The sequence below is a fragment of the Equus quagga genome, chromosome 7, assembly GCF_021613505.1.
Source record: "Equus quagga isolate Etosha38 chromosome 7, UCLA_HA_Equagga_1.0, whole genome shotgun sequence".
Taxonomy (NCBI): Eukaryota; Metazoa; Chordata; class Mammalia; order Perissodactyla; family Equidae; genus Equus; species Equus quagga.
This window is the reverse complement of record NC_060273.1, coordinates 95,463,060-95,607,238: the sequence shown is the minus strand read 5'-3', so window position 1 is coordinate 95,607,238 and position 144,179 is coordinate 95,463,060. Positions and strand designations below refer to the sequence as shown.

General features: G+C 38.2%; 2 protein-coding genes across 7 annotated transcripts in view; both read left to right on the top strand.

Moving 5' to 3' along the window:
• TNFAIP8 (TNF alpha induced protein 8) overlaps positions 1 to 6,270 on the top strand; it is a 110,657-nt gene extending 104,387 nt beyond the window's left edge. For all 6 annotated transcript variants that reach the window (XM_046668428.1, XM_046668430.1, XM_046668427.1 and 3 more), the window contains exon 2: positions 4,564 to 6,270. In XM_046668428.1, coding sequence (XP_046524384.1) covers positions 4,564 to 5,129 — 566 coding nt within the window. In that variant the 3' untranslated portion in view covers positions 5,130 to 6,270. The remainder of the gene's footprint in view (positions 1 to 4,563) is intronic.
• Positions 6,271 to 34,246: 27,976 nt separating this feature from the next.
• HSD17B4 (hydroxysteroid 17-beta dehydrogenase 4) lies at positions 34,247 to 115,323 on the top strand. The gene is made up of 24 exons (XM_046667528.1): positions 34,247 to 34,434; positions 36,564 to 36,617; positions 45,476 to 45,583; positions 47,760 to 47,819; positions 49,075 to 49,096; positions 49,202 to 49,248; positions 50,875 to 50,959; positions 52,065 to 52,252; positions 61,453 to 61,544; positions 64,150 to 64,174; positions 65,816 to 65,944; positions 68,449 to 68,552; positions 69,994 to 70,227; positions 72,743 to 72,794; positions 77,565 to 77,636; positions 79,567 to 79,670; positions 82,514 to 82,579; positions 89,935 to 90,004; positions 90,604 to 90,710; positions 91,812 to 91,898; positions 94,764 to 94,850; positions 95,920 to 96,058; positions 106,774 to 106,901; positions 114,903 to 115,323. The coding sequence occupies exons 1-24, from the start codon at positions 34,377 to 34,379 to the stop codon at positions 114,990 to 114,992; spliced, it is 2,208 nt and encodes a 735-aa protein (XP_046523484.1). The 5' UTR covers positions 34,247 to 34,376; the 3' UTR covers positions 114,993 to 115,323.
• Positions 115,324 to 144,179: the final 28,856 nt, after the last annotated feature.

Below are 144,179 nucleotides of genomic sequence, written 5' to 3'. Positions count from 1 at the left end.
GGAATTATTCAGATGCAAGAGAGCTAAGATTTTATATATTTGTTTAAAGAATTTTTATTAACAGACCACAACATCCAGACATGCTCTCCAAATTGTTTTCTTTTCCATCCTTCTAATACTGGGCCCACTGGATCAAATTTTAACTAGGCAAGAATTAGCAGTGACATAAATGTGCATTTGTAGTCATCGTTTAGAAGTTCCAAGCGTAACAAATTTGATGGCTGAAGAAATTATGTATTTGCTGGTGAGGTTGTAAAGAAAGTGACTTGAATGCTTCACTGTTTTAGCAATTTCTCAGTAGGAGTAATGTTATGGGGAAATTTTGTTAATTTCTGAAAACTATAGCTTTTTATTAATTAATGCTATGAAAAGTTTTGTTTTATTTTGTTTTTGCTTCTGAGCACTTTTCTTCTTGTATACAGGGGTCAGTATATTTTTACCATGAATTATAAATCTCCAAATTTATAATTGTTGATGCTAAAACCAGGATTCCCTGAATATAGTTTGCTTTACAGCAAACATTGCTGCAATGGACTATTTGATTAAGCCAAGAAAGGAGACATAGAGACATGGGGGTAGCAGTAAGATAAATAGATGTAAAATAACATTTACACCTATTTCTATAAAACAATCTTAAATAGTTTTAGCATAGTGTTAATCCTTTGTATATGTTTGGTATGTAGCATCATTTTTCTTTAGTCAACAACATATATGTATATTTCCAAACACAAGTGAATTCATCTTAATAGGTAAAATATTTAATCAATACTTTCAGCACTTTCTCTTTTCAGAACATCTCCTATTCACATCTTAGTTGCTTCCCAGGACATACCTTTGGTCCATCCTTCTGTTACATGTTTAATCATAGAGTGAGCCAGAGGTAGAGGTGGGCCTATGTTTAATCTTCCACTGTAGCTCAGGTCAGAACCTTGCACCCTGCTTTTATGCCAAATATTTGTATTATTGTCCTCTGATGTTTTCTCCTTGTGTCTAATAAATCCTTCCTTTTTAAATTGATGATTTCCTCTTTTAATTGATGACAGCAAGAGAAACCACACTTTGGAGTACACTTAAAGGGAAGAAAACCACATATTTATCTGCGTAAAACAAATATCTGTTTCTCTATCTTTTAAGATAAACAAACAAAAACACCCACAGATGTATTTAAAACTCATTTTGCAGGCCAGCATGCTTTCATAGAGAAGTATTTAAGTATAGCGAAGAGAGGGGGAAGCTGACTTCTGCTTCTGTCAGAAGCACCATTACCAGGCCCCCTTGTAGGCCCAGGGGATGACACAGTGAACAAGATATGTAGTCTCTGCTCTCAAAGACCTTAGGTTCTAGTAGTGAAAGACAGACAATAAAAATTTAGGCAAATGATGAGGATTTCAGGAACAAGGATGTGTGATGCTTAGCAAAGAATTTAAGAAGAGCATCATTTTTTACTTTACATTTTAAAAAACCATGGCTGCTATGTGGGAAAAGATTGGAAAGGGGCTTGGACGAGGCTGGTGTCCGTGGAGGTGGAAGGAAGTGGATAGAATTTAGAGAATTTGGGGAAGGTAGAATGGAAAGAATTTGGTAATGGACTGGGTAAGGGAGAGGATAGTATGGTGGATGCCTCCCAGGTCTCTGACTTGAGCAAATGGATGGAAGGGATCCTTTTAATTAAGATAAAGAACAGAGGAGGAGTACTTTGGGGGCAGGAGGGAATGAAGGATTCAGTTTTGGACAGGGTACATTTGAGATGCCTGCAAAATAGCCAAGGAAAAGAAAAACCTTGAATGTATTTGTAAAATGAGTCCGGAAAAGAGGTCAGGGCTGAGTTATAACATTGGGAGTCATTGGCACATGGATAGTATCTGAAACCATGGGAGTGGATGAGATCACACAGTGATGAGGGTAGAATGAAGGAGAAAAACTTGGACCTGGACCAGCTCTGAGATACACCAGGCCTTTCAGGGATCTGGTAAAGGATGTGAAACTGACAAATGAGCTTGAGCAGGAATGGCTAAGGGCAGTTAATTTGCAAGAAAAAAACGTCATATTTCATGATCACAGACCACACAGTTCTGGCCAGCAACTCTCAACCACAACCCCCACTTGGCTCTGAAAAGCCTCCAGTAACGCTAGAAGAGAAATCTACTGTGGAGGGGAGAAAGAGCTTCATCTTCATTTTAAAAGATGATTGCACCAGATATAATCCAAAGAATACAATTAAAGTCTAAAGCTCCTTTTGTGCTTCTAGAGCAGGGTTTGAAGTTCCTCTGGAACAAATATGAAACCCCTCAGAGATCAACTTCTCTGTCCTGGTTCTGACTTGGTTACTGGTAATGATCTTGCTTAGTTGGCAGCAGCCTGGCCATGTATGCTTTCTCTTGCAGGAAGTTAAAGTGCTATACCATAGAGTTTTTGTTTTGTTTTTATGTTTGAAATTAAATGGGACATTTAGATTTACTATGAAAAGTAACTTAGAAGAGGTGCAAACTTGCAAGTCCAGCCTTGGAAAAAGGAGCACAGAGGAATCTTTTGAACCCCTCTCTCTCTGCTTTCAGTTATTTCACAAGGTACAGTATTTCCATCTAATAGACATTGCAGTAAATCTGGATGAGATGTTTGTAGACCGTGCCTTGTCCTAATAGATTAAAAATAAAATAACCTTTCGACTTTATATAAAATAAATTCCTGAAATCCTAGTTATTTACTGTGTATCTGAAAATCTGGGGGTATTTCTTCTTATATAAATCAGGTTTATTTATTTGTTGAGGTCCATATCATAAGTTTGGTGATAGAAGATGGTCCCTGGTCTTAATATGGTAATATTGACTTGTGTGCCATTTGTTTTGATATAAATTCTTTAGTGTGAATTAACCAGTACACTCTTTTGCAAACAGTTGAAGAATAAGAATAGAAATGGACTACTGCTTAAATGATGAAAATGTAGAAAAGCTTGGAAACCTTCCTCATAAAGTTGGCTATTTCTCATGTTTTTCACTTTCCTTTTCTTTCTCAAAATATATTTTAGTTCTTCTTCTGCAGTTTCAGTTCATGTTTCGGAAGTTTAAATATCGACATTTGTGAAGGCACCATTTCTAGTTCAATCAAGATGTTCTTTTGGGGTGAATATCCCTGTATATTTATGAATGATATTCTGGTCATTAGGTATCGCTTTACAGCTACCTTTACTATACACCATGAGCTACTTTGGCCCAAATTTCAAAAATGACATGGCAGTTCCACATTCATGGAGTCACTCTTATATATCCTCCTAGCCTGGATTTGGGAGCAGCTGCCTTTTTATTTTCTAATGTTGCTACTTTGTCCAAACTAGAAATAATTTACGTCATTGATGCCCTGACTCATTCCTACATATCTGTATTTTTAAGCCTTTTATCTTTCATTATTCAATGGCTGCTTTCCAACACCCAGGCCTAGGCTTATACAATGGCATATACAGAAAGAACAGCTGCTCCTGGACCCAAAGGTGGAATTGACACCCCTAGATCTCTAGCTCTGAGGACCAAGGAGAAGAGGGAGAAAGCACAGTTTTAGTGGAGCAGCATTCACAGGGTAGGGGAAAATTTTGGAGAAAAACTAAACCTGGTCTGGAGAATGAACATTTATTGAGCATTTTCACTGACTGTCAGCTAGTAGCATCACATAGTGTCTCATTAATATTCAGTACATACAACTCTTATTCTATGGATCTTAAACCTCTGTCAAATTGAGTTATGATAATTCCAAAGTAAACTCTAAGGATCAGCTTTTTCAAAGCATGTTGTTCAACTAGCAGTTTCATTAGCTCATACAGTATGGTTACTTCCTCAAAATGTATAAAAATGTAAAGAGTACAATGGCCGTTCATCAGAAATAGCAAGTGACAATAAGCTCGCCAAGGAATATTTCTGTCCAACACTCAACTTCTGGGAGCTGAAATTCAGGGTGGTTAGGATGGCCAGACTGGTAGGTGCTGGCCAATGTCTTGGGAAATTTGACTTTTTGCAACTGGATTATAAAGCAGAGCTCTACTTTTGATTTGCATCCATGAATTTGTCATTTTACTCAATATGTATGCTCTGTCATTTATTCCTCTTACATTTAAATGGGTTTCTTTAAAGTATTCTTGATTACTGTTGCCCAGAGGAGAATTGTGGTATTGATTATATATTTTTGATATATTTCTTTTAAAATTAAACTAGGGTAAAATTGCACTGCCTCATGAGACATACTATTTTTATAATCAGAAAAAGTTATTTTTAAAATGGTTGAACTCTTTAACTTCTAAACAAACTATTGACCACATAGCAGAAGGTATAAAATACTTGAAGTGCCAAAGACCTTAAAGATTATGCATAACAACCCATTAATTTCACAAATGAGAACCTCATGCCCAGAAATGTAGGAAAATTTTGTTCTTTTCTGAACAGAAATGAATGTCAGTAGATGGGAGGCAAACTATATAGGGGGAAAATGAGAAGGAAAATACTCCTTAATATATGGTTTTTATTGTGCTTCTCTTGCTGATATTTACTAATCTTTTGTCCTCCCCCACTTTGTTTTTAGTGGCCACAGATGTCTTTAATTCCAAAAACCTGGCCGTTCAGGCACAAAAGAAGATCTTGGGCAAAATGGTGTCCAAATCCATCGCTACCACCTTAATCGATGACACGAGCAGCGAGGTGCTTGATGAGCTCTACAGAGTGACCAAGGAGTATACCCAAAACAAGAAGGAGGCAGAGAAGATCATCAAAAACCTCATCAAAACAGTCATCAAGCTGGCCATTCTTTACAGGAATAATCAGTTTAATCAAGATGAGCTAGCACTGATGGAGAAATTTAAGAAGAAAGTTCATCAACTTGCTATGACCGTGGTCAGTTTCCATCAGGTGGATTACACCTTTGACCGAAATGTGTTATCCAGGCTGTTGAATGAATGCAGAGAGATGCTCCACCAGATCATCCAGCGTCACCTCACCGCAAAGTCACATGGACGGGTTAATAATGTCTTTGATCATTTTTCAGATTGTGATTTTTTGGCTGCCTTGTATAATCCATTTGGAAGTTTTAAACCCCACTTACAAAAACTTTGTGATGGTATCAACAAAATGTTGGATGAAGAGAACATATGAGCATGGGAATTAAGATCGTGACTGCTCATGATTTATTTGAAGATGGAGCACTGCTGATTTATGAAGGAAAAAAGAAGAATTTTTTAAGGATTATACATATTTCAGAAAGATTTTGCCCAATTCAATTGTCAGACATTAACGATCATGTTTTATGAGGCTTGTTTTATTTGAAGAAAAGCATATTGCCAAAAATTCTGGTAAAAAGCTTCCTAACGGTTAACAGATCGTGGGCAAGATGTCTGGCTGTGTAATGCAAATATAGTTATACAAAGAAACATACGTATGGCTTCAAACCTCAAGACATCTTTTTTAGGGCAGTTGTTGTGTTGGTGGCACATTAGATATTTCTAACGTGTACGAAGTTATGTATTTTGATTCACTTTTATTCCTTACTATGTATATGTACCTTTTTAAAAAAGCCAAGAACTTTCTCTTGCTGTCATTGCTCCTTTTGAAACAATTCCATTTTCAAGTCTATCTTTGGTTAAAGATTCTTTTGTTAGAGATTTTGTTATTGACCTTCAAGAATTAAGTCTTAATTAAGAATTAAGACATTCAAGAAGTAAGGCAAAGTGAACCCTCAAAAAACTCCGTCTCTGAAATCAATACTGTAGAAACCAACTGTATTTGACATTATGAATAATGTCTAATATAAGAATATGCTTCTGGAATCAGGTCTTGTTTTTTAGTACCAACAGTGATACTTCCCAAAACATGATAATTCCCCAAAATGTAATGGCATGACATTGCCTTGAAATGCTTGCTGAGGGCTTAACTTTCATGTTATCTTGAAAATGGGCTGATGGAATCTCCATTTTTAAAATGCATTTCAAATATAAGAGACAAAGAGAAAAACCTAGATTGTTCTTGCAATTGGGACAATAAAAAGTAAGTAGTATTAAGAAAGATAAAACAATCTTTATTTTAGAGATGAGCCCATCAAAATAATTTAGAGGGATGAGGGGCAAAAGGGAAGAAAGGATATTGCTACAGAATATGAGAATGAAAGTTAACGCATTTCAATGTTTAATAAAGTTTGATAGGTAAATAAAGAATGTTACTTTTTTATTTAACTGATAAGGTTTTTGCTGTTTTGTTATTTGCTGTTTTGATGAGTAAACCAAAGAATATTTACATTCCATGCAGTTCGTGTGTTGTTTCTATATAATTTCATGTGTGTGAATGGTAAAATAAGCATTTGCTTATTTTGCAAAAAAAGAAATGGAAACCTGCTAGCCAACTGTTTCCACTTAGGAAATAACAGACTGAACCACCAGCACTAAATATTTGCATTGTCACTGGGTCTATGATTTACTGTATGCCTTTGCCTTGAATTTGCCTGCCTTCCAGAATATTGACATTAAAATAGTAGCTCACGAAGTAAGATCCTACTACTGAAAATTCAAGAGGTTGAGATCTGCTTGAACCCACTACAGCCTAGAGGAGGTGGTCACTTTCCCTGGGACCCTTACGTGCTTGTCTAAGGCAAGCAACAGAGGCAAAGACTATCTCCCTGTTTGATATGAAATCCTGACACCATGATTTGAACTGAAATTACCATTCTCGCATTCACAGCCGGTCGGGGATCACTATATGTTATAGCAATAGCGTAGTATCTGCAGAAATGACCCTTCTAATGTCACAGCCTGCTAAATAGCTTATAAATTTAGTTCAGCAGCCTTCCTTGACCAGTTCTGCTTTCCTCACAAGGGAAGGCTATGAGTGTGATCTGTGGGAGCTACTGGTTTGGTGCATTCTGTTCTCTACCAGATCTTCCTGAGCAGAGGTGTGGAAAAGGGAGTGCCTGGGCAACTGGTGGGTGCTTCTTGCTCATCTCCAGCTATGGACAGGACCAACCAGAGAGAGAGGACCTAAGGATAAATTTAGATCAGTGTGGGCACATTGGGATCATAGAGTTATGCTTGCAGGCTAGCAATCAAATGTGCATGGGGGAGGAGGAGAGCCACCCTTCACGTCACACAGAAGGATGGCAGTACAGAGTATCCTGAAGGAGGGAATCCTGTTTGTTGCCCTCTCTCAGCAACATCTGGAGGGAACCCATCCGCTTACCAATCCTGTTCCTGGAAGGCATGCCTTAGAAAGAGCAGTTACAAAGTCTTGACCAGCAAATTCCTTTCTGATGCAACAGGACTCCCTTTGTGCATGAATTTAGTTGTGGGGGAAAGCTGGAAAGAGTCCAGATGTGCTTAGAATAGATAATTCCAAGGCAAGTTAATAGTCATTTTGGGGTCTAATAAACATTTTTTAAAAAATTGAGTCTTTTTACATTTTGGGAAAAATCATGAATTGTCTTATAATTGATTTTTAAAATTTTGTGCCGATGGCTTCTCTGCAAACATGAGTTAATATAATAGGTGAGTGATAATAGTAGCATCAAAGCTGACACTTAATAGAGTGGTTGTTACGTGCCAGGCACATTAACTCATTTAATCCTGGCCACAACCTTCACCATTTTACAGATGAGGAAACTAAGGCAAGAGAAATGAAGGAATTCGTCTGAGGTCACATAGTTATTAAGTGTTAAAACCAGGATATCAATAAAACCTTATTTTCATTTAAAGGTGGTATGGATAAAGGCAATTCTAGAAACATCATTGGTTCAGGGAAGAGTGGTCAGTGCACTTCTGAAATGATTTTTCACATAGTGACATCTTAGATTGTGTTTAAATCATACAGGTCTGACCTGTTCTCTAAAGATCTGGGTATGATTTTGTACAAAGACATTTTATGAACTTTACAACATGACTCCTAATTTGGGGGCATCTCCTGGCTCAAGTTCCTGTCCCCTGTGGAACTTCATTTCGAGGTTCTCACAGATAATGATTTTGAACATTGACCCATGAGGTACAGTGTGCCCCTCCCGGCCAGGTGGTCTTTCCATGATGAAATATTTGTAGTAAAAAATTGTGGTATTTAATTGCTAGGAAATTAAAATATTCTAATAATACAAACTTAATTAGCATGTTAATAGGATTGATAATTTTTACATTTTTAGCCAATCTTGCATTTCCCAACTTGCATTAGCTAGATTAGTTGAACTTTGCAGTGTTTGAAAAATCACTGTTGTACTTGACGTCTTGCGTTGCTGGGCATTAAGCTTCTATGTAATTTGTTAAGCTCAAAGTAGATTTTAGCATTTGCAATGCTGTTTATGACGATAAAGTTTTATCCTAGCTCTGAAATAATTTTCTTTGCTGTGATTCAGATAAAGTTTTATAGAAACCCCCTAATGAAAATGATGAGACACTAGCCAGAAAAATGAGTCAACTTTTTGTTTCCACAATGGAACAACAGGAACATCTTTTGGAGCTTATAATGACATATCATGACAAACTATTAAAAATCCGTTTTCTCTTTTACTGAGGTGCCCTCATGGTTACTTATGTATGCCCAGAGCCAGAAAGACATTTTTATCTCAGAGTATTTCCCAAAATGGAAACATTTTTATGTAATATTGATTCATGTCTGTCTAGGCAAAGATGTGTTTTCCATCTAGCAGTGAACATCAGCCCCAAGTTAGAGGGGACAAGCCACTCCAAAAACATCCTGCTGAGCCCTGAAAAAAGATGCAGATAAGTCAGCCAGTGTTCATAGTTAAGAGAAAAACATCTGTGCTTTGGAAAATATTCTTCAAGTGTAAAGAATTGTGCTCTGGGCCCACCAAATTTCCATGAGATCTTTAGAATTTTTGCCAGCCAATGGATAAAGCCCCCTCTTCTTCCTTCATGGGCGGCTGAGGAAATTCTCTGCCTTGCCCACTCACAGCTGCTTAACTGTATTTCTGCCTCATGGAAATAACATGGCTGATCAGGCATTTGGGGTTTGTTCTTAACACAAAGAAAGAATACTTGATTTTAAAAAGTATGTGTTTTGATTCGCAGAATGATCCAAGACAATATGCTTCTCTGTACTTTGGTTTTTCCATTTAAAAGTGTACAGATGGATTAAGTTATTTAAAACGCCTGACGTGAAGTATAAACACAAGGCATGGAAGTGAAAACTCTGAGTATACATGCCTAGATTATCACCATTATCTGGGATGATTGATGTTTTATAAGAAGGCAAGGTTCCATTTTCTTGAAAATGGACTTTCATCAGCCCAGCAGGAGCCACCCATCCTAAGTGACTTGTCAGCATCTTTTGCTGCCCTCTTCTAAGACCGCATCTTTTCACCAAAGGATAAATACTTGCCAGGTAAATTATAAAAATGTAAAAGACATTCAATGTCCTGGAGGAGGACTTGCTGATAATTACATAAAAGTGCCAACATTATTGCTGTTCCCTAATCATATGGACTTTGTGTTCTCATGACTGAGGAGTCATGTTTTTAGCTTACTGAAATAGTCGCTGGAGAATGTGCAGTGAAATTCACGAGTAGAAACATTCCATAGTGTTTTCAAACACCATGTGTCAGGAGTCTGGCATCTCTTCCTCCCGGGGACTCACTGGGGGGTGGTGAGGTAGAACCCAGCGGCTACAGAGGGCGTGTGCTGGAGTAGTCAAAACCGGTGTTTCCAGCTCTATGTCTGCCAGGGAGCTCTCGCCTTGTCTCTAAAATTTGGATAAAATCAACTACCTCATAGTCTCATTTTAAGGATAAAATTAAGACATGGAGGGCTTTGAAAGCCCCTGAGGACTGTTCCTGTGTGAGGTGTGGTTTACCTACGCGATGAAAATAAGCCTGGAGCCTAAAATAAATTGAAAAACAGGCTTCTGCAGCCCCAGAGAATTTTATTAAATTCCAGTCCCCTTAAAAAGTTGAATTTTAGGGGCCGGCTCTGTGGCCGAGCCATTAAGTTTGCACGCTCTGCTTCAGTGGCCCAGGGTTTTGCTGGTTCAGATCCTGGGCATGGACATGGCACCGTTCCTCAGGCCATGCTGAGGCGGTGTCCCACATGCCACGACTAGAAGGACCCACAACTAAAATATACAACCATGTACTGGGGGGACTTGGGGAGAAAAAGCAGGGGAAAAAAATTGTATTTTGCTTTTAATTTAAGAAAATTGTTTTGGGTTGAGTTGTTGAAAGTAACGGTTTCTGGCAGTTACTTGTGTATGATATCCTAGCCAAAGAAATTCTGAGTCTCTTCAATTATTTTATCCTTCCTGCTGGTTTCAGTTATCTATTGCTGCGTAAATAGGCCACCCCAAAATTTAGTGGTTTAAAACAATCACCATTTTGTCATTTCTCATGATTCTGTGGGTGGACTGGCTTTAACTGGGCAGTTGTCTTTACTGGGGTCTTATATGGTTGCAGTCAAATGGTGGATAGGACTAGAGTCTTCCAGAGATTTGACTCTGCCACTGGGATGACTAGGCCTCTCTTCCCGGGGTCTCTACTTACTATTTACTCAGAGCATCCAAAAGTTCAGGAGCAGAAGTTTCCAGATCTTCTTAAGTCATATGCCCAGGACAGGCATAGTGTCATTTCTGCCTCATTCTACTGGTTAAAGCAAATTACAGGCTGTGTGTAGGGTCCTCAAGATCACCTCAGGTTTAATGATTCTCTAGAACTACTCAGTGAACCCAGAAAAGCTATTGTACTCACAGTTAAGGTTTATTACAGTGAAAGGATATACATTAAAATCAGCAAAGGAAAAAGGCACGTGGGCAGAGTCCAAGAGAAAGCAGGTTCAGCTTCCAGCTGTCCTTTTCCAGGAGAGTTTTACAGACAAGACTTAGTTGTCTCAGCAATGATATGTGACATGTACAAATGTTGTCAACTAGGGAAGCTCACCTGAGCCTTGGTGTCCAGGGTTTTTATTAAGGGTCAGTTACATAAGCATGGAATGTCCACGTGACTGACTTTTGTTACTCAGTCTCCAGCCCCTCCAGAGGTCAAACTGATACAGGATGTCCTAGAGTCCCAGGTGAATAAAAATAGGTGTTTACTGTAAATCACATTGTTAGCATAAACTATCTCTTGTGGCCCAAGGCCCTAGTTATACAAAGGCACTGTTATCAGGCAAGATATACTAAGGGCTTAAAAATTATCTGCCAGGACCTAGTCAAGGGTCAGTCCTTTCTTTGGAATGTGCAGAGTTTGATCATCCCTAGCCTGCTGAGTTATCCCTTAATTGCACACAGGTCCAACGCCGATTAAGTATAGGACAGACTGCACAAAGGCATGAATTCTGGGATGCATGGTTCTTGGGGGCCATCCTTGGAGACCAGCTACCATATTATTATTTTCCCCTCCTGACTCTAACAGAGATAACTGAGTAGTTATGGAGTCTGAAATTCTTCATGGAATAGTTTGTTTTAACTGGATACAAACACATATATGTATAAAATATGAAATAGTTGACTCACCTGTTAATCACATTCTTGTCCATGTGAAGATGTGAGTCCCATCTATGCCTGATGGATTAATCTCTTCAAGAAATGATAATTGAATACCTGTTATGTGTCTGACACCAGGCTGGGCCTTGGAACTACACAATCACACCTAGTTCCTCCACTTGGGGAGTTTACTAGAAGGTGGGCACGCCGACAATGCATAGGTGAGTTGCTACTAAATTGGGATTCCCAGGATGAAGAGGAGCCCCAGAAAGGCTTTGTTAGCCACAGGCAGGTTTTCTGGCTTTAAAATTTTCAAGCAGTTTTTCAAGTTTTAAATTCATGATTTAAAAGCAACCCACTCAAAGTAGTGGCAGATTTCGTTTTCATAACCAATGGGAAGTACACATGCGTGTGTGCGTGTGTGTGTGACGTGACAGTGACAGTACAGGTAAAAGAAAAATGTTTACAGGCCATTTTTTTCATTCAAAATAAAAATGGTTGTAAACGAGACCGTGGCAAAATGTAGATTACACACTGTACCGAGTGGAAGAATCTAAGTGTAAATTAAGAAGTAACATTTTAGTTAACATTTAATAAACATTCTAATTAACATTTTAATTAACATTATTTAATATTTAATTCTTGGGACTATCTGAGAAGTAACAACAGGAAAGGATTTTTTTTAAATAATTTTTTCAGCAATAGATTGTTACCCAACTTGTGAAGCTGGATAGACTCTGGCTTCATATCCTTGTCCTTAGTGAGGTATAGCTGTGTCCCCTGAGGCCTCAGGCCAGGACACAGAAGTTCATGATTGAACTGGTCCAGTGAGCATGGCCCTCCATGTTTCTTGCCAGCCACGCCACAAGCCATCTCTCAGTGGGTCCTGCCCGCTATTTGGTTCTGTCTGCTCACTTGTTGCTAATCACTGGCCCAAGCTCACTGAGGCTTGGAGAAGAAACATTAGCAAACAGCGTGACTTCTTGCTGGGAAAAGATTGGAAATCAGGCCTAGGAATACAGCTCCAAAACGAAGCCCCACGTGGGATTTAGACCCTGACTGTGTTTCATCCCCAGTGGATTTCCCTGTGGCTCTAGACAAGGCAAAGGTCTTTTCCTTTTCACTGGGTTACATCCAGAAAGTTGGTGTCCAAAGTCCTTTTTGGACAAATCACAACACTTCCTGATACTTGTTAACTCACCACAGGACTTTTTCTCTTGATTCCAAAAAGATGGGCTTTTGAAGTGTTAGTTTTAGTTTATTTTATCTATTTCTTGACTAACCCCATGATTTCAATCAAGAGTAATAATATAAACATGACTGATTGCTTAAAAATCCACCTTATGTCCTGAACCAACTTGGCTTTTATTAGCAAGACAGGAAAGAAGATGACCTCTCTAATTGGTGTTAGGGTTGCATTTGCCACACTCCTTTCTCCCAGACTTTAAAGGAAGCATTCCCAATGATAGGACATAAGTTCCCCACTCTTTTTTGCTTAAGAAAAAGGAAAGCTGCCATCTTGGTAAGAGGCTTTGACTTCCTGGTTCCTGTCAGCAAAAATTGAGTTTGCAATTTAAGACAGCCTAAGTTTTTCAGTCTTTTTCCACTGCTAATTTCAATACAGATATTTTCCCTAAGTAGCTTACCTTTAATTCTTCTGTTTTGTTCTCATATTTAAGAAAATATTTCTATATGTGTATGAAGATTCCACTTTTAGGAAAAAAGTCAAATTCTAAGTTGATATGAAACCTGTTATGCAAATCATACAAGCCCAAGGATCAAGAGAGATAAACCCTTGAGCCTAAGAAGCATAGTTCGGTTGCTCCCTTCCTTCACTATTTGCAAGTATTTTCTGTAGATGGGCTTCCATGTAAGGACTGTGTTTTCATCTAACAGTGCTTGACACTAAGATATAGGACTTCTGGGGTAACAGCCTACCTGAGGGGAGCAGCATTTGCAAACGTGTGGGGCTAATCGAAACTGGACAGGGTTGAAGATTCTTCTCTTGTTTTCTTTTAAACTTTCCATTTTAAAATAATTATAGACTCATAGGAAGTTGTAAAAATAGTACAGAGTCCTGTGTACACTTCATCCTGTTATATAGGTGTAGTAGAATATCAAAACTGGAAATTACGTTGGGGTATTGGTACTAGACTACAGACCTCATTTACTTTTCACTAAACAGGGTTGTTTTTTTTTAACCTGACCTATATTCATTTGTGTGTGTGTGTATGTATGGGTGTGTGTGTGTGTGTGTAGTTCTACATAATTTTATCCCATGTATAGATTTGTGTCACCACCACAATCAAGATACAGAACTGTTCCATCACCACACAAGAACTTTCTCAGGCTACCTACCTCTCTATACTCACACCCCTTCCCACTCCAGCCCCCTCCCATCCCTAGTGACCAGTCATCTGTTCTCCATCTCTATCATTTTATTATTTTGAGAATGTTGTAAAAATGGATTCATAAATTATGTAAGCTTTTGAGATTGACTTTTTTCCCTAAGTGTAATGCCCTTGAAGTCTATTTAGGTTGTTGCGTGTATCGATAATTTATCCCTTTTTATTGTTGAGTAGTATTCCATTATATGGATGTACTAGAGTTTGTTCAACTATGCTTTCCCTTAAGGGCATTTGGGTTGTTTCCAATATTTTTCTACTATGAACAAAGTTGCTATGAATATTTATGTACAGACTTTTGTGTGAAATAAGGTTTTATTTCTCTGAGATAAATGCCCAAGAGTGTGATTGCTGAATCATGTGGTAAATACTGCAAAAAAACATTTTCCAGGGTGGCTATGTCATTTTACAGTCACACCAACAATGTATGGGACCAAGTTTCTCCAAATCCTTGCCAGCACTTGGCATTATCACCATTTTTTAAATTTCAGCTATTCTAATAGGTGTGTGGTGATGGCTCATTGTGATTTTAATTAATGAAATGTTTTCAGGCTCTTATTATTTTACTTTTTTTGTTCTAAATTATCATTCATTTTCTTTTGTTCTTTTCCCTCTTCCTCTTTTTCTTCTTCCTCCTTCACTTCCTCCTCCTAGTCACTTATTGAAGTATAATATACATACAGAAAAGCATAAGGGTACAGTTCTAGAAATTTCTCACAAAGTGAACACATACGTTAACCAGCATTCCAGTTAAGAAAAAGAAGATTTCTATCACCCAGAAGTCCCCCAGCCAAGGTAGATCCACTGTTCTGAATTCTAGCACTAGAGAGAAGTATTACCTGTTTTTGACCCTCATATAAATGGAATCACTCAGTATATACTCTTTTGTGTCTACTTCTTTTACTCTTAAGATTCATCAAATATTCTCCTCATCCATCTCTAACAGTGACTGACTGCCAACTTTAGGCAGCAGATATTAGGAGAATATTCTCCAAGGTATGTTGTGGAGTTAAATATAAGGGTACCGAACCACTCTTGGCTCCCTACTCACTTGGGCCTAATGTCAGCAGCCAAGCCACAGTACTTCTGACACCTGACAAACACCAATGACCAAATAATGTGGTGGGATGGTGATGATAATGGTGCGGCCTAAGTAAATTCTGAAATAGAAACTACTGAGCCAACCTCCTGTACTCTCCTCCTTCTTCTCCGTCCGTCTTTTCAAAGAAGCTGCTTGTAGGGATAGCTTTAGGAATGGGGAAGCAGATATTATCAAGAAGGAAACCTAATGAGTGGGAGCAGGGATCATACTTCCCTGAGGTGTGATGAACCACCACCACCGGCTTCTTGGTACCTCTCATGAAGTGGCGTTCCTGAGACCGTTTGGGTGAAGGTAGAGGAAACTGCCTGACCTGTCCCCTCAAACCCCTCCTCCCGCCTTTCATCACCAGTAGCACTGCTGCTGCTAGTCATAATTTGAAAACTCTTGTGTATAAGTAAGAGTGGATCAAGGGAAACTCTGATGGAAGTTCTTGCAGATGATAAAATTGTTCTTTGTTCCCAGAAAGGGGAAGCAGCACATTTGTGGTTATTTCAATCAAGATTAGTTCTGGCAGAGATAGAATAGGTATCTCTGAGTTTAATCCTTTCCTGTCTTCTTAATTTTCTGTTCCATCTGAAGATATCTGATATTGATGGTTGTGAAATCCTGACGTTCCCACCCTGAATTTGGTGCTATTATCATGAAGCATTTACTGTAGGCAAACTTAAAGCTATTAGCTGCTTTACACTGTGCTCTCTCCCTGTGAGGTATGTGGTGCCACTCTCTACAGAAGAGAAACTGACACTGAGAAGATAAGAAATTTTCCAAGTGACTCAGTTGGTAAGTGACGGAGTCAGGGCTTGACCCCAGGACTGACACGGAGAGCCCAACTCTCTGTGCAGCACCCTATGGCTCCCAGACCCAGTGAGTGGCTGAGCTGAGGTGAATCCTTAGCACCTTCCTTCTCTGGTTCCATATGTTCAACTGCAGAATGTTCTGTGGTGGGTCAAAGAAAGTTGCTGTCAAAAAATTGTCTAGGGGCCAGCCCTGTGGCCAAGTGGTTAAGTTTGTGTGCTCCACTTTAGTTACCCAGGGTTTTGCGGGTTCGGATCCTGGGTGCATACCTAGCACTGTTTGTCAAGCCACGCTGAGGTGGCATCCCACGTAGCACAGCCAGAAGGACCTACAACTAGCATATACAATATGTACTGGAGTGCTTTGGGGACAAGAAGGGAAAAAAATTATCTGAATCATCTTAGACCTGTCCTTACTTACATGAGGCTCATTCATGCATATCCAAATTAGAAAACTGAAAATTATCAAAAATAACAACTAGCTTGTTACAGAAAGTGAGAAAATTGAGATGCTTACTATCATGTCCACAAATCAGATGATTGGGTTGAACATGTGGACAATGGAGCCTCGTACTGGCTGTAACCTCGTGCAGGTTACTTATTTTCTCTGTCTCTTGTTATTTTCATCTAAGTGGAGATAATTGTAGCTCTTATATATAATTCATGTAAAGAACTTGGGTAAAGACGAGTGCCTAGCATATAGTGAGTGCTCCATTCCTGTTAGCTTCCATCATCATCATCATATCACCTGGAGAATGTGGACAAGGATGTGGAGGTGATGGGAGTGGTCCTGAATGTGAACTGAGTGCAGGTTTCTGGGCTGAGATACCTCTGTAGTTAGCAGCTGCCTTTCTTTATTTTTTTTAATGCCTTTTTGGTGAGGAAGACTGGCTGTGAGCTAACATCTGTTGCCAATCTTCTTTTCTTTTTCTCCCCAAAGCCCCAGTACATAGTCGTATATCCTAGTTGTAGGTCATTCTAGTTCTTCTATGTGGGATGCCACCACAGCATGGCTTGATGAGCAGTGTGTAGGTCTGCGCCCAGGAACCCAACTGACAAACCCCAGGCCGCTGAAGCGGAGCATGCAAACTTAACCACTCGGCCACAGGGCCGGCCCCAGCAGCTGCCTTTCTAAGAAAATGCTAGTTGTTGAATTTTAGATTTGAAGCACACTTTAGCCATCATCCAGGCTGTTTTATGAAGAAGGGATCTGATGCATAAACAGTTTATTTAGGAGACTTGCTTAATCCTTGGGATATTTTAAATTAGCAGTTTCTTTTTGAAGAAAATTCAGATTTAGAGTTCAATGTTAATCTTCATTTTGAAAATATTCACTAGCTATCATGTTGTACCTTTCTCTTTACTTTTGGAATATAATAACATATTCAACCAATGGTACCAGGGCTGTGCTAGCAGTTTCATCCAAGCAAAATCGAATTCCATCTTGCCCATCAGCTGGCTTCCTCCAGCAATAGGCCCTCTCATTCCCCAGTGCCTGACTGAGATGGTGTTCTTGGTGGATTCCAGCTCTAAGAAAGGTGATTGTTATTTTCATCTGTTAAATGGAGATAATTGTAGCTCTTATACATAATTCATGTAAAGCACTTGTGTAAAGACGAGTGCCTAGCATAAAGTGAGTGCTCCATTCCTGTTAGCTTCCATCATCATCATCATATCACCCTTGTCCCTGGCTGTAGATTTGACATAAATTCCATGGACACAATATGTAAATCATATGGACATCGTCTGAGAAGAGTCTGTCTCCTCTGGTAGCTCTTTAGGATAAACTGAAAACTTCTGAGCCTGCTTGCCTCTGGCTCCTTCGTTTTAAATCCTGGAATTTCCAAGGTTACGACAAAGTGAGTGTGGGGCAAGAGGGATGATTGACACTTGTTACATTGCTCTGGATTCACAGGTATTGACTCTGGCATAATTTAACTGTTGAGTGAGAGGTGCTTTATATAAACTGATTAAATCCATGCTTTGCCAGAACAGAACCTCTACCCATGTGTTGGCAGTAGTTATCTGGCCTGGATTTTAGGAATTGTCCTGATTTCTAATGTTGTGTCTTGTTGTCATTCCATGTGCCTGGAGTTTAGGACTTCCACGTGAGATACAGGCAAAGAACCGTTCCCTCCTCTCACCAGAACTGAAACTCTGAGGCTATGAGTCTGGAGCTTCTGGCAGCCAATGTGCTTCCATGAGGAGAAAGCCAGCCTGAGAAACAAACCTGGAAAGCAGAGTCAAGAGAGGAGAGAAAGTGAGTCCTGATGCCGTCATCTGAGGCAGTGTTTTCAGCCACACCCGCAGTCAGCTTTCCCCTGGACTTCTTCTGTTTCAAGAGCTGATACATTTGACTTTTTTACTTGAGCCAGTTTGAGCTAATTTCTTTCCTTATAAATGAAGGAGTTCTGAGTGATACAAGATGATTGCTAGGTTGGTTTTGCATGCCCTGTGTAAAGTTCTTGCTCTTTTAAATTTCTGTGAGGTCAGGATTGGTTTCTAGAGACTCATCGTCTTCCTTCTGCTCTGAAGTGTTACTACAGTTCTTCACGGTATTTGATGAAGTGATCCCTTGCCGGTGCATTTGCGGTAGTATCAGGTCGCAGATTCCACCTGCCATGGCTGGCGTAGAGGGTAGGGGGCAGGAGCTGTGTTTTCTGATCCCACTCCATCTGCTGGAAGTTGTGCTGGTAGGGCTTCTCTGCATTTGCGCGCTGGCGCAGCTGCTTGGCAAGCCACTGGTCCACGCGCAGGCAGGGCCTCCGTGCTCCGCTGGGGCTCCTTCTGGTGCTGGAGCACTGCTCTCAGCAGAGGACTGGCCAAGCTGGTGCCCTGGGTGGGAGGGGAGGGTCATTTTCTTTTGGGGGCATGCAGGATCTGAGCCTGTGAGCTGCTGTGCTTGGTAGGGGCTCCTTCATGGGGGCTGAGCTCCACCACTCAGTGGGGAGCATTCCCAGAGGCAGCACTAGCAGCTCGGTGGGTGCTCCCAGGGGCCGGGCTACAACTTGAAAGCATTTGCCAATTCTTGCTCTTTTAGAGAAAGGAGAGGGAACCTACAAACCTCTAGTCACAGGAATCTTTGCCGAGAAACAGACTAGTGGACACCAGGCATGGTCAGTGGAGACAGACCAACTGGAACCCAGGATTAAAGTCAGTCCTGAAGAATTGCCAGAATGTATTGATTCAAAGTAAGGCTTATTATTTTTAAGCATCTGTGATCAATTATTTAAAGTATTTGGGAAGGCTGCAAAGTGTTCTCAGGATAAGAAAACAAACTTTGTAGTTGAAGCTTAAGAAAGTGTTTCATTTCTTTGAGCCTCAGTTTCCTCATCTGTAAAATGGGCATATCCACAGTGCCTATCTCAAATAATTATTAAAGGCACATAAAGCACTCAGGTGAGGATATCTAGTACATCCTCAATAAATAGAAGCTATCACCATTAACGCTCTGATTTTTTTCTTCTTGGATTGTGTGATGTATCATATTATATCCTTGATCCAGAATTGAGTCAAAATAATGTAAGCTAGAAGTACAAACTCTCTAGAAAGAGGATATTAGGTGTATTAAATACTCCTTTGGCTGCCTAAGATTTCTTTGCTAGCCCTTCCAAGTTGGTAGGTAAAGGGAAACCTAAGTACTAGTTGTTTTCTTATTTTTAGTGAAGGACCAAATTAGCCAATGGTGTTCCCCTCTCTCAGTTAAAGGCTACTATAAGTGGTCAGTGCCAGTACTTTTCCTAATGGAAGTAAGAGTTCAGGCCAAGCTTTACCTCCTGCACACTTGAAAAAAAACAAAATTGGGGCCAGCCCAGTGGCCTAATGGTTAAGTTTGCACACTCCACTTTGGTGGCCCAGGGTTCAGGTTTTGGATCCCGGGAGCAGACCTACACACTGCTCAGCAAGCCATGCTGTAGTAATGTCCTACATAGGAAACAGAGGAAGATTGGCAACAGATGTTAGCTCAGGGCCAATCTTCCTCACCAAAATAAATAAACAAAAGCAGCTCCTTTCAAAAATAAAACAATCACACTAATCAAAAAGCTTGATCCAAACTAACCTTTATTTGGTACTATGTGCCTAGCACTATGCTAAACTTTCTTTGTGAACCAGCTTGACTCCATCACAACTCTGGAAAATAGGAACTCTTATTACCCTGTTACAGGTGAGAAAACTCAGACTCAGAAAGAAAGGACTGTTGAAGGACACATGGGTGGTGAGTGGTGGAGCTGGGAGGCTAGCCCAGGCGGCCTGACTCCAGAGCCTGCGCTTTTAGCCACGGCACACACTGTTTCCTTGCCTGTGCACTCTCGAGTCTAGCAGGATGGGAGTTCTTACCCTCTAGATTCCCAGCCCACATTTGTTCACTGTAGGTCCAAGAGCTCCAGGAGACCTAGTTCCCAGGAGTCAGTGCCCCCAGGATCACCCAAAAGGCTGATAGTGGGGTTTTCCCGCGGCAAGCTGCAGACTGTGGGGGCAGAACTGAATCACTCTGAGGAAAAAGGATGTCTTCCTGGGAAAAACTATTACAGTCTCATTATATCTGCTTGTTGCTCTGTAAATTTGGAGATGCCTCATTGTGGAAGGACAATCACTCCTTCCTAATGAACCACTCAATAATTGATTTGATTACATGTGGTTAATATGGGAACCAGATGTGGGTAAAAAGTATCTACTCTTTTTATTTTTTTAAATACAATGCTCAAAGGGGGAAGTAGGTTTACTTGAAACAAATCATTTATTTATTTATTTACTTATTTTTAATTTTTTTGAGGAAGATTAGCCCTGAGCTAACATCTGCTGCCAATCCTCCTCTTTTTGCTGAGGAAGACTGGCCCTGAGCTAACATCCATGCCCATCTTCCTCTACTTTCTATGTGGGACGCCTACTACAGCATGGCGTGCCAAGCGGTGCCATGTCCGCACCTGGGATCCAACTGGTGAACCCCAGGCCTCTTAGGAGCGAAATGTGCAAACTTAACCGCTGTGCCACCAGGCTGGCCCCACAAATTATTTATTTTATGTGAATTTTGTATTGATAACATGACTTGTTCTAAGATGAATTTAAAACAGTGGTAGTGAACACCTTCTACCACCCTCACCATCCCTGAAGTTTCCTCTATCACTGTGATTGTTATCTGAGGTCTTTGTTGTTGCTGTCAGATGTTGTCATTGACTTGACTTGTCTCTCTGTGATTTGCCTGTGTGTGGTATGTGTGTGGGTGGGGAGTGTGTGACTTGGTAACAATAGAAATTACAGAAAGATGTGAGCAGAGATTCAAACAGTATCCAGAAAACAAATACTAATGATCCTCATCACACAGCAATGGCCAGGGCGTGGTTGCTGATAGTCAGGGCCACCACATTGTACAACACCAAGGGCTCCATTTGCACTAAATTCAGACATTCAAGTTTCCCTGGAAGCCAAATGGGCCTGTGCTGGGTGACTATGGAGAGGGAAAGGCTGAAAAGTAGGGGGACATGTATTGCTTCTTGGCTGCCCAGAATTCACTTACTCTATTTCTAACAGCTTCCGACATTCACCAGGAATCTACCCTTCTCCTACTCTCAATGCAAGCAGAGCTCTAAAGGTGGCATGTGACCCTAGTCTGACTAATCAAAGCTTCATATTTACTTTACTGCAGAGAGGGATAATGACAAGCCACTGGGACTCCATGCTCCTTTGCTGAGACTTCTGAGATAGACCTTGACCTAGGGACTTCTCAGCCTGGGTACAAGGCTGACCTGCTTCTCCGAAGTTCCTGAGCTTTGAGGACCCAATTGTAAAATCATTTTGACTCGATCAGACCTAAAGCTGGGAAGGGACACTATGCAATGGCAGGAATACAAGTTTGTGGTGAGTTGGAGGCATATATCTCTCCATAATAAATGAGCATTGTATAATAGGGACCAGTGTTAATAGCAGAAGAGTGTTAGGCAGAGGAGTTTGGGGAATTGCATCATAAGACAGTCTGGATCTGAAATCTGCTGGAGGATTCCAAGATTCAAGATGTGATGTATCTCCCAAGTCGCAATAAGCTCCCCCAAGCTTTCACGACTGCTATAGTACAGGCCTTGGCTGTATTCTCATTCCTTCAGCCAGCAGAATGTCTTCACGACAAAAGATGTAGCCATTGCTCTTTCTGCAGTCATCTGGAGTCATCTCCAGTCTTTAAGGCATCTTGATTATTGTTTTTTCCATCTCCCATCTTTTCTCCCACCACCATGACCAGACTCGGCATTGCCTCTGGCAAAGAAGTTTACATTTCCATTCAGTACAATGCTTTGAACTCTTTCAAGAAGAGATATATATCATAGAAATCTAGTAAAAGAATGAACTCTTGTGACAGACATTTGGTAATTTATTTTCAATTTTTTTTTCTATTGTGGTTTGGAAACCTGTTCTGTTGAATCTGTATGTACTAGTAAGCATCAGCCAGGACTCAAGGAATCATATTTCTATTGTCACAGTCATGACTTATCTCCCATTGTATTTACTCCTCCCTGTATTTTGTTGCCTGACATTCTGCCTGCAGTGTCTGACTAACTCTGCTGAGGGAAAACTATCTTACTCAGCTCTATTCATCATTCTTCTTTTCAGGCTGTGCTAACAATAAAAAAAAAATCCTCAAACACCCTGTGTGGTAATTGGGTATAATGTGCCACCATATATGGGGCTCAGAAGTTTAGAACTTCCCTAGGTGCAAAGGACTCAAGAATGATTGTGGATTATACCTGGGGATTTCTATTTATGTCATTCCAAGAAAGGTGTGTTTTCCCAGGCTCTGAGTCTGACTTTTCTCTACTTACTGAGTGCTTACTGTAGGCTGTGTTACTCATTGGCCTCTATATTACCTAGTTGCTTTAGTGCTGTGATAAATTAATTCAAGATGTACTTGAATTGCTCAACATAATAAGTATTCTCATAAACCAGATATTTGGGCTCTGGTGGTAAATCAGAGAGCAGAGACAGGCACTGGAGGGTGCCCTCAGCACTGAGACAGGAACCCACTCTGTGTGAATTGGTATTGGGGAGTATTTCTTTGGGATAGCCTGGACAGCAGCAGAAGAAAAAAGCTGCTCCTAGCTATATTTTCCTCATCTTTACAGAGAGATCTTCAGCTATTGGCCCTGCCTTTGGCCAGAAGAAAGTCTCAGGATTATTAGAAGGGGAAAGAGGATGGGGGAGATAGAAACAGCAAAAGTTCTGTTTTCTCCAGAACGGTAAAACCTAGCCATAAAAATACCGAGCGAGATTCTTCTATGGCTCTGTACTCCCTCTTGTGGTGATGTGGTGCCACTGTCTTCTAACCATCAAAAACCGTCATGTTTCAGCCTAAGGCAGAAATCACCAGGTGGTTTAACATGAAACATATTTAGGTTGGATGTAATGATCCAGTAAGATGAAGGTAGAGGGTGGATGCTGCCTTTGGACACATCTCTCAGAGAGTTAAGTACTTCGGCTGTGAGAAGCTGTAAATAAGCATGTAGATCCACTGTAATCACCAAGAGATGGTCTCACAAACACCTTTTGCACCAAATGTTGGGCTAGTATGGGGATTTTATGATCTGGGGAGGAAGAAAGCATCAACTTTTCACCCTTCAATTCCATCTGAGGATAAATAATAGAAATTTTCCCTATCAAAAATAAAAATGTAGGATCTGAATTCAGATATACATTCCAGTGATATATATATATATATATATAATGATATATATCTCATATGTATGATATAAATGATATATATAATGATACGATATAATAATATATATTATTATACATAATGTGATATAATATGTGGTATAATATATGTAATAATACTGAAAGCAATTTATTTATTGGATATTTCATCCTCTATTATATACTCCACTCTCCAGCACAGAGAGGACTGGAACAAATGACATGGTTTAATTGGGAGGTCCCTTTTTGTAAACCTGAATGGGATAGGCATCTGTTCAAGAAAAGGTGGCAGAAACAGATTCTGTTTCTCTAGGAAAATGAGAAGGCAGCAAGTTTTAAAGTGCTCTGCGTGGCTTTAGGATTATTCAGTATAGGGCCAAGTGCATCCATTGTGTTGCTCAAGAGTTTTCAGTGCTTTGGTAAATTATGCTACATCAAAACAAGAGTAGAGACTTTTCAGGCACAGACTCTCTAATGGGCATTCTTTAACTGGCCTTGCTGCTTCAGCATGGTCAAGGTAGCTGTAAACATTGATCTCCTGGTGTGGTAGGCAACCTCTAAGATGGCTTTCTATGATCCTCTCCTCTTGGTACTCACACCCTTGTGTAATCTCTCCCCTTTGCGTGTGGACTGAATTTATTGACTTCTAGTGAATTGAATGCAGAAGCAATGGGATGTTACCTACAAGATTAGGTTACAAAAAGACTATGGCTTGCCAAAACTTGGAAGCAATCATAAGTAGGTGAATGGATAAATAAATGGTGGTACACCCACACAATGGAATATTATTTAGTGCTAAAAAGAAGTGAGTTATCAAGCCATAAAAAGACATAGAGGAAATGTAAATGCATATTACTAACTGAGAGAAGCCATCTGTAAAGGTTACAATACTGTTATTCCCAGTATATGGCATTCTGGAAAAGACAAAACTATGGAGACAGTAAAAAGATTAGTGGTTTCCAGGGGTTGGGGGAGGGAGGGATGAGTAGGCAGAGCAAAGAGATTTTTGAGGCAGTGAAACTATTTGTCTGATACTATAGTGGTGGATACACATCATTATCCATTTGTCAAAACGCATAAAATGTACAACATCAAGAGTGAACTCGAATGTAAACTATGGACTTTGGGTGATGATGAAGTGCAAATGTAGGCTCATCAATTGTAACAAATGTACCACTTTGGTGGAGGATGTCAACGATTTGGGAGGTTGTGTGTGTGTGTGGAGGTCGGGAGTATATGAGAACTCTGTACTTTCTGTGCAGTTTTGCTGTGAACCTAAAACTGCTCTAAAAATAAAGTCTATTAAAAAAGGAAAAAGACCATGGCTTCTGACTTGGGTGGCTTCTGCTGCTCTCTCATTTGCTTTCTCTGAGGGAAGCCAGCTGCCTTGTTGTGAGCAGCTTTAGGGAGAAGCTTATGTGGCAAGGGATTCATGTCTCCAGTCAACAGCCAGCAAAGACCAGAGGTCTACTGATGGCCACAGGAATGAGCTCGGAGTGGATCCTCCCCCAAATGAGCCTTGAGATGACTGTAGGCACAGTAGACACCTTGATTTCAGGCTCGTGAGAGACATTTTGAGGGACTCTGAGCTTGAAGTCCCCAGCTAAATGATGCCTAGGTTTCCAACCCACAGAAACTGAGAAAATAAATAAATGTTTGTGATTTTAAGCTATCTAGGTTTTCTAGTAATTTGTTGTGTAGCAGTAACTAATATTAAGCCACCTTTCATATACAAATATTGAAGAGACTCTTTAATATTCAGAATTAGATGAGAAGTACTAAATTCATGGTTCATACTAGGAACTCTACACATGGTTAAGCATAAATATATCCAACCATCTGTGAGTGTAAGTTATAATCACTGTGTTGTTCTGGAGTAAACTTTCAATCCCTCCTCATAAAATAAAGAGAATTAACTTTTACTGAGCACTTACTATTTACTAGGCACTTAAATGACATCTTTTAGAAGGAGATTAAAGTACTTAATTTATCTAAGTCTACAGAGATAGAAAGGGAAAGAAAAGGGACTAAAATTGAGCTGTCACTTTCAAGTAAAAGTAACTTGTATCATTCTTTCCAGAACTTTTCTTTGCATTTGCTGAATTCTGTATTCTCCATTAATCTGTGTTAAATAGTTAGACCTGCCCCACAGTCCACAATCACAGTGGGATAGTTTATACATACTTTTCTCAGTAACTGATAGAACAAGAAGGCAAAATATCAGTAAGGATATAAAAGACTTGAAAAATATGATCTACAAACTTTAATGGCCACATATAGAATCCTGAGCCCCAAACTGCAAATTACACGTTCTTTTCATATACACATGGAATCTTTACTAAAATTGACCATATCTAGGTCATAAAGCCAACCTTGATATATTTAAAAGAGTTGAAAACAGAGTATGTTCTCTGATCATAGTGCATTAAGCTGAAAATCAACAACAAAGAGATTACTAGGAAATCTCCTTATGTCTGATATTAAGAAATATACCTTTAAATAACTCATGCATCAAGAAAGAAGTAATAATAGAAATTAGAAGGCATTTTAAACTGGAAAAGGTCAAAATTTTCCAGGAGTGCATGATAGGAAAAGAAAACAAGGTTGTGGATTATAACGATGAGTCATGGAGTCTAAGCAAGACAGAAATGAAGAGAGAGGAACGATGGGTATTGAGGGAGCCACAAGAGTCACCCATTGGAGGTCATGATGATAGAGAAGAATTCCACAATGGGAGTACTTGAACTGGAAAGGTAGAATGTTTGGACGTGAGATTTCAGAAGTGGTAAGTGGTAATGAACATGTTCAGCACATGTCCATGGGAGAAAATGCCAATAGCTGATTGGATTAAAAAACAGTTTCTGGAAGGGAGAGCATTAAGTAACTAAGAGGCAGGGCAATTGGATGGATCATGTGCATGGATTCTGAAGTCTCCACACGGAATGAAAAGAGGTGAAGAGTAAGGCAGCAGGAAATAAACTACGTGATGCATGAGGGGTGGTGAAGAGGAAGTTGGAAGATTGAAAGCAAAGAGATATGAAAGTGGGTGGTAAATCCCAAGAGACTCAAGTGTCAAAGGAGTAGGTGTAAGACGTAAGCCAGGTTTACTCCTAAAGCACATTCCATCTAGTACATTCTGTAAAGAAAAACAAAAATGGTAGTAGCTCGCCACATACTGAAAATGCACAGGATTATCAGTTGCCCACTGGGAGAAACCAGCCAAGTTCTGACTCCTTATGTGGGTTTTCTCAGCCTCACGGTGCAGTTTTACTTAGCCCGCCTCTTCTCGGTATGCTGAACTTCTTCCCTAAGATGACCGTCTCAACACACATGACTGTTTGTGGTTTCTTCAAGGGAGATATACATCCTTTAACTCAGGTTTGTGTCTAAAGCAAGCTTCACAAGCTGCACAAATACTGCTTTCTTTAGCATCATGCATCTGCTTGTAATTGAGTGGGTTTTCAGCTACATACTACAGGGGATTTTATGGAGCTTAAATTATTTTATTTTTTAATTTTTTAAATTTTTTTCTTTTTTGAGGAAGATTAGCCCTGAGCTAACTACTGCCAATCCTCCTCTTTTTGCTGAGGAAGACTGGCCCTAAGCTAACATCCATGCCCATCTTCCTTTAGTTTATACATGGGACACCTACCACAGCATGGCTTATGCCAAGCAGTGCCATGTCTGAAACCAGGATCCGAACCGGCGAACCCCAGGCCTCCGAGAAGCGGAACGTGTGAATTTAACCACTATGCCACTGGGCCGGCCCCTGGAGCTTAAATTAGGTTTTCTAGTAATTTGTTGTGTAGCAGTAACTAATATTAAGCCACCTTTCATATACAAATATTGAAGAGACTCTTTGATATTGAGAATTAGATGAGAAGTACTAAATTCATGGTTCATACTAGGAACTCTACACATGGTTAAGCATAAACATATCTAACCATCTGTGAGTGTAAGTTATAATTTATCTACGTCTACAGAGATAGAAAGGGAAATAATTATTTTTAAAAGCTATCCATTTGTATAATTACACAATATATTTTCATGTGAAAAACAGATAAAGCAAAAGTCCCCTTGATCACTGCCGCGGTTCCTGACTCAGCTCCAGAACGAACCAGTCATCAGGTGGTGTGCTCCTCCTGGGTTTTTCTCTGTGTGTTCACACTCTCATAAGTGTACAAAGGGGAATCTGTAGTTTTGCATATCAGATCATTTTACTCCCCTGATTTTCAAGGGTTTCTCAATATAATTAGAATAAAATCCATACTCCCAACTGTGGCCTACAAGACTCCACACAATCTGGTCCCTGCCTACCTCTTTGACCTCCTCACGTGCCAGGAGGTACGAAGGTGTTCTCCCACAGGGCCTTTGTATGTGCTGTTCATTCTGCTCAGAAAGCTCCATCCCAATAAATGCGTGACCAGTTCTTTTCAACATTCAAGTCTCAGATCATAAGCCTTTCCTAGCTACCCTCTCTAAATTAGTACCTCCCTCCCTTCTTCACTTCTAATCTCTTTTGAATCCCATTGCCTTGTTTCAGACAGCAGACCTACATCACTGGAATTTGAATCCTTATTTCACTACATGCTAGCTAAGTTATTTAACCTTTTTGTACTTTAGCTTCCTCATCTGAAAATGAGGATAATTATAGCACCTACTTTATAGATTGTCAGGAAATCAAATGAGTTAATATTTGTAAAACACTAAGAAAGTGCCTAGGACAAACATATCTGTTTGATAAATTGATGAATTTTTTGCTTAGCACTTGCAATTATATGGAATCATTTATTTATTTGTATGTTTATCCTCTCTCCTCTCTAGAATGTAAGACTACATTCTACAAGTGCAAGGACCTTATCTGTTTTGTTCTCAGCACCAAGAACAGTGCCTGACTTATACCGCCCTTAATAAATAAAGGTTGAACGTATGAATATTCAAATCTTACCTCCTGCATAGACGTCTGTGAGCACAAGAGCTAAGTTTAAAATGGAAAACATGGTCCTGCTTTTATTAAAAGCTTTTGACTTTTATACACTGGCCACCACTAGATGCTATCACTCTATTTTGTGCTGTTACACTAGAACGGATGTAACTCCTGTAATACCTCCAAAGTAGGATTAACCCAACTGCAATTCTCTTGTGTCTCTTACCTTTCCAAAGAGCACAGGATATATCAGGTCAGTGTAGCAGCAGCCACATTCCCATATTTAGAAAAACACTAGCAGCAGTTATCACAAGCCAAAATGACTTTCCAAGATTCCAGCACAATCCAGATCTATATTGCAGTTGCCAGCCAATTCATTTAGGATTATCTGGGGGATGGAGAAAAGAGAAAAGCTTCTCATTTGAGCTTATCAGACTACAAGTCACACGTGCCAGTTGGCCAGAGTCTGTGAACCTAAACTCAATCGGGAAAAATCTTCTGTGAAGAGGTTAGTTGTGCTTCCATATGCTCTTCTTGTAGAAACCCAAGGCTTTCTCCAGCTGTGTTGGTAGCTATTGTCACTACCAAGATGGTGCTTCAGAGTCCCAGGGAAGGCACATTGACATAAACTTTCCTACTCAAAAAGATGCATAAATATTTCTTTCCTGTAAATATTTTCTTGCTGCATCAGGTCCAACTTGGGTCATCAATCCAAGGCTAATGAACAAGATAAAGGAGAAAAAAAATCAGCAAAAAATCCATTAGATTTCTACCTACTAAGCTAAGCTTGAGAAAAAGCCAGGTCTGAAGTGCTTCATTCTTGGCGCTAGCAAAAGGTCTGAAGTTCATGCAAAGTACAGCTGCCTTTGCAGTACAGGGTTCTCTAGAGAGCTTTCACGTGACCCCAGAAATTTCTGTCTCCACTCAAGCCTTGATCCTGACACATGCAGTATGAGTTCCTGGAAAGCCTGTGTTGATTCCCAAAGGCAGCTGTTTTCGTATTAAACTCGGCTACTGTGGTGTACAAGAGCTAAATCAGCCTGGGCAGCTGCAATCTCAAACCAGCTGCAGCTCAGTGACAGCTGACAGAATCCCTAAAAGGGCCAGAGAGTGAGGTTCAGAGGCTCTGCAGCCAGGAACTACGCCCAAATCATGCCTTAGATGCTCTGATGGAGATACCATTATCCTTGCAGCTGCCTACTAGACGCTGCCACTCGCACCTCTGACATCACTGCCATTGCATTGTGCCCACTCCTACATTAGATCTGATGCCATTGCTGCTTCTACCACCCATTGCCAGAATGGATTCTGTATATTTTGTTGTTCCCTCCAGCCCAATTCAAAGTGGTGGGAGGAAGCATCTGATTGGCAGAACTTAGGTCATGTGCTATGCCTGGTGGCAAGGGAGGCTAGGATTGTGAGTATCTGGTATTTTCAGCCTCTGAGGTAGGAAAGAGGCGGAGATATTCTCCAACAATAGGAAGCAGGTTCAGAGACTGAGCAACAAAAAGAGAAGAATCCTGTTCCCTGAAATATCCCTTCATGCTCTCCCAGCTCTCCATATACCATTAGGCTAAGCCACAAAAGTTAGTGTCTCCCTTAGAGGAGTGACTCCTTAGAAAAGAGATATCCCTAAGGCTGAGCAAAGAGGATAAACTTGCAAGGAGTTCTGACCAGAAGGAAAGATACAGTAGAATTCTTACTGGGCAGAGGATGGAGAAGATTAGGAGGGTGGAGAACATGGAGTGTAGTTGGCCTGGGTTCCTCAGGGACCTGACACCCCTCACCCCTTCCAAGGCCTGAGCCTGAAGGGCTGGGGCAGTGAAAAGGATAGAAGCTCCAGAAAGATTTTGACTCTGAGAAGACACTGCCATGCAGGTGACCCTGAATCATCTTAGGGTGACTGCAGCAGAGTGGTAACGGCCTTGTTGGTTCATGCAGTGAGTGAGCTGAAGGTCCTACCCCTAACTCCCTTGGTTCCTAGCTGGCCTGGAATAGTTCTATTTTTGTTTGTTTTTAAAATTTTATTTGAATTCTTTTTTTGATTTGAAATAAGTTTAGACTCACATAGAAGTTGCTAAAATAGGTCAGAGAGTGAGAGATACACAGCAGATTCTACGAATCCCTAAGCCCACACATGGATGTAAATACGATTTAGAGGCTAGATTAATTTGTGCTGGGGTCAAGTGCAGGTGGGTGGAGAACCACTGAGACCCCTCAATTATGCTGAGAGAATAAACTGCAAGTTTCATCTACCACAGACTTTATCAGTAGCTGGGGGGTGGAGAGGGCAGCACGACTTTAAGGACCACCCTACCCCTGCCAAACCTTTCCTCTATGTTAAGGGGACATATAGGCTAGAGAAGGGAGGAGGGAGAAGCCTGAAAGATAGCATTTACTCCAAACAGACTGAGTTACCCCTTTAACTGGCACGTTTAAGTCTCCTTTTCTGCCTCCCCTCCCACAAGAATGAGGACTGGAGAGCAAGATGAGACCATTAGAGAACATAACCTACACTTATACAGCAACACTCTTTTGTAGTGTATTAAATTATACTCCTCACTCTTCTTCCACACCTGTAATTCCTAAATCTGTATGGCCTCTCATTCATATTTGAGATATATCGAGACGGGCACTTGCATTTAACCATCCCTGTTGGCTCTGGTCTGGGACTACCTGGGGCCCAGCTGTGAGTCTGGGAAGTGGACTATCGGCTCCCCAGAAATATCTGAGATAGCCTTAATTCTCCCTCCTGTTTCAGGTCTGTGGCCGAACGCACCTCATGGTAGGTAACAACGGGGTTGATTCTGCACTTACATTTCCGAAAGTAGGAATAATGCACACAGCCTTTTATTTCTGTTTAAAGTTAAATTTATTATTATTTTTTAAACAGAAGAACAGGGGTACTGGATTAAACAAGAAAGATTACAACACAAGACTGAAACAGATACTCGCCATGGAGATCTCCACACTTAGACCACAAAGAGCTTGGCGAAGGGGCCGGCTCACCAGGCATCCTGGTGGGATGGAATTTGAGAAAATTTGGCTCTGCTCAGTTGCCGTAGCTCCATCAGCTTCCTCGGCACGAAGCAGAGTCGTGGAGACCAAAGTTTACTGAGTTGTCACGCAGGCTTACCTTTGAACCTAGGATTCAAACGACCATGTCCAAGGTTCACTTTTACGTCTTGATTCGAACGTGGATTCGAAATGCCTGCGGACTGGACCGCCGGGCCTTCCTCACGGCCAATAAGGAAAGAGGATCGCCATTGGTCTGAACCAAGGAGAGCCTCACGAGTAGACACGACTTTGCGGGGACCAGGGGGCTGCGGGGGCGGCAGCGGCGCAGGGCTAAGAGGGCTCCGCCTCCAGGCAGTCCCCATTGGTTGTGGGCGGCGCCGGGGCGGGGCCAGGTCTAGTTTAAATCTCCAGGGGTGGCCTCTTTCTTGTCGCCTGGGCTTTCTTATCTTTGGGTCCAGCGCTCTCGCGGCCAGCCTTCCTGGGTTTCACTGAGCACCAGAATTCAGGGGTCGATCGTCAGTAAGGCAGATGTGCACAAATGGCCAAGAGAGCAAGGTGCTGGTTTAGGGGCGCGCTTTCAGTGAAAGGTGCTCTTTGGAGATTCAGGCTTCAGTTACAGAGAGAGTTTTCTTGCTCGGCCTAAGCACAGAAACCAAATTCAGAGCTCTAGAACAACAGCTGTCTGTTAGGCATCTCCAGCCACTCCGCTTCCCAACCGCTGTTTGCCCCATATCGAAGTCATGTTCCCACCAGAAGCTGCTCTTCTCCCGCTATTCCTTATTTTAATGAATGGCCCACCATAACCTAGATTCTCAAGCCAGAAATATGGTGGTTATTTTAGTCAGTTCTCCCTCACATCCACGTCCAAATAATCTCAAAGACCTGACTCCATTTCCAAAAAATATCTCCGAATTTTCCTTCTTCAACATTTCCTCTGCCTTACTTCTGACGTCCATAATTTTTCCCAATAAGTTTCTGTTACTGAACCAGGTTCGTTTTTGTCCGCTGCCCGGAAAGCCAAACACGGAGGTGACGAGATTGCAGCAGAGAGAAGGTTTAATCATACGACAGCCACGTGAGGAAGTGAGAGTCTAAGCCTCAAATTCACTTCCCCAAAAATAGGGACTCAGGGATATTTATGGGATAGAGGGCAAGGTGGTCTCAAATGTGGAGAGAAGTGATGGGAGGTGAGGAGAGGTGAGGTAATTAATGATCTGCACAAACGTAGTCAGACTTCATGCCTCTTCAGTGGCGGTGTTAGCATGATCTGAGGGTGGAGTTTTTAGCCTCTTGACGTCAGTAGGTTGCCTATTAGACATCTGGATGGGCCCAGTTGATGAGTTGGTGGTTTCAACCTGCCTGAAGTGGACAAGGAGTTCCAATTCCTGAAAAACAGCTCACACACCCATTACCATGGTGACCCAGGCTCCAGGGAGATGTTATCTCTAGGAGCCTAGTGGGAGTCAGATAGCATATTGCCTAAACAGCACAGTTAACAATGGGTGGGTGAAACAGCTAAAAGCTATAATCAGTAGTTGCAAAAAGGAAAAAGAACTTTAGTTCCTAGGTACTTAATCATCAATGGTAGCTCTCTGCCGGTTTCATTTCTATCTGTTCTCCTTGTCCATCGCTAATCAATCCTCAATAATGGGGCAGAGTGATCTTTCCATGATGTAGATGTGTTCTCTGGAGTAATCCTGCTGAAAACCATTTTCAGCACTAAATTAAAACATCTAAACGTGATCTGACTGACTCTCCTTATTTCTGTGCAGCTCCACTCCCCACCCCCACAGGCCCCCAGAAATCTAGCTGGCACTTCCGTTGCTTGTAATGTCCACGTTTGTTTGCAGAGCTCACTTCTTAAGGTTCTTTGTGCATCATCTCCTATGGAAAGTTTCCCCTTCTCCCCAGCAGGGATAGGATCCGTTTATTTGGCACCATTAGCCGACCTGTACACATTTGTCACAAGTCATCATGCTGCAACTCTTAATAAAGCTTTACCATCTGACTTAAAATAGCTCCTGAGATCCTTATTGTTCATCTGTAAACTTGTGCCTACCACCTACTGCCATTAAGTAGATGCTTAATGAATGTTAAATGAATGAATTACACCATGTGACTGTTCTCAACATTACAAAAGCACAAATCATTTAGGAGCATTTGTTACCATGTTTTTGTCCCCCGAGATTCCATTTCAGGAGGTGAGCATTGGGGGTCCAGGACTCTGCATTTTTGACAGTTCTCAGATGATTTTCATGCAGGAGGTCCAGGGATTACATTCTGAGAAATCTTTACCTATTGGCAAGTACGTCTTTCCTTCTTAGGGGCTATCTTTTTTTTTTTTTTTTTAAAGATTTTTATTATTTCCTTTTTCTCCCCAAAGCCCCCCGGTACATAGTTGTATATTCTTCGTTGTGGGTTCTTCTAGCTGTGGTATGTGGGACGCTGCCTCAGCGTGGTCTGATGAGCAGTGCCACGTCCGCGCCCAGGATTCGAACTAACGAAACACCGGGCCGCCTGCAGCCGAGCGCGCGAACTTAACCACTCGGCCATGGGGCCAGCCCCCTTAGGGGCTATTTTTGAAAGCTACTTAAGGATAAGGACTGCGTTCTATTTCCCTAGGCTAGTGCCTAAATCCAGAAAACGCCTGTTGAGTGAATGACAAAACGATGGGTGAATGGATGAATGCAAGGTGCCCAATCAGTCAGCTTACTACGTAGGTCCCAGCAGCTCTTATTACTTCTAGCAGTAGAAACTGCCATTTCAAGCCAAGCCTCTGAGGCAGGCTCTCGCAGCCACTAGAAGCACTACATTTCCCAGAGTTCCAAGGGATACCCGCACAGGCGCACTTGGAAAACTACGGCGTCCGTCTCCTCCCCAGAAAATTGCAGGTCACGCCTATTCCCGCCCGCGCCACTCCTGTTCTTCTTGTCCCGCAGTCTGAAGTCCACTGGTCTTTACACAGGTCCAGTGCAGCTCCTGTGTGTGTGTCTCTGTGTGTCGCTGCAGACCGGACTCATGGCCTCACAGCTGAGATTCGACGGGCGGGTGGTACTGGTCACCGGCGCGGGGGGAGGTGAGCACACGAAGGCTGGAGGGTGGGCGCCTGCCTCGCTCTCGGGGCACGATCCCCCTTTTCGGGCCGGGGACACATGCCCTGCCGCAGCTGCGGTCCCAGTGTCGGGGTTGCGGACGGGGGCGGTTTAGGGAGTAGGCGAGTGCGCCCGGTGGGAGTGAATGGCTGTTGTCGGGGCGCCGAATCTGCTGAGGAGGGGAGGGATGGAGTGGGCCTGCCTTCAGTGGGGAGCCAGAAACACCTGGTCGCACTGGCAGGTGCAGCAGCCCGCTTCCCCCAAGCTTTTCTGTGGGAGCTTCCCGAGGCTCCAGGTCTTGCATGAGCGGAGAGGCCCGTCTGGGCTGTGGGTTGCAGGACTAAGTAAAAGTTCTTCCTGACGCTCTTCTGTGAGCCTCACTTGTGACTCTTCCGGCCAATACACTCTCTTAGGCCTCTGTCAGGTCTTTCAGAGGTTGAAGAAGAACCTTCCGGAGCCTGGAATCACCCCAGAGGATTAGAGATGTCGGCCCCTTGCCTTTGAAAAGTCAGTCATTCAGGATGATTCAAATTCATCCGCTTTCGGATGATTTTAAGTTCTCGAGAGGGCCTTCTTTAAAGAGGTCATTTGATCAGACCCTGCTCGTTGGATCTTGCTTATGAAGCCAAGCATTCTACTCAGAGTTCGCTGGAGTCTTGGCCTGGGTTGGAAACTCAGATGCCTGCAGGAGTCAAGCAGGTGGTAGAGGAATAAAATGGGAGTGGGATGGGGACAGTAGGAACTGGTGAGCAGAGACATTTCTCAAGTGGGTGCCATATTCCTATGTTTAAGGAGAAGCAGAATGGAGATTTATGTGAAATAACTTTTTAAAGGACAAAAAAATAAAACAAACCACTCACGCCCACACCGATGCTCTGCAGTGAGATTTGACACTATTTCTCACCAGTGGTGGACCTTTATGATCTCCAAGTGCAGGGATCTTGACCTCAGGCACCTTTGATTCCCTGCTGGCAGTGCCGTATACCTAGAATAGACCTAATGCACAATTAAGCTGAATTATTTATTAAAAGTAACAGCAATGGAATTCTTTTCGTTAATCCATATATACTTTTACCTCTCTGTTGATGAAGTGGATTCCAATGCGGCCTTTCAGAAAATGCGTTTAGTATTAATTGGTGGCCAAGTATTTTATAGTCATAGGTATATTCATTCTAAAATGGTCATCTGTTTTTGGGAAAACGTTTTGTTTACACTTTGCTTTTGATGGAAATGCACTTAGTGTTTAAGTCAGTGGTTTTAAGTTTTAATCACTCTTTTGATAGCGAGTGATTCACAGAAATGAAATACATTTTACACCAGGACCCAGTACACACACACTATTTATATTTGAAACAAATTCCTGACACGGTACATAGTTAATGAAATACACTCCGAAATTTCTGTTCTGTTTCATTAAGTAAATGCAGACTGCCACCACCCCGCGTTGATTTTGTGAAGTGTTAATGAGTTGTGATGAGACGATTATGAGTTTAATCCTTCCTGTTCATAAACCGGTTCATATTTTAAAGAGCCCTGCAGACTTTCCATTGCCTGGATTATGCTACAGTCACTAGCCATTAGACTTGAGTACTTGTCTGAGGGAGCAATAGAATTTTGTAGTGAAGTTGAGACTGTCATAGGCCATCACTGAGAAGTCTAATTGCAGCCCTATCATGGAGACTATTGTCCTTGAGCTCTTGGTGTTCTTATTTAGAGATCCATACCTGCAGAATTGAGGCACTGCTGAACATCCCAGGAAGGTGTCCATGAATGCCCACTGGGCCTGCGTCTGTGTTGTTAATACCGAGGACTCTTCCACCTTCTAGATTTCATGCAAATGCATTTAATGGTGGAACCCAGTTCACATCTAGTATCCTAGCAGGTAGGTAGAATGGTATGAAATGGTAGGTGGAATAGTTGGAAAATATAGTTTTAAGCTTTCCAACTTCTGTAAGTAGAAGAGGGTGAAATACAAGTTGAGAGTACCAATGAAGACTACCATTTTAATGTAATTAATTTTCACCAGTTACTTCAAAATAGGGATTCAGTTGAGGGGACAGAAGAAATTCTGCTGACCTTTGCTCACCTTTCTGATTATTTTGTTTTTCATTAGGACTGGGCCGAGCCTATGCCCTGGCTTTTGCAGAAAGAGGTGCGTCAGTTGTTGGTAAGTTGATACGTTTTTCTTTTTAATTGGTGACTGGTGATTAGAGCACAGTCTTCACAAGCCAGCCACCTTTGTCCTTGTACCAATTAATTTGTTAACATCAAACTTGATTACTATGTTTTTTGTCTACCAGGAGGCTTTTGTCCCCTTGAGGCTGACTTTATAACTTACTTTTTTTTTTTTAAATTAAGGTCATGATTGTTTACAACATTGTGAAATTTCAGTTGTACATTATTATTTATCAGTCATCTTATAAGTGCGCCCCTTCACCCTTTGTGCCCACCTCCCCAGCCCCCTTCCCCCTGGTAACCACTAACCTGTTCTCTTTGTCCATGTGTTTGTTTGTCTTCCACATATGAGTGGAATCACACAGTGTTTGTCTTCCTCTGTCTGGCTTATTTTGCTTAACACAATGCCCTCAGGGTCCGTCCATGTTGTTGTGAATGGGACGATTTTGTCATTTTTTATGGCTGAGTAGTATTCCATTGTGTATATATATACACACCCATCTTCTTTATCTGGTCCTCAGTCTATGGGCACTTAGGGTGCTTCCAGGTCTTGGCTATTGTGAATAGTGCTGCAATGAACATAAGGGTGCAAAAGTCTCTCTGAATTGCTGATTTCAAGTTGTTTGGATAAATACCCAGTACTGGGATGGTTGGGTCATATGGTATTTCTGTTTTTAATTTTTTGAGGAATCTCCATACTGTTTTCCATAGTGGCTGCACCAGTTTGCATTCCCACCAGCTATGACTTACTTTTTAAAGTAAACTAGTTTCACTGCATTTGCTGCTTAACAGAATTGCTAAAAATGGACAGGTATTCATTGTATAAAAGGAAATTCTTGAATCTGGTAAATTGTGGGCTGTAATTTTTTAAGATAGAAGGCTGGTGCGAGATGAATCCCTGTAAATGTAAATATATTGATAAGAGTAAGAAGTAAGTACGTTTTGAAAACTGGAAGTTTGGAGTCAGGGAATCCAAAGTATTTTTTTATCTCATTCATCAAAATTTTTAAAATGGAAGCTGTTTCCAACGATTTTTTAAAATTTTTAATGGAAGAGGCAGGTGCATGATTTTATTATGGGGGGGGAGGTCAGTTGGAAGATGCTGTATTGAAGAATCCTGAAGGTGGGAGGTTTTGGTGATTTACTGCCTTGGACTGGCCTGATGTACTTGGCAGTTGGTGTGGATGCAGGAGCGGATTTGTCCACAGCCAAGCCTTCGTGGGGAAACTGAATGAGTGCTCAGAGCAGGGCGTTATGGCAGATGTTATGGCCCAATGTTAATTGGAATCTTTCCTTATTTGCCCACAATGACCTCCGAATCCCAATTTTTCTACATTTTACTAGGGAATACAGAGAGACAGATTTCCCCCAATTTGTTTATGGAGACGTCTAACAAAAGAGTAAGCAAACCCCCAGGTTTCTAAACAAAGAAGACCTATTCAGGGCCTGAATATGCTCTTCTCCCTCAGTGTGGATGGGTAGCTTTTCTTGATGGAGGGGATGCAGGGACTTGGGATGGTTCTTGTTTCAGCTCAGAGCTGCTGTCTGTTAATCCCATCTGCTTCTTGTGGCAAGGACAAACTTTGACATGGTATTTGGCCATGGGGTATATAGTTCAGGCCCTCTTTGCCAGATTGTCCCAAGAATATTTCATGTCAGGGCCTAAAGACATATTGTTATTGTTTTTTCTTTTCGTTCTTTTTTTTTTAATATTGCTATTTATTTCTTAATATTTTATCTTATAACTTTTTACTTATTTGCATCTTTTCCCCTCAATTCTGTGAGTGCCTCATTTTATCTCCTAAAGGACCTAGAATATTCCCTTGTGCAAAGAGGGTACTTTGTTCCTTGGTTTTTTTGTTGTTTGATAGAGACTTTTTTTGGGGGGAGAAGCCAGCATGTCTGAGATTGGTTGAATAAATTTCTTTTTTTTGTTTGTAACTAAGGTATAATCTTAGTTTATAAACTTGTTTTATAAAAATTTTACAGCAATGTGTGTTTGTGTGGATCGGTTTTCCTATATTTGTGTGTTACCTTTGAATTTGTTAAATTCAGATGAGGAGTTTTTCAGTTCTCTGAAAAAGATAAACAGGTACAATGTGTCTTTAGTTTGTCATTGCCTTAGAGATGGTATTGCAGCAAGTGCTGGTTGAAGTCCATGAAGGTAGGAGATTTCTGTCTTGGAAAAATATTTACCAAACTTACCTGTAGAGCCAGATTGAGTTTAGTTTAGGGGAAAATCATCTACGTGAGACTGTAGAACTTTTGGCTGATATTTTGTACCGCTTTTTGGACTACGACCTATCTGTGCACTTTCTGGACCAGCAGTGGGATGTGTTCTTCCCTAACCACCACTACCCTCTAGTTTAACTTTTTAAAATGTAGATACCCTACTTCCAGTTTGCGTAACGTGTACTAACATTGCTTCTCTGTTAATTTTTGTTCTGCTCAGCATATTTGTTTTTCTTTCCCTTAATGGCAGAGCTGGGATTGCAGCTCAGGACTGTCTGCCTCCCGGATCTGCACCTTTTTTTTTTTGTGAGGAATATCGGCCCTGAGCTAACATCTGTTGCCAATCTTCTTCTCTTTACTTGAGGAAGATTGTCACTGAGCTAACGTCTATGGCAGTCTTCCTCTATTTGGTATGTGGGATGCTGCCACATCATGGCTTGGTGAGCTGTGTGTAGGTCTGCACTCGGGATCCAAACTTGTGAACCCTGGGCCACCAAAGTGGAGCATGCAAACTTAACCACTATGCCACTGGGCCAGCCCCTGCTCAACATATTTTTTTTATCTAAGTAAGCATAAAATAGAAAGAGGAATAAGTAAACCTAGGATGTTATGACATCAGAGTATCTTGTTTGTGGAAAAGTGATTAATGAGGTAATTCAGTGACTAGCTCAGAGGCCAGTAAGAAGCAAGTCCTTAAGAAATAGAGTAGCATGTTTCTGGTATAAGTCAACTTTTGCTCTGTTTCGCTCGGTTAACAAACAAATCTCAATGGCTTACAATACTAAAGGATTATTTCATGCTTACGTGACCTTTCAGCTTTTGGTCAACTGTGTCTCTGCTCTGTGTGTATTCCTAATTTCAGGATCCCAGCTGAAGGAGCAGCTTCTATCAGAGACATTGCCATTCGTGGGACAGAGGGAAAAAACAATGTGTCCACTTGGTGGCTCTTAATTTTTTTGTTTAGAAGTGGCATGCTGCTTCCATTCATATTTCATTGGCCAGAGGAAATCACTCGGCCAAGTCCAAAGTTAAGGGCATCACTTAAGATATTCTCCAACTTCGTGTTAATGTGATTGCTATATCTTATATTCCATCATGTAAAGAATTATAGGAGATTTAAATCTGGATATAAGAACTGCTAAGTCTTTGGCTGATAATTATAGCAGGGGCATTTGGTTTTGTATAAATTATATCTTTCAGGAAATGTTTGCACATATCTGAAGTAAATGTTAGGAATGGAATAGTCCTGAGGTTTCCTCAGTAGATGAACGTTAAGTGTTATGTTGAGAGCGTTAACACAAAGATGATTGAAGTGTTGCAGCAAGAAGGACTTCTTTCACAGTAAGAAAGGCAGAAAGTTTTCTAGAACCGGAGAAGTAATACCTTTGGGAAATAGAAGTTATAATCCTTTAAAGTAAGATTGACATGATTTCTGTGCTGCAGTTACATGATAACTGACAAAATTGAATTTTAAGTTCCTTTGGCCTGAAGCCAGAGCCTGTGTTTTTAAGCATTGTGTGATCCTGACAGCTGGAAGGTGAACTCTAGTTGGGAAAGTGAATTGCTTTTGAAATTAGGTCAGGCTTCAAACCCTGGCTCTGCTCCCTGATTACATGACCTGAGTATTAGTAGCCACTTTACCTAATTTCCAGGATTGTGGTGGGGATTAAATGACATTAAAAATTAATATGGTGGGAGGGTTGAAGGTAGATGCAGCGGGATTTGCTGATTTGCTGATGTGGGTTAAGGGAAAGAAGATAGAGTGGCCGTTTACTGAGATAAGAAAAACTGAAGGAAGACCAGATTGGCAGAGAGGAGACATTCCTGTTAGACTTACAAGTGGAGATATTAAGTAGGCAGTGGGATATAGGACTCTGTAGTTGTGGGGACAGGTTGAAGCTATGTAAATCTGAATGTTCTCAGTTATAGATGGTATTTAAAGACGGGAGACTAGATCAGATTCCCCAGGTCATGAGTACAGATAAACAGGAGAAGAGCTCCAAGGAGTAAATCTGGATGACTCAGTGTCTCATTTTCAGTTCCTTCTCCCTTTAAGGATACTTTTGATACCGCCTTTTTTTTTAAAGATTTTATTTTTCCTTTTTCTCCCAAAGCTCCCTAGTATATAGTTGTGTACTTTTAGTTGTAGGTCCTTCTGGTTGTGGCATGTGGGATGCCATCTCAGCATGGCTTGGTGAGCGGTGCCATGTCTGCACCCAGGATTCGAACCAGCGAAACCCTGGGCTGCCGAAGCAGAGCACGCGAACTTAACCGGAGCCCCGATGCCTTCTTTTTGAGACAAAGAAAATCAATTAAAGGGACCTAATGTAAGACACTGCTCTCTAATCTACCACCACCACATTTGGGAGTCCTTCAGATATTTAGATACATTTATGGTCATTCTGGAAAAGATTCCTGATGAACTTAGGGTAATTGTATCTTTCTACTCTTGACCTAAAACACATAAATAGGCAGTTATTTTACCAGCAGTATGGGTTTCTCTGAGAATGGCAAAGAATTGCAATTGCAATCTGGGACTTGTGGTCTATGGCGAACCACATGCAAGTTCAGAGAAACAAAGGAAAGGAAATTCTTTTATGAAGTTGAGAGGGGCTGTTGTAAACAAAGAGTCCTTTGGAGGAGACAGGGAGTTCGAAATGTAGTGGCTTTTGCTTGGCTGAGTTATGGCAGTCTCTGATTGGCTGAGCTGTTGCTGGGCAAGGAGGAATTTCTTTCTTCTTTCTGCTGGGGTTGTAAAGTAGTATCACTTCCTGTGGGAGTACAAGCTATGTCTCTTCCTGTGAGGTCTGTAGTCTGTAGTGTGTGTTGAGTGACAAGTGTGTGAGAGTTCTCTCTTCTGGCCTCCCAACTCTATTATAAATCTGTTTATTAATTTTCACACTACCAAACAGTGAAAATAGTATGGCAACCCTGCATTTCCCCGTTTTTCTTGGCTGTCAAGAATCTTAAAGGTAAACCCGACACCGTCCTCAGCTAGAGTAACTACCACTGGCCTGTGCTTTCAGTAGGCTTGTCTTTCCCTAACATAATGTTTTGTTTGTTAATTTTTCTGTTCTTTAATAGTCCTTGCACATGTACTTTATATTTTAGTCACTTTAAATATGTTTTGGTAGCAGTCAGGACATAAACAGAATACAGGAGGAAATCCCTATTGGGCCCACAGCTCTAAAATCAGTGACGTGATTCTTTTTTTTGTGTGTGAGGAAGATTGGCCCTGAGCTAACATCTGTGCCCATCTTCCTCTACTTTATATGTAGGATGCCTACCACAGCATGGCTTGACAAGCGATGCATAGGTCCGCACCTGGGATCTGAACTGGCGGACCCTGCGCTGCTGAAGCGGAATGTGCGAACTTAGCCACTGCGCCACTGGTCTGGCAAGAGTACTTTTATAAACTCTAAGTGTGCTTTAGAATTTCCTGGATCCTTACATTCCCACTCTAGTGATTGGCATATAGCGGGTATTTAATAAAATCTCAGGGATGGATTTTTAGGAAAATACTTATGTAGTCTTTAATAGACTATCCAAGTCATTGATTTCTTTAATATGACGGAAATAGGCAAAGATTTTTCATCTTTTAAAAAAAACTTTTCAGGGTTATAAACTGGATTATATATGGAAGATTTACAAAGTTGTCACATTTTGGGATGTTTTGATGGTTTCAGCTGAAAAGACTATCCTTAACTATCATGATCTTACTGTTTTTACTACCTGTTTTAAAGCTATTTGTTTCAGTGGGATGGCTGATTGATCGTTTCCCCTATACCCTCCCCAAACAAATGTGATTTTTTTGTTTGTTTGTTGGAAATAATTACATTCTTTTTAGGATAAAAGAAACTTGCTTACAGCATTACAGGAGCAGAGTGGTAGGTCCAGGTTCTAGTCTGGGTTTTGCCGTTTCATACAGCCTTGGAGCCTGGGCAAATTACCTAACTTTCCCCAAACTGGTTCCTTATTAGTGAAAGTGGGAACGACTGTTCCTGCCAACCTCCTAAGCAGCTGTATAGGGATCAGATGCAGCAGTGTACAGAATGGTTCTCTGAAAATGCAAAGTATACCAGTATAAGGTGGTGATGGTATTTAAAATTTTTATTTATTATTATTCTTATTAGAATTGTTGGCCATGCATTTAAGCAGTAACAGTGTCTCACAGTATTGATACATTTCTTTGTATACAATTGCAAAAAAGATCTTCTACCTTTGTTGCTATCTAAGCCCTTCGGCAGGTAACCAGTGCTTTTCTAGATAAGGTTGTGATTAATTCTTGTGATTTAGCTCTGGTGATAGTGGGATGACTGAATGGGGTCGGTGTTAATTTAGTGCTCTCTAATGTAGAAACTTGTCTTGAATAATCTATTCTGATACTGTTTCACTGCACATCATTGGTCTCGATAAATTATTTATCCAGACTTCAGTGTTTACCTATTTGGTTGCACTTTGAGCAATTTCCACTTGGGGGTAGTATTTCATTGCACATTTGAACACTTCTTTCTTAAATATTGCACTTGCCAGTTTGCTTTTGAACTTTTCTTTGGGTCTTAAAAGGGTCTTAAAAGACTATTAGCTGCATGTCTTAACATCTTGATATTTTTTGCTGCTTGTTTCCTGTCATTTCAATAATTGCATGGAAATGAACAATTAATAGAAATTTAGTCTTGAGAATCTTACTGCTTTTTTCATCTCTTGAGGGCTAATGTAATCCCCTTTCCTTTATTTTGTGTCTTCATAGCATTTTTTATTTGCAGTAAGACTGATAAGACTATATTGTTAGAAAAATATATCCCAGTCCACATTTTGAAAAACTCATTTCCTTAAAAAGAAAAAGTATTAAAAAAAAAAAGTAGAAACGCATTTGACTTAGTAGATTTTAAGTGTGATTAGGCATTAACTTTTTCTTTGTATCATCCCTTTATCTCCTTTACCAGCCAGCCCACTTGCAACCTTCACCCCAGTCCAAAAAGAGAGAGCCATTCTTCAGAAGAAAAAAAGATCTTTTTTTCAGATGTGGTAATCATCAATTTGATAATAGTAAAAGACTTTGAAGTTTAGTATATGCCACCATGCCATATGCCATTTACTAATTAGTAATTTTTTGTTGTTATATTTCTCAAAATCTATGCAACGACCCTACAAAAATGACCAGTTTGCAGTGCAAATTAATTCTTTGTCCCAAGTCATTTTCTCAAAGTTTTTTTCAAGTTATTTGAGATTGATCTATTTATATTTTCAGTAGTTTTTGCATGTTATTTTGCAAATATTACCTTAAATTATTGTATAAATTAATTTTATTTGTCCCTGTACTTTGTTATGTTGGCCTTTAAATACCTTATGCTAAAATCTGTGCATTTCTATAATCATCACATACTTGACTTTCTTTTTTAATTGAGGTGACGTTGGTTTATAACATTATGTAAATTTCAAGTGTACGTTAACTTTCAATAGATTATAAACTCTTTGAGGACAATCACCCTTCTTATATATCTGTGTGTCCCTTTGTAGATTTCCTTGCAAATAGTAAATGCTCAGTTAATGTTTGTATCTATGTAATTGGACATAGGGAGATTTTATGTGGTAAGTGTAGTCAGTTGTTAAACATATAAAGATGGAGTCACGGTATAAATTAGCAACTGAACAGTTATTAGTTCTGGACCTTTTTAAATAGTTTTTATTTCTTTCATCATAGACCATGACATAGTATGTTTTATGAAAGTTTACAAGTGTGCTTCTCTAGTAGTTTGATATTATGCTTGTTCTTTATCACCATTCCTGTAAACAAAGGCTTTCTTGACATGGAGAAGATATTTCACATTGTGCTTTTAATTTTTTTCTTTTTTAATTGTGGTGAGAATACTTAATATGAGATCTACCCTCTTAACAAATTTTAAGTGTACAATACAGTATTATTAACTATAACCACTCAGTTGGACAGTAGATCTCTACAGCTTAGTCATCTGCATTATTCAAACTTTATGCCCGTTGATTAGCAACTCCCCATTTCCTCCTCCCCACAGTCTCTAGCAACCACTGTTCTACTCTCTGATTTTATGAGTTTGACTGTTTTAAATACTTTCATGTAAGTGGAATCATGCAGTATTTGCCCTTCTGTAATGCCCATGTTACAGGGGGTTACTCTCTTTGAGATTGTGGTTTCAGTTCTTTTGAAGGAGTACCTAGAATTCTAGTGGGATTGCTAGATCTTATGGCAGTTCTATTTTTAATTTTTGGAGGAACCTCCATACTGTTTTCCTGTGTGTTTAACCTTAAAGTAAACTTCAGGTTGTTTCTTTTCTTTCTTTTTTTACTAAAAGTGAGTTGAATCATATTCTTTTTCTTTTCAAAAAAGGAAAAGCATTGCAAAGTTAAAAAAGTCCCATGAAATGAACCGTGTTTAAATATTTTGCTGCTTCTTCATATCTATATTTAAAAACAAAGAGGCATATTTTGAAAGAACATATCTCACGGTGTGTTTAATAAGGTGGGGTAGAGGTAGGAGGGGATTGGGCAAATGACTGAAGAAATACACTAATAATAGAATTTCATTTCCAACTCATATTTTGAAGGTCCAGAAATGAATGCTTGTTTGTTTCTGCTTTGCAGTGAATGATTTAGGAGGGGACATGAAGGGAGTTGGTAAAAGCTCCTTAGCCGCTGATAAGGTTGTTGAAGAAATAAGAAGCAGAGGCGGAAAAGCAGTGGCCAGCTATGGTATGCTATCTGAGAGAACTGTACTGTTTCTTTTATTTTCCTTCCACTGATGTTACTGCTTACATTAATAATCACTGAGCAAGTACCTCAGCATTTCAGTGTAATTGTGAAATTAGATTTTATCTGTCAGCCAGAGCTATTTGACTGCATATTTTCTATGATATGTGAGAATTTTTTGCACTTTTGGTGTAGATTATTTCACAAGTATAACTTTTATTCTATTGGTTATTTAATATTTTTATTAATGAGCACATGATATAATCAGTAAATTATTGTAGATGTTCTTAAAAGACTGGTTTTAGCTAAAAGGTCATATGTTTTTCTACAGAATAACGTTAAATTCTTCTTTTTAAAATTGTTTTAAAAAAGTTCTTAAAGTAATATAGTGTAAGAAGTGAAATGCCTCCTTTCTGTACCCAACCTCCATATTCCATTCTGCACAAGTAGTTGTTGCTCTATGTAGCTTTCTTATCTTTATAAAAACTTAAGTGTCAAAGTTAGGCGTTAAAATAAAGACACGTCAAAAACGGCAAATACAACCTTTACGTTTGACGTATTCATTCTAATAGTATTTGTAAAGAACCTTCTTGAATAGATTTACTTTAAAAAAGCTAGCGCTTACTGACTTTTCTGCAAATTAGATTGTTTTTATGGGCTAGGGATAAAATTAGATTGCTAGTGACTTCATTTTGAAATTTTAGAGGAAAGGAAATGCGATATGATTTGTTTTTTGTGTTTGAGAGAATAATAAGGCAGACATCTTAGTATCTTCTTTCCACATTGATGATCTAGAAAAATGTCTTCAATTTTTTTTTTTTTAATTCTGGTGTTTTAAAAACCTATTTTATAAAGATAAACATTGCAGACTCTCCTTCCCCAAGGGTTGCTATGCAACCTGTATCAATCAGGTTGGAAAACAGAAGCCCCCACTAGGTTTTCCCCAGTGTGAAGGGTTTTAATACAGGGAATTAGCGGCTTCTGTAACCATTGGAAGGGTTGGGCAAGTGCATGTCAGGGAAGCTGTCGACCATCTCATCCTGCCTCGTGTGCTTCTCAAGAGCTCACCTGGGAGATGTGCTGCCAATCTTAACGTCTGCAGTCTGCTCAGAATGTTGTGTACATCTGCAGGAATCTCCTACTTTTCCATCCTTTAGATGAGTATCTCTTTTTGGCAGACTATATGGGTCTCAGGGAAGGGACTGTGTTTCCTGGCTCCTCTCCTATGATTGCAGAGAATATAGAAAGAAGCATTGGTGATGTTGAATTGATAGCTGACCACTTGACACACAACTCTGGGGATATGAGCCTTTCCCCTGGGCTGATTAGTAGAAAATAATGAAGCCATAATATTTTGTTGAGCTTTACTTTTTGTAGTTAGTATTACAAAAACAGCAGGTTTGCTTTCCATGTGAGTTATATAGCATTGAACGTGCTTTTTCAAATTAAACATTCACCTTCTCTCCCTCCCAAATTCTGATTTGCATCCTTAAGGGGACGTGCTTATGTGGCTATTTAAAATTAAATATAAATTAAATAAAATTAAATATTCAGTTTGTCGTATTAGCCACATGTCAGGTGCTCAACAGCCACGTGTAGTTAGTGGCTTCTGTATTAGTGCAGAAATAGGACATTTCTGTCCTCACAGAAAGTTGTGTCGGACAGTGCTATTTTAGATAGTATTTACCAAATATTTCCTATTCACCCCGTCTCCTTTTTTTTTTTCCTTGTTTTTGTAGGTTAAAGAATTGTCATGGGGCTAAATTTCTTTTATAACACTAGATTATTTATATATATATATTTTCTGCTTTTTCTCCCGAAATCCCCCCAGTACATAGTTGTATAGTTTTTAGTTGTGGGTCCTTCTGGTTGTGGCTTGTGGGATGCTGCCTAATGAGCAGTGCCATGTCCGTGCCCAGGATCCCAACTGGCGAAACCCTGGGCCACCGAAGCGGAGTGCGTGAACTTAACCACTCGGCCACAGGGTCCGCGCCTCTATATTTTGATTCATCATGTACCTGAAATATACATTTATATTGTACTTTTCTTGGAATGTATTCTTCTTGGAAATGAGTTCTGTTGCGTGAGTAGTAGCTGTCATGTGCACTGATCCATAGAATTTAGAAGTCATTTGTGAGGGATATTACTGAGGTTTTGTACTACTTTCCCTTTCCCTCAGATTCAGTGGAAGCAGGAGAGAAGATTGTGAAGACAGCCTTGGATGCGTTTGGAAGAATAGGTGATGTTTCTTTGCATGTGTGGTACTAAGGGAGAGGCTTCTACCTTCCTAATAAAATTTTTTTGATTTAACCTTTGTTTATTAAAAACTCCCTCTTTCTTGATAACCAAATTTTTAGATTTGTTTTACAAATTAATTATTTTACATACCCTACCTTATTCCACAAAGGGCTCAAGGTGACAATTTTTATGCATCTATGTGTTGAGTTTGTTATATAGTTTTTTGTACTTTAAGAGCTTTTAAAGAACTTGTAAGCGTTCTCTACATTCATTTTTTATGATAATTTAATTTTACTTCAAATATGTTTATGGCAGTAGAGGACCCAGTGGAATCTTTTGGATAGTTATAATGATTTGGATTAAAATGATTCGGTATCTTTCAAATTAATCAAGGTGAATCATATAATCAAAATCTTCATTTTTAAGAAGCGTTTCAAATATATTGTTTAGTCCATCCTTCTTTAGATAATCTTCCTGGTTTAGTCCTACACACTGTTAATAAAAGATTATTGAATTACTGGAGGGAAACATTCCTGCAGAGAAGCCCAACATGTTTACAATCTGAAAAGCAGTAATTATAATTTGGATGTACTCCCTTCCTCCCCCCTTTTTTCTTGTCTAGTGTATTTATTTTTCTGGTTATGTCTGGTTAAGCTCATAAGAGATGTGTTTACATGTCATCTGCCAGAGGGATAGAGACCACAAAGGTATGAAGTCATAGGGTGAAAATAGCCGCAAGATGGTGATTGAACCTTAGAAAATAAGTCCTTTCTTTTCATAGTGAGAATATAATTATCTATTGAGATAAGCCATCAGTTTCTAACTCTAATGGTTTCCTTTCTAGGCTTTTGACTTTTGAATGGCAAGGAAAAATATTTTAAACTTTAACTTTCCGAGTGAATTTTGAGGTTAAATGAGGGAGGGCTTATGGTTACCACTGAATCCTAAGAACCTAAGAGTTAGGCAACAGCTAATTCTATGAATAAGCTGTTAGAATTTCAGCAGAAGGTAGTGGTGGAAAAATTTAAATATGTAAGTTTGAGAGGAAAGTGCTGATATAATGTGATACTGTGCTTTTGTGAGTCAGATTTTTTTTTTGCTGTAGGTATAAAATTTTGTTCTAATAGTACTCTTTACCTATTATATTTACTTTTCCATGAGGAAGAAAACACTTTTGAAAGAAATGAGAGTTGTAAGCAAATGCAAATTAATATGCTTGCTTTTATATTTGTGACTTGGATCTTTTTATATTGTAGATGTTGTGGTCAACAATGCTGGGTGAGTGTTTCTTTTTTTCATTTTTAGTAATGTGCCTAAAAAGCTTTTTTTTTTTCAAAATGCATACTCCCTCCCCACCTAACCTCTGTAATATCAATATTTTAGAATTCTGAGGGACCGTTCCTTTGGTAGACTAAGTGATGAAGACTGGGGTAAGTTGTTTTTAATATATGTCTCTGTGGAACATACCTAACCATTCAGCTTTTTAATATTTGATAAATTTATATATTTAAGGATAAACTTGCTTCTGCCTGCTTTTGCTTTGGCTAATATAAGTGAAGAATAAGCTTTGCAACTGAAAACAATGAACGATTAGAAGTAGTCTATTTCTTTTTTAACATTTGATAAATTAAATAAATTTTAAATCAATTGGTGGAAGTTATGCAAAAGGATTTTGTGCTTTTTGATTTGTTTCTCCCTTTTTCTTCTTAAGAGGTTGTCAGCATTTGTTAGCAGTGTTAACTCATTCTAACTGCCTTTAGCCTGCTTATCTCACTGCGTGATTCTCATTTCAAGAGTGAGAGCAGGATATGGAAGGGAGTCTTGGGCTCTAAAAATGATGGAGATCTGAGAATGAGTGGGAAAAACCTAAATAGTATTTTGAACCTTCTAATAAGTAGGAAAAATTTCCATTAGGAATGCCATGTTGGAAAGATTGAGTTTAGATCATGAACAAATCATAGTTATGAAAAAATTTGTTTTGTGTTTGCTCTTCTTTGCCCTTACTTTCCTTGGCCCTCCCAGTCAGAACAAAACCAACAATGGTGGCTGAGACAGTAGTCGCAGGCATGGTAACTGAGGGGAATTATGTCACTGTTTGTAGAGTGTGCTTCTGGGGAATATTGCTACAAGTTCTTTGGAAGAAGCAAAATATCTTTGTGACTGAGAATTAAGCAAAGAATGGCTTTTAGTTTCCTCTTCCTTTGTAACAACTATGGTAAAGAAGCTGAGAAAGATAAGATTTGTTGGCAAAGGGGGCTTATGTGGGCACTTTCTTTTCTGCTCTGGTGGGACTGGGCTATTTCCCCATAAGCTCACCACTCCTAACTACCCTTTCATGTTTTTGGCTTCTCTTTTCATTCTTACGTTATTTTTCTAATATACATGTGAAAACATTTGTTGAGGCCCCAGATTGAAGCAACGATAAGTAAAAATTGTTAAAAACTTCATAATTAAAAAAATAAAATTAAATCTAGAATTATTTGTCTATCTAAATCATTCTCCAAGTTGTCTATTCATTAGATTGACATCTTTAAAACCTGATAGGCTTCTCTCTCTCTTTCTCCTTTCTCCTCTCCTACTACCCTCCCCCCATCTTCCCCTCCCTAACTCTTTTGCAAACCTTGGTAAAAATAGGGATATAGGGAAATACTGAGCATTTTGTAAACATTTCTGATGATGAACTGTGTGGTTTATGATTATGCTTTAACTGATGTTTGTGTTGAGTCCCAATTTTATATGTAAAATTCTTGGATATTTGTATTAGTGAATATTTATATAAAGTAGGCATAAATTAAAGATGGCGTTGTATTTAGATGTATACAAGGATTATAACAATTTTGTCATAAATTATAGGGAAAATGGATGTAAACTATTGATTGGTTACACAATTGGAACAAAAACAAAAATAGTTACTTAGCAGTGCGACAATAGTTGATTTTGAATGCTAGGTATGCAGTGGGCATCTTTGTATAAGTAAATCATTGCTTATGTTGATTCTGAGATGTGCGTATCCAATTTTTCACAAAATATGTAATAAAAATAATTTCTTGTTTTAGATATAATCCATAGAGTTCATTTGCGGGGCTCCTTTCTAGTGACCCGGGCAGCGTGGGATCACATGAAGAAACAGAAGTTTGGAAGGTAGAGTTGAATGAGGCTGTAAAGGGGGATTGGAGATAGAGTGTGTGGGTTCTTCGGTACAGGGAAAGATAATTGGTTTGACATTGAGTAAAATATTTTCAGATATGTGCAGGCTTTTTAAATATAGTTTTGGCATATACCCTCTCATTAAATTGGTGTCATTTGGTTACAGATTACCTGAGCTGGACAGCTTTATATTTTCTTTCACCTCCTACTGTTTATTATTAATGGTTTTCCTGCTGTTCTCTGATATTTTAGCAGTACAAATATTGAAGATTTAGCTGTATTTTATTGTCTAATCACAATATCATTTGTGTGTCTAGTGACCAACTGGGGAGAGAAGAGTGGTTATTTCCTCCTAGCTGGTACTGGTTGGACATGAGTTAGTCTTTATAAACTGTTTAGAGACTGTAGGACTCTTGGGGTTGCATCTATGTGAGTGACTCAATGTGGCAGAGCTAGTAAGTAGCTCGATGCACTCTAATATCAAGGTCACTGCTGTTAACTTAGGCTTCACACACATCTCCTAGAAGTAAATCATTTGTAATACCTATTCTTATTGGAGATTTCTACTTTATCCTGATCCTAGCAGTTTCTGAAAGTAAATGATATGATTTATTTTACTTGGTCTACTAAGTAGAGTGAGTGAGAATGGGTTCTCGTATGAGATAGCATTGTTTTGATATGAGGCATTTAATATTATCCAGAAAAAGAAAGAGGCAAAGTGATGAGGACTAAAGAATTAGAACTACTTTTGCTAATATTTCTTATTAAAATTTTAACATATATTGCCAATTTACTTTATGTTTACAAATATTTATCATTATTTACAATAGATACTGAATATCATTCTTAGACTTGAATTCATTTGGTCCTACCAAGGATTTTTAAAAAAATAGTTAAATCTTATAGTTGAATTTTGAGAGATTACTTTTATTATTAATATTATTTTAGATATGTGAATCATGACTCTAAGAACCTAATGACAGTATACAGAGTTGCTTTTGACAAATGTAGTAATACTGAAAAAGAAAAAAGAAAGGCTTAGCATGGCAATGTTATCAAAACAGAAAAGATGCTATTGAGAGACCGATTTTTCTTTTAGGATCATTATGACTTCATCAGCTTCAGGAATATATGGCAACTTTGGCCAGGCAAATTATAGTGCTGCAAAGCTGGGTCTTCTGGGCCTTTCAAATACTCTTGCAATTGAAGGCAAGAAAAATAACATTCATTGTAACACTATTGCCCCTCAAGCTGGATCACGGTTGACCCAGACTATTTTTCCTGAGGGTAAGTACCTTAGATTTTTTCTTTGCTATTACCCATAAATCTGTATGGAGTGAGCTTTCAAAAGTATTTAATCTGAATAGTTAAAGAAATTATTTTCCTTACAATATCAGGAAGCATTATGTATAATTTATGATCATTATGGAAAATTTAGAAAAGCACAAAGGATAAAATAAAAAATGGCCCATAATTCTACCACACTGAGATAAACTTTCATTCTTTTTCTTTGTGCAGGTAAACATACATACGTGTTGTTTTACATAATGAGATAATAGCATTCTTACTGTTTTATAAAAAATAATTATTTTTTAAAATTAATGGACTATACTTTTCAGGACAGTTTTAGATTTATAAAAAAATTGAGCAGACAGTAAAGAGAGTTCCCATAAACTACCCCCCGCCCCCCAGTTTCCCGTATTATTAACATCTTGCACTAATGTGCTACATTTGTTACAAGTGATGAACCAGTATGGATCCATTATTATTAACTAAAGTTCATAGTTTACATTAGGGCTTACTCTTTGTCTTGTACAGTTGTGTGGGTTTTCACAAACACATAATGATATATATCTACCATTACAGATCATACAGAATAGTTTCACTGCCCTAAAAATCCCCTGTGCTTCACCTCTTCAGCCCTCTCCTTTTCCTCCTGAATGTCTGGGAAGATTGAAGCACACTTATTGAGTAATATTCCATGATATGGATGTACCACACTTTGTTTATTCATTTATCTATTGAGGAACATCTTGGTTGCTTCCAGTTTTTGGCAATTATGAATAAAGCTGCTGTAAACATTCATGTATACGTTTTTGCATGGACACGTTTTCAACTCATATGGGTAAATATTACGACTGCTGGATCGTATAGTAAAACTATGTTTAGCTTTGATATTTCCAAGCTATCTTCCAGAATGACTATAATTTTGCTTTCCCACTAGCAATGAATGAGAGTTCTTGTTGCTCCACATTTTTGTCAGCATTTATTGTAGTCAGTCTTCTGCATGTTATTCCTTCTAACAGGTATGTAGCAGTATCTTACTGTTTTAATTTTCAGTTCCCTAATGACATATGATGTCATGCATTTCTTCCTATGCTTTTTTGCCATTTATTTATCTTCTTTGGTTATGTGTCTGTTCAGATCTTTTGCTTATTTTTAAATTGGTTTGTTTTCTTATTGTTGTGTTTGAAGTGTTCTTTGTGTATTTTGGAAACAAGTTGTTTATCAGATAGATATTTTGTGAATATTTTTTCACCAGTCTCTAGCTTGTCCTTTTACTCTCTTAATGTCTTGCTTTTGAAGGATAATTTTACTGGAGACAGAATTCTGGGTTGGTGTTTTTTTTTCTTTCAGCACTTTAAATATTTCATGTTCCTCTCCGCTTGCTTATATGGTTTCTAAAGGGAAGTCTGACATAATACTCCCTTGTTCCTCTATAGGTAAAGTGTTTTCTCCTCTATCTTCTTCTAAGCTTTTCTCCTTGTTTTTTCTGCAGTTTGAATATATTATGCTTAATTATAGATTTTTGGCAATACATTGCTTGATATCCGCTGAGCTTCCTGGATATGTGGTTTGGTGTCTGTCATTAATTTTGGAAAATTCTCAACCATCATTATTTCAAATATTTATTCTGTTTCTCTCTCTCTTTTCCTTCTGGTATTCCCATTATGGGCATGTTATATTTTTTTGTAATTATCCCACAGTTCTTGGATATTCTGTTCCCTTTTTTTTCATTCTTTGTCCCCTTTGCATTTCAGTTTGGGAGGTTTCTTTTGACATATATTCAAACTCACTGATTCTTTTTTCATTTCTGTTACATTGTTTTTATTTTCTAGCACTTCCTTTTGATTTTTTCTTAGGGTTTTCGTCTGTCTGCTTACAATAGCCATCTGTTCTTGCATGTTGTCCACTTTTTCATTAGAACCCTTAGCATGTTAATCACATTTACTTTAAATTCCTGGTCTGATAATTCCAAAATCTCTGCTATATTTGAGTCTGGTTCTGATGCTTGCTTTGTCTCTTCAGGCTGTGCATTTCTTGCCTTTTAGCATGCCTTGAAATTTTTGTTGGAAGCTGAACGTGATGTATTGGGGTAATATAAAGTGAGGTAAATAGGTCTTTAGTGTGAGGTTTTATGGTTATCTGGCTAGGAGTTAGGCTGTGTTTACTGTTTGCTATAGCTGTCACTGTCAGAGGCTTCATTTCCCTCTGTGTCCTTGTTTTTGTGTTCCCTGTTGTCTTTGGGTTTCCCTAGAAACTCTTTGTTAAATAGAGTATGTGTCTTGGAGTGCTCTCAGTTGTAATCCACTGTTGTTACACTGGAGCTGTGTTGATGTGGCTGTAAGTTATTGGGGAAGGGAAGTGTTCTATGATTTTAGGATTAAACCTCTTTTTTTTAATGGGTCAGAGTCCCTGGGTTGTGACTTGTGGAAGAATTTCTTAGCCTTTCTCTTTTCCTCCCCGTATTTGGGACAGGAAGGCTAGAGGGGCTCCAGTTGTCTAATTGCCCTTCCCCTGGGTCAGATAAGTCTCTGGTAGTTTCCCTTGAGGATGGGCCTTTGTTAAAGAGAACAGAATGCTCTGGCCATATTTCAAAATGATTTTGTTTTATTTATTTTTTTGTTACCTTCTCCCTTTTTTTCTCTAATATTTCAAAGCAAATCTTAGACATTATATTTCACTTCATAAATACTTGGAAATGTATCTCTAACAGACAGGAGCTTTATAACCATAATGCCATTATCATACCAAACAAAATAATTTGTTAACATCACCTAATACCAAATTTGTGTTAAAATTTCCTAGCTGTACAAAAGATATCTTTTTAGAGTTGGTTTACTACACATGGATCCAAAGTCCACAGGCATTTTGCTACTATATCTCTTGTTTCATTTAACACATAATAGTTTGTTCTCTTTTTTAAAAAAAAACCATTTATTTGTTGAAAAATCTAGTTCATTTGTCCTATAGACTATTCCTCATTCTTGATTTGGGTTGCCTTTGTACTTTTGGGGAAAATCAATTGATCACATAAGTGTGAGGCTATTTCTGGATTCTGTTTTGTTCCATTGATCTATGTGCCTACCTTTTTACCAAATCCATGATGTTTTGATTACTATAGTTTTATACTAAGTCTTGAAATCAAGTAATGTGAGTCTTCCAACTTTGTTCTTTGAAAAGATGAAATTTAAAAATTTAAATCTATGACTGAGAACCTGTTCTTATTTATTTATTTATATAATAAATAGAATACTTGACTAGTGGAAAACTGTTTGTTGTTTTTGATACTCCTGGTTTTGACATATTTATAAAAAGAAAATCTCCAAAATACTTTAAAAGTAGCTTCTGTGAAATGGTACAAAACAATTGATGAAATGATTTTAAAGTTAGCTCCTTCATGAAACACAAATATTTATTCACAGTACCATTTACTTCCTACATTTGAGCTAACGTTCGTTTTAGAACTTAGAATTTGTAATACCAGGCATATACCTACCAGCCCTTGCTAAGAGCTGTGCCTAACCAATTTGCTTTAGGGTAGAATAGAGCTATTTGGACCTGAGATCTAATTTTTTTCCTTTTCTATGTCAGCAGGGCCATTTTTAAAACTTTCTTATTTTAAAAACTCTTTATACTCTCATATTTATGTCAAAGGAATTCTTGTGAAAGAGCCAGATTATATGAAGGACAGATACAATTCATTTTTTTTCCTTTAAGTGTGATGCTACATATCTATGCGAAATAGTGCAGGTTACTGGTAAGAAGTAAAGCATAAAAATATACTGAATTGTCTTGAACTCACTACTCAGCCCAAGAATTGGAATATTACCGATGACTTGTGTCTAACTTCGTACCCTCTGTTCTACCTTCTCTGCTTCATACCAAGAGATAACCACTATTTAGAATTTCGTGTTTACCGTTCTTTACTGGACTTCTACCTTAGTCACTTTTTGTTCTTGGTTGTAGATTCTTCTTGGGAAGCAGTAAGTTTTCAAGAAAATATTGAAAAGTTTAGGTTTTAAATTTGTTTTCCTTTGAGAATGTAGTTTCCGTTTCTTTGGACGGGTCTCTGTCTCTAGAGAGGTTAGGTAAATGTTTGTTGTAGTATCCTTTATGCCTACCATACTTTAGTAAAAGAAGTTTGGAAAATAACATCTACTTTAATGACTTAATCTTTCTTGCCCTGTTTCCCTTCTGTAAAGAGAGTTATTGTAGATCATTTTAAAAAGACTCTTCAGATTCTAAATTTCTGTTATTTTTTATTTTGTTTTTTATTACTCTTGCAGTTTAGAAAGCGCTGAAAATTTATTTTGCCCCATGCTTTTTCTTCTCTTCCTCTGAAATATACACTTATAGGTTATTAAAGGAATTATTTGTTAAAGAACCACATGTTATGAGTAATATATGGAGACATTTGCAGTTTCTCCCTTTGAAATATATTTGATAAACGGAAAGTAATATATATATATATAACTTTACGTGTTTCTTACGTCAGACATGTTTTGAAATATATTTTGCAAATATATATATGTGGCAAGCATACTTTAAATTTTCAAACATGGGTATTTAATCATTGATTTTTTTGTTATTGGTTTTAAAGTTAATTGCTTTGTAGTCAGAAAACATGATCTTTGTAATACTGGTTATTTGGAATTTCTTGAGATATTCTGAATAGGCTAGTATATGATTGGTTTTTGTAAATGTTCATTGTATTCTTGAGAAGAAAGAGTGTCTTCTAGTTGGTGGTAGCAGAGCTCTTTATAGCATAACAAGCCTGATAATTATGTTTTTGAAATATTCTATGTATTTATTGGCTTTTTTAGCTCAACTTTTCAGTTATTGAGAAAGATATATTGAATGTCATGCTTTGGAAATAATATATAAATAAATATTAGTTTCCTCCTGTATTTCTATCAGCTTTTGATTTGTAATTTTTGAGGCTATTTTATTGATTTACATATGTTTTTAGAATCTTTCTTGTTATTGGATTATTTTTGTGTTAGGCCCTTTACTATTCCTAATTTTTTTAAAAAGTCTATTTTGTCTAATGTTAAAATAGGTGATTTTTTGTGGATAGGTGTTTTCCTGGGATTTCTTTCCTTTTTCTTTTTTTATATTTTTACTTCCAATCTTTCCATGTCTTTTTGTTGTTTTTCTTTGGTAAACTGCCTGAGATTTAAAAAAGAAAATCAAATCTGACAAACTCTTTTTTAACTGATGAGTTTAGTTTATTTACATTTATTGTATCATTGATATGTTTGGATTATGATGTCTGTTAATACTACTTTTTCTGTGCATCTCTTGCTTTTTGTATTTTGATTACTGGAGATTGTTTGAAAATTTCATTTGTTTGCTGTTTTCTGTTAAAATGTACATATTCTGTTTCTATTTCTGTTCTTTTTCTGGTTGCCTTAAATAATATTTTAACCTCTTTTTTGAACAGTATAAGGATCTAAGAAGACTTTAACCCTGTCATCTGCCTTTTGACTTATGTGTTATTGCTTTCCATTTTTATAGTTTTCCTTTTTTACCTCTATAAATTAGATATTATCATTGTAGTTATTATTTTGTGTGTAAAACATTTGTTTGGATTTATATACATTTCTTTTTTCTTTTGTTTTTTTGCTGAGGAAGATTCACCCTGAGCTAACATCTGTCACCAATCTTCCTCTTTGTGCTTGAGGAAGATTTGCCCTGAGCTAACATCTGTGCCAGTCTTCCTGTATTTTGTATGTGTGTTGCCGTCACAGCATGGCTGACGAGTGGTGCCTGGGATCCAAACCTGCGAACCTGGGCCATCAAAGCGGAGTGCACCAAACCCAATCACTATGCTATCAGGCCAGCTCCTGTTTATCGTTTTTTAAATTCACTTTCCTTCTTGTATCTTTGACCGTCCTTTTGGAGTCATTTTTCGTCTCCCTAGAATATGTCCTTTAGAAGTTACTTTAGTGCTAGTGTCTTTTGTATATTCTCTCAGTTTCTTTTATCTTTAATTTATCTTTAAATGTATTTATTTCACTTTTCATTCTTGAATAACAGTTTTTCTGGGATCACAGTTCCAGGGTGATCCTTATTTTCCCTCAGCATTTTGATAAAGCCATTCCACTCCTTCTGGTATCCATTGTTGATGAATTGTCATTTTTTTCAGATGATTTGTTCTTTTCTCTGGTGCTTTTAAGATTGTCTCTTCATCTTTTGCCTTCTGTTCTTTCACGGATGTCTCTGGGCATGATTTCTTCTTATGTGTTGAGCATCCTTGGCTTACATTGTAGTTTCTTGATCTGTGGATTCATGTTTATATTTTTGTTTAGTTTTACAAGTTCTGGAAAAATTTTATCTTTTATCTTTTTTTTGGGGGGGGGAGGGGGAGGATTAGCCCTGAGCTAACTGCTGCCAATCCTCCTCTTTTTTCTGAGGAAGACTGGCCCTGAGCTAACATCCATGCCCATCTTCCTCTACTTTATATGTGGGACGTCTGCCACAGCATGGCCTGCCAAGCAGTGCCATGTCTGTACCCGGGATCCAAACCAGTGAATCCCGGGCCGCCGAAGCAGAACGTGCAAACTTAACCGCTGTGCCACCGGGACGACCCCTAGCTTTTATCTTTTGAAGCATTACTCCTCCACTCTCTTTCTTCTTTCTTTCCAGATGTCAGTTAGATGTATGTTAGACCTAATTCTGTCCTCTATTTCTCTTAACTTCTCTTTTATATTTCTATGTTCTTTTCTCTTATATTGAATTTTGAGTGATTTCATCAAATATGTCATCTACTTCACTAATTCACTCTTCATCTGTATCTAATCTACTGTTTAACATATCTTTTGATTTTCTTTGCTTTCAATAATTCTTCCCTTCTCCCCTGCCAGATCTACTCTATTTATTCCTGACAGTTTCTTAGTGCTTGCTTACTGTTGTGATTGTATTCTTTATTTTCTGAATCATAATTAGGTTTTGTGTATGATATATTTTAAATTCCAGTACCTCTGTCTCATTGTAGTTTAAATCTGTTGTTTCTTTTGACTTTTACTCATGGTGGCTTTCCTTCATGTATTTTTGGTGATTTTTAATCATGAGTTCTTTGCCTGATCTTAATCTGTGTTTGTTTTGTGTTTTAAATTACCAATGTTTTCCTCAGAGAGGATTTTTCTTTGCTCCTGCTGGTAACCAGGAGACACAGCCAGCCTTGGACTACTTCCACCTTCCTTGACAACTGAGGTTCAGTGTATAACAGTTTAGGCTCCAGACCCCATCTTGATGCTGGCCTACCTCTAAGTACCCATATATTAGTACTGTTGTTTGTATCTGTTTTCGGGGCAACCCTGCATTCCCTGCAGCACAGAGCTAAGGGCGCTTTTTCCTGTTTCTTTTTTGTTGAGTACTTTCTCTGTCTCAGTAATACTTCAAAAGTCTCATTTCTAGCAGGAGAAGGGTTCCTCAATGTACCTAGCTCACTGTAATGCTAGAAATCCTATCATCTGGTATTGTGTAAAAGAACACTGGATTGAGTAAATAATCTTAAGGTCTACCTTTGATTTCATATAACTTTATATCTTTTTAGCTGTGAGACTTCTCAGGAATTTCACTTACCCTCTTGAGCCTTGGTTTTTGTTCATAAAATTGCGTTTATTAAGAAGCTAACCTAGGAGTTTGGGAACGTGTTTGAGAACTGGAAAGCAAGAATATTTACTTACATTATTAGTGATAATATGTGAAATAAGATGCAAGTTAGAAGTATTTTTCCTGTATGGCTTAAATTCTTTTCTTTTCCTCTCCTTTCTTTCTTTTTTTGGCCGTAAACTAGCATCTGTTGCCAATCTTCCTCTTTTTTTTTTTTTTCCTTCTCAAAGCCTCAATACGTGGTTGTGTATCCTAGTTGTAGGTCATTCTAGTTCTTCTGTGTGGGACGCTGCCACAGCATGGCTTGATGAGCAGAGTGTAGGTCTGCACTCAGGATCCAAACCAGCGAACCCGGGGCCACTGACATGGAGTGTGTGAACGTAACCATTCCGCCATTGAGTTGACCCCTTTTTCTTCTTTTTTCTTACCTAAGATAATAGATACTCAGTTGGATTTCATAGATGTGTTTATTGTTGCAGTCATTATAAAATTAGTCAACTCAAACATCTGAATCTGTGTGAATATACTTTAACATTCATCTGTCAGTTGATATATAAGGGAAATTAGAGAAATGTTATAGATTAAGGTGAATGGTATGTAGGTTAAGAATGTGTTTTGTCGTGTAATTTGACGTGGGTGGAGTCTGCCTTTGGTTTTCTCTTCGTTCATTTATTGGAGAATGGAGAACAGTGTGCCATTGGATTTTTTGCATAGTTGAAAGCTTTTAGGGGCTATGAAGTGAAAGATTTTGGAGTTGCTCTTTAATTTTTTTTTGTTACTTTAGCATATTAATTAAAAATTATATTTCGTCGTTTCACAATTAAAATTTGCATTTATTGATTCTTTAAAGATTGTAAGATGTATTAACAAATTGGATCTCATTTGAGCCTTGGAAGAACTTGGTGGACTAGGCAGAGAAAGCATTTTAATTACCATCTTACTGATAATTACTTACTGATCCAGGGGAATTGAGTGATGTGCTCAGAGTCCTAAGTTGCCTCCATGACAGGGCCAGCAGTAAAATCCAGGTCTTCATACTCCTCGTGTGGTACCTTTCTGCTCTATTAAGTTGCTCAGAGAAAGTATGCAACGGGAAAATATTTCTTACACCTTGTTACTTGTCAGTAATGGTTGCAAGGTCCGTTTCACATCATTATCTTACTGCTATTGCAATTGTTAAGGCTGTTTTGTAGTTTTCTAGATTCTGCTTAAATAGCTGGGAGAGCAAAATAGTTTTGGGAATGAATGGTCCTAAGTTCCTCACGTTATATATAGCTTTGCTCACCAGTCTACCTAGGCAGCTCTAACTTATTTTCGCCTGAACAGTATGTTATCCATTTTGAAAAGGTGTGTCTGATACCTTCAATATTAGAAGCTTGAGAGAGCTTCAGGAATGTCTCCTTTGGGATGAAAAAAGTTATTCCAAAAGCTTTGAATGTTAGACTAATTATGTGTATCTAATTTTGTTCTTGTTTAAAAAGTCTCTAAATTACCTGTGATTTTATAAGTAAGGAATTTTCAGAAGGTAAGGTGATTAAGTATGTACATATTGTTTTCTATAAACTTTTTTTTGGTGTTTATTTCAGATATTGTAGAAGCTTTGAAGCCGGATTACGTGGCCCCCCTGGTCCTTTGGCTTTGTCACGAAAGTTGTGAGGAAAATGGTAGCTTGTTTGAGGTATTCTGCCCCTTCCTTCTTTCTCCCAAAGCAATATTTGTGTAATTAAATATAAAAAAAGATTTAAAAATTAGTATTTTCCACTTGTTCACATTTGTGAAAATCTACATCAGCTGATGCTACTTGTATATTTTTAAATATTATGTTTATGTTACAATTAAGGAATAAGTGTTGACCAATGTCCTTTTTTGAGAAAGTAACAGCACTTTCATAAATTCTGTTTTTCCTTAGTTCTTCGTTTCTAATACTCTTATCAAATGAAAATGTGGCCGGTTTGATGTGTTTAGTCTCATTTGGTTTGAGAAGCTGAATGGTAAAGCAGAAGGACAGGGGTTAGGATTTAGAGTCAGCTGGGCCACATTTTCGGAATTCTTGTTCCGATAATTGCTGGCTTTCTTGAATATTGTACAAATTAACCTCCCTGGGGTTTAGTATTCTTGGGGTTTTGTGCTAGCAACTAGAAATCATCTTTTTAAAAACTCTTAGCATAGGACCTAGTACATAGCAATCACCCCTCAATTTTAACTGTTATTTTAATGTAGCAGGAATCTAGTCTGGGTATGATAGATCAGTAAACACAACTTACTATTTATCTTAACTTTAAAATTTTTTTTCTATTTCTCCTTGTTGCAAAGCTTTAAACGTTTATTGTAAAAATAAAAATCAAACATAATCCCACCATCCAATGAGATCGAGTTTTCACTCCATAGTCAAATTCCTTTTAGATCTCTTCATGTCAGTTTATACATTTTTGGTTCCTCATTTGGGTTTGCTCACTTTTTTCTTTTCTAGCATGAACAATTATATTTTAGATTCCCCTCCCAGGTTTATTTGATTCTCTGTGATAATAGTGAACCTGTTGTATGAGGAAAACTATGACATCCAAAAATATTTTTTGATAGTAAAATAACTTGGTTCAGGTTGAAGTGAATGATATATTTGCCTGATTATTTGAATATAAAGCTGATAGGTAAAGAAAAAACAGTCTGCACATGTCTAGGTAGAGATATGTGCCCCCACTTTCTTAATCACAGCCATTGAATGTGAATTGTGGAAAATTAGAGGTGGAAAGAACTTTAAAACTCTAAATTTACAGAAGAGGAAAATTTAATAATATCAAGCCAACTGCAGGTCAAAATTTGGCCTGCCTATCTTTTACCTCATTAAGGAATTTTTAAAATTTTTTATATTTTACAATTACATTTATTATTAATTCTGTGAACAAAAATAATATATACTTTTTGTAGAAAACTTCAAATGTACGGGAAAGTATATAGAACAAAATAAAAGTCATCCACAATTAATATTTTTATTTTTTTAGATGTACATTTTACATGAATAGTCCTTTTTTAGATATGCATTTTATACACACATCCAGATATATACAGACAATTAGGATCATGCCGTGATGAGGTTTTGTATGTTGTTTTCTTTTACTATATTGTGAACATTCTTAGTGAGGAGCATTTGGTATGTGTAATTGATCCAACATAGTAAGAGATGTGTGTAGTATCCAGACTTAAACCTCGAAAGTAAATTGCCACTTTGTGAAGTTCTGAGAGAGATCTAGCGTGGCAGATAAAGATTCTTTGGCTCAGTGGAGCTGTTTTTTCTAACACCTGAGAGGATCTTGCAGCTTGTTGCTTTACTCCCAGAATAAGATAAAAGATGATCTCTCCTCTGCCTGTTATCACAACCACTGCTGATTTATCAGCTCTGATAGCATCAAGGCTGATTGGTCTATTGTAAAAGGTGGGGGCATATTAATATAAAGGCAAAAGGTGATTAAAACCCATACCCCTGAGCACTAAGATATGTGCCATCTGCTGGTATGTTCTTCAGTCACATGCATGCGGAATTCTTGTGATAAGTTCTGGCACACTGTAGCCTGGTCTTTGAAGATATGACAAACATCAGGCGTGTCTTTACATCAGGCATTTTCTTCTGAGGATTTCCTTGAATGACATCTAGAAAAAAATTATCTTTCTGCATGGCAGTTAATATATTAACATATATTAATATATTAAGTCATTTGTCTTATCTTTATATAAAGGTGCTTCATTAAAATGGCTATGTATCGTTTATTAAGTCAAATCCTGGTTTTGTTTTCTTTGCTTTTTATTTTTTTATTCACTAGGTCTTTCTAGAGGGCCATGTATTTCAAGCCTGTGATAATGCTGGGCGATTTTACTATTTATGGTATTTAACCTTCATGGTTACCTCATGAAGAGTGTATTGTTATCCTTGGTTTATATAAGGGGGAACTTGGATTTAGGGAAGTCAAATAACTTGACCAGGGTCACACAGCTAGTCAGTAGAAGAACTGGTATTAAACCTTGATTTCTGAGATTTCTGACGTCAGAGTGTAGAGTGTGTAGAAAGCACAGTGCCTTTCTTACTGCGTTGTGCTGCTTCATATTTCTACTCTTGGTAACATGAAGAGTGCAAAGTCATGGGGGCCAATGGACTTCTGTGGAGCCGTATTATTTTCATCATTGTCGTCTAGCATTCTAATAGTAAGATAGCTGTCTGTTTTTTTAATTTAAAAAATTCTATTAGTGATTTCACATTAGATGATATAGCTTTTTTCTCCTCTTTTTGGTAGGTTGGAGCAGGATGGATTGGAAAATGTAAGTCTCTTTCGGTTTTTGGGTTGCCATACATTATTTCCATATCTTTAAACCTGCATATTGAATTAGAGCTGGGTAAAGATCTTGTCAAATGTCTAAACATTGGTTCTAATGCACACATATTCAAACTCAAACATTGTTATGCCAACAGGTCCTCTAAAACATGGAAGTTGTCCTGCAGGCCTGTGGCATTTTCAAGATTCTCTTCAATTTTCTTCCTGTTGGCAGTCCTTCTTCAGGACTTGTCCTGTCTTATTCAGAACTGGCTGTTCCTTCAGATAGCACAGTCTCTCTTTATACTGATGTTTGTCCTCTCATGTCTCTGGCATCCCACATGCTTGTGCCTGCTGTTTCAGCAGAGAAGTGAGTGGGAGGGAGGGCTGTTTTGAAAAGATGGGAAGAACCCTTTCCCAGACGGCACAGCAGGCAGGTTCTCTAGTTCTCTCATTTGCTGCTTTTCTTCTTTGGGGCATGGGACGTCAGTAGGAGACAGTGATGAATCACATTGAACAACTTTCTGGGGCAGAAATTGCAACTGATCTCTGGAAATTATTCCCCTTCAGCCCAGTAGTAAATTCATTTGGCTTCAAGTCTCTCTTACCCCACCTCTCAAACCTTGTGAGCACCACATTGGGTAATTGCTTTATGACATTTAAAAAATTGGTGAAAAATTCCAATATCCCAATTCAAGTTTTCATTGGCTGCTTGTATTAAAATTAATTGAGTTATTTAAAAGATTCCCATTATGGGAGGGCATTGTTACAACATATTGTAGAGTATCAGTATTTTCATTATAAGTGACTATTCTCTCCAGTTATTAAAGTAACATATTACTCAAGCATTTTTAAGTGTCTTATGACACCCGTATAAGAAAGGATGATCAGTTGTTACAATAAAAGCTGTGTCTGGGACTTTATCAATAGGAAAGCTCTAGAATTAGGCATTTCTGGCATTCCCCAAGACAAATCTTCCATTTAATCATCATCAAAGTCTGACCATTATGTTTAAATAAGTTACTAGTGGTTATTTATTCCTTGGGCTTTTTAAAAAGAAAACAATGTTAAAAATTCTCTTCATGGAACTTAAACAGTAATAATGACTTTTGTGAATCTGTGCATTCTAGTTGACTTCCTGTGGAAAAGGAGGAAGAGCAAAAAGGGGAAAAGGGATAATTATTTGGGGCTATCTGATATATTAATTTGGTTATCTGGATTCTTTGACATGTTATTATCTCTTGTCCTTAGTTTGCTATCTAACAAACCTCCATTCTGTTATTTTGAAGTGTATTACCCGAATAATCTGTGGTCATGAAGTCAGTCTTGTGGCATGGTTATTTATAATTTAACTTTTTCTGATTCAGCATTTCATTCTACCTGTAGTAGTGTCTGGCATAGTCAGAGGAGAAATTTTTCCCTTCAGCTTCAATGTTTTAAAAAAAAATGGACGTTATCCTAATGGCTTTGTTATTTTAGGAAAAATGCATTTTAAGACTTATAGTAAAATTCTTTAGAAGTTAGAATCTTTTTTCTGAATTCCCTTTTTCTTGAAGTTGAAAGAAAATTCCGGGGGCTCTTGTGAATTTTACTTTCTGTCAACTTACTCAACAACTGCTCAGTATCTTAGCTTTGTTTCTATAACCAGTACGCTGGGAGCGGACCCTTGGAGCCCTTGTAAGACAGAGGAATCAGCCAATGACTCCTGAGGCAGTGAAGGCGAACTGGAAGAAGATCTGTGACTTTGGTAGTGTCAGCAATCCTCAGACAATTCAAGGTAAAGAGTCCCAATCCAGTTCAGTCCTGGCTGGGGAACCAGAGGCAACAAAGTATTTTCTTTTCTTAGGGAATTGTCTTCTACTTTTAACTGTGGTGGTTTAGACACTTGAATCAGCTAGAGCACATTTCTCCTTTCTAGTAGGTTTTAGAATTCTTCAAAGTTAAGATATGTATGTCACTTCCACTGTCAATTTTCCAGTTTTTTTATAATCCTGTTTTTCTGGTCTGTGGGTGGTTGGGGGATGGTATGAAGTGTTTATCTGTTTGTGCTGAATGCTTCTACTCCCCATCTGATGGTTGATTTCAAAGTCTTCTGTTATCTAACCACGTGATCCTTATCTGACCTGAGTTTTCTTTATTTCCCAAAAAGTTTATTTAAGCCTATTTTGTTTAGGCTTAGCTCTTTTCTGTCTAGTGAATAGATTTTGCTTTGTTTTAGCACTTTGTCTTTGTTAACTGCTTCTCTTTCTAAAATGCTGCGTCCTCCTTTTATCACCTGTGCTAATCTTAGTGCTGCTTTAGAAAAGTCAAGCCCCAGATGTTCAGCAAAACCTCCCCAGATATTCTGGGCTACACTAATCTCTCTTCTTAGCTGAATTCTTACCACTTGAACATCTCATGATAATTTTCCACAACTTTTGTTTCATCCGTATGTGGTTTCTTAATCATATGGTAAGTTCCTTTGGAGGCAGAAACTGTGTGTTCTATGTCCTTTTTTTGTATTTGGTGTTAGCATAGTGCTGAACTTGTAGAAAGGATTTAGTAAATGCTCGCTACCTTGAGTTATCGAATCATCGAGGATATGTCACAGGACTAGATCACCAATGAAAGTCGCATTATTTTTTTCCAGTATAAATCATGTATGCATATAGTATATGAGATTTAAAGGGCCTTTCTGGGAAAGATCATGAATCAGAGTTATTTTACAGAAAAATCTTTTTTTGTCAGATTGCCTGTCTCTGAGTGCAGTACTTTCAGCCTGTACCAAGATGACTTTCAGTTAAATAGCCCTCCCTCTAGGCAGCAGTCTGAATGGATCGGTAAGGGGAGGGTTAGTAGGCAAGAAGCCTCTCCACTAGTGTTGCCAGGGATGGCAGTTATCTCTGGTCATCTCAAAGTCTGTAGTTTGGTCATAGTTTTTGTTTGAGTTTAGAAGGAGGCCCATATCTCTAAGGTTTGTTAGGAAGGTCCCAGAGCCTTTGGACTTATGGCACATGCGGCTACTCCATGAGTTTCCTTTATTAACCTTTTGGACCCCAGAACAGCAGCTTCTGAACCCTGTCTGGAGTCACTCGTCATATTGACGGTTGTCTCGGGAAGAATTTTTAGTACTATCTTCAGAGCTATTATTTGTTCGGAAACTTTGGGGGGTAATCTTGACATTGTTCTGTCCCACGGGAGGGTGATGGTGGGGAGAGAAGGGAAATTAGTTGTCCCTCCACCAGATAGAAATTGCATGTCTATGGACAGGGATCCCACTTGACAGAGTTGGAAAATCACTCAAAGACATTGCAAAGCTCAGAGCCTCCTTAGAGTCGTAACCTGGGAAGAGTAGGTTGGACAGTGCCTTGTTTTCCATTGACGACACCCTGTTACTTTTGGTCTGTTTCAAAGTCTTTCATAATTTTTTCCTATGATAGCCTGACATCATACATTCAGTTCATGGGTGCCAGTGGAGGTTCTGCAGCAGGCTTGCTGAATGTTGTAGGAATAATTATCTAGCACAGTGTAGCTTTTGTAGGGGAGGAAGACATTTCCTCTTCCCAAATGTGGGTTCGTCTGGCCGGAGAACGAATTAAATTCACATGAGACAGAATAGCAAGAGAAAATTAAACAAAGCTTTATGAGGAGCCATGGCCCGGGACCTTTCTTCCTGAAGGAAGAAAGGGCACCGAAGAAGTGGGGTGCACATAGTGGTTATATACCCCCAAACGGGGTGTTTCACATGTGATTGAAATGTCCCTCTCACAATAGTCACAAGATTGCCCTGTCGGCACAGTGCTTGATGGACACAGCAGATAGTGGTCTGCTATGGGCGTAGCAGGAGGCAAGTCTATTGTCTTGAGCTGGGTGGTCACAGGTGAGTGCAGCAATCAGTTCCTAGCCTAAAGAAAGATGCTTAATCCTTAAAGAAATGCCAGCATTGGGAGGGGGAGGGAAGTCAGTTACAGGAGGTTACCAGACTAGCACAATAAAATGCAGATTTAAGTCCTTGCCTTTGGTATTGACTAAGAGTTTCTAGAGAGAAGGTCATCTCCTTTCTTCTTCCTGGTACAGAGAGGGAGGCACCTTTACAGATAGAGATTTACCTTGCACATGTAAATGTGTCCTAACAAAGGGCAAGTTCCATTCCTCAGAGCCTCCTTCCCTGTCCCAGTTTATCAAAAGCAATCAGCCTCAAATAATCCTGATGCCAAAGAGACATATCTTGGGGTGGCCAATTCCCAGTCCCCACACTTTTCTTAGTCATATCTTTAACAAAAGCATTATTATTATTTGTAGAATCAACTGGCGGTATAGTTGGACTTCTAAGTAAAATGGATTCCAATGGAGGAGTTTCAACAAATCATACCAGTCATGCGGCATCAACGGCCACATCAGGATTTGTAAGCGGGGGAAAAAGCCTAAAGCTGTGCCTTCTGTGGAGATTTTCTTCTATTTTTTTTGTTTCTTTTTTTTCATTTCTCTTTTTTCATACAAAAAATTATTTTCCAAGCTATTAATTTATTGTTAAATAGGAAAGATATGACTATAAGACTTCTCATAAAATATGTACTAAATGTTTATAAATTTGAACATAAGGCTAAAATATTAAATGTAACCTTTTCTCTTCTTCAGTATAATTAGACGTGTCTGGTTTTTTTTTGGAGTATTATTGATAATCCTACTTTAGTTAGTAATATTTTATAAAAGACTGTTTATTTTAGTGCCTCTTCTGAGTCATTTCTTTTAAGGGAAATGATAGATTGTATTTTGCAGATATTTCAACATGGCTGCAAGTAAAAAGCCTCCCATTGTGTCAGAAATTCTAGTAGAGTTGTGGTTATAGCTCATCTGAAGTTTGCTGATACTGTCTCCTATACTTATCCTTTAAAAAAAACATTGTAGTGCATAAATAGTAATAAATAAATTGTCTGACACATTTGATTCTGGTGTTTTGTGAGTCAGGGCAGACATAGTGACAAAATTAACAATCTAATTAACCCTGAGAATATTATCAGTTTATAAATGTGATTTTGCTTTAGAATAGGGGTTGGCAACTTTCAGTAATAGGCCAAATCGTAAATATTTTAGCAATGATGGACCACATACTGTTTCTGTCACATATTCTTCCTGGTTTTCTTTTTTTTAACTACCTTTAAAAATGTAAAAACCCTTCTTAGCTCTCAGCCGTTGTTTGCCAACTCCTGCTTTAGAATGAAAGTGATTGAAAATTGGACATTATTCTTTTATAACCTAATATATGCTTCACACATATGCTGGGCATATCATCACTAAAAAGAAAAATACAATATCCGATTAGATAAAGGACATTCCTAGGAAGGAACTTCAAGTAAAATCTCACTTTAAAACCATTATAAGGCAGTCTAATTTACAAGCATTAAGCAGTGTTTTGCTCATCTGTTACAGTAAATTTTATACAATAGATTTTATATGGCAATGCACTATCCCTGTTTATAATAAATTCATTATTTTTTGTGTTTTTCAGTAGCTAATAGTTGCTGAATTAATAGGGCTTTCCACCATTGGAGATAGGAAAATTGAAAATGAGACATACTATCTGTAAGCAAGAAGCAAGCGATAAAATTAAGTACTTATATGTAAATGATTCCTTTCCCACACATTATCTAATTGATTTCTATTAAAAAAATCAAATATAATGAAACAATTATGATACTCCATCAAATTCACTAAAATGACATTCTGTTCACTTCTTTTCAAAAGCAAAACTAGGTATATAAGCAGTTAGTGGTTTTGAAAAGTTAAAACCTTACAGATTTGACAAAAATATCAGGGAAAAAATTATTTTCTACAATTGTCCCACAGGTTGGAGCTATTGGCCAGAAACTTCCTTCATTTTCTTCCACTTATACGGAACTGGAAGCTATTATGTATGCCCTTGGAGTGGGAGCATCAATCAAGGAACCAAAAGATATGAAATTTATTTATGAAGGAAGTTCTGATTTCTCCTGTTTGCCTACCTTTGGAGTTATTACAGCTCAGAAATCTGTGCTTGGAGAATTAGCACAGATTCCTGGGCTTTCACTCGACTTTGCGAAGGTGTGTATAATAAGCAAACTTTATTTTGCTTTTCTTCTGTTTCTTTAAATATGATTGATAAATGTCACATCCTTTATATGTGTATGTGTGTATTAATAAAATAGTTTTTATTGGTTGATTCAGGAATAAAGATGTAGCCTATCTTTTGATTTTTCTTTTTAAGAGTAAGAGAAGAAGAGAGTTGAAAGGGCAGAAAGAAGACAACAATTATGTACAGTCCCGTAACCGTAGCATTGTGCTATTAATTTCCTCTCTACCATTTACTTGCTGTTTGACCAAGGGCAAATAACTTCTCCAACCTCCAGTTTCCTTATCTATAAAATGCATATGATAATCTTTACCTGATAATATTGGTGAAGGAGCAAGCCAGGTAGTTATCTGGAGGAAGAGTATTTGAGGCAGAGAGAAAAAGTATAAAAGGCCCTGAGGCAGGTGCATACTTGGCTTGTTTTTGAAACAGCTAAGAGGCCAGTATAGCTGTAAAGTAAGCAAGGGGGCAGTGGTAGGAGAAGCGGGCCTTGAATGAAGTTATTGTAAGGATTTTGGGTTATATTCTGATTAACATGGGAGGCCATTTGTAGTGCTTTGAACTGAGGAGTGATATGATCTGGCTATGATCGCTCGTAGGCACATTTTTGCTACTGTATGGAGAATAGATTATATGGGAGCCAAGTACAGAAGCAGGGAAGCTGCTTAGGAGTCCATTAGAGTAATTCTGGCAAAAGGCTGGATAGGTGGGGAAAGAAAGAGGAGTCAAGGGTGAAGGTTTTTAGTCAAGACAACTGGGATGATGTATATGCATATGTATATTATTTATAATTATGTAAAATATACTTAATATGTGCAATAGTTACATATGACATATTACTATGTATAATAAAAAAGATATATATAGTTACTTTAAGATGGGAATGATCAGGAATTGGTTTCAGATGCCTATTGCACATTCAAATGGAGATATAAAGGGGGCAGTTGAGTATATGAGTCTGGAGTTTTGGGGAGAGGTCCAACTGGGTTTCTGAGCATTAAAGTGATATTTAAAGACATGAGACTTGATGAAATCTCCTAATATGTGAGTGTAGGTAGGGAAGAGCCTGAGTTTAGGGGCCCTGCAGTGTTTAGAGGTTGAAGAGATGAGGAGGAATTAGTAAGAAAGACTGAAAAGGAATAGCTGGTAAGGTATGAGGAATATCAGGAGAATGTGGTATTTGAGAAGCAAAGTGAATACATTGTTTCAAGAAGGAAGGAGTGAACAACTATGAGAGAGCTTTTGAGGTGGTGTAGATTTTATTTCCACGAGTAAGGTTCAGGCTGTGAGCCCAGTGATAATTGTTGACTCCTAGAGCTGCTAGCTGATTTCTGCGACCTTGGCTGATTGTAGAACCCATTCGCTGGAGGGTTGGTTAGCCCACTGCTGCTCTCAATTTATGAGAACTTATTTTATTAGAGTGTTTGATGAAGTTGAGAGGGAGGTGAGAAATATGTGCCAAGCAGTTTGTTGTTTGAGTCACTCTCCCATGGTATTTGCTGCAAACAGTTCTTCTGTTTGGATAACGTTAAGTGCAAACAATTAAAGCAAATGTTTTAAAATTCTCTCTCTGAGTTGGAAGGAGTTGGAAATCATGAATGGTGTTCAAAATCTGTGGCCAGGAATGATAACCATCTTAGAATTTGAATGCCAGTCTTCCCAACCTCGAGTTTCCAGGCCATTTGACACAGTGAGGCAGTCCTTCACGTGTCTTCCTATCACGTTCCGTCGCACCTGCCTCCTGCTTTTTTTCCTTCTGGGTGCTGAGGAAGACTGGGAATTAAGCTGTCCTATGGCAGTGGAGTGTGGTCATTTGGACATGTGGGTCGGGTTTTGTTTTTCCTGTTCTATTGGGTTTTGTTTTTCCTGTTCTATTGTTTTCCTACATTTATTTGTATATTCTTGTTTCGATACATTGAGGTTAAGTGGCTATGAAGTTACACAGTGCACTTAGTATCTATCTTTGTAGATAATTTACAAAATATCATACTGAGGAAATGTTGATATTGATAGTGCTGTTACCTTGAAGGTGGTTGTAAGGTTTATCTTTGTATTTTGGTGAGTTGTTTGTATTTGGTATGTGGGACTTGAAATTACTAGCACTGGCCAATTTGTTCAGTTTCATTCAACAGATATTGATTTGGTACCCAGTGTGTTTCAGGCACAGTGATAAGCACTAGAAGTATAGCACAGTTTAGTGTCCCCATTGGCAAATAATCCATAATTATCAGTCAACCAGGATGTATGACTGACAAGGAAGAACACAAATATAAGATATCTTCTCTGTTGATAGTCTTTAGATTGGAAGACTGATTGTTTCTGAATCATATGATTAAGAAATAGAAGCCAAACCGAGGCAGATAATTTGGGGGAAGGAGTGATGTGAGCATGTGGACAGTAAAATGTCACTTCTGATTAGCAATATACAGAGGCAGACCCTGTGGAAAAAGAAAGTCAGCTAATAAAATTTTACTTACCTTAACATAGGTTCTTCATGGAGAGCAATACTTGGAGTTATATAAGCCACTTCCCAGAACGGGTGAGTTCTTCATACACTGTTTCCATAATCATAGCATAGTTTCTTTTTCTGACTAACCTTCCAGACTGTCAGTGTGTTAAGATGGCATAGTGTGACCTAAATAAATCACATCACAAGTTATTTATGTGCATGTCAGCCATTAGAGTAGATTGATGTTAACTAGTACCTGTTTTGGTTTCCTTAAACTTTGTCTTTTAATAATCTTATTTAACAAATTGATTCAAAATACTAACAGTTTCTCTCTGTTGATGTCTGTGTTATTAACAACTGAAAGGAGCATTTTGTGTGCGTGTATTCTAAACAGTGATTGTGTATAATCACTTATGATTCTTATTAATATGATTCTTCATTCTTTTTTTTGGTATCTATATTAGTACTGTTTTCATAAAGTAGACAATGTTAAACGATACAGAATTTCTTGTACTTAACTCTTTCCTGTTTTGTTTTAGAGTAAATAAAACCAAGTCTGCCTTAGGGATCAGTTTTATTTTTCTCAATAATATTTACTTGTTCAGTAAAGCTTCTCTTTTTATTCTTTCACTATAATTTGGTATGTTTGTTTGTTTCACTACTCTGATATCAGAATATTGTCTAATTATATAGTGGCCATAGAAGGTGGTAAAAAAAAAAAAGTGTTTATCATGTGACATTATATAACAGAGGTCAGCAAGTAGCTAGAATCCTACTTTATTTTTTTCCTGTATCTTTTTATTTTACTAAAAAAATTATGAAATTCACATTGCTTAAGGCTAAATAGCTTTATTTCAGTGTTAGTGTTACAGCATAAGTTTCCACAGAACTCTTTTTTATCTGAGGCAGTGCACAGTGTGTGGTGACTGAGCATTCATCGGATATCCACTGGATACCTGCCACGTGCATGGCACAGTGTTCTGTTTCAGATAATTTTCTAACCTGGCTGCATATCAAAATTGCCTATTATTACATTATATTGTATCACCTCTTATTTGAATAAAATATGGATTCTGGATCCCAACCTTGGAGATTTTGTGTGTATGCCTGTGTTGTGTGTATGTGCTCTGGTGGTGGCACTGGTGGCAGTGGTGGAGGCTAGGAAGCTCTCTATATGTTTTGTATGCAACCAGCCTAACTAGCATTCTTTTGGGAACCATTGTTATAAGGGAAGTATAAATGTTGTAAGATAGGTTTCTGCCTGTAGGGATTTTAAATCTGAAGAGAGAAATTAGGCATATACTCAAAAATGATTACAACCGAAAAGTGATATGAATAGGAAGGTGATAGAAAATATTTAATTTCTTGTACCTCCTTAGCTTCAAGTTATGGTGCTCATGAGGTAGTTCCTGTGCATTTTCTTTAAGTAAGTTTAAAGTTTATTCTCTAGTAAATATGAATATTCAGAATTTGAGGTACTTATGGTTTGGAACCTCTTTAAACTGCAGAAAACCAAGGTATGACTAATATTTATAAACTTTCCATAAAAACACACCAGTTGATACCTAGGACCTCAAGCATCAGGAGACTGATATCACCATCTCCGTATCTCTTAATGCCTCATTTGTTAGCTACAGTGGTACCATCATAGGCTGACTTATCCCTCCTTGTGGTAAAAAAATAAGCATTAGATGAAGTACGAGAAACCTAACAGCAGTACTTTATTTTCCATCATGAACCAGACATGTTCTAGTCCATGATGTGCTGGTCACTAGATTTGCTGGGTTCAAAAGTTTGATCTTTATTATGTTTCTACTTGATGTCTTTCTTAATTAGAATCACTTCTTTTTGAAGATAATTTCTATTATTAGGGCAAAACAATACTTTATTTCGTCTGGAAAGTGAGATTGATAATGTTAGCAGCCTTGATTCTCTTACAGGAAATATGTGATCATCAAATGTTAGCATATGTAAATGTGCTTTTGAACAGTTAAGCATTATGCAAATATAAATTATTATGCCAAATCCCCAAAATAGTACCCCATGGAGCTGTGGTGTTTTATTTTATTCTTTTGAGGGGGTTAGCCCTGAGCTAACATCTGGCTGCCAATCCTCCTCCTTTTTGCTGGGGAAGACTGGCCCTGAGCTGACATCCATGCCCATCTTCCTCTACTTTATATGTGGGACGCCTACCACAGCATGGCTTGATAAGGGGTGTGTAGGTCTGTGCCTGGGACCCGAACTGGTGAACCCTGGGCTGCCGAAGCAGGGTGCGCACACTTAACTGCTACACCAAGGGCTGGCCCCTGGAGCTGTGATTTTGATTGTTAGGAAACATTTAACCTTTTTCTCCTTAAGTACTCATATTTAAGTAGATTTTTACCAAATTATAAAATAAGATGTACTCATTATAGAAAATTTGGAAATTATAGAAAAGTGTAGCAAGAAAACAATTGTCTGTAATTTTATTCACTGATTGAATATTTATTAAATATCTATTATGTGCTAGCCTGTCCACAAATGGCTGATAATATAACCAAAAAAAGACGTTTTATTTATTTATACAGAGCTTAGAGTCTGTCTAATGATGAATGGAGACGATGGGCAATGATAAACATTGTGTAATCCAGTATTATGGGAGAAGTGTAGGTTTGGCACAAGAGCACATAGGAAAGTCTCTAACCTGGAACTAAACTTGAGGGGTTGAGGAAGGCTTCTTGGTAGAAATGAAATCTAAACTGAGTTCTGAAATTAGGAGTTAACCGTGTTAGGAGGAGATTGAAAAAATATTTCAGGCAAAGGAAACACTATACGCAAAAGTTTAGAAGTGAGGAAGAACGTTGGCTGTTAGGGGAACTGAAAATACTTCAAGCTTCTTTAAAGGTAAGTTGAGGAAGAAAGCAAGATATGAGAGCAGAGAAGTAAAAATGATCTTGAACAGGCTTGAAAGACAGGTGAAGAAGTTTGGATTTTATTTTAAAGGCAATAGATAGCCACTTAAGCAGTGTCAGCAGGAGAGAATTATGTGATCAAATGTGGATTCTAGAAAACATCAACTCTGGCTCATCTTTGTGGTGCTCCGATTATAAAGGAATGAGACAGAGGGAAGGAGATTTTGTAGGAGACTGTTGTAATAATCTAGGTTAGAGGCCGTAGTTGATTGGATAGGATTACAGGCATGAAGATGGATCCAAGTGGAGGAGTTGTAGAGATGTGTAAGGAGTAGGCCCTGTTTGGTTGTATGTGGAGTTGATCATCTGGGGAGATCATCACCAATTTGTCAGTTATTTATTGATTGCTTGTTCAGTTCTGAGCATTCTGCTTGGGCTGTGAATAAATGGAGAACAGAAACAAATCTAGACTGCCCTCATGGAGCATATCATCTAGTTGTTGGGGATGGCAGCCAATAATCAAATGACCACACAAATAAACGTACAACTGCAACTACATATGGTAAGCATTACAGATGAAACATACACACCACTGTTAGAACTTAAAATAGAAGGATTTGACATAATCAGGGTGGTAAGGGAAGTGTTCTCTGAGAAACTGACAGGAGGAGAGATTTTAAAGAAAGATTTCACCTAGATAAGAAGTTAGGCAAAGAGGGAAAGAATAGCATTCCAGACAGTGCCAACATCCTGTGGAAAGATCCTAGAGATAAGGAGAAGCATGACTAAGGAGGAACAAAGGAAGGCCAGGGTGGCTGGAGAGCCTGGTAGTGGTGATAGAGAATAGTATCACATAGATCACCTTAGGGAGTTTTATATTTATCCCAAGAGCCTTGAGAAGTGATGGAGCATGTTTTAAAGTTGGTCAGAGTGGATGTGCAGGTACCTAGTTAGAAGCCTGTTGTGGTAGTTCAAATGAAATGATGGTTGCTTAGACTAAGGTGGTAGTGAGGAGATGGAGAGAAATAGGTGGATCAGAGAGATATTTAGCAGGTGAAAGTGACAGAAATCTGGATCTCATCCTTGACTTCTCTTTTACCCTCTTTCATATCCAGACAGTTAGCAAGTTCTTGGGTTCTCTCCCTTCACTGCATCGAGAATTTCTATTTCTGTCCACCTCCACTTCCACTTCTTCATTAGGCCACCATCACCTCTCACTTTCTAAATGTTCTCTCTGCCTCTATTCTTGCTCCCCTCAGGTCCGTTCACCCCACTGCAGCCAGAATGCTGTTTCCAGAATGCAAGTGTGTTTGTCACTTTCCTTTTAAAAACCCCAGATGGTTATCCATAGACTTTAGGATGAAGTCAAAAGCTTTTAGTGTAATCCAGCTTCTTTCAATCTCTGCATACTCCAGTCTTGCCACATATTTAGACTCTATTTTATGAGTTGGGGCGATGGTCAAGTTTTTGGCTTGGGCAGCAGTGTGGCTAGTACTATTCATTCATATAAGGAACAAAAGAGAAGAGCAGGTTTGAGCAAAAATAAATGAGTTCACCTTCAGACATTGGTAATCCATCAAGACATCACCAGTAAAATGGTGGAAAGAAGAGTCCATAAAAGAACAGAGTGATTAGAAAGAAACAATGTCTCATTGAATCTAGTAGAGTAGAGATTTGAGAAGGAATGGGGTAAATGGTATTGATTGTATGCTTAACAAATGTTTGTTGAATGATTGAAAATTACTTTTTAAAACCCAATTTATCAGAAATATTGATGTTTCAAATTTAGTCATTCAGATATTCTGATTGCTTTTAATTCAACGTTATATTGAAATTTATTTCAAGCTATAATTTTTTACTTTTGCTGCACATATACTGGAAATTTTGTTAAATTCTCTCATGTCTTACTATAATAACTTATGATCTTTAAAACAGTTTATTTATTTGTTTACTTTACTTTTCATTTTAGGAAAATTAAAATGTGAAGGGGTTGTTGCTGATGTCCTAGATAAAGGATCCGGTGCAGTAATTCTTCTGGATGGTAACTCATTTCCAGTTCTTAAGTAATATTGTTAGATTGATAGACTTTGTATGTAACATAATACTTCACCATAGAAGTTGATCAGTAAGTTTGTATTTATCTTCCAATTGGTGAGAAAGCAAGATAAGCGTTCCATAAATTTATAAGCTCTTTTAGAAAATGAGGGAGGGCAGAAAGAGTAGATTTGGACAGGGGTGGGGAGGGTGGGGCATTTCAGGGGATTTGAGACAACATAACCAAAGCACCGAGGTGAGAAGCATGCTGGTATAGAGAACAAAGAGGAGAATTATGCTTGCTAGAGTATGTTTTTGGCAGAGAGGAATACATAGATAGCCCTCAGTTGATAATTAGGCTATATTGTAGATATTCTTTTTTATGTTAGCTCTTTGGAATTTGGTACATATTTGACCCCTCAATCATTCTTATAACTGGTAGTTAGGTTCCTGAGACCTTGCGCATTCAACCCCGTTGAATTCATAATGTGGTTTAAAACACCATAGCCACATTTTTTTGCAGTGGGAAAAAAGGTTATAGTAGTTTAATAGACATTGAAATACTAGTAATTTAACATAAGCTAAAGATAGAATGCTTGAAATTTGTTTATTTTAAAGTTTAAGAACAAGAAATAGGTATTGTCAAAAATTTTAGAGATAACAGTGGAAAGTTTAATATTGTCTGATATTTGGAATATCGGCTTTGTCACTCTTGTTCTAAATACATAGGAGGTTATACTGTATATGCTGTTTTGGAACTGCCTTATTTTTGCTTATTAATGTGTTGAGAACATTTTTGATGCTGTTAAATATTCTTCTACTACATTGTTTTTGTTAACTCAGTATTTCATCATATGTCTGTTCTCTCTCCTTTTCCTCTTTCTCATCTTCCTCTTCCTCCTCCTCCTCCTTTTTTAGATCTTTGTATTTTCTTGTCATTCCAGATGTTGGCCAACATGTGGCTGCAGTCCTCCCAGTTTCCTTTTATTCTTCTCACCATTCTGCCAAATGTAACATACCACAAAGCAGAACCTCTGCAGTAGCTTTAGCTTTAGTTTTTACTATTCTCTCTTGACCTACTCCATTTATTTAACTATAGCTTGGTAATAGGTAATAATGTATTAGAATTTATAGATAAAGTATAGATGAAATTAGATATCCAATTTCTTGTGTAATAAAGATGAAAATCTTATTTTAAATACAAATTGCCATGGCGTTTCTTATTTTTTGTTGTATTTAGATTACAGTTCAAAATCATATTCCTAGTTTTCTAGAGCTGGAGATACAGATAATACTCAAACTCTGACTAGGAAATTAGTCAGTAGAAAGAGTGACGGCTGTCTTACCTTCATTCATTACTTGCTTATTCACTAACTTGCTCTCTCATGTCGTTTATTCATTGATTCATTAATTTAATAAATATTTATTAGGTGTCTTTTCTGTCCTAGGTACTTTTCTAATTGCTAGAAATATGATGGTGAGCAAAGCAGTCATGATCCTGCCCTCCTGAAGCTTATACCTTCATTATCACTTATTTCCTCTTTCATATTTCAGGCTCTTTTGAGCGCCTTGGCAGAGCGTTTGAAAGTTTGAGAGTGTGGGTACCTGCACTTGATAGTGGGATTATTTGAAATATTTGAGATAGAGAGAATTGAAGTATGAAAGGTGGCTGGGGAGGTTTAAGAAGAGGTGAGAGAAACTGCTATTTCATAGACAAGACAGGATTTGGGAAGATCTCTTCTCTCTGCCTTCCAGAGACTGCCAGTGAATGAATAAAATGAATGCTTTGTAACCCAAAAGTTGGCATCTTTAAATTAGAAAACCTTCTAGGAATTGGATTTTGTTTTTGAAACTTTTAGAGGAATTATTCGTCGTATATTGGTTAACTAGTCATGTCTTTTGATGTAACTTTACTTTTTCTCTCATTGACTTTTCAGTTTATTCTTATTCTGGAAATGAACTTCTGTGTTATAATCAGTTCTCACTCTTCCTTGTTGGCTCTGGAGGCTTTGGTGGAAAACGGACGTCAGACAAAATGAAGGTAGGCTATGCCTTTGTAAGGAAAATATGTGTGGCTAAAGATCTTTATCTGTTTTTTGAATTTACCATATTACCATATGTGAAATTTCATAGAGGAGAGCCTCAGTAATCCACAGTTTTTTGAATCAGAATTGGTTCCTTGGATTTGAAGTGCTGTTTATGTTTGTTTTAATATATAACATATGTTATATATAAAGAAGTCTGGCTGAGATAAGTATAATATACCTGAGATAATTATGGGAATATTTTCACTTTCTTATATAAACTTTGCAGCACCCAAAAGTCTTTAGAAAAACCTAGCATATACAGGTGATCCTTGTATAAATTAAAATCTTCATTCATTAAGTGACTTAAGCATTTCTCTTGTGTAAGACAATTCTAATTACTCTTTAGCTCTCAAATTCTATCTAAAAACATATTTTTCCTAAAAATATTTTATAACTTGGATTTTACACTGATTTTACCTGACCTTTGCCTCTAATTTATTTGAGTTAAGATTATACTGTAATAAATATTTTTCTGGAGTAAATAAAGTATTACTTAAAGAAGTATTGAGAGACTACTTCTGGAATGATGGTGTGAGGAGTTCCTTCGACCCTCTCCCCAGTGAAATAATCGTAATTGGTAAAAATTATAAATATTCAAAGTCTCTGGGAATTGTCATAAGGGTATATAGCAAATGAAGAAATATTTATTCAAGAAAATCTGTATCTTGGTAAGAACAGTGAGAATCTATGGCATTTGAGCCACAATTGTCTCCTTCCTCCCTCTTCCAGTGATTCAGCATGACAGAAACTCCACTCTAGGCATGTATAGCCAAAAAGACAGGATCCCTCTGCCCCCAGCTCCCAGAATAGGGCCACACTATATTCTTAGGAGGAGCAGGTCATAGTTTTTCTTATTCTCCAACCAGCTTGTATTGCAGAAGTGCTATTCTGGGTAAAAGGGCTAGGAGTTATGGGGCTCTCTTCCTTCGCCCAGCCCCTACTTGTAGGGTGGAAACTCTGTTCTACCCATGGTAGGCTGAGAATACTGGGCCTGTTCACTCTTGCCTCAGCTTGCTCATAGGATGGGGGTTACAAGCTGGGAGAAGCAAACTGAAAAGACCAGAAGCTACTATCCCTGACCAGCACCCTATTATAAAGTGCGGATGTCACTTGGAGAGAAGTGGGCCACCATCCTTGTCCCCATCTCTGCTGCAGAGGTGCAGAAGTTTTGCCCAGGAGGCAAGTCAGGCTGTAATGATAGAGAGCTCTGAAGCTCTTTCCAAGGAAATTGACTTGTTTTGGAATGGAGTATTTGGAAGTTCAAAAGTAAGAGTGCACTCAAAAACAAGATTACTTTCGTGATAAACAATCAAGAGGAGGCTGGTAGCTCCATGAGAGCAGTAAGCTAAACTAGTCCAACTAGAAGTTTACTAGAGAGAAAGAGCCCTCATGGGATCATAACACATCTCAAAGGCTGCCATTAAAGACTACCCCTGCAAAGAGGCCTGACTTTAATTGGATCAGACTGTGGAGCAATCTATGCCCCAGGGCATTGTTAAACATTATAGAGCAATTGTCTGGCAATTAGTGGAGCCTAACAGCTGGGTATAATACCAAATGAGGCAGACAGTTTAACAGAGAGATGAGAAAGAGAGGGGCACAGAGAGCCCTGCTATAACCATGGTCATCCCAGGGTGGCTGCGTGCTTGCCCAAGGCTGCCCCTCTGAGGAGCAACATCAGAGGCTGCACACTGTGGGGGAAATAGACTTAACTAAAGTAGTCCAGCCAAGTCACCACACAAACAAGTTAACAGTAACAACCCCTGGAAGGGGAAGGGGGATCAGTATCTAGAGTTACTACAATATATTATCTAAAATGTCTGATTATCAACAAAAAATTACAAAGACCTGAAAGGAATGGGAGAGCATGATTCATAGACAGGAAAACAAAACAAAACAGGCAACAGAAACTGCCTTTGAGAGGACATAACAAACAAAGACTTCAAAGTAGCTATTGTAAATATGTTCCAAGAACTAAAGGAAATCGTGGTTAAAGAACTAAGGGAAAGTATGATGACAATGACTCATTAAATAGAGAAAATAAATAAATAGAAATAAAAAAGATCCAAATAGAAGTTCTGGAGCTGAAGGTATAATAACTAAAATGAAGAATTTACTGGAGGGGCTCAATAGTACATTTGAACTATCAGAAGAAAGAATAAAAAGGCTTGAAGGTTGATTTATCTATTTATTTATCTGTCTATGTCTGTCTGAAGAACAGAGAGAAAAAAAGAAAAAGAATGAAGAGCCTCAGAAAAATGTGGGATACCATTAAGTATACCAGCATTCATGTAATAGGATTATCAGAAAGAGAGGAGAGAAAGCAGCAGGAAAAAATAATTGAAGGAATAATGGCTTTGATGAAAAACACATCCAAGAAGCTTAACTACCTCCAAATATGATATAAATGCAGAGATCCACACCCTTAGTAAAGTGCATTTAAAGATTAAATAAATTTAGATGTGAATTGTTTTTCTAATCTTGTAGTTATTATCATCTTTTGCATTGGGAAAAGAACCTTTACCTTTTTCTCCTTTGTGGCCTGGAGAATAGATCTGATTATATAATTCCTTTCATTAAACAGAGCATTTCAGGAAAATCATAATCTTGATAAAGCCAGCAGTTATGAAATTTTAAATGTCATTATCTCCTGAGCATAAAATATTTAAAAAATACTTTTTATTCAACTTGCAGCTTTTATGATATTGAAACATAGGTCTTTCTCAAATACCAGTTTGGGTAAAGAGAATACCAATGACTTTGTTAGTATTTAACATATAACATTTTTTGATTTCAGGTAGCGGTAGCCGTACCTAACAGACCTCCTGATGCTGTACTTACAGACACCACCTCACTTAATCAGGTAAGATTGTATTTTCAAGAAGTGATAAAGCCGTTGACTGCTGACACTTTTAAATTTATAACTCAGATAGCCTATAATTTTGTGAGTCCAAAATTAGTGGCTATGTCTTTCAACATATTAAAAATAATGACATATTTCTGTGGTTGAAATTCGTTCTTTCTAAATTTTTACTTACCAGGTTTTTTCTCCATTAGGTATCAAAAGAAAATATAAAATGGCTTTTCATTAGTCAATTCAAAAAGCATCATGCTTTGTTGGCAATGGAGTGCTTGCCCTAAAGAGATTGCCTAGCTTAGTGGTGAAGAATTTCATGAAAGCCTCAGAAGGCAGGATAAAAAGAATTAAAAAGCAAATTTTAATCATCCTTTCTCTATTGGGAAAGAAAGCTGAGTACATGGCTTGGAAACAGATTATTATTTGCTAACTTTAGTAGACAGGCAAAATAAAGCATCTTAGAAGAGGTAGGTGATTTAATCTTTTATTTAGCATAAATAATTTGTTTTCTGATGAAGGAGATAAAATACCCTATCAGTTAACAAATTCTTTGAGCATGCAAAGACTTAAGAAACAAAAGGTAACCATAAAGATGAGAAAAGCAACTTTGTTTTTGAGAGATGTAAAGATATAAAGATTTTTTCTCTACTGACCATGCAGATACAGAACAGAGTAAGTAAAGCTCCAGAGTTATGCTGTGAGTGACCAGGTAACGACAGCAAATTATTCATAAAGTTTACTTAATTTTTGATGCTAATTTTGATATGCTTGATATGAGAACTTACGCAGGATTTGTTTACTGGAACATAGATATAATTTCCTGAGCCAGAAAGACTTAAGATTGGTACATATTAAGTGTATTTTTTTCTGCACTATATAATTGAGTGACGGAAAGAACAATACTTTTTTCCTCAGATTAGTTTTTTGCCTTTGAATGTTTTTCCCATCCCTGTTTCTTATCAATTTCTTAAGAATCCACCCATATTTATGTTTAATTAAAGTTTCATAATGAAATTAATTTTATTAGGGTGCTAAAGAACAGAAAAGGCTTCAGGGTTTCATGGTTCAGAAAACCCAACAATGCTCCTTTATTATTCTGGGGTTACTGAAATAATAAAATGTATCTGCTGTAGATAAGAAAAGCTGAATAGTTTCCAAGGCTTGGATTTCTACATTAAGTAGAGAGAATTTCTTTCTTTTACTCTTCTTCAGATGAATAGAACTTTTTGTTAGCTTTTAGCAGAGTTGACTGTTTTGCTGTGCAACGAAGGACAGTTTTTAAGTTAACAGATATTTTTTGTATAAATAATGGGCACTCATCCTTTGACAGAGGTTCCTGACTCTCTTGTATCATATGGCTGTTTGAGAATATGATGAAAGCTACCTACTATTTGTTCAAAAAACATTTTGTATAAAACTTTGCATAAATTTCAGGGGATTTGTGGGCTGTGTTCAGCTGGATCTGTGCTGTAGGAGATACAAATCTGGAAGAAATGTGGTCTGTTGTCAAAGAGCTGGAAGGACACTCGGATACTCAGGATGTAGATGTCTGAATAACTGGGGCACCTATTCCAAACAACGAATTATTAAGTACAAGGCTTTGAATTATAGAGTGAGTACTGGAGACTTTCAGAGAAGGGATGCTCATTAGGAAATGATACATGGGAGGGTTTGTTAGAAAAGATGGGACTTAGCTGAACTAAAATGGTGTGTAGGTTCTGTCTTACCAGAGTTGCAGGGCTTGCAGCGTTGCCAGGAAGGGGATAGGAAGTAATGATAGCAGACTGGAAGAGAGAAGAGCCTGATGAGTGTACAAGGAGTAAGAATGACAGCGTTCACGTTGGAGAGTAGAGGGAGATGATTGTGGATGGGCAAATCTTTAAGGAGAAGTGAAAATAAGGAAAAAATTATGCCATTATAGCATGAACTTTGTGCTAGGTATTGTGACTTTTTAATCAGTAAGGGAACTGGCAACCATATTTTTACCTCTGCCAATATCACTCCTGGGATATTCTGTTTATCATGTCTTTAGGAGAATTTCTTCCTCTTTAAATTGGTATGACATTACAAGTGTACTTTATAGTTTTTCATAATAAATAGGAAATTCATCCCTTATAATCAAGGAAGATCAAAGAATGAATAGGTATCAGATGTCAGGCTTTGCATTTGGGGAGAACAAAAACAAAAATCTGTGGTTTCCCCAGATACATATCTTATACTACTTATTCTAACAATTATGATTTTAGCTATCATCATTACTAAATAAAGTAAATTTTTGGCATATTGGTTTATACTATCTATTAAAATAGAATACTTTATTAAATTGCCATGTGTATTATAAGTACTGCCTGTTTTTTGTCTTTTTTGTGGGTGTGTGAGGAAGATGGGCCCTGAGCTAACGTCTGTGCCAGTCTTCCTCTATTTTGTATGTGGGACGCTGCCACAGCATGATGAGTGTGATGAGTGGTGTGTAGATCCGCTCCCAGCATCCGAACCTGCAAACTCCAGGCTGCCAAAGCAGAGTGCATGAACTTAACCACTAGGGCACCAGGCTGGCCCCTGGCTGTTTTGTTGTGAAACAATGATTTATTATTTTTGGAGACACTGTGGGTTGACTGAATGGTCCTTCTGCTACAAATGGTGTTGGCTATCACTCATGTAGCTGTTCTGAGAGGGTGACTGGACAGGACTGGAAGGCTAAGATGGCTTCTTTCACAAGTCGAGGACCTTAGTGCTGGCTGTTGGCTGGGGTGTCTCTAATCTTGTCCACATGGCCTCTTCCTTCATGTGGTGTCTCATCTTCCAGGGCCTTTCTGTATGGCCCTCAAGGGGACTTCTATTTAGATTTCTGTAGTTCTTTTCTGTGTAGCTTCTTCCTCTTTAGTACATACATGTTCCAGCTGCACAGTCTCGCAGAACTTTGATCTTCACCTCTTTCACTCATTGAGACTGTTTTGCTCTGTTTGGGTTTTCCTTCTTGCATGGCAGTCTGGAAAGTGCTGTCAGGCAGAAAGCTGTGGCAGTTGTAGAGTTCATCTTGTTTGTTTCTCTTCTGTCAAGAATCACAATCCCATACTACCTACTGTCTAGTGCCTAAGAACAGTATCTCCTTCCCCACTCAAAAAAAAATTTTTTTTTTTTAGTTGTTTTCAGTGGAAGAGTAAGTCCACCCCAGGTACTCCATCATGGCCAGAAGTGGATGTCCTACACCTTTGTATATGCCCTTAGTACCTCATTTTCTGATTTATTACTATCTGGTTTTTCAGTTTTTTATTGCTGTCCTTTGTTTTCTACTTGCTTCTTGTATATCAATTAAAGAGCCTATGTTATTTTCTTGTTTCTCTCTCCCTTACTGTTCCAATTTTTTGGGATGCATTAATTTTACTTTTTCAGGACATTTAATGTTTATGTATTATTCTTACACTCTCTTCCACATCTTTGTTTTAGTCTTAGATTTGCAATTGAATCTATCAGTTCTTTTGCCAAAGGTGCCCCCTCATCTCCTGGTTGGTTGAAATTCCTCCTGTAGTAGGTTCCCCAAGAAGGGCTCGTGTCTATGGTATTCCTTTGGTTCATATGTATTTAGGACTTTTTCTATGCCCTAGACTTGAAAGACAGCTTGGCTGGATATGAAATCTTGAGTTTCTTAAAAATGGTGTTCCGTTGTTACCATGCTTTGTATGTTGCTTTTGAGGAGTCTGATACCAGTCTAATTATCTTCCTCTGAGTTACTTGATCTTTATTCTTGAGGCTCTTAGGATTTTTTTCTTTATCTTTAAAGTCTGATAGTTTTACTAGGATATGTCTCAGTGTTGCTCATTCCAGCTTGGTTTTCCCATGTAACTCATGGGCCTTTTTAAAATGTATATTCAGATCTTCTTTTGTTTTCAAAAAGTTTTCTAGGATTATAATTTTAAGTATTAGTTCTCATTCGTTGTTTTGTTTTTCTTTCAAGTACTCCAGTCATATACACTAGGTCTTTTTCTGTCTGCCTTTCAACTACTTTCTCTCTGTTCTTCTTTCTTGATCTCATTTCCATTCTCTTGGTTCTTTTCCTCCCTTTTTTCTATGCCCCTTATTAAATTTTTGTGGGGATATGTTCTCTTTTGGGCATCTTATAATTTAGTCTTTATTTCTGATATGATTTTGATTTTTTCCTTCCAGTTCTTTGCTGGGTTTAATCATATCTTACTTCAGTTCTTCATGTTTGTTGTCCATTTATATTCTAGTTTTTGAATTTCAGATTCAGGATGTTTGTTTCATATCCTCAAATGCTTGAATATTGTGTTATAGTTTTCTTCTGATTGGTAGTTGTTTTGTTTGGGGGAAATTTGGTTTATTATAATGTTTTGTTCCTTATTTTCTCTTTTGGTTTTATAGTACAGATGACCATTACATACCTATATGCATTTTATGGGTAATGTCGGTAGTTTGGGATGGTTTACAAGATTCCCTCTTCAAGGAATTCAGGATTTCCCTATTGTCAGTGTAGCAAAGTGCGTTTTCTTTAATGGATGGCTTTTTGGAGTAGGGCACTGTAGGCAGGTGTTTTATTAAAACAAATTATTCTTAGTTCTCTTTGTCTTGCAGGATCATAAATTTCCCCTCTTGCGTTTTTTTTCCTTCACTATTGGGTCTTCAAAGGGGATGTCTTTGTTTTATCCTCTTCTCCCTTAGAAGTATTGCGTTTCTGGGACTGCCTTTTAAGGCCTGTACATTTGTGCTTCTTTTCTCTGTAGTCGGTGTTCTAATCTTCCAGGATTTTTCTCCTTAAGTTGGACTTTCTCTCTCTAGAAGCGTTTTCTTTCTTTTGCTCTTCTCTTTTTCATGCTCTGCTTCTGCACTCTCCTCCCCACCCGCCCTCCTGCCTCTCTCTCTACGGTAGCTTTGAGAGGGTGCTTGGAAGATATCTCTGTTAGAAATTGGTGTTTATTTTTCTAATTGCAGGAATTTGAGTTTGCGGTGTTCTCTGTCTTCTAGTTACACTGTAGGCCTGGGATCTGTCTAATTGTGTTTGTTCTTGTTGATCTGTGTGCTTGTTTGAAGGATGTGAAGATTTGGGAAGCACTGATTCCTGAGCCTTTTTATTTGACATTTAGTTTAACTTAATGGCACGATTTTTAAAAATAAAATTAAGAACTAATTTACTTGTATGTAGAGCCTCCCACTCACATGTAATACACCAGTAAGACAATATATAGCTATTTTTCTTAGTTGGCTGTGTTTGGGTTTGTATGAAGTTTAGTGATTTTTATATCTAGGCAGAAATGAAACAAAACAAGAAACTTTTAGCTTTCCTTCTGAAATATGGAAGTCCTTTAAAATATTCAGAAAATGTCTTGACAGCCTTCCTTTTTATTTGGAGAACAATTATTTTGCATTATGATTGAATTTAGTTAAATATCCAATCAATTGACTTTAGTCATTTCTCATGATGGATCTTTCTTTTCGTCTTTGCTAACTATGCTGTCTGTAGGAAGCAGTGCTTTCATTGAAATAATATGAAATTTTTCATATTCCTTTAGTATGATTTCTTTAGAAGAGTTGTTTCTTTTCATTTATAAAAATGATATCGGAGAGATAGGAATACTGGTACTAATCCTAAAAACTTGGTTGCCTTATACTGTTGCTAAAATCTTTTAAAACAACAATAATGGCATAGATTTGTTGAGGTATAAATATTTATCAAGGATAATGCTTTGTAAGAGGTTTATTAACATCTCAGTTTTTTAAATGAAAAAATTGAGGCTTAGGGTGATAAAGAAACTTGCCCGTTAATGGCAGAACTGGATTTGAACAGGTCTGTCGGGTGCCAAAGCCCATGATTTATCATGCATTTGACAACTTTCCCTTCAGGCCCTGAAATGTATCTTTTCTTTCATTTGTATGAAACATGAGGATGTATATTTGCCTGATGTTTTATTGGTTTGTAAAGTACTTTTTGAAATTATCATTTAATCCTCCAACGTCTTCTACAGAATCTTGCAAGTCACCACTATTTGATAGTTGTTGATTTGATTTAGTTATTTTTAGATGATGTATTCAGGGAAAAAATATTGAGTCATTGAAAAAAATGAATAATTTATAGAACTATCATATGGGGTAATGGGGAAGGGAAAAAGCTTATTAAATTTGTACAAAGCATATTAAAAAGGAAATGACATTTTCCTATGAATTATAGACAGTGTTATTTTCTATAAATAAAATTCGTTAAAAAGAATAATCAATAATTAAAAATAACAAAAAAACAGTAATTAAGAAAGTCAGATATGCTGACATGGCTAGTCCTTACACAACATTTTAATAGTCATGGAAAGAAGCTTAACGTACCAACTGGTGAGAAAGGGAAGAAGTCTCGAGGCAGATCCATAGGGCTCTCAAGTTAATTTACAGATATTTTAAATGCTTACTCTTAGCTGTTTTGTGAATTTCTCCCCTTCGGAACTGGAAAGTGTACTCTCTAGTTTGAACAAAGGAAAATTTAAATGCTGGAAAGTGTGGTGACTTTTTTTTTCTATTATCTATATCTTTCTGCCTCATTTAAGTAAAGAAGTGATCTGAAAATCTAGAATAAGCAGAAATTTAATCTTAATGGCAAGCTATCGGTCTGTTTTCTTGCGGGATGAGCTGATGCTGAGGATTTAGTGTACCTGGAGAATGAAAGTTTGTGAGAAGTCTTTGATGTTTATATGTCTAGTATTGTGTGGCTTCAATTTAAGACACCCTGTTAAGAAAGTTGGCATAAATTTTACTTGGACAGAAGAAGCTGTAAACATTTACCTTATCTTCATTGTGTTTTTTTTTAAAGATTTTATTTTTTTCCTTTTTCTCCACAAAGTCCCCTGGTACATAGTTGTGTATTTTTAGTTGTGGGTCTTTCTAGTTGTGGCATGCAGGACACTGCTCCAGCATGGCTTGATGAGCGGTGCCGTGTCCGTGCCCAGGGTCTGAACCCGAGAAACCCTAGGCCGCTGAAGCAGAGTGCACAAACCCAACCACTTGGCCGTGGGGCTGGCCCCTTCATTGTGTTTTGATGAGAGTAGATTGATGGATTCCTTTTTGTGAATTTCTCTTTAGGTAGTGGTGACCAGGGTTATACTCACATGTAGTTCTTGGCTCCCCTTCCTGTTATTTGACAGTCCTCCTCTGCTTCTCAACTGATTCCAGTGGCAGGTGTTACAAAAAGCATTTGGTTTACAGTTAATATTTTTTTGTTAGAAATAGTTATTTTTAATCAAAGCTTCAATTAGGTACATTATGATGCATTTATTATATAATTACAAGTCATATTTCCTGTTTTTCTTTTAATGTATTCTAAGAAAACACTGAGTGGAGTTACTTTTATAATTCTTTCTCCACAGGCTGCTTTGTACCGCCTCAGTGGAGACTGGAATCCCTTACACATTGATCCTAACTTCTCTAGCTTAGCAGGTGAGTTGCTAATATTATGTATCAATGAAAAATACTAGCTCAGTCATCTAAATAATGCTTAAAGACATTACTACTTATGACTCGTAGTTTGAGTAACATTTTAAAAATAGTCCTCTCCTAATACATTTATACAAAGGATATGGAAAAGTAGGAAGTAGTGTTCATAAAATGGTGCATGAAATTCAGATTATGGTGGAAGGAAGCTCCTGCTAGTGCAGGGTCTAGGATAGGACGATGGGGTTGGATGTCTGAGTTATCATTAGAGGAGAGAGCAAGGAACTGAAAGGTTAGGGAAGATCATCTACGTACACGGATATTGAAATGACCACAGATGCTTGCATAGTTGCAACCAAAGCTAAACAAAACAATTCTTTGTGTTCCCAGATCGCTAACATTCTTTTTTTTCTTTCTTTGTTTATTTCATAATTTTCTCCCAGGAAGTATTATTAATAAAATATTTTCCATGTTTCTTAAAATAGATTGTATAATTCTTGCTAATGCAGTTTAAAGATTTATTTTTGAAATCTTGAATTAACTATTCTTGGTTTTTAATCATGACGTGTGCCCATATCTGACTAAATTCTTTCTCTTTCTTTTAGGTTTTGACAAGCCAATATTACATGGATTGTGTACATTTGGATTTTCTGCCAGGCATGTTTTACAGCAGTTTGCAGATCATGATGTGTCAAGATTCAAGGCAATTAAGGTATATGTATATTACTGCATAATTTGAACGTCACCTCCTTTTTTTGTATTTTAAAGAAGAAAAGTTTTAGTGACTTCATTTAAAATAAGTACTGTACTGAAGCAATATATATTTTTATTATTTCATTGACTCGGCAATCAGCATATTTTCTTTTGTAGTTATAAACACCTCTATTACCCATACATCGTGAAGGATATCATGCACAGTTATAATGCTAACAGGTTGATTGGATTGCTTTATATATTATTAGCACCATACATATATCAGCATGTGCTTTAACAAAAACTCAAGATTTATCTTTAAAAAAATTTTTTTTTACTGTTTTGTAATTTGCCTTACTTTAATTGAAATTAAGTGGCTGCATTTGAACTCTAATAAATATATACCTATATCAATATGATGTACATACTGATTTTAGCTTTTGTATTTTAAGATGGTTTCATCCATTATAAATTACAAAGAAAACTATCTCTGCGCACAGTATCTTTGCATAAGTCAAGAGAGATACACTAAAAAAAAGTTTGAGAGTGTCAGATCACTCCAAATGGTTTTATGAGTTTGTGCTCCACACAGTAATGAAAATGCATTCTGTGATTCCTTGCCTATGATAACACTGATTATTCTCATGTTTTTCATTTTATTATAACTATCTTTTACAATAATATGTACACAGAACAAATAAAATAGTATAGAAAATTATGAAATAAAAAGTGGAATTATTTTGTCCTATATACCCACCCCAGATCTTAATCCCTAGAATTAAATAGTGCCAGCTTTAAGTGCTGCTTTTAAGTTGTTCTGATGGTTACCTGTAGAATTCGACTTAATATGATTGTGCTTCAGTTTCTTGACTTGTCAAGCTTAAGCCTTATTTATTGACTCAATACTTTGAAAGACAAAGAATTAGCTCATGCCAACTATATCCTTTCTCTACTAATTTTATTATATTATTATTTTTGCTCCTTTATGAATTTATATATATTTAAACCTCTATTTTCTTCCTTTTATACTCTCCAGTCTCCCTCTGAATTTTTTTCTGCGCAAGTAGAAAAGTTTTATTTTAAAACCTTTTTAACTCCCATACTCATTTTTTTTTTAAAGGCTCGTTTTGCAAAACCAGTATATCCAGGACAAACTCTACAAACTGAGATGTGGAAGGAAGGAAATAGAATCCATTTCCAAACCAAGGTATGAATAATAAAGTAGTTCGAGGTACTTTGTTTTGTTACCCTCTTCACCAGACCCTCTAATTATGTTTCATCTTAGCATTCTTTTGGTTAATACTGTGGACATGAGACAAAACCTAGAAAATTTTTTTTTAAGTCAGTGGTAACTTTTAATTGAAAATAAAATGTCTACATACCTTGTTTTTTATTTTCTCTTTTATTCTCTACTAAGTTGGTGCTTGTCTACATGGCAGTGGCACAGCTATTCTGAAAACCCAACCAACCATATCTTTTTGGCTCAACCAGTCAGTCAAGTTGTCAAAATATAATCTTCAGGAAATTAAAGGTGTGACCCTCAGACAGATATAAAATGAAAACATGACAAAAATTTATTTAATTCTTTAGTGAGGAGGCTAGCAAGATGATAAAACTGGTTCCCAAGAGAATTAGAGGGACCAGCCTGGTGGTGTAGTGGTTAAGTTTGTGTGTTCCTGCTTGCATGACCTGGGGTTCACAGGTTTGGATCCCGGGCACGGACCTACACACTGCTCGTCAAGCCATGCTGTGGCAGCATTCCACATACAAAATAGAGGAAGACTGGCACAGATGTTATCTCAGGGACAATCTTCCTCACACACACAAAAAAGAGAGAATTAGAAGGACAGTGTTTATATAGTCCTACAGGAAAGGCATTCTAAAATACTTTTGCTGAGTTAGAGACAAAACTGGTTAATATCTTACAGAGCAATAAAATCATATCCGTTATGGTTATCTTTTCTTTTGGTCAGAAATTGTGTGCCTCTTGATCGCACAAAAATCCTCAAATTAATATCTTATATCAGAGCCTGGGCCTAATTAATAGAAAGTGATGGGACAAAATTATATTTCCCTATAGAATTAAGTAATTTTTGGTTGAGGCTCTTAGCTGTGCTCCAGTAAAATACTAAAAAGACCTGCAATCATCCTTTTATTTGTAAGTTTTTTAAAGGTATGTTTTGTTCACACAGTTGACCAAGCTGATACTTTTTGGCGTGCTCATTTTGCACTACACAGATTGTTTGTCTTGGGCAGTTTAAACACCACCAACAATAATCACAGCTTCCAGTTGTTGAGTACCTGTAAGCAGGCTGTATCATTATCTCCAACATGCGTAATAACTCTACATTTAATATAAGAAAATCGAGGTTCGGGGCTCCTGAATAACCTGCGCGTGGTCACACACAAAGTGGTGGAGCTGAGGTAGAAATTGAGGTCTGCCTGTCTCACAGCTTGGATCCCAGGGCCCTAACTCTTTTTACTGTGTCATGATGTCTTTCATAAATAAATAACCCTGCAGAACTCTTGTTTATGAGGTTGCCTTACTTCTTATTACTTCTTGCTGCTTGCAATATCGTTCTCCTGCTTAATTTATGCAAACTTTATTTCAGTTTCGAATTCCTCCGTCTTTTAGGCTTCAGTTTGAGCTCTCCCTTGCCCGTAGAGGCAGTCCCTTGCTTCTCCCCTTTCCCCACCCGTACAAAGATGCATATTGGCTCTCTCCGAAATCCTCTTACAATTAATATTTGTGACGCATGTTCTGGAGCCCTATTATTTTCTAATTATTTCATGTAACTTTTAGTTTTTGAATAAGGTCATGAACTCTAAAGGTGTTAAGGACCATGACTGCATTACAGGTTTTTATTTTTCTATGATTCTAGTGGTGAACAGTACAGAAATAGTTTCTATGGATTCAAATTTAAAGAGTTGAAAATAATTTAATATGTAAATATGATACATTCTTGCCACTTTGATAAATTCTAAGCATGTCTTCTTATCTATTCAGTATATTGGCTATTTTTTCCTCCAGTTATTAGATGTATTCTTTCCTATTAGTTATATAGAGGGATGCTTCCCTCACTCCCTCAATGTCTCCTTCCTCCCCGCCTTCCTTCCTTTCTTCCTTGCTTCATGTTATATTTTAAGAAACATTTTAAACTAATGTTCCAAGTGATATGCTTGGCTTGGTTACAAGAAAGTAATTTACTAACGTGTACTGTATTTTCTTCATAAATTGTCTCTTTCCATGCTTTTCACTGTACATAATTTGAAATAAAATGAACAAGCTGTTTGAAGGATCTTTTTTTCTGTATGATGGGAAGTATTCAAGCGAGAGTGATCTTGATTGTTAAAAATCAATCTTTAATAAATGCTACCTTAATTTTTAGACACTATCCTCTGCTCTTGTAGCAATACCATAATTTTATGAAAGAATAGCCATTGGAATAATTTTAGATGAAGTATTAGGAATTAGAATTCGAGTTCATTTAATGAGTATTTTGATAAAACACTGTTTAAGCATTTATTTTATGCTTCTATACACTTCCTGTTTGAAATAATTGTAAGTATTTCTTTAAAAAGACTGCTGTGGTCTGTTCCTAGCCAATTTTATTCTATATTAACAGAGCAAATGCACTTTGAGTAGCAGGACCTCATGTGGATATTGTGCCTTTCACTTTTACTACAGAAGAATTTATCAGTTCTCACCCTGGCTCCCCATTAGATGCACTTATGTTAAAAAAAAAAAAAATCCCTGAAAAATACTGATGCCCAGGCTCCACCCCAGACCGTTTAGATTGGAGTTTTTGGAGGGGGCCTGATCATAAATAAAAGGTCTCCAGTTGATTCTACAGTTAGGGTTAATAGCAATTGTATTAAATGAGTAAGCCTTCATGTTCGTTCATCTTGACATTTAATTTATAAACTATTTAATTTGGATTGTTATTTTCTTTTTCATATGAGGAAAAAATGTAAATTTCTTTTAAAAAAAAAGACTTTATACTGTTTCACGATTGTGTTTTCATTGGAATCATAAGAGTGAACTGTTTTTTTCTCTTGTACTCCTTATAAGATCCAAGAAACTGGAGACATCGTCATTTCAAATGCATATGTGGATCTTGTGCCAACATCTGATATGTTAGCTAAGACACCCTCTAAGGTAGGTTGTAAAAACTGGTACCCAAGTCATTTCCTGATTTATGAATTTCAGTTAAGATCACTTTAAGAATGTTCAGGCTACTTTAGAAAATTAAGAGCTGTGAAAGATTCTTAATTCTTGAACTGGAGGACATTAAATCAGAACTGCTTGGAATGAAAGGGGAATATTTTGACAACTTAGGAATTTACGAAAAATTTTTTTCGAAAATATTAGTGTATCTTTCAAGCGAAAATAATTTTCTAGGTTTAGAGTAACTAAGTCAGTTATTTAATGAGAAATAATGGTATTTTGGAGAAAAATCAATTAAAAAGAAATATCCTGTACCTTTTTCTTGATTTAAATATTTGTATAAAGCTTTGTATGCAAATATAAAAACAATAGCATGTATTATTTATTAAAACATTTGTGTTATTCTCTATTAACATACTGAGACTTTTAATAAAAATGTTTGTATTCTCTGTCTCCAAAATATTAACTTTGTAATGTTGAGGTTTTCATACCCATGGTCTTTAATTGTCTGTCAGCTGTATTATCGTATAACTAAAATTAAAGTCCCTTTAAGAAGAATTAGAGAATCTCTTAAGAAGTTTTAGAGCTAGAAAGAAATTCAGGCTTCATGCAATTTAGTCCCATTTTACAAGTCAAGAAATGAGACCACAGAAGATTGATTTGTCCAGTATCTCCCTGCTGAAGTTAGTTAGGACATAGGCTGTCCAGTTCCTAGTTTCCTTTTAAAATATTATTTCTGAATTCTGATCAAAGTAAAATCCTTTTATTAAGAGGACTGAGGTTCTGCATGACATAAATAAACATAAAGAAAGTGTGAAAGAAGCCTGGTGTGAAAAAAACTAGTTTATTTATGTATAGGTTTTTAAAACCGTATTGCACGTCACCTTATTGCACGTATATTTTGTAATAATTTTTCCCCTTGAGTCATTTTTATATAACTTTTAAAATTAAATTTTCTACAACTAGAAGGACCCACAACTAAAAATACACAACTAGGTACTAGGGGGTTTCGGGGAGAAAACGGAAGAGTAAAATCTTTAAATTTTCTCCTTTTTGCTAGGGTGGGGAGCTTCAGAGTACCCTTGTTTTTGAGGAAATAGGTCGCCGCCTTAAGGATATTGGGCACCAGGTGGTAAAGACGGTAAACGCTGTATTTGAGTGGCATATCACTAAAGGTGGAAATACTGCAGCTACGTGGAGTAAGTCATATCTCTGCCTTTATGATATTCTAAGATAACTCTTAGTAGATAGAGATGAAATATCCTTGTTATAATGAAAGCCTGTCTGTTGAAGGTAAATAAATCCTACCGTCTTAGGTAAATTGCTTTTCCTGGGAAGTAACAAGTTTCAGGACACCCAAAGACATGTATGTTTTTTAGACAGATAGGGAATCAATTAAAATGAAAATATTTGTTTTAAAGATTTCATTGTAACCTCAAATAGTGGTTTTAAACAGTCATCTTAGCTGTATGCTTCTTTAATCTCCAAATTCCTTTTAAACATAAAGTACATCAGGTCAAATGAAATGTTTTTAAATTGTTAAATTTTGACAGTTTTAAAACTTCTTTTTTCATCCTCAAACATTAATAATTTGGATTTATCACCTTAATTATCAGTGAAAAGTCATAATTATTTTCTTGACTTATACGGATGGCAGTCAAAGGTGCTAATTATATCTAGTCTAGGGAAATTATCTGTTAGAGTGCCATGTTAGCAACCTGGCAAAGCATCCTGTATAAACTAAGTTGCTGCAGAAAGAAAGCAGTCACGTTTCCATTCACTAATATGGAGGTCCAAAAGGACCTTGGTACTCTTTTATAAAGAAAGGGAAATTAGGTGATAAAAAGAGAAAGAAGATAAAAAAAATTCCTACCAGACCTTTTGCATCTACTTTTAAGAATGTGACCCATATTAATCATGGCACAAACTTTTCTATGTTGTGGGATATAATAGATTGCAGTGTCCAATTTTAATTTAATTCTTAAAGTAAAATCGGGAAAGGTAAGATGAAATTACTAAAGTTGAGTGAAAGGTTTTTTCTAGATTAGAGAATTTTCTCTGTATACATAGTTCGGCACTAGCACTTTTGTGGGCTCACTTTGCTAATCAGTCATCCGTTAGCGAGTTTGGAAGCATCCAGTGTCTTTCTGTCATGACAGAAAAATGTGTGGCTGTATCAGATTCACTGTGCTGTTTCCAAGTAGGTTACAGGACAGTGGAGAGTAGTGAAGAGAGTACACATGCATTCTCTCTTCTCATCAATCAGTTATAAATTGATGAGCCACTGCTTCTAACAAAGAGAATATCTTAGTTCAGGCTGCTATAACAAATAGACTACCCCTAGACTGGGTAGGTTAAACAACAGAAATTTATTTTCTCATAGTCTGGAGGCTGGGAAGTCCTAGATGAAGGTGCCAGCATGGTTGGGTTCAGGGAGAGCCCTCCTCCTGGTTTGTGGACAACTGCCTTCTTGCTATGTTCTCACATGACAGAGAGGTCATCTCTTTCATGTCTCTTCTTCTAAGGACACTAATGTATTTCATCGTGGAGACTGCACTCTCATGAGCTCATCTAAACCTAATTACCTTCCAAAGGCCCCACTTCCAAATACCATCATATTGGGGATTAGGGCTTTAATATATGGATTTTGGAGAGACACAAACATTCATTCCATGGCTCACAGCTATTCATATTTTGAATCTTGAAACATGCTATTAATGAACGTTGACCATCATTTCTTTTACCTTTATGTTATAGAGTATTCTGACCTCTAGAGTTGTTGGAGAAATATGGTGTACCAGTGAATGTTCGCTGAAACTTTTTGATTTTTCATGTTTTCTACCTGGAAGTCCTAAGGGACAGGATCCTTTCATTTGTAGTCAGACAGCTGTGGTCCCCTGAGTCTGTCTACTAATGTAGGGTAGGAAGCATCCAGAATAGTTTTTAGCTCATAAGATTCTTCCCTTCCTTCATTATTGTGAAATACGATGGGATCCCATGTATTTTAGGTTGGCTGAGAGCCCCTGTAAGGCTAAGGGACTCCTGGAGGTGGCTTGTGATTGGCTTATACTCTAGGACCATCTCAACTTTTAGACCCATCTCAAGCCTGGTTGTAATCCTCCTCTAGGGACTATGGGCTAGTGTCTGAGATGTAGTATACTCGGGTGGTACTGGAAAGCAAGGAGTATAGGCTGTCTTCTGAAAATCCCATAACTGATGGAATGAACCATCGTCGCTCAATATTTCTACAACACATACCATGCAAGTAATGTGTCTATTCAAACCATTTTTTTAAGGAAAAAAATCTATAGGTTTGGGTTTTTACTTGTACAGTAGAAGCTAACATTTTACAGATTTCCATTATTTTTGTTCTGATTGCTATTTTAGAATGCCTAAGTGCCTTAAAAATCAGATTGTTTTATTCCTCATTACAACTAAAAATCACTGTAAATGCTCACTTAAACAAAAAAAATTAAACTGTGTATCTAAATCAACTGAAACTTTTTGAGATGATCTTCTATTACATATTCCTATAAAACATTATGGAATTTTGTTCAGTTGATTTTGGTTCAAAATAAACAAGTTTATTTTTAATATAACAATTGCTGTTCCTCTTAGGGAGTTCATTATATAAATGAATTTATGTTCATTATATAAAATTTGGTATATAAAGAAGAAAATAATGATGTATAATCCCACTACCCACAGTTAACATTTTGATGTTTGTTCTTCTGACAGACGTTTGTGTTTATAGAAAGTTAATTAATTCAGAAGGGGGATAAAGGAAGGCAAAAATGTAGTATGTATTTAGTCCCTCAAATTTCAAAGTGCCTAATATTTTCTAAATAAGTTCATAGATTAACAGTGTATATGTAGGTGTTATTCCTTTCCTTTCCTTCTTCTTTCTGTCCTTCTTTCTTTGTATCCGTCCATGATGGAATTAAACTTTTTCCCTATGGATGAAAGCATATTAAAATTTAAGTTATATGTAAAGCACCAGGTTTTTGAAGATATTGGTGAAGGAGAGGAATGTGATCTATAAGGGTGAGAAACATATGCTGGAATTGTGTGTCTCAAAGTTGGCAGAATAGAACTCTGTAAGGATTTATAAAGTATAGTCATGCACTGAAGAACAACTTTTGGTGCATGACGGACTGCATATAGATGGTGATCGCATAAGATTAGTACCATATAGCTTAGGTGTGTAGTAGGCTATACCATCTAGGTTTGTGTAAGTGCACTCTGTGATGTTCACACAATGACAAAATTGCCTAACGATGCATTTCTCAGAAAGTATCCCTGTCATTAGGTGACACGTGACGGTGTACAGATGATTAATTCTTAGCAAACAGGACAGTTTCCTTCAATGTAGTGTCAATACCAACTAAGCTTGTTGCCTTATCTTGGTGGCACTTTCCTTGTAGGCAATATTAGAAAATGTGCTTACATTTGAAAGTGACATTTGATTAACTTAGGAAAAGGGTTTTTCCTTACATTTCCACTGGAAAAATGGGAATGTGGAAATCTTGTTTGTAACTACTTATTATTGATGCCTTGTGGCTTTTGTCTGTTTTGTCATCTCTTCTTCAGGTCCTTATTTATTAAAGCTAACAATCAAATTGGATCTTAAAGCTTTCTCTAAAAGCATTTACCGTTCTCTTTGGTTGTCTGCCCATCTGTTATTTGATTTGATTCTCAACTGTGTAACTTCTTTTAGTTCTGGTTGTTTTCTCGCAGTCTTTGTGTCACCGAGCTAAATCACGGTAGCTGGCAGCAGTAGAAACTATCTAAGTCTTTTGACTTATGATGTCTTAGAAGATTCCATGTTGGCATCTCTAGTTTGCATCTTGGTGCTTAATGACATCAAATAGATGATTGAATGCTTTGACTTAGGGAATACCTACCTTTTTTTTTTTTTTACAAGCAGTTTTAAAAATGTTTTGCTAAACACTTAATTACAAATGTTTTGTATTTTAAATTGCTGTTAGTTGTCCCAGCCTTGTTTACATTATGGCATACCAGAATCTGGTTACAGACAACAAGGCTAAGCTCCTCAGTTCACCTTGGCTGGGGACAGGTATCAGTGGAGTTAGACAAGTGACTGACCTTGAGCAAGTCTTGGAACTGAGGGGTTTGTGCTCAGAGACCTGGAAGGCATATTCGAACCCAGAGATGCTAGACTGTGCCCATCTTCCCTGATCCCTCCCCCATTCTGCCATCCATACAACACCAACAACAAATCTCTGGGCAGGATGTATGTCTTGGGGGTCTTTTAAAACCAAATTAGTCTGAGTCTAGAGAGAATTAGGAGAGTTCTCATTTCAGTGCTGGGTCAGGGTTGGTTTTGGCTGTGGAGGGGGAGGCGTTGTAGCTGTGTCCTTTAAGGTTAGGCCCCTGTGAAGCCTGTTGTGCCTGGTCATCTAGGAGCAGGAGGGCTGCCGGGGTGAGGGCCAGTGTGGCCTCTGCCTTTCTGGGCTTAGATGATCTGAGAGAGGCTGGAGAGCCCTTTTCTCTTCTCTGTGGGCTGAGAGTGTGCAACAGAGAGATAGAGGTCCTTCATCTGCATAAGAAGCCAGAGGAAGGGCCTCAGTGAGCTGCCTTTGGGAAGGAAGCCATATCCTGGAATAGTCACTGGCACCTTCTAATTTCTACCTCTGGAGACAATGTTTTAATCATGAATTATTGTCTTAGAATTATTAAAAATATCCGTAGGTAGTGCTTCCTTAGGTAGGTAGAGGTCAAGATAGAAGCCTATCTTTCTTACTTCACTATTAATATCTGTTATAATGTCAAGAACACAGTGATCTTGGGCCAGCCCCAGTGACCTAGTGGTTAAGTTTGGCATGCTCTGCTTCAGCAGCCTGGGTTCGGTTCCCGGGTGTGGACCTATGCCACACATTTGTCAGTGGCTGTGCTGTGGTGGTGGCTCACATAACGAAAAGAAGAAGATTGGCAACAGATGTTAGCTCAGGGCAAAACTTCTTCAGCAAAAAATAATAATAATAATAGAAAAAGAACACAGTGATCTTATCTATGTCTTTTTATTACTCCAAAATGTAATTGAATGCCCAGACGTATTTGAACACCTTTTTCCAATATCCTATGCCTTCAGGTATTCTACCATTTTGAATAATGGTTGTCCTTTAGCTTTTTATTTTGCTAGGGATTCTTCAATTAGGTTGAAAAGGTGACATGGACATCAGATAGAGAAATAAATCTCTGAATTCTGTTTAAATAGAGTCTGTTGCTTGTCACAGTTATCCTACTGTATTATCATTTATAATTGTATGTTTCCTCCCACTTGGTCTTGGGCTTAACCCTGAGAAAGAGCTGCAGATTAATTTATTTCCAACTTTTAGTATGGTCTATAACACATAGTAGCCTATTCCGTATGTGTTGAATAAATGCTAAAAGCCACGTAGAATGCATAGATTTAGATGGAATTAGATGTCTGCCTTTTTAAAAAAGTGCTGAATTAGTAGCTTTCCCGCTATTAAAATAATAAGTTTATCATATGGATAGTGACGTTTATTTTCTATTTAGTATGAGTGAAATGTCTGGGAACAGTATGATACCATTAAAACATTTATAAGTAAGCATTATATTTTACAATATTTATCACTATTAATTTCTAAAACCACCCAAAAGTTGTTCTGGTAAACCCTTTGGATCCAATTCTGTTGTTGTAAGCAAGAGTGAAAACTCAAAGAAAATAAAAGATGGCAGGAAGGCATAAAGAAGATAAGGAATCAGAGGCTTTATATGCCATATAGAATAGTCTGCTCCTGAAAATTAAAACATAGTTACTTTTATCTGCAAATTCAGAAAGCATAAGCTCTAAAAATGGAATATTTTTTCTCCTAACTCATTGGTGGCAAAACCTGGTCTGAACCTACACGATGGGATTGATTGTCTTTCTCTCACTTACCGTGGGTTAGTTGAGTATGGAAATCATGTATTTGTTTATAGAGTTTTGCACCATTGGAGGGGCTTTCATAATATATAATACATGTTTTATGTACTGTATTTCCTTTCTAAAATCTGAAAAATTCTGAATTCCAAAACACATCTGGCCTCAGGGAGTTCAAATAAGGAATTGGGGCTTGTGTATATATATATAAGTAATTCTGATAGAAAACAAGTGATAAGAGACGTGGAAAAGGTGCTGTTGGCTTTCACAGAATGGGAAGCTGGTTCATTCAACAAAAATTTGAACGTTTACTGTGTACCCAGTTCTCTGCGATGTTGTAGATTACAAATATGAAGACAGGATATCTTTGTCCATGGTAATAACTGTTAGAAGCAATGTATTAGGAAAGTGTGAAATCCTGGGGTTCAGGATACAAGGGTTGTTGCATTGCAGATTAAAGGGAAGGAAGACCTAAATTAAAGTGATAATGGAGAGGAGAGGGCCTTACTGGATCTATTGCTAAGATAGAATTGACTGATGTCTGAAAAACAAGACAGTTAATAAAACAAGAAGAATGAGAGAGAGTCAAAACTAATGCTGAGGTTTTGGCGTGAGTGACCAAGGATATTGACTCCATTACTAGAAATGCAAAACATGGGAGAGGAGAGAAGTTTAGGCCAGAAGAGGACACGCTGTGGTGCCAGAACTATAGCAGACCGAGATCTGGACTGGATTCTGGGAACTGCAGCCTGGAATTTAGGGGTAAGTTCACAGCCAGAGACAGACAGTTGGAAACCATATTTATGGAAATAGTAGTTGGAACTCAGAGCATTAGCTTTGCTACTCTGCTTCATGACACGCGGGGAGAAAATGGAAAGAAATCTTCATTGTCCTCCAAGATTATCTGCTATTCATGGTTTGTAGAGTAATGACACCAGTATTTCCATTTGTCCATAAATAAAGTTGAACATCTTAGAATTTGGCCCACAGATTTTAAATATGCAATTTATTGTAACTCTAGGCAGAAATATAATCCCATATTTCCAAGTAAGAATCTACTTGTTTGAATGTATCCGGTAAAATAGCCATACAACTGAAACTTTTGACAAAGACAGATTTATTTTCATGTAACAGTGTTACAATGTTGCTGAGTAAAAAATATATTTTGTTTTCCTTAGGATGATAGGTTTAAGCTGGTTAGCACTGAGCAATTTGGTTGTTTTCTTCCTAAAGGAATTTTGGTTTCCTTTCACATATTTGTAATCTTTTCCATTGAAGGAACATAATTGGAATTTACATTTATATAGCAAGATTTTAGAAATACTGTCCAATTTTTCTGGAATTTTGTTAAGTAATGAAGTGAGTTGGGTTTTAAAAAATATATACTGTGATTTTGTAGAGCTCAGTCTGCATATTTGGATTAAATCCAGGCATCTGTTAATGCACTATGTCACAATGATTGGGTGAAGATGTTCTTTGAATGTTAGAGGTCATCTCTTTTGGATCTTGGAATTTTGCCAGAATGTGGAAAATGTAGACAGATTTGGCAACTGGCGTTCTTTTAAGATCAGGATACATTCATTCTTGAGGATACCATTTGATCATTAGAACCTAGTAGCTTCTGGATTGGTGCTCATCTTTTAGTAGTCAAACCGGTTTACTCTTTAGGATTTCTCATCTTGGATATAAACTAAATCTTAAAGGTATTGTTTCCAAATTTTGAATTGGGATCCAAATGAGAGTCTCATGTGTTTATAGAAAAGACTTGAAAGATGACCTTTGGAAAGAAATATGCTGTCCGGTAAAGGATGGGAGCCTTTTTGTTGGAGAGTCATCTACTTCAGGTTACTCTATATTCCCTTAGCAACAGCGGCTGCTTCCCTTCTTACCAGGACAGCCCCTGACTGCTTGCCCATGTGCATTTACACACAAAACCACTGAAAACTGTTACGGCTTCCTATCTTGCTGTGCATGTGATTCATCTTAATAGCATATATTTTTTAAAATTTTGAAATAATTTCAGGCTTACAGAAAAGTTGCAAGAATAGTACTAAGAACTTATATCTGTCCTTCACCAAGTTTCTCCATATTGTTAACATTTTGTTCCATTTTTGCTTTTTACTATTTTATTTTCATCATACATATTATTTTTTTTCTGAAGGACTTGAGAGTAACTTACAGACCTAATGTCCCTTTATCCCTAAATACTCTAGTAGCATTTCCTAAGAACAAAGTCTTGCTCTTATCTATTCATAGAACAATTATCAATATCAGGAAATTAACATTGATATAGTATTATTATCTATTATATAGACCTTATTAATATTGTACCATTGTCTCAGTAGTGTCCTTTGTAGCAAACTAATAATAATAGTAATCATAATAATAATAATAACAATAATAGAAATGAAGAAAGAAAAAGAACTGATCAGGGTCCAATTTGGGATCATATATTGCATTCAGTTGTTAGATCTCTTTAGTTTCATTTAATCTGGATGAATTCCTCAGTCTGTTTTTGTTTTTCATGACCTCAACATATTTGAAAAGTAGAGGCTGGTTATTTCATAGAATTTTCTTCAGTTTGTGTTTGCTTAATGTTTCTTCATGATTATTAGACTGAGTTTATGAATTTTGGGTAGGACTAGCACAAAAGTATTGTGTCCTTCTTGGTGTGATTTTTTAAAAATCCTTTATTTTTAACTGAAGTTTTTCTTTGTTGTTATTTTTTTTTATAGAGATGCTTCTTCCATGTGCTTTTCTGATCATACACTTAACAAATAGTTACTAAGTACTTTCTATTCAAGGAAGTGTAGGGGATACAAAGACAAGACGTTCTTGTTCCAGCAAAGAATTTATAATCTTAAGGGGTAGAGGCAGCAATAAAAATAACTCCTTTCTCCTGTGGTAGCCTTTTGTAATTTGTACGGTATTTATCCCAAGACCTTCAAAGGTCCCCAGGTTTCCAGATGCACGTTCTTGTTGAACACCTCTCCCTCCCCCATTAAATGCTGTAAACTATAACTGAAATTTTTATGAACTCTTTCAGAGCCTTAATGGTTATGTAAAAACAGAGCTAAAGTTATTCATAAAGCTTCTGAAATCTCCACTAAAAGAAAATACATACAGTCTGTTTCTTCATTTTAGCAAGATTAGCCATGACCTTATAGGCATCTGTAAACTCAAGGTGACGGTGGTGGATGATTCTCCCACAGGAGCCATGTTGCATGCATGACTTGAGCCACTGTGGAACTGGAACTTCCACTCCTTCACCCCAAATTTCTGTATTCTTGCTAAGAACCTTCCCTTTGTTAGCCTTCTTTTCTTTTATCAGCCCTAGCTATTAGCTTTCCACAGTAAAAAGTTTTACTGCTCACAACTAGAAGGACCCACAACGAAGGAGCCCCTATGCACCAGGGGGCTTTGGGGAGAAAAAGGAAAAAATAAAATCTTTAAAAAAAAAAGAAGTTTTACTGCTTACAAGAGTCATGGCCGTGAGGCAGCACCAGGGGAGTGTGAGGGCAGGTGGACAGCTAAGAACCTTCATTACCTGAGACTTACTCCCACACGCAAGCATTAAGATGTTTATGGTCCAATTTTATTCCTGAGCAAGACTAAGTATATAGTGGGTCTTAGTCTTAGTTGTGAAGAGTTAAAACCGTGAATGTTATCTGCCGAATGCCAGAGGCTTGCTTTTCTTTCCTTCTCCTCTCCTTTCCTTCCTCTTGCCCCCCACCTCCATCACTCTCTTTTTCTCCCTTTCTTTCATTTTAACTGTACCAATAGTACATGGAAACACATTCACAATATGTAGGTGCCAATAAGAACAGAGCCTTTGCTCTTCGTGCCTCACTTCTGATACCTTGCATGGTCTGATACCCATTGTAGAAATTTCACAGTGAAGCGAGTGAATGAAGTATACAAAGTAAAAAGGTCCTCCTCACTCTTTCTCCTCCTCAAGGTAACCATTATCAACAAGTTATTTTTAGTTTAGTTGGCAAAATTCTCTTCTGAAGAGAGTTGGAATGATTTTATTTTCTTTTTGGAGCAGGGCTTGGCTAAGCAGAATGTAGTTAAGCACTTGTTGTTTTCTTATGTACGCGTAGCTTTTCCTTGACCCTAAATTGAGGGTTCCCTTCACGCTCTTAGGGAAAGTGATGCAATTGTAGTTCCTTCACTGTGGCAAGAGAAAGCACGTTTATGTGGCTGGAGCTGGATGAGTGTAACTGGGCTTCCTGGATGACTGGTTTCGGTCATGTATGAGACAGTTCAAACTTTCTAAAATGTAGCTTTGGCATACAGCTCTACAAGTGTTAGATAGAGAGCAATAAAGGTAAATTTTTAGTAGTTTTCCCACTTACCCAGACTGTTTCTGGGACACTTAAGCCTGCTGTCAAAAAGAGTTAAGGAAAAAAGAAGCTAATTTTAATGTTTACAACAGTTATGGCAATAAAAACTTTATAAATAAATCATAAGTATAACAAACTAATTAAAATCTTTTTAAAATGTGTTTTGACTATCTTGCTATCCATATGACAGAACCTTTGATGAATTCAGGTATTTGAAAGGTGGGTAGAGTGTGTCTTCCCTTCTCCCAACCCAACAACATACAACTCTTTTAAAATCCAGCTTTCGTCCTTTGTTGACTGTGGAGTCTGTATTTGAACCTAAAGACCTTAACCATATAACCTCCAACAACTTCCTTATAATATGTTATCCTACATTGATTCACATTTAAAGTATCTCTGTTTTGTAAACTTCTTCAATGAGGAAAATCTATTATTGATTTGACGTTTGAAGAACTTCTTTGTAGAAAGGACATCTCAAAAAATAAAGGATTTATATAGTTTTTCTGAATGACAGGTAATATGTAACATAGAATAACTACCACATTAACTATAAGTAACCACTTGGAAACTATAGAAATGTCTGCATTTTAGTTGGTGTATTTTACTCTCATGTTGTGAAGAAAAAATGATACATATTGGTTTCTTCCTATTTTCCCAGCTATTGACCTGAAAAATGGTTCTGGAGAAGTGTATCAAGGCCCTGCAAGAGGCTCTGCTGACACAACCTTGACACTTTCAGATGAGCATTTCATGGAGGTAGTCCAGGGCAAGCTTGATCCTCAGAAGGTAACACTCTTAAAATGTTCATTTCTTCATCATTATTGCTTCCTGTTGACAATTGATGTATTTAGCTGACTCCCAAATTCTAAGATAGATCCCTTACAACTCTGAAGAAGACAGTTGATAGCAATATCTGAGTTGACAGATCATATATTTTTCTAATGGAGTTTGAACTGAACACTTTTTAAAACTGAATTTTTGGGTGAAATTCTTCTTTAGTCTGTAAACAGTATAAAACCCACATTTAGATCTTTTAATGTATTATTGCCATTAGTTCAGAGGTGAAAAACCGTATGATATTAGTAGATATTTTATAAAATAAGATATTTGTTCCTGATATATAAGATTAAGAACTAGTCTTTACTGTTATTGAAAACTGGAAATAGAAGGATAGAACATAGCAGTCAGTGTCTTATTGGAAGTGGAACATTTAGAGGCATTTCACTGGAAAATCATGATTAAGGCAAGAGACTCTCTGACCATTATGAGTTAATCTCCTGAAGCCTTTAGCCAATCCACAAGCACACAAAATTAAAGTAACTGATTTAGCAATTAGAATGGAGGAGAAAAGTTTATTGTTTTCAAATCATGATTTTTTAGCTAGAAATCCCAAGAGAATCAACTTATTGATTCTTAGAATAAAGGAGTTCAAACAAGTGGTTCAATGCACAATAATTATTAAAAAATAGCTTTCACAGAGAAGCAAAAACCAAGTAGAAGATATAATTGAAATAAATTTGTTGATAATCACAACCCAGACTACAAAATACCAATGACCACGCTAACAAGAAAAGCACAGTGCTTATGTGATGAAAACTATACAACTTTACGAGACGCAAAGCAATTTGAATAAATCAGACAATGTTCAATTTTCCTGGCTAGAAAGATTTATTTAAAAAGAATTGTAAAGTAGTATAGTGTTTAAAAATATGTTCTTTGGCATCAGTTAAATCTGAGTTTGAATCTTAGCCCTGCCACTTACTCTCTAAACTTCAATTTTCTCATTGGTAAAATGAATATAATAATTGCAGTAATCCCAAAGGATTGTTATGATAACTAAATCCAGTAATATACATGAAGAGCTTAGTGTAGTGCTTGGCACCGAGTCCTCACCTAGTTCCTTCCCGGAAATTTATTTAGTACCTACTATTACTGGGATTCGAAGTGTGGCTGAACAAGACAGTGCCCCCACAGTGTGGAGTTTACTTCTAGAGGGGAATGGAAAAGAAATAGAATTCAACTTTTCTTTCAGGTATGAAGAAAAGCAAGTTAGAGTAATGGGTTAGAGCAGTGGTTGGAAGGGTCACATAATAAATATTTTGGGCTTTGCTGGCCCAGGGTTCTCTGTTTCACCTGCTCACTTTCATTGTTGTTAAAGAGTTAAAGTAGCTGTAGAATATATGTAACCCGTGGATGGGGCTGTGTCCCAGTAAAACTTTATTTACAAAAACAGGCAGCAGACTAGTTTTGGTCCACAGGGAGTAGTTTGCCAACCCCTAGAGTAGAGTGTGACGGGATAAAGGCACTATTTTAGATAGAGTTGTCTGAAAAGGCCTGATAGAGACTAAACGAAGTGAGGGAATGAGCCTTGAGCCTAAGGAAACAACTAGTGCAAAGGCTGGAGGCTTATTGTGGTTTTCTAACTGTGAGGAGGCCAGTAGAGCTAGTAAAACGAACAGGGAGGAGAGTGGTAGGAGGTGAGATGGGAGAAGTAGGCAAGGGCCAGATTCCACAGGACCTGGTAGGTCTTGCCGAGGAGTTTAGCTCTTGTGTGGTGGGAAGCCACTGAGCTGTGGACTGGCAGCATCTGAGTTTTAAAGTGGAAAGCTGACTTTGGGGCAGAGAATGGGTAATTAAGAGTTCTTTTTTAGATATGTTATATTTGAGATGCATGTATATAAAGATTAAATGTAGGATTAGGGAAACATTTATATAATTGCTTGGAATACCAGGCCTTTGGGGATGAATGGGTTATTCAGTGAATGGTACTGGGGAGTTGCGTAGGAAGTGGTAGTGCTTTCTGTCATTCCGTATACCTAAATCATAGCACATGGGATAGAATTAAATGTGGAAAATAAAAGCAAAGCAAAAACTTGATGAAAACTTGGATATTTATTGTTCTTAATGCTAATTCTTAGAGACACTGAATATCAGGGATTTTCTAGACTTATTTGGCTTTATTACCTTCTCCTCCACTGCGGTGCTGTCATCACTCTTCTTCAGTTATCAAAGACCTTGTCTGCTAGTGGACAGTCTTTCTCTGCCACCAGTTCTTGTCAACCTTGGTGGCTTACTTCAAGATTCATAAAAGTGACTTCTCTTCGTTGATTGATCTCACTTCTAATTATCTTTTACTCTATTGTATATCAGCTTTAGTCCTTATTAGCAGCATAAAATGTACAACTTCAACATCTATTTCAAAACATCTCTATTTTTCAATACCATCACCTACAGTTCCATTAACCTGTTATGTTATTCCTATTACTAGAGCTGAGGGCTTCAGTTTGTTGACACCACCACTTTCTATCCATCAGGTCCCTTCTGTTTTGTCTTCTCTCCTTGTTCACCTTAGATTCCATGGTTCATCTGCATAATATCTCCCTTGAAAATACCTTCAACTCCCTTGTATCGCTCTCATCTTACTTGCCTGGAAAACTCCACCCTGTTTTAACCCCATTCCCTGCCATTTTTGTATCTGTACCTGAATAGATGAACGTGGCAGGAAAAAAGCCATCCAACTAGACAGATTGGCTTCCCTTTAAGTTTTTGATCACAAGCCTCAAAGAGTCTCTAAGCACTGTCTAGCAATCTTATGATTTTCCAGTAAACTTCCATTCCTGTTGACTGTTTCGTACTTGTCTTCTCTAAACTCTCACACACCCCCACCTCCCTTTCAAACATCCTTCGTGTTTCCTTGAAAACAAAAGGCTTTTAGATGAATACTTTTACCTTCCTATCATCAGGTCTATTCTATAAGCATCTGCATCCATCTTTTTCTCTTCCCATATACTATATTAAAGGAATTTTTTCTCTTCCTGTCAAAGACTAGTCCCTTCAATTCTCTTCCAGATATCTGCTCAAGATCATTGCTGCTTCCCCTTTTCTCTCTTTTCTGAATCAATCTCTCCCATTCCACTACATAATTCTCACACAGCATACAGGCAGGCTAATATCTTGATTCTAAAGCAAATGTCTTCCTGTTCTTTTTTTTTTTTTTTTTTTGGTGAAGAAGATTGGCCCTGAGCTAACATCTGTTGCCAGTCTTCCTCCTTTTGCTTGAGGAAGATTGTCACTGAGCTAACATTTGTGTCAATCTTCTTCTATTTTGTATGTTGGATGCCACCAGAGCATGACTTGATTTGCAGTGTGTAGGTCTGCACCTGGGATCTGAACCTGCAAACCCTGAGCCGCAGAAGTGGAGTGCATGAACTTAACCACTATGCCACTGGGCCAGCCTCTAAATGCCTTCTCTTGATATCAGATTTCAATCCAGCATGTCTGTGATTCTTTTCACAAAAGAATTGTCTAAACCAGCACTGTCCAATAGTTATGTAATGTGAGCTACATATATAATTAAAATTTTTCTAGTAGACACATTAAACAAAGTTAAAAAGAAACAAATGAAATTAATTTTAATTTCATGTGTTTAACCCAATACAGTCAAATATTTCAGCATGTAATCAATGTTAAAAATATTAATGGGATATTTTATATCCTTTTTCTTATACTCAATCTTTAAAATCCAGTGCATCTCTGCCAAGACTAACCATATTTCAGGTACTCAGCAGCCACATACGCTAGTGGCTACTTTGTTGGGCAGCACCGGTTTAAACATTCTGTCTTAACTTTGCTCTTCTACCCTCTCTTATCTGACTTCCACGTCTGTTATTCCATCCACGTCTGTTATTCCACTGATAGCATTTTTGTCAAGGTTCTGTTTTGCTAAATCCAATGACTGTTTCTCTATCTGCATCTTACGCAACCTTTCAGTCATGTTCAAGTCAGTCAACCACCAACTGCTTAAAATAATTTCATCCCTTGGCTTTATGATTCTGTGTTTTCCTGTTTTTCGCTTTCTCCACCTTTGGCTATTCCTAATTTCCTTTGGTGTCTTCTTCTCCCCTCAACCATTAAATTTGGCGTTTTTCAGGGCTCATTTCAGGGAGCTTCTCTAAATAACACTCTCCTTAAATGAGTTCATCCATCCCATGGTATTTAAAGCCATCTATATGTTGACAATTCACAAATTTAAATGTCTCGCTTGGTCGTCCTCTCTGAGTTTCGTAGTGTTATAAGCAGTTTTCAGGAAATGGCGCTGTCATCTGTCTACCCAAATTAATATGCTCAGTAATGTAAGCATCATCTTGGTTTCCTTCTGTACCTCTGTGTGTCCTTTCTATCCTTAAACCTGCCTGATTTTTCTCCAAAATATATCTTGACTTCATCTTCCTCACTAAGGATAGCACCCTGATCCAAGCCTCTGTCACCTCTCACTTGGCTTACAGTAGCTTCCTGACTGATCTCGCTGCTTCCAGTCTTACCTCTCCACCAATCTGTTCTCCACACAGGAGCCAGGGTAATACTTTAAAAATGTAGATCAGATTATAGTTCTTTCCACCTGATAAAAAACTCCCAAGATTTCCTTTTGCACTTGGATAAAATCCAAACTACCTGTTGTTATGTTACATATGATGTTTCCCTTGCTCATCTTTTCAGCTTCATCCCACACTACCTGCCTCATCACTTAGTTGTGTTTTTTTTGTTTTTTTGAGGAAGATTAGCCCTGAGCTAACTGCTGCCAATCCTCCTTCTTTTTTAAATTTTATTTTTTTCCTTTTTCTCCCCAAAGCCCCCTGGTACATAGTTGTATATTCTTAGTTGTTGGTCCTCCTAGTTGTGGCACGTGGGACGCCGCCTCAGCGTGGCTCAATGAGCGGTGCCATGTCCATGCCCAGGATTCGAACTGACTAAACACTGGGCCACCTGCAGCGGAGCGCACAAACTTAACCACTCAGCCACGGGGCCGGTCCCCCAATCCTCCTTTTTTTGCTGAGGAAGACTGGCTCTGAGCTAACATCTGTGCCCATCTTCCTCTACTTTATCTGTGGGACGCCTACACAGCATGGCTTGCCAAGCAGTGCCATGTCCTCACCCGGGATCCGAACCAGTGAATCCCAGGCGGCCAAAGCAGAACGTGCGAACTTAACTGCTGCGTCACCCGCCGGCCCTGCCTCATCACTTATTATGCTAATTCCACTTACATTGTTTTTCCTCTCAGTTCCTTCCCATCAGCTTTCACCCCTCTGCTGTCTTGCATTTGACGTTTTTGAAATTTCTACCCTCAACTTTTTGCATGGCTAGCTTCATTTCATCCAAAGTAGTTCCTTCCTGTTAGACTCTCTAATAGCATCCTATTCTCTCCTTCATAGCATTTATAACAGGCTTTACTTGTTTACGTTTTATTTTTTGACTCCCTTTCTATAATGTTACTCATGAGCACAGGGAGAGAGATATATTTCCTAGCCTAGAATCTTGCCAATCTAATACTTGAGTAGATTGAAGCAAGGATAGAAATAAGGAACATAAGCTCAATAGCAGTAGTTTAGGCTATCTAGAAATTAAGAACTTCTGCATGTCAGACTCCATAAGATATTCCCATAAGCCTGGGGGAAAGAAAATGATACACACTATGTTGGTATCAGTAACCTATAAAAAAGTCTAGAAAGCAGTAGATCTCAATATAAAAAATGGGCGAAAGGTATGAACCAATAATTAATGAAAAAAAATGGAAATGAATAACATACATGAGAAAAACTATTAATTTTTCTCAGGATCCAAAAAATGCAAATTAAAGCATGTGATTTTTCCCTCAGATTTTCAAAGATTAAGAAAATAGCATTGTTAAGGTCAGGATAAGAGAATTCACATGTAGCTGGAAGGAATATCAGTTTGATGTAGTCTTTCTGGAAAGCATTGTGGCGGAGGTTCGCTGGCTTTCTTCCTTTATAGCAACTTAGAGTCTCACCACTTTCTGCATGGCACTCCTAGACCAAAAGAAATACCTAAAGGTCCTGTTAAGTAAGTAGTTAGGCCCAAACAATAGTAGTTTTTCATGTTGTGTTTTACCAATGTTACTGGATTTTCCTGGAAAATTTTAAATATTCCACAGTATCCCTGGGAGTTTGCTGTGATGCTCTGGTGCGCCACGGTGCACAGTTTGGAAATTGTGGCAATATGAAAGTATAGTCAGGAACCTTATTTAAGAAATGTCATGATTTAGTCATTCTTCTTCTAAGAATCCATCCTAAGAAAATAGATAGGAACTAAGACTTATGTACAAAATCCTTCCACTCAATAACAGCCATCAAATATTGGTGTATTTACTTCAAGGAATTAGGTGTTCGTATTTTAGGTTGTAAGTTCTTCTCAGCCTTTAGTCCCTGGCAAGCAAGTCTAAGTACTGCCCTCTTTGCAGGAGTCACAGACCATTGTTTCTGTAACTGTAAAGGGAAAGCAGTCTTCGTTTTGAAATTCCCATCTCCAGTTTGAATACCTGGCACTTGATCCTGATTGAATGCGTTCTCCCTTATTATTTCTGGGATGAAAAGTTTAAGTAGTTTTTGCTTTTCGTCAAGTTGGTGAGAATTTACTTTTGAGATCAAGTTGCTGCTAGTTGATAAGCAGGAGATGATGTTGAGCAAAGATCACCCGAGTTCAGGTCCTGGCCCTCCTTCCTGCTGGCTTTGTGGCCTTGAGCAGGTTATTTACGCTCCCTGAACTTCAGTTTTCTCATCTGTCAACTGGGATGAGAACTGCTGACATGGCCACTTCAAGTCGATGACTGTGCTTCTCAAGTGAGAGTATCTGTAGGGCTGCTTTGTAATGTTAAGTATACATGGATATTACTAACTTTTCAATCTAGCTAAAAATCTAGGGACTTCTTTTTCACTTGATATTCCATGTTATTTTCTCAATAAGCTGTAAAAACTCTGATCTGTGATTTACTATTTTTATTTTACTGATAGGGAACTTGACACTGAGGGAGAATTTAAGCAACTTGCACAAGTTTCTGTTGTCAGGTCAGATGCGGAGGTAGTATGGAAGCTCTTAGTGTTTTAACCTGCCAGCCTTGTGCTTAGTGATGATGAGCTTAATATGCAACATGTCAAGCGCTAAGCTAAGCACTTTACACACCATTTCATTTAACTCACACAACAAAGCTGTCTTTTTTAGGTACTGTTGTCATGCCCATTATAGATGAGGAGGTGGGAGCTCAGAGAGGTTAACTAATTTGCCGAAGCTCACTTTGCTAGTTAGTGGCAGACCTTAGATTTTAACCCAGGCATTCCGATGCTACAGCCTAGGATCTATTCACGACTTTGTTATATTATCTTATTTTGGCATTATATGGCTTTCTATTTCATGAAGATGTAATAAATATTTTTGATCTGCTTTCAAAAGTTCTGAATTGAATTTTTAAATTTTTTTTTATTGAGGTCACATTGGTTTATAACAGTATATAAATTTCAGATGTACAACATTATATTTCAGCTTTTGTATAGACTGTGTTGTGTTCACCACCAGATGTCTGGTTGCCATCTGTCACCATACACATGCGCCCCTTTACCCTACCCCGTACCTCTTCCCCTCTGAATATTTTTATTCTTAGGAATACAGTAAAGGCTTTTTATTCATATGGTCTCAAATTTATGTTTAAGAACGTAGACTGAAGCCAGAAGCATAGGTTGAAGCATAACTCCCAGATCTGTCAGTGCAGATAAATTATTCTATGGTTTTCTAAACTACACAAGAAACATTTATTTTTTCTTAGATATCTAAAAATATGGGTGCTATCTGTAATCATTAAACTATCATTGCTAGATAAAAGTTGCCTTTGTTGTCCAGAATTAACAACTCAATTGTATTTAGTCTGAACAATGATCTTTTAAAAGAAAGAAATAAAATGTAACATGATGAAGGTACTCTTTTTCTCTCTGTCCTTTCCAGGCATTCTTTAGTGGCAAACTGAAGGCCAAAGGGAACATCATGGTGAGCCAGAAGCTTCAGAAGATTCTAAAAGACTACGCCAAGCTCTGAAGGACATACTACATTATTAATGAAAAGAGAAAAATTAAATACTCTCTTCACTCAAATGTGCAAAAGTGATCAAAACTAAGATACAGGGGAAATTGGTTAACATTTTCAGATTTCAGATAACTTTTCAGGTTTTCATTTTCTACTAATTTTTCATGTTATCATTATTTTTACAAGAAACTGTAAGGTAGCACATGATTATCCTTCTGTTCTTAGATCTATATCTTGATAAAAAATTTCCCCCAAGTCCAATCTCTTTAGAATTGTGATAGCACTTATAAGTTGAAGGAAAAATTAAATAAATAAAGGCCACTTGGATGCCTTTTATACTTCATTTTGTTATTTTCTGTTCTCTAATTGATACTCCAGTTTTAACATGAATTTTTATGCATGTACTCATTTTTCACACTTTGCTATAATAGATAATGCTCTGCTTTAAGTCAAGAGAAAGGTCTTTGGGTTTCCAAATAGTTTTCTTTCTTCCTCCCTCCCTTTTGCTAGAAATTCTTTGCTTTCATATGATGCTGTAAATTTACCAAATATATAGCTTTCTTGCTTAATCAATAATCTTAAATCATAAACATGTTACTGGCAAGTACTGTCATATCACTGTTTTCCCCAACATTTTGGCGAGATGATGTGTGTTGACGAGATGCTCTTTTGATGAGTTGGCTGCAAAGGTGACCAATTAGTGGGATGCTCAGCTGAGGGATGGAGTAAGTTTCAATCATGGAGCACAACTGAGGAGAATATGTTTGGTTGTGTGGGTGTTATAGGCTGAGTTCCCTGAGAAGCAGACTTTGAGAAGGAGATTCATGGGCAGGAAATTTGTTTGAGAGTGTTCTTGGGATCAATACCTGGGGGTAAGGGGTGGTAAGCAAAGAAAGCAGCGCTGTGCCGAGGGAGAAGTTAGGCTGTGGTGCAGTTACCACAAGGCCTCAGCCATTCTTTTGGGAGCTCTGAAGCTGGGACTGCCCTTCAGAATTGTCCTGAGCTAACTCGTCATTGATTATAGCCTGCCCTGCAAAGGGGCCAAAGCAGCAGAGCGATTCCAGGTATGTTCTTATGTCAGTTGATAATCTACCTGGGGGAATAATATGTCATCAGCTGAATGGGGCTTCTGGGAGTGCAGCACAGCAGTTTGCTTCAGGGAATAAGATTGAAGGAACTAGAGCTTGGGGATCAAGGGAGAAAGTCTCAAAAATTTGAAATTGTAATACTTTGCACAGTAATGGAACATAGTTGAGGATGTCAGTGTATTATTGTTGATTTAATGAATGAGCAGGATATATAGAAGGCGTAGAAGAAAAGTTACATGTTTGCCAATTATGCCTTAGTTTCATGAACTCTGTATGGTATCATAAAATTAACCTTTTTTTGGTAGCATACTTTTAATTTTATTTATTTAGTTAGTTTTAATATTTAATACCCCCTTCACTCTCTTCTCTCATTCCCTACCCCCTCTCCCCCACCTCTGGCAACCACAAATCTGTTCTCTGTTTCTACGAGCTTCGTTTCATTGTTTTAGATTCCACGTATAAGAGAGATCATACAGTATTTGTCCTTCTCTGACTTATTTCACTTAGCATAATGCCCTTTGATGTCCATCTGTGTTCTTGTAAATGGCAAGATTTCATTCTTTTTTATGGCTGAATAATATTTCATTTTTTTGGTGTGTGTAATATATTAGACACAAACACACACACACATCCATCCACATTTTCTTATCCATTCATCCACTGATAGACACTTAGGTTGTTTCCATATCTTGGCTACTGTAAATAATACTACAGTGAACATGGAGGTACACGTATCTTTTTGAGTTAGTGTTTTTGTTTTCTTCAGATAAATACCCAGGAGTGGAATAGCTGGATCATATGGTAGTTCTATTTTTAATTTTTTGAGGAACCTCCAAACTGTTTTCCATAGTGGCTGCACCAATTTACATTCCCACCAATAGTGCACAAGGGTTCCCTTTTCTCCACATCCTTGTCAACACTTATCTCTTCTCTTTTTGATAATAGTCATTCTAATAGATGTGAGGTAATATCTCATGGTTTTGATTTGTGATGTTGAGCATCTTTTCATGCATCCGAAGGCCATCTGTATGTCTTCTTTGGAAAAATGTCTATTCATATCTGCCTATTTTTTGATCAGATTCTTTGTTTTTTTGCTGTTGAGTTGTATGAGTTCTTTATATATTAATCCCTTATCAGATATATGATTTGCAGATATTTTCTCCCGTTCTGTAGGTTGCCTTTTCATGTGGTGGATGGTTCTTTTGCTGTGCAGAAGCTCTTTAGTTTGACGTAGTTCCACTTGTTTATTTTTGCTTTTGTTCTCTTTGCTTTTGGTGTCAGATTCAAAAAACCATTGCCAAGACTGATGTCAAGGAGCTTAATGCCTGTATTTTCTTCTAGGAGTTTTCTGGTTTCAGGTCTTCTGGTTTTTAAATCCATTTTGAGTTAATTTTTGTGTATGGTGTAAGATAGTGGTCCAGTTTCATTCTTTTGTGTGTGGCTGTCCAGTTTTTCCCAACAGCATTTATTGAAGAGACGCTCCTTGCCCCATTGTGTATTCTTGGCTCCTTTGTTGTAAATTAATTGACCTGTATGGTTGGGTTTATTTCTGGGCTGTCTGTTCTCTTCCGTTCATGTATGTGTCTCTTTTTATCCCAATACCATACTATTTTGATTAGTATAACTCTGTAATGTGGCTTGAAATCAGGGAGTATGATGCCTCCAGCTTTATTCTTTTTTCTCAAGATTGCTTTGGCTCTTCAGAGTCTTTTGTGGTTCCATAGAAATTTAGGATTGTTTGTTCTATTTCTGTAAAGAATGCCATTAGAATTTTGATAGGGATTGCACTAAATCTGTAGATTGCTTTGGGTAGTATGGATATTTTAATAATATTAATTCTTCCTGTCCATGAACATGGATTACTTTTCTGTTTATTTGTGTCTTCAGTTTCTTTCATCAGTGTCTTATAGTTTTCAGTAAACAGGGCTTTCAGCTCCTAGGTTAAATTTATCCCTTGGTGTTTTATTCTTTGTCATGAAGTTTTAAATGAGATTGTTTTCTTAATTTCTCTTTCTGATAGCTTGTTATTAGTGTATAGAAACACAACTGATTTTTGTATATTGATTCTGTATTCTGCAACTTTGCTGAATTTATTATTTCCAATAGTTTTTTGGTAGATTCTTTAGGCTTTTTAATATATAGAATCATGTCATCCACAAATAGTGACAGTTTGACTTCTTCCTTTCCAGTTTGGATGCCTTTTATTTCTTTTTCTTGTCTAATTGCTCTGGCTAGGACTTCCAATACTATGTTAAATAAAAGTGGCAAGAGGGCATCCTTGTCTTGTTCCTGATCTTAGAGGAAAAGCATTTAGCTTTTCATTGTTGAGTATGATGTTAGCTATGGAGCTTGTATATGTGGAGTTTATTATGTTGAGGAATGTTTCCTCTATACCCCCTTTGTTGAGAGTTTTTATCATAAATGGATGTTGAATTTTGTCAAATGCTTTTTCCGCATCTATTGAGGTGATCATATGATTTTTATCATTCATTTTGTTAATGTCGTGTATCACATTGACTTATTTGCAAATGTCAAACCATCCTTGCTCCCCTGTAATAAATCTCACTTGATTGTGGTGTATAATTCTTTTAATATATGTTGAATTTGGTTTGCTAATTTGGTTTGTTGAGGATTTTTGCATCTGTGTTCATCAGGCGTATTGGCCTGTAATTTTCTTTTCTTTTGGCATCCTTTTCTGGTTTTGGTATCAGGGTAATGAGTCTTCCATTTTTGGAAGAGTTTGAGAAAGAGTGGTATTCTTCTTTGAATATTTGTTGGAATTCACCTGTGAAGCTGTCTGGTCCTGGTCTTTTGTTTGTTGGGATGTTTTGGATTATTGATTCAATCTCCTTACTAGTAATCAGTCTGTTCAGATTTTCTCTCTCTTCATGATTTAATCTTGATAAGTTGTATTTTTCTAGGAATTTATCTATTTCTTCTAGGTTATCCAGTTTGTTGGCATATAATTGTTCATGGTAGTCTCTTATGATCCTTTGTGTTTATATGGTATCAGTTGTTAAGGTCTTCTCTTTAATTTCTGATTTTATTTATTTGAGTTTTCTCTTTTTTTGGGGGGGACGCTAGCTAAAGGTATGTCACTTTGGGTTATCTTTTCAAAGAACCAATTCCTAGTTTCATTGATCTTTTCTATTGTCTTTTTAGTCTCTGTTTCTTTTATTTCTGCTCTAATCTTTGCTGTTTCCTTCCTTCTGCTAAATTTGGGCTTCATTTATTCTTCTTTTTCTAGTTCCTTGAGGGTGTAAAGTTATGCTGTTTATTTGAGACTTTTCTTGTTTCTTTTTTTAAATTTATTATTATTATTATTATTTTTTGTAGGGGAAGATTTGCCAATCTTCCTCTTTTTTTTTTAAATTCCTTTTTCCCCCTCAAAGCCTCAGTACATAGTTGTATATAGTTGTAAGTTCTTCTGGTTCTTCTGTGTGAGCCTCTGCCACATCATGGCTACTGACAGATGAGTGGTGTGGTTCCGTGCCTGGGAACCAAACTCGGGCCGCCAAAGTGGAGCACACCAAGCTAACTGTTAGGCCATCAGGGCTGGCTTGAGACTTTTCTTGTTTCTTGAGGTAGGTGTTTATCACTATGAACTTCCCTCTTAGAACTGCTTTTGTTGCATCCCATAAGTTTAATTTAGAATGATTCATTGTTATGCCAACTGAATAAAAAAAAACAATGGCAGTCTTTTAATGTTGGTATTTTATAACAGCTATTATTCCTGTTTAGCTTGGAAAAGCTTAGTGTTCTTCCAAATAGAACTAGCATATTAAAATTAATCAGATGCCACCATACATTAATGGAAGTGTTGAATATAAACCCTAGATGCTTAAAACATATTAAGAAAGTGATCTTTTAATTATCTTACTAACCCATTTCTGTCGATCTTAAAGGTCATAGAGCTACTGATAGCTAGATTTAGGGGCTTCTTATTAGTCCTAATACTCAGTAACCTTTTGGTAATATTTACTATTGTTGAATGCACTATCCTTCTTAATTTTTTACTTCTCTTTTATAGTCCAATGAGAAATATGTTCACTTCTTGATGAACCTATGGGTTAATCTCACTGACTTCTACTTTGTCTCTTTTGTAACTTCCTCCATCCGTCTATCTTTTCAGGATTTTTAATCAAGGTTTCATACCTCTCCACTTCTTGGTAAACATTTTCTTCCTGGATTGTTGCATCTACTGTCATATCTTCAGCCATCACCTGAGTGCTGGTAACTCAGAGTCTATATCTTTACCTCTGATCTCTCCATAATTCCATAGTTCACCCAGAGTTCCAAATCATTACTATACTGTTGTCGTATAGTTACTGCAGACATGCATTTAAAATAAACGTGATCTTCCTCTCCACTCCTACATCTGCATCTATTCTTGTTGTCTTAGTTAAGAACATCACCTTTTGCTGAACTAAACTAAGAAACCAGAGTCATCTTTGACTTTTCTCTTCCTTACACCTTACATTCAGTCCTTCACCAACTCTTGTCATTTATTTTACTCTATGATACTACTCCTCAAGTATGCACTCATATTTAATAGCTCATTTTAATGGCTTTCCAGTCTTTAGCCACCACTCTCTCACCACCCACTTCCCTGCAGCCACCAGAGGCCTTACTAAAACACACATCTGAATATGTGACTTCCCAACTTAGAAACCTGTGATGATTCCTACTTGGCCATCTTCTTGTCAGATGCTTTAGCATGGTTCACAGTTGCAGCAGTAGGCATTCTTTCAGTGGCAAGTAATAAAACCAGTTCAAATTGGTATAAAACTTTTCCACATAACTGAAAAACCTCTAGGATAGGACTGGCTTTGAAGGGATTTGACCAAGTAATTCAGTGTTATGCAGGCCCAATTCCTTGCCGTTCTCTCTGCCTGCTTACCCACAGTCTGCATGTGGTACCCACCCTGGCAACTCCCAGTTATTTCTGTTGTGGTCACAAGAAGGCAGCCAACAGGTGCAGCCTCACAGTCCCATCCCGAATCAACCAGCAGAAGAGAAAGCACTGGATTTTCTAAAATGCCTCAACGAAGGCCTCATCTGGTCTCACTAGCTATGCTTGGATCATAAGCCAATCCTGAGCCCATCACTATAGCTAGAGGTGTTGGATTCGCTGATTGGCCTGCGTCTGTCAGGGCCCATACGTGTAGCTGAAGATAGTGTGTTGGGGGTCTCCAAAATGCCCCCTGGGTTTGGTGGGTTTGGTGATTGGCCAGGAGGACTCACAGAACTCAGAATATAGTCATACTCATGACTATGATTTATTACATCAAAACGATACAAGCAAAATCAGAAAAGGGAAAAGACTGCATGGAGTGAAGTCTAGAGGAAATCAGATACAAGCTTCCAAGAGTTCTTTCCCCATGGAGTCACACAAGACTTGCTTAATTCCCCCAGCATCAAATTGTGACAACACGTGAAATGTCTACCAAGACTAAGTGTCCAAGGTTTTAATTAGGAGGCTGGTGACACAGGCTTCTTCTGCCAAAGCACATACAAAAATTCCAGACTCCTAGAAGGAAAGCAGGTATTTAGCATAAACCACATTGTTTGTACAGTTTGGGCATAGGTAGCCAGTCTTCTCAGTGAGGGAATGGTGGGAACCTTCCCAAAATCTTAAGTTCCCAGATGCCAGCCAAGGGCTGACCTTGCAAGCCAACCTTTCTAAGGAGCGCAGCCTCAGGCCTGCCGTGGTAACTCTTTTCCCCACTGGTAGGATCAGCCCCTCCCAAACTACATGGCCCAAGAGTGACCCCGGTGTGATATCAGAGGAAATTGAGAGTAGTGGGGAGCCAAATGGCGACTGTCCACCACAAAGGCTCTTTAGCTCTCGGAAATTGGTTTTTTACCTCGTTACCTGGTAAAACTCCTCTATGTCCTTAAGCCTCCTAAGTGTGTCACCTGTGCAGAGCTGTTCTCAACCACCTCTGATTGAAAAATCTCCGACTTCTCACAGAACTTTGTATATTTTAAAGCGAAGAATCTGAGAAAGCTGATTTTTCTATTGGGCAGAAATAGATTTGAATAATTATCTAATAATAATGCCAGCCCAACATTAACTTTATCCTTTAGGTCAACAAATCTTGCAGCAAAACTAAATGATAATCCAATTCCACCAAGAAATCTGAAGTTAAGAAACCTTAAAAGCTGAACGTTATAGAAAGTGATTTTCTGAAGAGCAGAAGATTTTAGGTCAATGCAGACTAAGCTGTTTATGAGGGGAGAGGAAAGGAAACCTATTTAAAAACCCATAAATGGGCAATATAGAAAAATTTCAATCCTTGGCTAAAAATGAATCCAGATTTGTGTGACATGTATATGCAGTATATTGGCTGAAGCTGCTTAGTTACTGGCATCTAGATATCAGGGTTAACATAGCTTAAAAAATAAAAGGCTATCTGAGGAGGTGGGTAAAATGTTGAGGCACTAAAATTAAAAATTTACTTGTGTAAGAGCTGTTTATAGCGTCATCTAGAATCCATCTTTTAAGAAGCTTGGTTGCATAACTTTTGGGTCCACAGCTGACAAGAATCAAAAAATAGAGAAGTAGAAAGAGCCGTGTGTTGTTGTGGGGAGCACTGGCTGGAGAAGTTTTTGAAGGCAGCATGGAAGAAGATGTAAAATGAAACCAGAAAACAGAGGCTAAAAAGTATCACTTCAAGTGAGTATCAAGAGAAGGAAGACTGAGCAGCTCTATATTCTTTAATCTCTTTTGAAGTTACAAGTATGTCAGTCAAGAACAACGATGGGTCAAGCCAGCCCTATGGCCTGGTGGTTAAAGTTCAGTGTGCTCCTCTTCAGCAGCCCAGGTTCAGTTCCCAGGCATGGAACAATACCACTTGTCTGTCAGTAGCCATGCTGTGGTGGTGGCTCACATAGAAGAACTAGAAGGACTTAGAACTAGAATACACAACTATGTACTGAGACTTTGGGGAGAAAAAAAAAAAAGATTGGCAACAGGTGTTAGCTTTTTCCCAGTGGGGGAAGAAAAAACAAAAACAAAGGAACAATGATGGGTTAAATCAGAGGTCAGCAAACATTTTCTGCCAAGGGCCAGATAGTAAATATTTTAGGCTTTGGGGGTCACATATGGTCTCAGTAGCATATTCTTTTTTTAAACAGCTTTGTAAAAAATGTAAAAACCTGTACAACAACAGGCTGGGTTTGGCCTGTAGGGTGGGACCTGAGTATAGATGTTGAGAGTGCCAGTTTAGAAAAGAAAATTTTAAACTGTTGTCTTCATTGGCTTTAAACAATTATGAGAGTATGAATTCATTTGAATTATGAACGTGTGAAGGGCCATCTCCCACTCCTGCACCTGGGCAGTTAAAGTGCATGGCACGCACAGTGGCCCTGCTCCTACCGGCCCACACTGGACATTCCCTGTGTCAGTGAGCAGCACCAACGTCTCCTCAGTTTTCCAAACCAGCCACTCAAGTATCATCTTGATCTTCCCTTTTCATCCCATCAACATTCATGAGCCGCTACCCTCTATTTAAACAATACCATTGTAGACATTTCACTTCTCCTGAATTGACTTAGATTAAAACTTTAGGAGTGGAATTATTGGGTCAAAGGGTAAGAGCAGCTTTATGAGAGTCCTTTGCAACCACAAGGTTCTGTTTGTGCTTATCCCACTGTGGGAGGTAAGGAAAGGAGAGCAAATGTTAGTATGTTTGTGAATGGCGAGTTCCCTTATAAAAAACAAAGCTGACAGCCTTGTGCAAGTCAATGCCTGCTGATTGCAACAATGCTGTGGTTCCCAGTGTTACTCAATTTTGTATCACCAAGCAAGAAAAGGCAATTGAAACAATGAGACTTAGATCTCTGATTCAGATGAGGTGGTCGTGGGAATAAATTAGACCAGAAGTATGCGCTCCTGTGTGTAGATGATGGACCAGGAGGAGCAGGTCCCTGCTTCTTACTGGGAATGGGGACATTATCAGAATATGCAGTCTCGCTCACAGAATGTCATGAGAAGATAAATAGTGTTGTGCATTTAAATGATTTGAATCTTTGGCCTTTTTGAATAATCAGCTGAAGTTGGGGCTCCTTGGCAACCAAGCCTCAGTCCAAAGTGAGCCACCACCTTTGTGCTTGTCCGGAGGGAGGACACCTGGACAGTGAAAGTATTTCACTTTAGATTTCAGACCTGGAAAAGTAGAGAGAGGGGTGTTTGGTACCACCACCTTCTGGACCACTGTCCCCCATAAAAATAAGCCTCTCTTCTTTTTCTTCTGCCTGGTTGAGAGTACTATGGTGAGTTCGGGCACATTGGAACAAACCATTTCCCCTCGCTCTTCCCTTTCAGCTTAATATGGGAGCTATTCCAGAAATATGGCTTCTGCTGCATATAACTGTACTGATTCCCAAATAACAATTTTCAAGACCGCCAGTGGATAGTCAGTATTTATGAACTCCTAATGTGTACTGGGCACTGGAGATTTAGGTGTGAATAAGGAACAGAGAAAATCTGACTTTAAGTAGCTGATTGCATTGAATGAACGAATTCAATTTTAACGTTACTGCTTAAGGATTACTGTTTTCCCCCTATCTGAAAGTAGAGTGTTCTTATGAAACCTCTCATGAGCCGAAATGGTATAAAGTGACGAAGCAATTATGATTAATTTATTTGGGAAAAATGTTTAAGTAGTCCCGGAGCCGAAAAATAACCTACCAAAATAAATAGAGATAAAGTACAGATGCTCACTGACACAGTTTAAAGCTAGGGTGGCTTGACGCTGAGGCTGAGGGCAGTTCCGGGGGAAGGAGCTGGGTGGCGCTGCTCTGGCTGCTTGGGGTGTGCGCTGCCTCTGTAAGGGTCTCTGAAAAACAAACTCTGAACCCTATTTTTCACTTTTCACCTTTTCTCGTTAAAACAGAAATTTTCTTCTGCTTTCTTTCAGTTAGTGAAAACAGGTACTAATGTATGTCTTTCGTAAAGCAAAATGGCATAAAGCGATCTTTCAGATAGCAGGGGATACCTTTGTTATTATTTAAATAAATTCTTACTCTTTAGCAGATGTTCATGGTTTTGCAAGTTTTATTTAAATCTCATTTTTAAAAAATTTTTGATGCAATTTATTTAATCTAAAAGAAACCACCCCACTTTACCCCCCCCTCCCCCCCCCGCCAGCCCCTTGCACTCAACTACCAATCTGTTTTCTGTATCTATGAGCTTGGTTTTTAAATTGTGTTCTTTTCATTAATTAGAGAATTAACATTTTCCCATGAATTGTTTAAGAAATATGTGTTTCCTCACATGTGAATTGTCAATTTCTATTCTCTGGAGTTTATAATTAAAAAAAACCCTTTTGGGCTGGCCCCAGGGTCAAGTGGTTACGTTCGCGTGCTCTGCTTCGGTGGCCCAGGGTTTCCCTGCTTTGGATCTTGGGTGCGGACATGGCATGGCTCATTAGGCCATGCTGAGGTGGCGTCCCACATGCCACAACTAAAAGGACCCACAACTAAAATATACAACTATGTACTGGGGGGACTTGGGGAGAAAAAGCAGAAAAAAAAAAGATTAGCAGCAGTTGTTAGCTCAGGTGCCAATCTTTAAAAGAAACAAAAACAAAAAAACAAAAAACCCTTTTGACTGATGGCAATGAAACTCGGAGAAGTTACTGAGTTGTCCCAGGTAACACTGGGAGAGGTATGAGACCAAAAAACAAGGTCTCTGACTCCTAGTTCGTGTTTGTTCTACTATGTGTTCCAAGCAGCGCCTCTAAAAAATCTCTTTCCGTCCCTGTATTTTAAGGGGAACATGGTTTGCCCTAGACTCCTTAATGAAGGTGAATGGGCTCTGAGGAGTGCTGTCTCTTTAAAGGCAGCAGTATATTCACTCTATAACTTTGGAATTATAGAAAATTCTCTAGCTAACGGTGAAATAGGAGAAACCTGGGTATTGTATAACTCCTTGGACCAGAAGCTCCTTTATCTTTGACCTTTTTTATTTCTGACTCTCCTTGCAGAGTTGAGAATGTGCCCGTAGCTTATACCTTTATAGCTGCTTTCTGTATGTATTACAGTCCCATTCCCTGAGTGCCTTTTTACAACACCTCAAGGACTCATCTCTTCCAGACCTCCGCCCCTCCTCCAAATATCCAAATATCCAAACCAATATCCTTTGTATTTTTCAGATAAAATCTTATATTTGACAAAGTCAAATTCTCTCTTGAATTTAATTAGCCCTATAACCATAACTATGACAAAAGAATTACACTTAGAGGCCTAACACATGGTCTGTTAACTCCAATTTCTATACAGTAGCTCATCTTTATCTTTTTTGTGTATCTTAAAACTGAAACTGTTACTATTATAAACATTGAATTGCTGTAAAACTGTGACTTTATTATCCAACTATTTAAAAAAAATCGCAGATTTCAAATCTCCAAATTGAGTTAATTAAAATGTTTAGTTGATTTACATTTTATAAGTCCAATGAGAATTAGTTTAATTGCTTATTCAATATTAGACTAAAAAAATTATTCATAGTCTCACATTCTAGGTGTTTTCTAAACTGTGTTCACTTTAATTCAACTCACCTGAAAATCAGTTCAAGTCATAGGAAAGCAAATGAAAACTTTGGAAGTTCTGATAATCAAATGGGCTTGTTTCATACTTTTCTTACCGAAGCAGGTTCATTTTTGCCTGCGGCCGAGAAAGCCAAACACCAAGATGACGAGATTGCAGCAGATAGAGGTTTAATCCCAAGGTAGACATGTGAGAAAGTGAGAGCATTAGTCTTAAATCCACTTCCCCGACAATGGGGACTCAGAGATATTTATGGGATGGGGGCAAGGTGGTCTGAAATGTGGAGAGAGGTGATGGGAGGTGAGGAGAGGTGAGGTAATTGATGATCTGCACAAGCGTAATCAGACTTCATGCCTCTTCATAGGACCCACGTTCACAAAATGGTGGTGTTAGCATGATCTGAGGGTGGAGTTTTTAGCCTCTTGACGTCAAAATGTCACCTATCAGACATCTGCGTGGGCCCAGTTGAAGAGATGGTAATCCCAACCAGCGTGAATTGGACAAGGACTTCTAATTCCTGAAAAACAGCTCACATACCCATTACCATGGGGACCCAGGCTCCAGGGAGATGTTATCTCTAGGAGCCTAGTGGGAGTCAGATAGCATATTGCCTAAACAGCACAGTTAACAATGGGTGGGTTAAACAGCTAAAAGCTATAATCAGTAATTGCAAAAAGGAAAAAAACCCTTTCATTCCTAGCTACTTAATCATCAATGGCTTACTCTCTACCAGTTTCACTTAAATTCACTTTTATATATCAAAGAATGAGTTTCATCATGATATTTATTCTAAGGAGAGCATTAGAAAGTTATCTGATAATGTATTGACAGAGCTGACTGATGTAGTTGAAATAAAGAGATTATCCATTGTTGAAATGGATTACTAACGTCTCAATTCAGGAAGATCTGCAGGCACCTAGAAATAGCTCCCTAGTTTTGTGAGCCACCTTACATACTCAGGCTTATTTTTATTCCCTTTCTGGCCTAAAACAGCCAGCCCAATGATAAGGAAGGGAATGGTTGCCCTTGGCTAAAAATTCAAGTCCATTTGCTGCTGGTAACTTGCGGTGAGAACTGGGCAAGTCATTCTCTAGGCTGGTTTCCTAGCTGTTAAGAGCTTGGACTAGATCATGACCAAAGGTCTTCTAGTTTCAAGATTTTAGGAGTCTATGAGCATTAAAGTTCCAACCTTGCATTGAAATCCAGTATTTAACTTTATTGAGTAAGAATTATACTGCATATGTATGTCCGATGAAAAGCCAGTGATGAAAAGGAGAAAATGGTATAATCAAGATGTCAGCAGTCTTGTTGGAGAAAAGGTGGTGAGACCCCAGGTTTTCCAGCCCTATGGGTCACCTCTTATTCAGTATTTAAATCAAAAGAATCCCCATCCTGCCTACAGTGGGAAATCCACTGTCCCCACCAACATGCTCCAGTATTCTTGGAGGGTTTTAGTGGCTTTTCTAACCACCTTTTGATATGATTTTCTGACTCCTTTTAATTCAGTCTCTCATCTCACCTTATTCAGCTCTCTCTTCTTTTATCATGCATTGAATCTAAATGTGGAACAGCATTCATTTTCATTGATATTTTCCCTCAAACTATACAATCTTAAGGTAATTATGTGCAGTCGACCATCACTGAAGTGTTAGGGTTTACATGGAGGGTCTCCATCACAGCTTAGCCCAGTGGGTTACTTGTGGAATGTACTAGACACTCTGGTTCTTAGAAGTGCTTGGCCACTCTCACAGTTGCAAAGTTCCAAATAGGCTGATCCCTCTTACATCTGCCCTCCCACCCCTCCAGAAGCTCCAGACTCCTCCTACTTTATAAAACATAAAAGTTTAGCTTTGTTTCTCAACCAGACCATTGGAGTGTTTCTTTTCACAGTTAATGAGGATTCCAATGGCTATGTCTAAAGAAAGACATTTCTCTCCCTCGGAGGAATTCTGCCTCCAGCTTACGTGTATTTTTTCCTTCTGGCCAAGTAGGATGGAGAGGTAGGGAGAAGTGGAGTAGGAAGACGTGGAGATGGCTCAGGAAGAGGATGCAGGGAAAGGGAGCTGGTGTGCGAGCTGCCCGTCACCCGCAGTACCCTGTGCCAAGGGTTTTACAAGTATCACCCCAGCTAATCGTGAAAACAAGCTGATAAAGTCGGTAAGATCTTTACCTTGTTATGAAGATGAGGAAACAGGTTTGGGCTGGTGAAATAACTTGCTCAAGATCGTGTTGCTATGAAGGGGCGGATCTGGGGTTTGGCCACGTGATCCTTGTGCTTAATCACTGTAAAAGGCTGCTGCCTTGTCTGTTACGCTGGTGCCCCACACACATTATTGCATTTTATTCCTGTGAGTTATGTGCAATTTTCATCATTTTTTCCAAAAAGGAAACTTTCCCAAAGTCACGGAGTCAGGATGTAGTGGCGCCAAGAGTCAAACCCAGCTCCTCGACTCTTAAGTCCATGTGGTATGTTGCCTTGATGGGTTTTCCATTTAGAATATTAAGTTATCTAGACTTTTACGTGGGTTTAACAAACAGAATTTATAATGATTCCATGAAAAATTTGCAAGATTTTATAATAAACATCACAGAGTTGATGCCTAAGGATGTTTATTTCAAAAGTTTATAGTGAGAACAATAGAAAGAAAAAGAGAAAGAGTGCATCAAAGATTAAAGAAGGCACTTTAGGTGGTAAAGATACGACACACAAGAAGTACATTCTCTTGGGATTGTGAGGTACTAGTATTGATTTAATTTTGGAATTCCAAACCCATGGACTCTGGTAAGAAACATTTCACCATGCACTTCAACTTGTCAAAAATAAGCTAACTGGCATGTACGAAAAAACACATTGTCATTTATGTTGAATGTTGCAGTGGAAGTACTGAGTTTTCATTGTCTTTTTGAAATTATGTGCCCACAGATCCATTTTACATGTAATAATTACAGAAAGAGTGATAGGGATGTTGTGTCTGTTTTTAAAGAGTAGCTGGCCTGGTGGCGCAGCAGTTAAGTGTGCAGGTTCTGCTCTGGTACCCCGGGGTTCACCAGTTTGGATCCCGGGTGCGGACATGGCACCTCTTGTCAAGCCATGCCGTGGTAGGCGTCCCACATACAAAGTAGAGGAAAACGGGCACAGATGTTAGCTCAGGGCCAGTCTTCCTCAGCAAAAAGAGGAGGATTGGCAGCAGATGTTAGCTCAGGGCTAATCTTCCTCAAAAAAAAAAAACAAAAACAAAAACAAAAAAAACCAGTAGCCTAATAGAGAAATTAAGAGAATTTAGAATCAGTAGCATCAGTCAATATCCATCCCACTAGATACTTGAATTGCCTTTTTAATATACCTGCCATAGTGGTTATGTAGCATTTGCTTGGTTACCTCTAGTGATGGAGAACTCTATTTTTCCTAAGGCAGGGAGAGACTTCTTCAGGAAAGTGGGTTGTGCTAAGTGTTAGAAAATTCAGTGTAATGATCAAATATGTTTCCTGGTATAATCTGTTGATTTTGGTTTTTACTTAATGAAGCAGGAGAGATTAAATTTCTCTTGTTCTGTAGAGTTGGTTGAAATCCTTTTTGAAAGAGGGTGAATGTGGTCTGATGGGAACAACGTTAGACTTGGAGTCAGAAGGCCAGTCTTGGCATCAGAAGGCTGGCCGCAGCTTCACACAATAGTGTGTCTGAGGACCAGTCATGTGGTGCCTGAGAATCCCTTCTCTTGGCTGTTCTCTTGTCACATCTCTTGGGGTTGTTTTAAGAGTTAAATGAAAGTGAATATCAAAGTGTTTTAATAACACCGCCTTATAGTTCTGTGCTTTATGATTCATTCACTTGGTGCAGACAAAGCTCTAGATGTAGGCAGATGAGCATAGAGTTCAGTGATTCAGATGCTTTGTTTAATTATACAGGAATTGTCAAGACCTGGAGCACTTTTGGGCAAGAGTTTGTCTGTGTGGGGGTCGGGGGGGTGGGTTCTTGTTGTCAAAGATCTGCTATCAGGAGAGGGAGCATGTGTTCTAGTCTATATGCAGACGGGTCAGATCTTTCTTGTAGGGAGAGATGCTCCCAGGCTCTCTGCCCTGAAGCTCTCTGTCCCAGATTCATTCCTCAGCCCCCAGGGACCTTCCACACATATTGGCTGGTTTCCTTAAGGGCCAAGGCCCTGATTTGATTCCAGCAGGTGGATCATGGCTATAGGACCCCACCTGGCTCTGTTCACCTTTCCCGGGGAGAGACTTTACTCCTCACCTGAGGGCGAAGGGCCTGCCCTTATGGGACAGGTTCCTGGGACTCAGCCATTACCTGCCTACTTCCTATCATTGGCAACTGAGTATTCTCAACACTACGTTCTGTGTTTTGGATTGGACTCACCTAGTACCAAACCACTTCCTAAATAGTGCCTCAATTTTCTAAACTTCTGAGACACTATGTCTTAGACTAGTGATTTTCAAAATATGGTCTGTGGATGATTTGTATCACCATCTCCTGGAAATTTGTTAGAGAGGCAAGTTTTTGGGCCCCACTCCAGACCACTGAATCAGAAACTCTGAGGGTATCATACAGCAGTCTGTGTTTAGTAAGCCCTCTGGGGGATTCTGATGCACATTAATGCCTGAGCACCCTTTCTGCCACTGTCTGGTTGACCTCTGTGAAGGCAGATCAGGCCACTTTAATTCCTCCTTCTTCCTGTCCTAGTCCTAGAGTAGAATTTCTGTCTGGTGTCAGCTTTCCCTGTATCTCTACCAGCCTGTTGCTAAAATCCATCAAAAGGATCACTATTGTTTCTACATGTAAATAGTCTAGGTTAAGTGAGACTACTATGGGACCATAAGAGCCGCATATTCTTGTGCTGTGATTTACAGACATCCATCCTGATCTGAATTAACTGGGCACTTACACTGCAATGGCAAATAACATACAATTTGTTTAAAAATGAAAGAAATGCCACTGGAGGGAGTGGTGGAGGTGGTGGAGAGGCTCAAGGGGTGAGAAGTCAGTTAGGATATTACACTATTTCACACTCAGGGCAACTTTCCTGTATTTCCTTCCTTCTTCCTCTTCATTTTCCTTCTAGTTCTGTTTCTCCTTTTTCCTACAGGAGTAGGTGAGTAGTTTGACAATGTTATCAGCTAATGAAAAGAAGAGAGCGTTACCTTATTTATAGATGTTGGGTGTTAATATCCAGGGGTTTAAATGTGAAAACTGAGGTAGGTCTTCATGATTGCTACTTAATTTCCTCAGGAATAACTCAATGGGAGCTACAGTACATCTTTGTTTAGCAGCTATGGTTTTCATTAAATTTAATTAAATCTCCCAGAAGCTTTAAATTTAGGGCAACTTCAAAATGCAGGTGGCTTCTGTTAAGTATAATTATATTCCTTTTGTGGCTGCCATGGTTTGGGAAACCTAGGCTGTCATTTAAAATCTTTAACAAGCTCACCAGTGCTTTAGTTTCTGAGAGTTCAATTCCAAGCATAGCCAGCCCTTCCTTCCTTCCTTCTTTCTTTCTTTCTTTCTTTCCTTCCTTCCTTCCTTCCGCCCTCCCTCCCTCCCTCACTCCCTTATTTCCTTCCTTCCATCCTTCCTTCCTTCTTTCCTTCCTTCCTTCCATCCTTCTTTCCTTCCTGCCTTCCTCCCTGCCTCCCTTCCTTCCCTTTTGCAGAAGGCTGAGGCTAATGTGAACTTAACAAAAGCTGCCCAGTTATGCTTCAACCTCACTAATGTGTCAAGGTCGACATTTCAGAGGTTGGTATGGACAGAAGGGTTCTAAGCCAGTCTGATTGACCACTGGGGCAGGTTGGGGTCCTTGAGTTCACTAGATTCTGCGTCCAAAGAACCAAGTGGCCACAAGACCTGGAGAGGATGAGAACAAAGGTCCAGGTCTGCCTTAATGTCAAACACCAACTGCCAGAATGAAGGAGATTTAAGTGCATGGAGCTCCTGCTCCCCTTCTGTTTAGTCCTTTTTCCTTTGAACCAAGTGCATCCTTTTTATATCTACATTTAGAAAGGACTGTGCCAATTTGCTGTGAAGACAGTGCTGTAACATTGCAGAAAGTCTTCTGATGTGACCATCAGTGTTTCCCAAGTGACAAACTGAGTCACAAAAAGGAATTTACTCAAGGTCAGTTTTCTGAACCCTTACCTAAGTGCAGTCCTGCAAACTGAGGTGGGTTTAGGGAGGAGAAGGAGGAAGAGGAGTTATTAAACAATTACAGTGTGAAAACTGGTCCTTCGGGCACAACGTTGTTATATGAAAAAGAGTTCCTCCTCAGAGATCCCAGAACAATTGCGTTTTCTGTAACTGTGCTGAAGATTCTTATCAGCATTTCTCTCACCTCGCTAAGAGCGTAATGTGTCATTGTAAAGGTAATGAGAGAAGGTTGTCAGGAGTTTGATGAGGTCCAAATTATTTTGGTACTTTTGATATCAACTACACTTCCCTGGTTCTCAACACAGACTATCTAGGTCAATTCAATTTCTTTGCAAGTGAACAATGTTCTTTTAAGGTTGCAAGCAGATTTCTGTACTTCTGTGTACATTTTATTTGATTCCAACTCTAATCTGGTGCACATTTAATAACATGCATAATTGTTATTATGATCTGTGGTCACTGGGGATAAATGTCGAGCAGTTGAATAAATTGTTTTAATTCGCGTTATTTTTATACAGCTCAACAAGCCAAATGTTTGTAAATTTTGTTTCTTTTCAATAATCGGCATTTCTATTATGTATTTTTCAACATTATCAGTTTTCCTGCTTTCCATACAAAATAAAAACATTTCTGTCCAATGTTATATGATAACAAGGAATTTTATTAAGGACAGCAACAGTGTTCTGGTTATGTAGGAAAACGTCCTTGTGTTATAGACATACATACTGAATTATGTAGGGTTGAAGTGATATGATAGTTGATTATACTGTTCTCTCTACTTTTGTGCATATTTAAACATTTTCATAATAAAAATTAGCCCCCTCATACGTATTCATACTGTAATGCAAAGCTACTGCATCTAAGTATCAGGTTCCAGTCATGGCCCCTGTATTAAAGATGGCAGTCAGTCATTGCGGGTCCACCCACACTCTCCTTTTTAGGAATCTGCCGTGTCCATAGCTCTTGATAGCATTAGTGTTAGGTTGTATCCTCTTCTACAGCATACATACTTCCTGGACACAGCAGGTTGACATAAAAGGCCTTGCTGGTGCCTCAGACCTAAGCTGTGTTTTCCAGTTCTGTTTACCAAGAGCCCCTCATTTAGGGGAATCACTGGACATTTGTGTGACCCGATGAAGGCCATTGATAGAGTGACCTACCACCCTCGGCCCAGTTCAAAAAGATGAGCAAGGAAGCCAGGGGAATGCTAGGGCTACTCCCTAGTTCTTGTGACAACCAGAAACACCCCCACATCTCCAAATGGGCCCAGGAGCCTGACATCTGAGTAGATGGCGCTGGGGTGGGTACGGCGGGGAGGTGGGAAAGGAGAGGGAGCGCTCTCTGTGCTCAGACTGAGACTGCACCGAAGTTGGGATGTTTGTGCTGGGGAAGGAAGGGCTCCAGTCCCTCAGGCTGTGTTTATAGAGTGCCAGTTTCCTCTGGCTGATGCCGCCCACTCACCCTATCCCCTCTATTTCCAAAAAGCAGTTCTTAAGTGATCCCTACAAATTTGCTCTCTGTCTACTGACTGATGGCTAAAATACTAGTAAAAAGAGAAGGCATTTCAATCTGTAATCAGTGATAAAATGTATGAAAGTAAACACCTGGTTGAGAGGAAGCATTGGAATTCATTTCCCTAAAGTATAATCAGTCAACAAATATTAAGTGGTGATAGGAAAGTTTTTCCTAAATAGAGGGGAAGAAAGTGATGGGGATGGTGCCTGGAAAGCAGAAGAGGCTGCTCCTGACTCACTCTAGTCTGTGTGTGGACTGACAAAGGCCTCTCTCACTTCTGTGTCCTCTCATGCCTAAGGCAGGGAAGACGCCAAGAGGAGCCCTGAGGTGTGCTGTTGAAGCAAGAAGCCTCCCTGTATATTTGGCCCATGGAAATCAATTTCTTTGCTCAACAGTACGAGGTTTTCCTTTCTCCAAGTGTGATGGGAAGAGGCATCAGAGCTTCAGAGAAGGCAAGGGTAGATTAAGGAGCCAAAACCAGAGGATGGCAAGCATGGCTGACACGTGTTCCCCATGAATTTAGGTGCTAGGGTGGCCGCCTCGTTTTGGATGTTGCAACAACTGGGTTTTCCTCTCTGGCTCTGTTATATAGACACTGGACTGCACGGGAGAAACAGGTGAGCTGTGATTCCTAAGACAGGGTGTTTTTACTGGTACTTTTAAATCCTTGCTCTTTGCCATAAATTAACTGTAGTTGTTAATATGCTTTGACATTGTCATAAATCTTTGAGTTAGTTGTGAGAAGATAATTCAGAAAGGGTTTTTTGTTTTTAATAAAGATTACCCACGACTGCTCCCTGAATTATCTTACACACAGTATTAGATGTAAGGTAATCAGTACATAGTTTTCCTCCATGACCAGAATAACAGCGCCTTATGCAAACCTCCTTTGTGCCAGGGACTCTGACAGAGCCTAAGCTATATTTTAAATGCATTTGTAAGTGACTTGGAATGAGGAAGAATGAATGAAGAGGACTGTAAGGGGGTGGGGGGTGTGAGACCCAGCACATATCGCCTCTCCTGCCCTTGTGCAGTCTCCATTGCAGTCATCAGCTCATGGAGGATGTGGTTTTGCCTCTCTGAGTTGTTCACAAGCTATTCAAATATTCGCAGTAGTGGAAGCTAACGTCAGGCACCTCTCCTCCCCATTAGTTTAGAAATATTTTAAAATGTACAAGGACTTACCAAATTGCTAATAAATGTTAAACTCTTTAAAGAGCTTATGTTTTAGAGGAATTATGACCTAGTGAGCAGTTTTCAGCTGCCTTCAGAAGATGGGCTAAATGTTTTCTTCACTGGGCTTTTATCAGAGCGAGAAGATATATAGCAATAATGTCTTGATACTGAGACAAGGGCAACAATGGTTTGGTAGAGAAGGAGAGGGAGTCTGGAAATTTCTGAAAATCTAGGCAAAGGAGCAGTGTCCAGAATCCAGAAGGCCAGAGAATCAGTGAGAGTGACTTCAGCAAGATTATGGAATCCATGATCTCTAGAGGTGGTGCAGGCTACAAATGGGTTCTTGACAGTTTTAGCAGTTTTTCTAATCTTTTTACTCTTTGAAGTTGACATGTGTTGAGAAGAATTAGTACCTTTTTAGACAGGAGGTTAATGCACGGGAATTTATGCAGTGGTTTTCAACTTATGGTCATTGAAACAGCAGCAGCAGCAGCAGCAGCAGCAGCATCCAGGTACTTGTTAGAATTGCAAATTTTTGGGCGCAGACGAGACCTACTGAATCAGAAGTCTGTTTTCACAAGTTTCCAGGTGATTCTGATGAATGCTCAAGTTTGAGGGCCACTGGTCTACGTGCCATCAGTGGATTTCAGTGACAGGAACGTGAGATTTCCTGGTGAGGTGGTAAAGATTGGAACTTGGTTTGTAAGCTCTCAGGTGGTAAATGAGTGAATAGGACGTTGAATTTGGTGTTAAAGTTGGCTACAAATCCAACAACAAGATTTTTTTTCTAAAAATCTAGGAGATATCTTGTGTCTTCAGTATAAAATACTCCTAAACCTAAGAAGGGGAGTACTGACTTAAAAAGGAAAAGGAAAAAGGATGATTCTGGGAAACACCAAGACATACACTTGACTAATGATTATTAAATTGACAACACGAAAATCACTATACCCAAAAGGGAACTTATTTGATGATATAAAATGAAATTTTATCCAAATGAAATCATATAAAAATTAAATATGGAGGGATAATTACTGTGAAATTGTTGAATTTCAATAAAGGCAGTTTTCATTCGCAGAAATTACATTTTCAACTCTGTGCCAGCTCAGAGGCCACATCAGCAGGGAGAAAGAGTCATGGGATTTTTAGTCATTTAGCCTTGGATCTGTTATGTAACAGGTCCATGATGAGAATCAAATGGTATAAGGATTACACGTGAAGGCCCTCTTGCAAATCATTATACATGTAAATATACTCTTCACATTAAGGTTAATTAATTTGGTAATGTAAAGAATTCCAATTGGAATATGGAATTTTATGAATATTTTCCTTAATCTATGTAACCAGAATTTATTAAGTGGCTACTGTGTGGACAGCACAGTAAGAATGTTCTCTCCCTTTCTCCAGATAACAATAGGAAGAATCAGCTACATTCAAATGAAGGATGAGTAAGATTTTTGGTCACAGAGTTATACTAAAAAGAATATAAAATTAAAAACATACAAATTTTACCTCAAGCCAAACTCAAGGATTTTGAAAATGAGAACCTTTATATGCATAAAGGAAAAACCACATACAAAACAAAAATATCACCTTGGGAATGCCTTACCTTCCCCAAGGTAAGGGGCTCTTAATTTTATAAAATTACCTCTTCTTTTTTTATGAATATTATATGCTGAGCTAATTATTCCTTATTGAGCATTCTTTTTGGCTGAATAGTTTCCCTATCAGACCATCATGAAATGGTAAAGACTGAAATTGTTTTTTAGAAGACTGACTGTAATATCAGACACCGACTAAAAGAAAGATTCCTCAGTTCCTCATATGTCCACTATATGACTTATCTTCCCATTATATTTTTTAGAAATAAATTGTGAATCAGATCTCCATGTGTCATTTTTGTAAGCAATAGTCTTTTGAGTCTTTTTAATAAAATATGTGCTTTCTGCAACTAGATGGCTAGAAAAAAATGGAGTAATATATCTTCCTTGGAGCTCTGGTGAGGATTCTTTTATGTTAATATCCTTTTTAACAAATGAACCTTCAGGGTAAAAGTCCATTCAGCAACACCTATGGGAAATAAATGATAAACAACAAACTGTATCAGAAATGCAGTCAGAAAACAAGACTAGCTCTTAACTTAGTCCTGACTTTTAATCTTGTAGGATATAAACTCATCATAGAAGGCTGGATATATATAGACAGATATAGATATAGATATAAATTTAGATTTATAGTTATCTAACTAGGCAAAAGTACCTCTTCCCATAGCAGGGCAGCCCAAGTCTTTATGATTTATAGTTTGGCAAGAAAATCTTCATTATATTTAAACAGTAAAGAAATTAAGGTGTTGGAAGAATATGGGGAAAAACATTAAAATAAGAAGAGGAGGGTCTAATATTTTAATTATAAGCCATGTATTTCTATACATTAGGTCATATAATCCTCAAGACAACGTTTCAAGGATACCATCTCCATTTTACAGATGAGGTACTGAGGAATCAAGAATATGCTTAAGATCATGGACTGAAAATAGGGATTTATTGCAGAAATCTTAGAATCCAAGTCTTTGATGTTGGGACAGTAAAATCCAGGTGATGCCGGAGCCCTGATGGGTGAACAGTTGATAAAAGCATGTGCAAGCTAACCATGTCTTTCCTAATTTACCACTCCAACCTCTGCCCCTCCGTGCTCCCAGGACTGATGGATTACAATCTCAGGAGACTGCCTCCTCTCAAAGCTGCTCCTCCCTGAGTTGACAGGTAAAATCTTGGCCAAAGGAATTGTTCAAAAGTGGTGGGTATAACAACATAAACTCTAGTATCCAGAATATATAAGTAACTCTTACAACACAATAAGAAACAGACAAATTACCCAATTTAAAAATGGGCAAAGACTTTGAGAAGACATTTCTCCAAAGAAGATATACAAATGCCAATAAGCATGTGAAAAAGTGCTCAACATCATTAGCCAGTAGGGAAATGCAAATCAAAACCACAATGAGTTACCACTTTACACACGCTAGGATATGGAGAAATTGAAACCCTTATTCATTTTGCTGATGGGCGTGTAAAATGGTGCCGCCGCTGTGGAAACATTTGGTAGTTCCTCAAAAAGTTATCATGTGACCCAATCATTTGACTCCTGGGTATATACTCAGAAGAACTGAAAGCATATATCCACACAAAAACTTGTACATAAATGTTCATAGCAGCGTTATTCATAATAGCCCCAAACTGGAAATAACTTTGACTTGTTGTATTCATCAAGTAATGAGTAGATGAACTAAATGTGGTATATCCATGCAACAGAATATTATTCCACCTTAAAAAGGAAGAAGCACTGATACATGCTTGAAAATATTATGCTAATTGAAAAGAACCAGGCATAAAGGCCACATATTGCATGAGTCCATTTACATGAACTATCCAGGATAGGAAATCCATGGAGACAGCAGATCAGTGCTTTCCAGGGGCTGGGGGAAAGGAATGGAAAGTAACGACCGATGGGTATGAGCACTCTTTTTAGGGTAATGAAAAGGTTCTGGAATTCCATAGTGGTAATGGTTGCATATTCTTGTGCATATGCTAAAAACCACTGAATTGTCCACTTTAAAAGGGTGAATTTGATGGTATATGAATTATACATGAATAAAAAACCATTTATATCTCAATAAAAAAATAGGTTAGCAAAATCACAAGCTGTTCCTTTGACTAGATAAATGAGATTGACAGACTCTAACAAAAATGATGAGGAAAAAGAGAGAAGATAAAATTAAATAAGATACAGAAAGAGAATGGACAAATAAATACAGAAACAGGAGGAATAGAAAAAAATAATAAAAGATTACCGTAATATCCCACAATAACATGAAATTGCTCTATTGGGATTGGTGATGTGTCCTGCTCCTGTTCTCCAATGGCTGTGGGCTCAAGTTTTTATCTTTTCTGGGAGGGTCACTGGGGAGGTGTGAGGCTCTGGGGGAGGCAGCAGCAGGCACCCTTTGAAGAGCCCTCAAAGGGAGCAGGAGTCCTTTTAGTCCAAATCTGCAGCGTTAGGCAACCAACCAGCTGGGAAATTCCTGGAATTGCTGCCAGTGACCTGGAAGTTTCGGCCAGCCATGAGTCTCAGAAGTTATTTTCATCTCTATTTAAGCCAGAGTGGACAATTACCACTAGATGGCATCACATTGCAGCTAGCCAGGATAAATTTGAACTATGCAACTTTGCAACTCTTGGTCCCCAGTTGTAGAGGCTCGTCCCGGACTTTTCATTTAACCTCACAATTAAACATCTCTTCATTAACAAGACTGATTTTTTTTTTTGCATTCTACTTATCTAATTATGCATTTTACTCTACTTTGAATAATTACATGCAAATGAACTTAAAACTTGGGTGAAATAGATAGATTCCTTGAAAAACACAAAATGGCAAAACTAGCACAAATAGAAAAAACTTGAACAGAACCATAGATATTAAATAAATGGAAGTGGCATTTAACAACTTCCGCTCCCTGGAACCCTAGGCTCAGATTGTTTTATAGGTCAATTCTTCCAGACTTTCAAGAAATAGTTGATTCTTAACTCATACTAGATATTCCAGACAATAGAAGAGAATAAAAACTGCCTAGCTCATTTTATGGATCTAGAGTAATAAATAAGATTTAGAATGTGTATGTGGGTGCACCCTGCTTCTGGGATGTGTGGCTCCCTCAGAACCAGTCAGATTTGGGAGCCTGGATGATGCCCACTGTGCCCTTCTTTGCACATCTTTGCCACAAGGGTGCCAGGTCCTTCCCTGCTCCCTCCTTCCCCCTACCCCCCCAGCAGATGAGAGCTCTATGAACTCCAGATTGGAGACCTCAGTGGTGGGTGGGGACTGATGTCACACCAGGACCTCCGGATTAGAGGAAACTGAGGCCCAGAGAAGGAGAGCGCACCTCTGAAGGTGAGGCTGGGAGAGGAAAAGAGGTACCTGGAGCCTGAGAACCACCAAGCGTCAGAATTGGAAGTGATCACAGAGACCACGGTTTTGGGGACACTGCAGGCATCTCTTCTCTCTCACCAGGCTGAGTGAATGCCCTCTTCTTTGAAGTGAGATTGTAAGTACCTGATAGCCACTCCCTCCTAGGACAGCTGGTAAGAAAGTCCCTCCTGGGACTGAGTTGAAAGCTGCTTCCCTGGGGCCTTCCCTGAAAACACCATCTGCTCCAGCTGCTAAACTGGGAAGGTGAACAGCAACCGTCAGGGAAGAGACAGGGACTTCAGATCTCTGGAGCGGAGGTTACAGACCGAGTTCTAAGAAGGTACTGGCCATGATACACTGAGGACTTGAAGCAGGTGGAGGACAGACCAAGATAGTGAAGGGTCTTGACTGGAGGGGCCAATGGCAGCTGGGTTAGCTGTTTTGCACACAGCTGCTGTTGCTGCACAGCACAGGATATGAACGTGTTGGGAAAATCCCATGTGAACAGAGGCTTCTCTGTTATACTGATATTAATTCTCTGTCAGTTCATATACAGGAATTTCTGCAAGACAGACTGCTTCTAGGAATTAACTTAACCAACACTATGGATGCGCTCTATGGAGAAAACTTTAAAAGGTAAATAAAGCACATAGAAGATGATCTGAATAAATAGGGAAACATTCCTTGCTCTTAGAGGAGATGACAATATAATGAAGACGGCAATTATTCCTAAATTACCTATAATTTCAATTCAATCTCAATAAAAATTCCAACTGGATTTTTTAATGAACTTGCTAGCCTTTACTCTAAAATTTATACAGAATAATGAAAGTCCACAAATAGTAAGCCAATCTCTTTTTTAAAAATTTGTGGTAAACGCAAACCATGAGATCTATCCTCATAACAAAAGTTTAAGTGTACACTACAGTATTGTTAACCATAAGCACAATGTTGTGTAGCAGATCTCCAGAACTTTTTCATAGTAAGCCAATCTTCAAAGAGAAGAGTAAATGGAGTTATATTTCCTGGCAGATATTAAGATATACTACAAAACCATAGTCATAAAAACAGTGTGATATTAGGGCAGACCAGACAAATAGATCAATGAAACAGAATCGAGAGCTCGACACAGACTCATATAGTGATCGGAAATTAATATAAAGGTGGCACAAGTCAATGGGGGAAAGGCAGAATTGTGTAATAGATGCTATTGGACAAGTGGGCTCATTATATGGAGAAAAATAAGCTTGATCTTATCATAACACCACATACAAAGGCAGGTTCCAAATGAATTAAACATCTAAATGTAAAAGTTGGAACTATACAGTTATTGGAAGAAAATGTAGGAGAATTGTTTTGTGACCCTAGGATGGGAAAAGATTTATTAAACAAAACTTCAAATGCAAAATCCTTAAGAAAAAAGTTGATTTTGATTACTGGCAATGTTCTGGGCAATGTTACTACAAAGATTAGAATGGTAATAAACTGTAAATAAAGTGGCTAATGCCAACAAGGGACTAATATCTAGAACACATGGAGAGCTACTGCAAATTAACAAGAAAAAGGTACAATTCCTAAGGGAAAATGGCAAAGTATAGAAAAAGGAAATTTGCAGAATACATACAAAATTTTGAAAGAACATACACAAATAAAAGAATATACGTTGTTGTTGTTGCCTATGAAGAGGGAGAGAAATGCTAGTGGGCCATGGGGATTTAAAAAATACACATGTGAATAAACAAATAAAGGAGTTAATGAATAAGCAAATAAGAGAGAAGCCTGTGTGGACCAATGAGCCAAGTCCCACCAACTGAGGAGTAGAATTATCTTAGTCCTCTCCAAAGGAGGCCCAAAAAGAAAAGAAAAGTTGAAGATAATCTGTCTCCTTTAAGCTTCAAGCCCACTCCCCCTTCCTAGTCTGATCCCTCGAGGCCATGTGAACATCTTCCCTTTTATAAGTAGGGAAGCTCAGAGGTTGCCTTGATTACCTAAGTGATGTCTATAGGACACCTGGCACAGAGTATATACTCAAATGCTAGTTTCCTCTTCCCCATTGTAATGTCTTCTTTTTCATCTGCTCTCTCCCTAACAGTTCTTTATTTGAAACGTTTAAAAATCCTTCACCACTCGGTTCATTCTCCTCTGTTTTTCTCTCTCTTTTGAAATGTGGTCACCTTTTACTCTACTACAGTGTGTCTCCTGAGGATCCCTCTTTCTGGAGATCACACGTCTATTGATGCAGCCTGGGAGAGCACGAGCAGTTTCAGCAGCCACATCTCCCTGATGACTCATGTTGAGTGACTGCCCCCCAACCCTCTATCTCTATGCCAGAGATCTATCATTTAACTCGTGCTGTGGACACCCTTTCTCTCCCATCCACTCCTTGTACAGTTGTTCTTAGCCCTAAGTAAAAGATAGGACGTGGATAACTGTTGGATTTCATTTTGTTAAATTTGGCCTCAAAGTTGCCCTCAGCCTGTCAATTGTGCTATCAAAGAAGTTACTCCAGCTTTTTATCGTTCTTGAATTTGATAGATGTATTGATAAATAAATGAAAAGCAATAGGATATAAAGGAGTATATGAGGAAGCCATTTGGTTTAACGCTAATTCGGCCTGATCTCGTTTTTCCAAAAGGGCCTGACATGGCCTGTTAAGCATGCATTGTATATCTGCTTTAAATATGTACTATGTCCCAAAGACAGTAATGATGCCCTAAAGATAGGGATGTAACTTCTCCCCATATCAGCATTTCTTTAAGGATAAGCATCTCTTCCTGGGAACTAAGGATTAATTACGGACCTGCTGTGCTCACCTTGTGGCCACTGTCCTGCTGTGTTCACTAATCTATTGTACTGGCAAAGCATCTCATGACAATTGTAAACGGGGAGTTCCTGTCATATGTGATGTATACTCTTTTTTCCAAGACGGTATATAACCACTCTGTATACCCTACTTCTTTGGTGCCCTTCCTTCCTTGGGGAAGAAAGACCCCAGGCTAGTCCTCAGATCTGGCTCATAATCAACTCACCCCAATTTTGATTTATAGATTGATTATGGATTATTTGTGTCGACAGTATTGTGTAGATTTCCGTGGCCCTTGTGGGCAAAGCTAGGACAAATTGGTGGATGTTACAGAATGGTAGGTGTAGCCTCAACATAAGGAAAACCTCTAAACATCAGAATAGTCTCAACACCATGGGTTTTGGTGGAAGGTAGTGAATTCCTTGTCACTGGAGATGCTCCCACTGTGGCTGCTTGATTAAGGTGGGGATGGTGGCGTCCAGTGGCTCTTCACTGTCCTGTCACATTGGAATCATCTGGGGAATTGTTTAAACCTCCCAGTGCTTGCCCTTTTCCCTCAGATATTCTAGTTAATTGGTTTGGTGTGGGACCAGACATCAGATTCTTTTCTTAAAGCTCCCCAGGTGATTCCATGTGCCCCTGCAGCTGACAGCGTCTATTGCAGGAAAAAATTAGAGCCCAGGTTAGGGAAGTTGAGTCTGACAACCTAAAGTTGTTCCTTTCATCTCTGGAATGATATTATTTTAACTTCCTACTTGGTATAAAGATGGTGCTCAGGTGCTTTTTGACACTGACCGCCTTTCCCTCCCTGTTTTCTTTGGCGAGGCTCTCTCCTCTGTCCACCTGATGGAGCGTCTTTGTGGTGGGAGGGTGGCGGCGCCCGTTCCTGCTCCTGCTGTGGCTCTGACTCTTGGGTGCCGGAGTGTTTGCTCCCTTTGAGATGGATT

What these genes read in the sequence shown, in the direction of transcription:
- HSD17B4 (XM_046667528.1), top strand. Translation starts at nt 34,377, where the DNA reads ATGGCCTCACAGCTGAGATTCGACGGGCGGGTGGTACTGGTCACCGGC. An exon ending in TAAGCCACTTCCCAGAACGG is followed by an intron (nt 72,795 to 77,564) that starts GTGAGTTCTTCA and finishes TTTTCATTTTAG; the next exon opens with GAAAATTAAAATGTGAAGGG. An exon ending in GGACGTCAGACAAAATGAAG is followed by an intron (nt 79,671 to 82,513) that starts GTAGGCTATGCC and finishes TTTTGATTTCAG; the next exon opens with GTAGCGGTAGCCGTACCTAA.